Source organism: Paralichthys olivaceus, chromosome 24 (assembly GCF_024713975.1).
Source record: "Paralichthys olivaceus isolate ysfri-2021 chromosome 24, ASM2471397v2, whole genome shotgun sequence".
Classification (NCBI taxonomy): Eukaryota; Metazoa; Chordata; class Actinopteri; order Pleuronectiformes; family Paralichthyidae; genus Paralichthys; species Paralichthys olivaceus.
In genome coordinates this window covers 5,082,464-5,226,642 of record NC_091116.1, presented here as the reverse complement: position 1 = coordinate 5,226,642, position 144,179 = coordinate 5,082,464, and the positions used below count along the sequence as shown (strand labels likewise).

At 42.4% G+C, this 144,179-nt stretch overlaps 4 protein-coding genes and 1 long non-coding RNA gene across 26 annotated transcripts in view; 3 read left to right on the top strand and 2 right to left on the bottom strand.

The window, feature by feature from the left end:
• The window catches only part of LOC109639750 (transmembrane protein 163a), a 19,563-nt gene extending 8,770 nt beyond the window's left edge, over nt 1-10,793 (bottom strand). The window contains exons 1-5 of the mRNA XM_020103379.2: nt 10,645-10,793; nt 9,416-9,758; nt 8,006-8,125; nt 2,290-2,333; nt 1,965-2,056 (exon numbers count right to left, since the gene is read on the bottom strand). Coding sequence (XP_019958938.2) covers nt 1,965-2,056; nt 2,290-2,333; nt 8,006-8,125; nt 9,416-9,758; nt 10,645-10,716 — 671 coding nt within the window. The 5' untranslated portion in view covers nt 10,717-10,793. The remainder of the gene's footprint in view (nt 1-1,964; nt 2,057-2,289; nt 2,334-8,005; nt 8,126-9,415; nt 9,759-10,644) is intronic.
• Nucleotides 10,794-11,810: 1,017 nt separating this feature from the next.
• On the top strand, nt 11,811-18,932 carry ccnt2b (cyclin T2b). Of its 4 annotated transcripts, none has more exons than XM_020103381.2 (9): nt 11,814-12,035; nt 12,932-13,013; nt 13,095-13,223; nt 14,199-14,259; nt 14,356-14,418; nt 14,662-14,707; nt 15,871-16,034; nt 16,743-16,825; nt 16,909-18,932. In XM_020103381.2, the coding sequence occupies exons 1-9, from the start codon at nt 11,878-11,880 to the stop codon at nt 17,956-17,958; spliced, it is 1,836 nt and encodes a 611-aa protein (XP_019958940.1). In that variant the 5' UTR covers nt 11,814-11,877; the 3' UTR covers nt 17,959-18,932. The 4 variants fall into 4 exon arrangements, 2 of the variants coding, with proteins under 2 accessions (XP_019958940.1, XP_019958941.1); XM_020103382.2 differs by having other exon boundaries at nt 11,815-12,035; nt 16,743-16,813; XR_011240536.1 differs by having other exon boundaries at nt 11,811-12,035; nt 14,662-16,034; nt 16,743-16,813.
• A 5,010-nt stretch (nt 18,933-23,942) lies between these two features.
• On the top strand, nt 23,943-25,184 carry LOC138407100 (uncharacterized). Its single transcript, XR_011240538.1, has 2 exons — nt 23,943-24,080; nt 25,008-25,184. It is a non-coding gene; the product is annotated as an uncharacterized lncRNA (long non-coding RNA).
• A 6,836-nt stretch (nt 25,185-32,020) lies between these two features.
• zranb3 (zinc finger, RAN-binding domain containing 3) lies at nt 32,021-95,549 on the bottom strand. 5 transcript variants are annotated; one of them, XM_069521469.1, is made up of 23 exons: nt 94,823-95,035; nt 94,453-94,611; nt 94,088-94,270; nt 87,138-87,156; nt 86,690-86,868; nt 83,956-84,187; nt 80,270-80,355; nt 78,975-79,146; nt 75,132-75,266; nt 71,453-71,572; nt 68,269-68,388; nt 67,442-67,621; nt 66,861-67,037; nt 65,055-65,505; nt 60,338-60,646; nt 55,906-56,060; nt 49,960-50,064; nt 46,288-46,430; nt 39,364-39,504; nt 36,932-37,105; nt 35,815-36,007; nt 33,374-33,505; nt 32,021-32,675 (listed from the first exon to the last, which is right to left on the bottom strand). In XM_069521469.1, exons 3-23 carry the CDS (start codon nt 94,264-94,266, stop codon nt 32,559-32,561), a joined length of 3,519 nt encoding a protein of 1,172 aa, XP_069377570.1. In that variant the 5' UTR covers nt 94,267-94,270; nt 94,453-94,611; nt 94,823-95,035; the 3' UTR covers nt 32,021-32,558. The 5 variants fall into 5 exon arrangements, with proteins under 5 accessions (XP_069377570.1, XP_069377575.1, XP_069377572.1 ...); XM_069521474.1 differs by having other exon boundaries at nt 36,932-37,090; XM_069521471.1 differs by having other exon boundaries at nt 94,471-94,611.
• LOC109643182 (R3H domain-containing protein 1-like) lies at nt 95,090-132,197 on the top strand. 15 transcript variants are annotated; one of them, XM_069521478.1, is made up of 27 exons: nt 95,090-95,229; nt 103,129-103,288; nt 106,335-106,527; nt 109,343-109,360; nt 109,967-110,056; nt 112,826-112,949; nt 114,564-114,642; nt 114,861-114,920; nt 115,036-115,176; nt 115,442-115,550; nt 115,778-115,873; nt 116,210-116,235; nt 116,458-116,511; nt 117,219-117,445; nt 118,862-119,131; nt 119,576-119,730; nt 120,138-120,248; nt 121,174-121,524; nt 121,692-121,869; nt 124,961-125,118; nt 125,433-125,563; nt 126,912-127,015; nt 128,524-128,705; nt 129,279-129,420; nt 129,791-129,888; nt 130,025-130,109; nt 130,869-132,197. In XM_069521478.1, exons 3-27 carry the CDS (start codon nt 106,369-106,371, stop codon nt 131,126-131,128), a joined length of 3,408 nt encoding a protein of 1,135 aa, XP_069377579.1. In that variant the 5' UTR covers nt 95,090-95,229; nt 103,129-103,288; nt 106,335-106,368; the 3' UTR covers nt 131,129-132,197. The 15 variants fall into 15 exon arrangements, 11 of the variants coding, with proteins under 11 accessions (XP_069377579.1, XP_069377583.1, XP_069377580.1 ...); XR_011240532.1 differs by having other exon boundaries at nt 95,091-95,229; nt 125,430-125,563; nt 130,025-130,782; XR_011240533.1 differs by having other exon boundaries at nt 95,092-95,229; nt 125,430-125,563; nt 129,284-129,420; nt 130,025-130,096.
• Nucleotides 132,198-144,179: the final 11,982 nt, after the last annotated feature.

Genomic DNA, 144,179 nt, shown 5'->3' with positions numbered 1-144,179 from the left:
AATGAAACACAGCTGCTACCTGCAGGATGGACTCAGAGCTGTAGAAATACAGTTCAAGACGTAATGAGTACAAACTCCCTCAGCACGCTTCAATTAATCTGAGACATCCTCCACAATTCATTCAGTTTTAGAAATTCACCAAAGCATCTTTGCTTCTTCCTTCACAGCCTCTGCTGGCTTCCTGTTTAGCTTCGTCCCGCTGAATGTCCACGTCTGTTACGGATCATATGGTGTATTTTCATTTAGCTGTAAAGTTAAAATCCTCAGAATGGTCATGAGTTCATAACACAGTGAAGCGGTCGGCACAGATTTATTGGAAGCAGCAGATGTTCGTTTTAACATCTTTACCTAATTAACAAATTCCAGAGGGAGACCAAAGAAGAATACAAAACTATTGGAGCATATGCCTCAGTCATGCACGGCTACCAGTGTGTGTGTGTGTGTTCACGTCTAAAGGCTGCTTCTCCAGCCACGTCCAGCAGCCTGGGCTTTGACCGGATGAAGTAACCAAGGCAACACACACACACACACAGGCCCCCCTGTTGTGTCTTGTACAGCATGGATGTAAAAATGACAACGTCTCAGTGCAGCCATTTCACCACAAGAAAAAACAGCATGAATACATTTTCTGTTTCAACACATCCATCATATCACATTGATGACTTCGCCTTTTAATATCAAAAACTCATGTAAATGAGGTGTTTTTTTGTTTTTTTTTTAAAAGCTCCACCCTTTCATTTAGGAAACTAATTTGTCTTGTTTTGACAGGGTTGAGCTTGTTTCCATGGTAACCGGTCTCTACCTGGGCACCACTACTGATCCTCATCTCCTCCATCAGGCACAAACGGATAAAAGAATTAAGAAGAACATTGATTCTCTGGTTGTGCCTCGCTAGTTTGCTCACTCGCTCTGATGGAGGCTGCTGTTTGACAAACAGAAGAGAAAGTGCTGGAAGAAAAACAGAAGCACAACACTGCTGTTATCGTGTGTGTGTGTGTGTGTGTGTGTGTGTGAGCACATGCAGGGATTGTGTTTGTATATACATGGACACAGTAAGCACTTGTTAAACCTATGCAGACACATGTGGGTGTTTTAGTCGCATGCAGGTGATTCTCAGTTTTCTGTGCGTTCAATTCATGAATATACAGAATCTGTGGGAGCAATTGTTTTCTGTACTTGCAGATGTAAAAAATAAAGTTGCTAAATCACAAGCCTCTCAATATCACATTTTGCAACTATGTAAAAAATTGTCGAAGTTTGCTCAAGGCTTTCTGCAGAAAACCTTTTCCTTCTTTGTTGAATTAAGCCAAATTCTCCAACTAGCAGCTGAGGTGACGAAGATATCTGCCGTCAAGTGGATCAGTGCGAAGATTTCACACTCACATGTGTAAATATCGATGAAAAACCAGCCAATTATGTTTTAATTTTGTTCAGAAATAGAAGAAATGCTTCAAACTGGTATTTGATACGTTGGCAGCCTGTCAGATGTTTGAATTAATGTCTTGTTCCATCAGCGTCTCATCTCCAGAGGACGTGACCTCATACGTCGTCTCTGCAGCAATTAGCAGTCACTCCTCCGAGACCACCACATCTTGAATGTGTGTGTGTTGTGACTGACAGACTGAAGCTACCACACACTTCTACAACTGGGTTTCACTCATCTCGTCTTTCAGAATATTCAACTGGCTCCGACAGGTCAAAGCAGAAAAATGAAGATAGTCTTTTAAATATACTTTTAAGACTAAAAATGTTTGCGTAGAAAGAAAACAACACCGACGTTAACTACCTGAACATTGATTCAGCAATAACCAACACCCGACAATAATATTCCATCATAAGTACATTTGTATCACACTTGTTTAAACAAGGTTACACAGTACTTCACAAACTACATGGCAGAAGACAAACAAGTATATTAAAGGTATTCAGTTCCATTTTAATCACTGAGCGGTGGTTGTACTTACATGTATTCCCGGTGTGCAGAATGAACAGCTGCAGCGTTGCTGTACCGCCACAGCACAATGACGGAGGACAACACGTCCAGCGTGGCATCGAACTACAGAGTGAAGACAAGAAAACGATTTCAAATAGATTCAATTAGTCGATCATTGACTTTGAACAACTGGGCCAATTTTTGAGATCCCCTTCTTCACTGTCCCTGCTCTAGTTAAAGGTAAAAGTCTGATTTGCTGAATAAGCTTTTCTTTTCCTGCACGTAGATGAAAGTGAAAACAAAAACATGCAATATTCTCCAGCACACAGCGTCAGACATCTTTGCAAGTGACTTACAGCGAATCCAAAAGCTGAAGCACTGTGGCGCATGATGGAAACAGCTGGAAAAGAAAACAGAATGAAACATTACTCAACATCCACAGCTCACATACATGTTTGTCACATTAGTTAGATCTTTACTGACGTTTAGTCATAAACATGAAGTTATAGCAGCAAATCGTCAGTTGAGAACAAGTTAAAGTACAGTAGAATAAAACCATTTACTAAACACAATATTTATACTTATGTATAGGGAGATATTGAAAATAAAAGTATATATAAACATATGGTCAACAATACACAAATGAAAAAGTATATACACACAGTATATTTTCGGAATAAGCACTGTTGGTGTAATATGTAACAAGTAATGTGCAAATGGACACAAGTACACAGTGCAAGTAAAGAAGAGTAATAACACACCCACAAAAATAAATGAAGGGAACTAGTTTCACAAGCTTTTATTGTTTTATATGAGAGATGAGTTTTCAATCATCAAAATACATTCCAGTGACTTTCCTCCTTATGTTACTTCACATTTCATCTCCATGTTTCATCTCCATGTTTCTAGCTTCACGAGCTTCTCATGTCACGTTTTTGCAGGAATCCTCACAGGATAAATATTTCCTGGCAAGCACTAAATAAAGATTAATAACACAAATGTAAAAAATCTCTTTGTCTTTATGAAAGAGATGCAGTCGCAAAGGAGGCATTGAGAGATAGTGAAGCTCCACTGGAACATTCAAGACTTTTAGAAATGTGAAGAGAAAATCCACTGTAGGTTAAACAAAACTATATACATCTGTATTTTGAGCTGTAACTTATTCACACTTAATGTAGGTAAAGCAAATGAAGCTAAATAAGATGAAGGACAGTCAGGGTTATAGAAGACGTGTACAAAGCAGCACCAAGTTTAAGAAAATAAAAAAAATCCAGCTGCATTTCTCTTGACACAGACGAGCTGTGGATCAGTTCACTAAACCAGGTTTGTCAAAGACATGATGATATCCACCAGATAAACACTGACGGAGCCCTCTCCTGTTAAACTGCATAGACACATGATCACGGCGAGCGACTGCTTTTCTGTTTTTAATTAGTTTCTGCTGCAATTAAACTGAGCTGTAGATGTGTTGACAACCATCACCGTGTGAATTCATCCACTCACACCTGCAATGAGCAGAGAGGGAGGATGAGACAAAGAGAAGATGCTGATAGATGGAGGGGAGGAATCCTCTCCTCAGGTTTATTTTTAGCTAGACTCACTGGGGGCCAGTAACTCGCCTCAGCTCTGCACACAGAAACACTGCACTCTTTCTCTCTGCTTCCCCTGTAGCTGCTCGTTTTCTCTCTGCTGCAAGAGCCGTAAACTCATTTCTTCCTCCCTCCGAAACCTGCTCCTGCAGTCTCAAGCTTCCTCCTCTATCATCCCTTTATTTTTCACACTCATTCAGTTTCTCTCTCTGGGCCGAGACGAAAAGCTGCCTTCACGTTCACACACACTTCTCATACACGAGCGAGAATTGAATACAAATTAGTGCGATAGCAGAGATCTGCAGAGACGCAGCATGGAAACAGTGATGGTGAAGTTATCTATGAAACAACTTTAGGTGCAGTAAATGTGACACCGGTGACTAAAGTGCAGATTTTGAAAACCACAAAAGCAAATATTGTTACTAGGCTCTATTATTCATGAACACAATTATTTATCCTTCATATTATTGACTTTAAAAGTTGGTATCATCCTATATCTGCATATCCAAGCCAGACAATCTGAGTAGGTTCAGAGAAACCATTGGTTCAAAGGAGCCAAATAAAACCTCAGACTTTAAAATGGGAGACGTCCGCTTGTTTCATTTTTTTCAGCACTGAACCAAGAGCTTATGACACTGTGGTGCTACTAGTATATTTTGGTCTGTGCCACACTTCATTTTCACACCACCATGACAAATTATATATTGTTTCAAAGATCTGAGTCTCTTCTATACATGCAAAGAATTTCCCATGTTACTGAGACAGCTGCTGACACAAGAATTGGGTCAGACTTGTAGCTAGAGCTCTAATGTGATAACTCTGCAGGCCTTGTGTTCCTTTTAAAAACATTTCTAAGTATTTCTTACACATGAGTCACAAATTATAAGATTCACAGGTTTACACAGAAACACTAAAACATTATGCATATAATCTGGAAGGTGAGAAATACTTTGACATCCAAGGAGGCAGAAAACTCCAACTCAGCAGAAAAGCAGCCAAACAGAACTGAAGCAAACTGAGGGACAGATTGATGTCACGTGACTGGACACAGGAGAAACACATCAGGTCAATCACAGAGGAGGGAAACAGGACAAAGGCAGGAAGTCAAACAAGCCGGAGACATAGAAGAAAAGAACTTCAAAGTAAAATAGGAAATAATATCTTCAAACACCCGAAATGCTAATCCTAAAATGAGAAAAGCACTCGGTGGAGCGCAGACCTCCGCCAAGGTCCAACAGTCCATTGAAATTCAATCAAGCTGCACCAACAAACCAGTCCCCAGTCCTCCGAAGCTTCATGAATTCTTCTCTGTGGAATCAATGTCTGAAACTACCCTGTTTCACAACGTTAAAGAAAGTGATAAAATAATAATAATAATAAAATATATATATATATATATATACATACATACACATACATGCATATGTACTTTGTGGTAGCACATGAAGTCCAAACGGATCAGTGATGTAACGACTGGATGGCTTTGCTCTTTAAACATCCAGAGTGGAGATATTCTTCTTGTCAAACACTGTGTGCCTGAGCTCTCGGTGTGGGATCAGACAAATGCTACAGCAAACACAAGCTGACAGCTGTTTCGATGAGAGTAAATAACAGGGAGTGACTGTGTGGACACCGGTGTCACGCATCTGCTGGAGTTGACATGACAATAAAAAAGTAGCAGCCGTACGAGATGTTTGTCTCACAGCGAGGGTTTGAGCTCCACGAGAAACGCTGTCCTAAACTTAATGTGAGAAATGAAAATGTATTGTGAGAGGCAACATGAATTTTGCTTGTTTTTTAGCTTTTAAAGATCTAATATGGGATCTAACCCCCGACAGATCTGCCTCTGATGTCAACCAGAAATGAACATCCACTGCTCCTCCTCCCTCCTCCCCTCCTTTCCTCAATCTATTCCTATCTCCTTCGTTAGGAGCAGAAAGAAGGAATCGTGTAAAAATGAATCTGCGGCAGCTCCTCGGTCGTCAAAGCTGAGCACAGCGACGGCTAATTGGCTCCCAAGAAAGCTGGGTGGGTGTCAGCTGGGACCGAGCTCCAGCATCACGTTGGGCTATCACACACACCAAGTTAAGATCTCATATCTCCCTGCCCCCCCTCCCCGTCACATAGACCAGAGAAGAAGAAGATAAAACACCACTCGTTCTCTGCAGCTTTATTGGCTGTTTCTCAAGCTGCATTCTGCATATCAGTGAAGCACTTTGCTGTCAAGGTTGTTTTCCCAGTTGCTCTACTGATGGTGTTTGTCTCACCGAGCTTGTTAATACAGGGGGGCTCCGTTATATTATCATTCAGGCATCCATTCCACTCAGTTCTACTCCACAGACAAGACAACACAAGCTGACTCTGGGTCACATAAAGCCAAACTCTGGCTTCATTTCTGGATAGTGGAAGGAAGCGTCGTCCATAAAGAATCAGTGGGATCTTGCCAAAAAAAGTTAAAGCACACGTCTTATCACACCGATGTTTGTTCAAGTGGTTTTAATTACTTCTCTGATCACTCCAAATGTGCAAGATGGCAGCGTTCGTATCCGTGATATTCTGGCTTCAGTCCTTGAACGTGGGAGGAAGTGGAGACGCACCGTTCATTTCTATATATATATATATACATACAGTCTACGGTATAAATATGAGGGTGGGAATAATCTACCTGCAGGAAAATATGTGTGTTTCACAAACAGGGACAGTGAGATATTACGTGAACTATAAATGTAAACTGTTGTGAAAGTGGTTCATCTTCTAATTTACAATGTTACTTGTTATTTTTAATTTTTTTCTGGCTCCAGCCAATTCACTCATATCTGTCAGCCTGATCTGAACGTGGAACAGCAACAGCTCACGTGTGTCAAGTTTCCCATGAACGTGTCAACTAGGACGTCTACATGAGAACTGCACCTGGCTGCCCATAATAAAATTCACACACACACACACACACGCTCGAGTAGAAGCAGGTCTTTTCCATGTTTGAATAATGCTAATGTTTTACAGGACATGTTACCCAGCAGCCATCATTCTGTCCTCACGTAGAGACGACAGGGAACAGCAGCAGGTGGAGGGGACTTCACCGATGCCCTGCAGAGCTCTGCAACTTCTGTCGACCTTTCTCTGACATTCTGAGTCATTTATTGAAAAATACTTTAAAAAAAAACTAATACAACATAATTCAGTAATGTATTAGTGTATTTCCACTAAACAAACTTCTTTCACTGTGCATTATATGAAACATGTTACCTACACGGGAAAGAGAAAGAAGTTGTCAGACAGGCATGTTGTGTTCAGCGTTTCTTATCAGAACAGGAAGTGGGTTCAATGTTTGAAACAACATCGACAGAGCTCAGGAAGAAGCTCACATTTCCAAAACAAAATATCACTGTTCTTCCACTTCTTTCGTCACTGCACTAATTCTGACTCAAGTACAAGCAGTAAATCAAATTCCAATTTAATCCACAAGCACAGATCTTATTCCTAGAGAGAAACCAAAAGGAAAGTAATGACCCAGTGAGGCTGCAGGTCACGTCACTGCTGCCTCATCTCTCCCTCTGCTCATTTCTGCGGTTGATTTGTAGGTAGTGCAGTTTTTCATTTCTGAGTAGTAGCAGGCTTGATGTCTCTGCACATCGCTAAACCCAGCGGTGAGGTGATCACCACACTGCAGCACCACTTGTCCTCCTTACTTGGTCATTTGTCAAGTCCTCATTTGCATTTACTGCAGAGGAGAGGAAGACGCATCAGTTGAATGTTGCAGTATGAGAGATGACTAACAAAGTCCAGTCATCACAACACTTAGATTTAACAAGCACAACTTGTACATTTCTCCAACTCTGCCATGTTTGAATGCACTTTCAGAAAGTAAAGAATCACCGCCCTGCATTTGTGCGCCTCCACCAACCAGTGCAATTTGATTACGCATATTTTTCCCAGACTAGTGTGAAGTCACTGTGACCTTTGACCTTTGACCACTGAAATCAAATCACTTCATCTTTGAGTCCAAGTGACAACAGGCCAAAATTTAAAGAAATTCTCTAAAGGCAGATTTGAAATATCACGTTCAAGAGGCCCCTGTTAACTGTGACCTCCCAACTCTAATCTATATTCAATCAGTCCGTGAGTCTTCGTGAATATAAGGGAACACGGAGAAAAGAACTGAACTAGTCATTTGAAGTGGAAGCAGGGGAGGCTAAAAGTTTAAAGGGAGCAAAACATGACGTCTGCATGAAGTGAGTGTGCTGGAGTGTGTTCTCGTGTCAACTGCTCATCCTTCAAGTACCGCTTTTTAATCAGACTGCTGGATGTCATGTTGAACAACAGGGTGTTGCAATAATTAATAAACCTGTCCTTCAGCTGAAGCACCAAACAGCGGGCGCATGTTTAACTTTTGTTTCTGTAGATGTCTTTATTTGTTGAACCCACACCAGGAATGTTAGAAGCAACACTTTCTCTCAAGATGAAACGAGACCGTGTTACTCACTGAAAGCAGCGATGGCGAGGACAATGGTGACAGCGATGGACACCCAGGATACCCACAGGGCTTTCTTACGGTAGCTCTGTGCTTCATGAGGCTTCAGACGCATGCTGCTCTCCAGAAGACCTGCACACAACAACACAGCACAACTGTTACCCACTGACAAACACCAGTAATTACTCGTAATAATATATAAATGCACCTTTAAAGAGCAGTGGATTACTTGGAAATACATGCCAATAGTTCTTCTTGATACTTAAATTATTTTGCCTCAACGAGGATATATCACTGTGGCAGTAGACCGTGCCACGGGGTTCCCACCACGACAGCCAGAGACGAACCAGTCCAACCATTGGGTGCTCAGCAACATCTTTTTATTTCATACAAACAGAACTGACAAAACACTTAACTTAAAGGGTCCAGCACTTTCTGCTGGACCTTTAGCTTCACCCAGTCTCTTCCCCAGTGTGTCTCTGAGGCAGCTCTGCTGCTGCCTTTTCAATCATGAGGATCAATCAGCTAACAGATCTCACCTGTGCTGACTCTGTGGTGCAGGTGCTCTCTCAGCCCCTTCACCTGCACAAACACCTCATAAAGCTGACATGGTGAAAGTGTTGTCAAACAGTGGCCTATTTACACATCACACACATCACACACATAACACCATCGCTCATTTGAAGCTCAGCCCGACCACTGTTGATTTTTGAGGGCGGATGCTAATAGAGTCAAAATATACAAACCCATAAGTCGGCCAATATTAAAAGAAACATCTAGCACTCGTTCCCAAGATGTTGATATCGAACTCTTACGATAAAGAAATGTAATTAAGGTTTGTGTGTAAAATATATATGACTATTGCTTTTAACTTTTGAAGTTGGGCTTATTTGTGCATAAGCATCCATTTATTTGGTTTGAATGACAATAATTGCATTGTGTATTTACATAAGAATGTAAAGTATTTATCTACATGAAGTAACGAATGCTTTGATAAAGATTTACAGAAGTGAGTTTCCACTTGTTCCCCCTTTTTCCACATGAGGCTTAAATGTCTATTGAAGTGAAGGTAGAGGAAGAGAACTACACACAGACACACTTCTTTCTGTGTCATGTTCATGATGTGGAACACAACGGTCGCCTGTGGCTTTTCACTCACTCCTCCTGAAGGCAAACCACTAAGTAATCCACTCAGTCCTAATCACAGCACTGGTTCTTCTCAGAAATGAACGCAGGTGTGCAAACTCTCGTTTAACACGTTGACCATAACAGTTTCATCATCTCTCCCAGTCTGGAACATCTTTCTACATCTGGATGAATGCACAGTCAAGCATGGATCAGGACGCACTCTCCATGGCACCAGGGCGCACGGTGCGCTCTGGGCATCTGTGGAGTGCTGAACTTTGAACCCGCTCCACCTACCTCTGTCATCTATGCTCTCTGTCATCTTCATCTCCTGGTCCATCTTCAGACCCTCTCCCGGACGCTCTGTGCTGCTCCGCTGCTGCTGCTGCTGCTGCTGCTCCTGGGAGTCCGCCTGCTCGCACTGGCCGTTCACCGCCGCGGGCTCCACAACCACAGCCGGGTGCGGGGCGGCGGTGGAGTCTGGAGGTTTGGAGTCCGTCATGTTCTCGGCAGTGAGGCAGCGCAAGAATGTCACACCTGAGCGAGAAGTGCAAGGAGGGGGAGACACCCGGCGACAGAGAGGGAGGAAGGGAGGGAGACTCCTGTCAGGGCTGCAGGTCCAGTGGCACCAAATTACGCACTGTGAGGGGAAATGAGAGCGGAAATCAGAAGATGTGCACATCAAAATAAAAGTCTTGGAGACACAACGTCTCATCTCCACACAGCAAATAACATTTCCATTGATTTGTCTTTGAAAATGTTTTCTGGTCTTGTTTTATTGTGGGAGAATAAAACATCTAATAGCATTTCTTGTCTATGCATTTCAATTTAGTACAATTTGTTTAAATTCCCCTTTAAGAATATGAGAAAACATCTTATACATATGCCTTTATTTTGTGTAATTAGATTTATCATTGTTTTCACATTCTGCTTGTTAAAAAGGCTGATTTATATTTATCTACTAGTAAAGTAGATAAATATAATTCAGGACTATTCAAAAACTGAAGTTTTACAGAATAAAACAATTGCAGATTATTATCATATTATTATAAATGCTGCATAAACATTGACGTGTCAGTATCCACATAATAAATGAGCTCATGTTTGCTCACATTCGCCACCATGAGCTAAATGTAGCTTAAAATGAGTTGAGCAAAGTTGAATAATGTGTCATTTGCTCTTTCAAAAGCTGTTATTTAGCTTTTTTACAAATATATTGAAGGCACAACTGACCCTTGCTACATTTCACATATTAGCTTGTTTGTTTCTAACTAAGTAAATGTTCTGGATATTTCTTAAACAAGTTAGAAGTTCAGATTTCTGTGGAAGAAAACGGCTGTGTATTTTGAAAGTAATAACCGGAAATAGTGTGTGTAGGTGTCAACAAACCTGACAGGAGATGTTGCGCAGAGACTCAGAAAATACACATGTCCACATTAACAACAGTTCACAGTGTGGTGACACACACACACACACACACACACACACACACACACACACACACACACACACACACACACACACACCTGGACTCTAATTACTGCTCCTCGACCTCTGCACAGCTGCGGAGCCGCGCGAGCTGCCCACGAGGAGAACATCTGTCCGCAAACATGTGGATCGAGCCCGCGGACGTGCACGAAGACGTTTGTGTCACAGCCCTGAGGAGAGACAGAGTTAGAGAGAGTCAGGGGTTGTCTTCTGTCTTGTCCTCACAACCTGAGGACAAACCCATGATGATCATTCATCATCTGACTTCAGAGAGTGTGAGGATGTGTGAGCTTCTGTGTTTTCTGCTGGAAGAGTTCGGGAAGATTTAAAGAAATGTTATAATAATCAGTAATATTGGTAAATTATCGCTGATAATTAGCTTTCATAGGAGGTATCTTTGAAATTCATCATTCTTCATATCTAAAACCTCACTGAAAAATGATAATTAAAATGATGTGGCCTGGTTCTCTGATCATCTTGATCACACACTTGCTCTGCTGCCATGCACTAAAGGGTAACGCCTCTGAATAATTAAGAATTCAGAAGTCACTCTCAAAAAGTGATAACATTCCTGTTAAACAAAGAACCTGAGGTGGTGAAAATAAACGTGGACTTGGAGTGTTTGCAGACCACCCAGATAATCAAGAGGCCTAGTGTAGCATCAAAAATGAATGAATCTTTTCAACTATATTGGGTTTATGCATGTAAGACACATTTTCCAACTGTGAAAGTGTCATTTAGCAACATTAGTCAGCAAAATATATCCAGACTCTAGGTAAAGAGGACTTCTCACAAATAGTACAGAGCATGCAGGGCTGGCCCAAAGTACAATGCTGACATCTAGTGGCTGATCTGGATATTACAACTCAAGAAAAACAACAGAACATGCGACGTCTACAATCTTGTGAAAAAATGCTAAGCAATTTATGTTTCCATTCGGGAGGACCAAAACTGCAATAGATAAATAAATAAATAGTCTTTCCCCTCAAACTGCAATTATTTTTCATTCAATTACGTCTGCACTTGTTTATTTCTGCATCTTTTTATCTATGAAGAAATGATTGAGTAGTGTATTAATTTATTCTAAGATTTTAACGTTTAAATCCTCCGATTGTAAAATACAAATTAAAAATAATATTGCTACTTTGTGTATTTTTTAAATCTTGAAATTCCTTTTGAATAAAAATAGCTATTTGCACCACCGGCCGCTGGCGGCGCTGTTGAGCGTCCTCCAGACATCGGCACCATCCGGCCTGGCTGGGGGGAGCGTAATGGCGGTGCACCGGGGACCCTCCACGAAATGGCTCTTCACCCGGGAGCAGCTGGAAAACACGCCGTCTCGCCGCTGCGGGATCGAGGCGGACAGAGAGCTGTCGTACCGCCAGCAGGCCGCCAACTTGATCCAGGACATCGGACAAAAACTCAACGTGTATCCTCTGAAACGTGGAGGCTAGCGGGGTTAGCCCCGGGTTAGCTTTAGCGCACAGGGGGGGGACCGGAACAGCACGGCTCGTTATATTTCACAGTTCCTCTCTGAAACACTCTTTTTTGAAATGTCTCTTCATCACGTTCAGATCCTGTCAGACAAGATGGATCATCCATATAAGTTAACACGACATGTTTTACCTGCTAAGGTCGCTGAGGCCTGTTTGCTAGCTTAGCTATTGTTCAGCCTCTGTAGACTGCAGCTTCTATTGTTAGCAGTGTGTCAGTGTAAAATCAGTGATTACAGGTAATCGATACACGTTATAGCTGGTAGTTAACACTATTACTGCGATGTACATTGATTTCTACACCGCTACTAATACTACACAGCTGATGAGTGTTAAATTCAGATGGGTTAGCCAAAGTTAGCTTTAGCTCACTTATTGGTGGAATAGCAGGGCTTGTTTTATTTAACTGTTTCACTTCAAAACAAGGTGAAACGTGTTGTTATCACCAGTTTCACAAATGATCACCCAGTCTCTGGTAATACTTCATGCACAACCTGCTGTGGGGAGCTGAGGCCTGACTGCTAGCTTGGCTGCTGCTGGCTATTGTTTAGCCTCCTCAGGCTGCAGATTCTATTGTTAGCCGTGTGTCGTTATAATATCAGTGATCGTAGATAATCGATCAAAGTTGTACGTGTTATTCAACCCTCACTGTTTATTATTGGGTCCTGCAGCATTAGCCAAGGTAAAGCTAATGTCTTGACTGCGCCTGGTGTTAACTTACAGGATACACGTTTTGCTAGCCGTCCACTCAACGCTAGCTTGATGCTAATGTGCCAAGTTTTCTGCTCTCACTGAAAACGATCCCTGGATTTTGCCTTAACTGTGAACCCAGCTCTCAACTAACCATCAACACTGCTATAGTATATATGCACAAGTTTTATATGATCCACTCCTTCACCAAATTCCATCGCAATGTAAGTATCAGCAGTTTTTGGCTGACATCACAACCACTGCTGGTGAAACCATTTGTGAAAACTTGAGCTTGTTTTTAATAGATCATCTCCCAGACCACGTTGTTCCTGGCAACTAAAGTTGAAGAGCAGCCCAGGAAGCTGGAGCTTGTCATTAAAATGGCCCATGCCTGCATTAACCCTCAAGAGCCTGCCCCAGACTCCAAAAGCAATGTAAGTAAAGTCTGACTGAAGCCGCTTTCAGGCACCAACTCTGGAAAATATACAGAGACTTGGGTCTGGACACTTTCCAGACTTTCCTTTGTGCATATGAAGAATGCAGCAAGAGGTTGACTTGGTCAGGCGTGTTCCCAAAAACAGAAAAATGTTTGGAACATTCAGGCGAAGGGTGACGCCGTGTTACAGCAAGCAGAAGGATAAACTTTGCTGTGGGAGTGACTTGTTTTTGTTTACAGCACATACACACCAGCGTCAGCTCTTATCACCAAAATCTCTTGTCTTTTCAAAGTGATATCTCAATCAGCGTCTTCTCGTAGATATGTCACCTCTTCTTCATCCTGAGATGATATATATTATTTCTCACATGGGCTCACTATGACATTTTACTAAGGGCTCGTTAGGGAACACTCTGGAAAATGTCCAGAGCAACTGACTTGGACATTTGCGTTCCCACCTACAGAGAATTTGTGGAAACATCCAGAGATCAGTGCATGTTTGAAGGCAGCTTGAGATGCAGATGTTTTTCGCTCCCAGTTCAAACTGGACCTGATGTGTGATGGTGTGTTTGACATGGATCACAGGTTAAGTTGAACCTGGACAAACTGACATGCTTTATAGAACATAAGGTTATGAATGAATCATTGTACTGATCAGGATTTGACTTCGTATGGATTTTGAGCTGATTAAACTGTTGAATTACATTTGAGGTTCCATACACAAAATAATCACACAATTAATCCTAGATTAACACTTGAAAGGGTGATAAATTGTGTGGGTACTTATTATTCCAGTAAAGCTTGATTTGGTCCTCACAGTTTACCTTTAAGGATTAAAAGCCCAAAACTACCACCTTGATATGATCATTTCCCATAGTGCAGTTCTTTATATTGTAGAAATACTGATTTGATTTGTCTGTTTCCAGCTGTTGTGATGCAGATTTCAAATTCCTCATTGATTTATCTTTTTCAGGCATTCCTGCAGCAGGCACAAGAGCTTGCAGCACTGGAAACGATACTGCTGCAAACACTGGGTGAGTCATATTGAAGCTTCAGTGCTTCAGACATTGTGTGACTCAGATTTGTTTGCTGTTTTTCATATTTAATGCTGAACAACATTCTCATCGCAGGTTTTGAAATAACAGTAGATCATCCACACACAGATGTTGTGAGGTGTTGCGAGCTAGTGCGAGGTAGGACCTTTCTTTCTCTGCTTTTCTTACTTCAAATCACTTTCAGAACCATTTTTTCTATCAACACTCAGTGTGTCTATGTTTGGTGTTTTTCTTAATGCTAAATTTCATGCCACCATGTAAAAAGATCCCAAGCTTTTCATCCATATTTCTACACTAGTTTACTGCCTTATTTAGGATTTCATAAACAGTAATTGGAAAATGAACTCAGCTCTAATACAGACTATTTTTCTTCTTTTACAGCAAGCAAGGACTTGGCACAGACTTCCTATTTTATGGCTACCAACAGGTTATTATCCTGTTCCCATTATTGCACTGTAATGGCACACTATAGCTTCCTGTCCTGCAGGGTCCCCCTTCCTGTGTCCAACGCCCTGTTTGCGTCTGGATCCTGGGAACCCCCAAAGTGGGGAAGTACCAGCCAGGCTGCTGTGTGCGGTGTATTGTACAAGGGCTCTGTGTTGGCACATAGGGGTTGAATGCACTATGTGGAGTGTAGTGGTGCTGTTTACCTCTCAAGGTTGTTTGGTACGGAGTGCATATGTCTAAAAACACTGAAATGGTAGCCTGACTATAGAAATACATCTAAAGATTCTTAAACTTATAGAGTGTTTTGGTAAGTATAGTTTACAGTTCTTTTTAATTTTTTAAATTTTTTGTATATTTTTCACCCAAAAGAGCTAACAATGAAACACCAAACTACTGCAAACTGAATGTTTTAGAATTTCAGAAAGAAATCCTTTTGTGGAAGTCACGTCTTTAGTTGACATGATGAATTCCCTCAAAATAGTGTTCCACTCCATTTTTGGACACAAAAACGTTACCGAATCGTAAAAAGAAATTTGCTCCGTGTAGCTGCTGGACATCAGCAAGCAACAACAGAACAAACGTATCAGGGTCAGACATTTAAAATATTTAAGCATATTAGGAAATATTCATTCAGCTGCCAACAATGTGTCATCAGAGCAGAGCTGACGATGATGTAACATCTTGCTTATGGAACATTTTGTTTTCAACTTTGAATCCGTGGAATTCATATCTGCGTTTGCCTTCAACTCCTATTCATTTGTATGTAAACACTGTCGTAATGTGTAATATAGACCGTCAGCCACAACATTAAAACCGCCTGCCTAATGTGCGCATCAGTGAGTTTTCAGTCTTTTGCTGGTTCACTGGTTGTCCTTCCTTGGGCAATAGTCAGTACTGACTCCACATGACCTGCCATCACAGTTTGGCCCTTGTGATCCAGTCCCTTATTCCATATTTCCTGTTTCAATTCACCCCCGTCTGGCGCCATTTTAACAAGATAATCAATGTTATTCATTTCACTCGTGAGTGGATCTAAGGTTGTGGCTGATCGCTTGCGTGTGTATGTGTTCGTACAAAAACTCTGCAAACAGCTGACCGTTGTTTTTTTTTTTTCTCTGCTGTGTTTCTTGTCTCTCCCTGCAGTTTGCACCTCACCACCTTCTGCCTGCAGTACAGACCTACAGTCGTGGCGTGTGTCTGCATCCACCTGGCCTGCAAGTGGTCCAACTGGGAGATCCCCGTGTCCACAGATGGAAAACACTGGTGGGAGTATGTGGACCGCACCGTAACATTACAGCTGCTGGACGGTAAGAGTTTCGATTACACGGAGGCAGTGGCCAGAGGGATTGAGTCTTTGAGTTGTCTATCAATCTGTCCCAGTCTTGTGAAAACATGACGTCGGCCATGCTGAAGGGATTTCTTGATATGTGGTACGAGCGTTGGGTTGGACTCGAGGATACAATGATTACATTTTGGAGGTCAAGGTCACTGTGACTTAACAAAACCCTTTTCTGCCTTGTGAATACATTATGGCAAGCGTGTCTTCGGAGTGGACCCCTGCAGTCTGCCTCCTTTGTGTGCTGCAAAGGCCGAATCAATCTGGTCTCTGGAGGATGTCCATGATCTGCGTCACCAATTTGTCTAGTCCTCCTCTCTGACAGAGTAGCACAGCTGCAGTTGGACAGGATGAGAAGGTTTTAATGTCCCTTAGTTTTCAACATTAGCTGGTTGAGTTCAAAAGTGTAAGCATTAGATGCACTGTATTGTCGCTTGCTGTTGCCGCTATCGCTTAACTCTAAAGAGTTTGTCACAGAGGGTTAATAAATCCTGGGATAGGTGAGCCTGAGAGGGATCAAGCTTTGTTGCTTGGTGATGAAAAGACATTTGCAGAAGCCTTTGAACTGGTCGCTCCACTTTGACGTAGGCGGCCCCTGAATTCAGTTACAGCTTGTGTTAAAATGAGCCCACATTACAAAACATTGATCACTGACATGGCTGTCTTCAACTGCTTTCAGAGCTCACACACGAGTTTCTCCAGATCCTGGAGAAGACGCCCAGCAGGCTGAAGAGGATACGAAACTGGAGGGTACTTATTAGGGCAGTACGGCGTGAATGGAACAGGATGAGGACAAATTAAGTATTACTATATCTAATGTGGAGTTGTGCTTCTCTGTTTTGTAGGCCATTCAAGCAGCTAAGAAGCCAAAGACTCAGGAGGGCGCAGCAGTGGACGTTGCCTTCCAGAGTTCGTCCTTAGATGGCCTTTCTGGGGTCGCCAACTCCTTCTTCCCCTCCACGTCTTCATCAGACTCTATGGAAATGCCCTCCCTGAACGCTATTGCAGCCCCTTACACCTCCTACCAGCCGATCAGCGACCTGTCAAAGAGCTGCAACTACGACCAGTTCTCCCAGCCTCCCCACTCAGACTTCACACTGGTGAAACACGAACACAAATCTGCAGGCGGGTCAAGTAGTAAACACCAGCAACTCGATGTGAATGCAGCAGCTTTTCCACGTTCGCAGAAGATCTTAACTTTGGAAAAGTACAGAGAGAAACATGCGGCTGAGCTGGCCATGCAGAATGGAGGGAAGGATGAGCCAGACATGTATGCACCTCCGCCAGCTCTGTCCTCTCACCACCACAAGAAACGCTCACAGTCACAGCAGGCCCGGCAGGCAGGTGAGGGCAGGAGTGACAAGCCCAGCTCTAAAAAACCTCGGCTGGCTCCTTCTTTTGCTGAGAACGGCTCTGCAACGAGTGAGGAGCTCAAGATGAGAATCAAAGTCTCATCAGAGCGCCACGGAGGCGCTGAGCAGGGCGGGACACTGCCCGGGAAGGACAAGCACAAAGAACACAGCAGCCACCGCCACTTGAAACATGGACACGCTTATTCCCTCAGTGGGAACGGCAGGGGGACAATAGACAACACCTCCTTGTCTTTAAGAGCTCCCAGCAGCAACTGTAACGACGGCAGCTCCTCCAGCTCGTCTCGTAAAAGGCCTCACTCCGACGCCACAAACCACCACCACCACTCGTCCAAAAGTAGCAGGAGCTCCAAAGCTGGCCTGAGCTCGTCCCACTACGCATCCGACGGAGGCCACAGGATGATGGAGCACCACGGCCATGACGGAACCAACGGCATGCTGACCACCAACGGCCAACACACTGACTACAAAGACACTTTTGACATGCTGGACTCTTTACTAAGTGCCCAAGGAATGAACTTATAACCCTCAGAGAGTCCTCAGTGTTGTCTCGATTAAAGTATTACCATGTTTAATAGAATTTAAAAATTTTATTTGTCTTAAGTTATCTTGAATTGTGCATCTCTCTCTCAGTCGTGTCTACACACATTGATGATTCGTGTTAAAGCTGTCAAATATGAAATGATATGCATAGAGCTGTGTACTACTAGCTTGCAAAAACAAAAACCACGAGATGTTTTAAGAATGTGGCTGAGTTTTAAACATTGTTTTAATGCAAGCGTATGATTTTAATGTGCATGTTTTCAGTCACAAAAGGGAAGACATAGCTAGTGTTCGCAGCCACTGTGACAGTTTACAGTTGATTTTTTTTTTTTTTTTTGTATGTTAAGACATTGTGTTCCACTAAAAATCTCAGGTCTTGAACTTTTTTGATATAAGAACGAATCTTCCTCTGTTTGGGTTTATTACCTGTATCTGTGGAGATGTATCACCTCGTCCTTTTGCTGACGAAGACGGCAGAACTTTCTGTCTTAGAGAACATGGTCTGCTTACTTTTCAAACAGTGCATCAATAGTTACGAACACAAATGTGAGGCCGACTCCATTTGCTGTCTATCGGGGACCTCCGAGGCCGCACCTGAACTTAATGTGCAGACTCAGTATAGAGCGACATAAGACGTTTACGTTACATCTGCTGTGAAAGTGCATTTAAAATATATCGGCTAAAATTGCAAAAAGGCCTTGTGATTGTACCTTGTCAATCGCTATTCACTATGATAAATGTTATGAACTATCAAAAGAATAAAGATCTCTTCAAATAAAAAATTGTACATAGGACTGTAGTTCAGATTTAAAACTGTTGGTTTCTTGCATCAGTCCAAACCCTCCTCCATTCAGTGTATCATGAGATCTCAAGCCGACTGTATCGATGAACATATCCTGGATTTGTGTATAGGGAGCCCAAATAAAGGTGTAAAAGTGATTTTTACACATGCGAGATTTTCTGTTCAGTGTCTGATGTGAATCCTGAATCATTGTTCTTGTTTCTTTTAATTTTTGATATCTAAACTTAGGGTTTAGAGGGGTAAACCAATCATGTTCACCCAGATCTCAAAGTGGGGAACACTTGCGATGTTTATACACTTTTGTTTTTCTGTCTTTCGGTCAAACTGCTGTGTCAAAGGTCAAGGACCGAACCGAAAGGATTGGCTGAGGACAAAATTAAACTAACAATTTTGATAAACTACTTCCAGATTCTCAAATGTGAAAGTTTTCAGGCTTCTTGACTTTTGGAAGAGTAGTTAAAAGTAAAGTCACTCAAGATCCACTCATTTGCTCTTCTGGAGCTTTTCCAACCACATCTCGTGGTCTTCCTGAGGAAATGGAGTTTGTTCAGATGACAGCGGAGTGGTTATCTCACAGACCTGAGAGACAGCAGAGTGAGAAGACCTTAAGATTAGTTTTTTTCTTTCTCCATTTTCAATCACTCCTGTAACTGTGGGCAGGACACTTTGGTTTTTATCAAGAAACATTGGATATTATTAAATCTTTGGAGCAGCATTTAAATGTCTTGATTGCCTCCTGGTGGCTGGGTCATAAACCCTGCCTCCTCCCTAGTCAGGATGGGACATGCACACTAAAAAGTCAAGGTACATGTCATTTATTTTTCTCAAGGATGGTTTCTGTCAAGACCTGATCATGATCGGTTGAGCGCGTGTATCGGTGGGACCTCCACCCTCCCCTGATTGTTACTGTGCAGACTCCAGCTGCAATTGCACAGGATGGCAGTGCAAGATATTTCTGGATAGTGGGAGGAAATGGAGCTGAGTCGTCCATCTTCTATTGCAAACTTGCCTGCACAAATTAAAAGAAGTGCCAAAGCATACTGATGGTTTAATCCCAGCCTCACTGGATTGCTTTCGCCGTTGAATTTAAGCCCTTGCTGCATTTGAAGCCAAACGGTGCTTAAAGTACGCAATGGTTGTTTCCTCTTCCCTGTCCGCTTACATATAGTAAATTGATTAATTGACACTTATTGACACATTATCAGCCTTAAGTAGATGAGCTGTAACAGCGTGCTGAAATTATGCTGTACTTCTGAATTAGTAATGTAAATAGGAGCAACAAGGCGTGATTGGAAATGCATGCTGAGCTTCTGCATGAGTGGGATATGCAGATTAGTGTTTTCAGGGTTGTACATTTTGCCTCTAAGCAGGATTTTGTTTCTTAATAACTGTGGGAACTGTGGGTGAAAAATGTAATCATCTTCTGTGAGTCGCTGGGTTACCTTGAGGGCATTGTTTCTTTTGTTCCTGCTAAAGAAAAGAGATGGCGTGTGACATTGAAACCTGCCGTTTGGTCCCTTCAACAAACCTCAAGGGGCTTTCAAGGTTTAGCTTTGGACTCTCGCACACAACACGGCGTTGATGTGTTCAATTGTGGGCGGAACATAAATCCAGTTCCTGATAATTAACTAGCACCCTCAGAGCAGACGCAGCGTTTTCACCAAGTATTACCTTCTAATTTTAGCGTGGAAGACAATGGGGAAATTCAGCAGGAGGACGTCAGTGAAAATTCAACCATCTGGACATTCTCGCATACTGGTGGGAGGGTGATGATTTATTTTCAGCAACCTCTCAAGCAGAATAAGAGGAGCCTACTGCAGGAAGGAAGAGATATGAGAGCAGCTTTTGGTGAGCGACAAATCCCAGAATTAAGAGCCATCTGAAAGGAAAACACCATCCAAGCTCGAATTACAACTCTAATATCACAAACATATATAGCTGCGTGCGGGCAAGTGTCCCAGACACAAATACCATTATAATTGTTTCAGCAGCAAACCAGTGATGATGAGAACGATGAGGTTTCTCCACATGAATGGTTGTGCAAACTTAATCCAAAGAAAAGATGAATTCATTTGATTGGTTTTGTTTGGGACAGGAACAATATTCGTTATTTTTCACAAAACTGCAGCCTCAAAATTCTCCTTATGTGTCTCCGATCCACAGCTGCTTTATCGCCTCATGCCCACTAGATGGCAGTATTACAATTGGCCTCACCAGCAGAACAGATCAACATCACATCCAGCATCATTTTCCAAAAAACCCCCAAACAAGACACAGTGTGGAATAACCTTGAAGAGAGGACATCGTGAATCATGTCGTGAATCCAAGGTAGTTTCTGCCCACTTTGTGATCCACAGGCACAATCACACTCACGTCGCCTCATAGTGTCACACACTTTGGACTTGATCCATCCAATTAACAGGTTCAGGTAATTGTCGGACGGTTGAGGCCTAGAGACGTTCCAGGAAATGTCGTGGAACTTTTGTGATTTCTGCAGTGGAATCCATCAAAAGGCCTTTTGCAGAGGCAGCGCGCGGTGCACTTTTACCGTACGAGTCTTAATGCAAATGATGCCCTCAAAATTGTGCAGGAAAGAGGCATAATTATAAACCACTGAAAGTCCATTGTCATTCCTGTCTGAGAGGTCTCTCTTGAAAAATCAGGAGCTGATGGAAACCTCTCCAAGTACCTGAGATACAGCCGGAGGGGGAAAATGACTGAGCCCGGGCTGCCATTATGCCATGGTATCGCAATTATATCTAATGATTGGCAGGAGCATATATTAGCCTCGGTCCTCGTGGTGGGGTTTACTTTTGGTTTCCAACCTGGACTAAGTTATGTGTTTTTCGCCTGGTTAAAATAAAACCCCGCGGTGTTCTCTGTAGCCAGCTGTTCTCCGTGAAAAACAAGACATTATTTTACAGTTTTCCTCCGAAATTAGTCCTTTTACTACCCCAGTTTATTTCTCCGCCCGATGCAAATGCTTCCCCTCGTGGCCTGAACACCAGAGACTCATGTTTGTGGTGGGAACCGCAGAGCACCAGCTGTCCTTTAAAAAAGAGACAGCTAAAAAAAAAACACACACACACACAGTTGATGTGAAATGTCTTCCTCCCTCCTCGCTCCTCATCCCCAATCATCAATATTTCACCAGCTTCAACATTTGAACTAATTATGGTGCACCAATGGCCTATTTGAGCAAGGTCCTGTCAGATGAAAGCTGCTGGGTCCTTCCTGTCAGCCGTGGAGGCAGCCGAATGAAGCGACAGCGGTGGAGGCTGAAGCCATTAAAATGAATAGAAAGCACCTCTAACAATCATACACCTCTGACACACACACACACACACACACACACACACACACACACATACATTCAACATCGTCCTTTGCTGTCTCACTCACACTCACAGATGTACCACACTGACACACACAGATAAAGAAAAAAAGAATGAACTGCTGCCTCAAACACCCACACTCACACAGTCACATACAGACATGCATAAACATGATGTGCTCCAGCAGCTCACACACACACACACACACACACGCACGCACGCACACACAGTGACGTGCCTGCCACCTGTGTAGGTTGTTTGGCCTCCTCATCCAGACCTCTCTGGTTTTAATTAGCCTGCTGCTGGAGTGTTTTCCTTTTTATATTCTCTGAAGAGCGATGATAACGGCTACAGCCGAGATGGAGGCTCTCTGCTGGTTTGTTTCATTAGGGAGAGCGTAATGACCCTGCATTCACAACACCAAGAAAATACCTACCCTAATAATTATTTTTCCTCCTAATGGTTCAGTTTATACTCCGCTACGGCTGCGCCTCAACCACTGAAAAGATTAACAATAATGTCAATGACAACAATCTCACATGTTATTTGTTTTTACATGAAGTGAATTTAAATGAATGAGTGTACATGCTTCTATACAGGGTACAAGGCCTCACTGAAGGGTTTAATTAATGATATGAATCACGCTCTATGGCCGTCACAGTCACAAAAGGTCATGTTAGATTACTTACACAATATTAAACTTGCTACTATCAATAATTTATAAGATAATAATTATGAAAGATCAATAGACTGTGCGATCTGAAAAGGTGTGAGGAACCCAAAAAATAGTAATAATGTCTTTTAGCGATTTTCTTGGTTTCACTGCAGATTTAATGATTTGTATCACTCACATCAATCTTATCAGTTAACACCAGTGACACAAAACCTCGGATGCACAGCCTGACTTACGGAGCACCTTGCCACTAGAGAGTCAGATAAATCCCTCAAGAGGTGGTGGAGACCAAAACAGAGCAAAAATAAAAATCTAATATGTCTGCCAGTTTGCCTGAAAGACAGAGTGTATATAAAGATGGACGACACGTCTCCCCTTCCTCTCATTGGGATAAGAACTTCAGAGAATGATATAAAAACATCTTTGAGAAAAGATTATTTCACGTGCACTTAGTCTTTTTTCTTTGACCCATGTCCCATCCATTGATATGGACGAGGTGGGATCTATGACCTATACTGCAGCCAGTCAGCAGGGGGCGATGAAGATGCTTTGGCTTGTGGTTCGCAGCATACAGGGACGTAGCCAATACCTATGCAACCTATTCATACAGCTGTGTTGAAAGCTTTTTCTGCCGCCCCATCTGGACAAAAATAAATGAAGGTTAGATTCCTTTAATATCACAGAACTATGTTTCCATGGTAACAATCAATGACTAATCACTGCTAAAGAGGTAAACCTGGATTTGCCACCAAAGTTATGAAGCGAGAAGTTATTCAGAAAAGAGTTTTCAGGAGGCTTCTGTGTGCAAGCAGCCTCAGGTAGAACTAACGGCCAGAGCAGAAATATTCTGAGGTCAGAGCTTTCACACTTTAAAGCGATCTATAAAAGGCTGAAATAAAGTCCAAAGCAGACTGGCTTTGATGTTTCCTGCAAGAAGACTAAACAAAATCATATGAATACACTTCTTCAAATCTGCAGAGGACAAGCAATGTCTGTTAAACCTTCTTAACCTGATTTTTTTAAAGCTATGCTGACCCTAATTTTCCAAATTAATTGCCTAGTTTGCTTATAATAATGCTTTAGTGGAGGCTAGTGAAAATAACCATGCTGTTAACAGTCCTCGGATGCCCGATACTTAACACGACAGAAGTGCTATTTGGATCATCGGGTTTCCGTGGGAGATATAGCTGGGTGTCATCGGCGTAACAGCGAAACAAAACATTATGGATTATGTGGCCGAGTGGGAGTGTGAGGAGGAGGATGAGTTGGTTATTGAGAAAGCTGAATTGGAAAGGTAGGTGTTGAGGCTTTCCAAAGCTGGATCTGGGTTGACAGAGCATAGAAATCTGTTTTTTTTCTGTGTTCGCAGCAGCAGGGTGAAGCAGTGGGGGTGCTGCCAAGGGTTTATTGATATTTTAAGGTGAAGCGGCACGGATGAAAATAGTGACTGTGGTTTTGAGAGATGGTAATGGTATCTCACTTCTATAACTACTGCAGTTTCATAAGATATATTACACAATAATGAAAAACACTCAAATCTATATATTTCTATTCCTGCTGTGAGAATAAACACAGCTACAGTCATTGTATTTGTTTTTTTTATATTTAACATGTTTGTCATTGTAAGTGTAATGTCAAGTATTACAGTGTTCACATCCTACGAATAAATCCAGAAACATCCGCGTGTAGTTGAATTTGCTCAACAACCGCTCATTAGATCCACCTCAAGCTTGGCGGGGGGGTTTTTGAGGACCCCTGGATACCAAAGTGTCCACTGTGAAGTTGTCGAGACTAAAACACCAACTCCCACCTCACACCCCTTCTCATTGTTGTGTGGTGAGCTAAGCTTTTGCATTTGTGGTTGTGACAAAGCTAATCCTTTGTTTGTCAGAGATGCACCTGCTGCAGGATAATTCCTCCAGCGTGTTTTCATGTCCTCTTATCTTCCTTTTTCTTTTCTTCAATCAGCTTCTCATTAACTCGACAAAGACTCAATCACTCCTTCCAGCACATATGTTACAGTACGCCTGACAACATGAATAGCCTGTGAAGCATATTTGCCTGTCTGGGTGTATTTATGCACAACATCTTTATGCAGTGCCCTCATACAATGATGCTGTACCTTTATTTATTTGCTCCATTTCTCTGAATATGTTTGATTGCTGTATTTACTGCTGGCATCATCATCATCACTCTCTATATAACCACTTTTTCTCTTTAGTTCCCCACAGACATTATTAAAATTTCATCCGAACACAACCATGATGCTGCACGGTACATAGAGAAATGAACCGCAGTCAAGTGTGAACAGCTACATGGATCAAACAGTCGACAGTGCTGTCGTTCTTTAAGTGTGGGCAGCGCTCATGACCAAGACTAATTAAACAAGGAAATGACATGAATGGAAGTCTCTTTCAAAAAGGAAATGATTTCATGTTTGATGCTTTCATGCATTTTGTTTTTATATGTCTGAGAAAAGGCTGAAGGGATAAAATCTTGGAGATAAAGAGGTGATCGGTGTGTGTGGGAGGACTAAAGACAAGAAGAGGAAAAAGCAGCTATGAACCTGATATTTTTTTGGGATGTTTTGGACGATGGCAAGGTCACAGTCGTTTTAAGCCTCAAATAAAGAGCTTGTCTGAATGAAGATGTTTGCCAATGCAAATTCTCCCATTTTACATATCAGAGTAGATAAATTACAGAAAGTTAAAAAGCTGTAGTTCTGCATTTGTGTGTTTGTTTTATAGTTAATTAGCAGGATATCGCAAAAACGAATACACGGATTAACAGGAAACCTGGTGTAAGATTGTGGTATGGATAATTTATGTTAATCTCCAATTTTCTTGCAGATATTAATGTTGTTTTTATGCTACAGTTTGTATTGGTTATATTTGCATGCTTATTCTTTTCTATATTTTTACACTCTTATGAATATATCTTGCCTTCAATAAAGATCTTTGAAATTAATTTGAGGTGAGTGTTGAAAGGTGACATCATGTGTTTTAGATATACTGAGCTCCACAGATACAGATGAGTGGTGAATCATTGAAGTTGCCCTTCTAGAGAATCTCTTCAGAGATTCTTGCAACAGAGATACAGAGAATGCTCCTGAATTTTCCCTCTTGCAGAGTTTGTATTCCTCTTCACAAACAAAATACAATCTGATCACATCAATAACTGACTATCATTTGTCTGGTGACAAAATGCATCGCAGCATCACCATCCAGCTTCCTGGTACAGTTTCTGCTCCTGTTTTCTCACACACACCTCCAGACATGAATCTGGGACATCATGTGTTCCAAACAACCTTAAAAACAGGTAAATCATGTGATGATGTGGGCTCATATAAACACTGGCTTGATGTATACTCTGAGGATGAGCGCTCACACTCCTGACAAGCCCTTGCTTCTCCAGGTATTTTAGAACACCTCGCTCCTTTCATCACGGCTGGCGAACCTGCCGACTATCACATAATTAAACAAGATTTATATCATCACATAGAATAATTCTGTGTGGGCTGATGGCGGATGTTGCTATTGCCAACTCCCCCCCTTTTTTCTCTTCTTTTTTTTTTCTACCAGCCCACGCACACAGTAATTGAGAAACTGGCATAACTGAATATGAAAAAAAAGAAATAAAAAAAACGAGGCGTGGGTGTTAAGAAGTCCACGGTTGAGTGGCCAAATGCAACCCACTCAAACAGCCAATTGTGAAAGTACTTATCAATAACTTTCAATGCACATGGTCACAGGTGGAACTGGTTTTGAACCAGCGGGAGATTTGCATGTATGATGAGAGACTGGTGACAGATCGGCTGCACATTTTCATTTTAAGCACTTGTGTAGCAACTTATACTTTTTTAATTATTGTTAATTCATAATATCAAATTGAATGAAGGCACATGGCACATTCCTTATTAACCCTGCTCTTCAGTGTTTTAACTATTCGCTGATGATGATGATATTGTATGAAGGAGGGAGGACGTCGCCACAATTTGCGTGAGAGCTTTAAAAAGCCTCGGCTGATACATTTAATACCAAACTACAAGGCGCCTGAAAACCTCCGCAGACGCTCAACAACTTTCCAACTTACACCAAAATAAATTCTTCCAAACACTGTCAAGTTAAAGCTTGGCCTCTGCAAACTTATCCCACAAGTTTTGGAATCAACTCGGTAGTTTTATAATAACGGCTTCAAGGTGATAATCATCTCGTGGCAGAAATCCCAGATCTGGAGCAGAACCAGAAGCGAATCAATTGTTGCCGAGTCCAAAGCCAATCTGTCCACTGATACTCGCTGAAAGACGCTCACACAGTTTTAACACCCTCATGAACACATAACCTTTCAAAGGTGGATATAAGAGCTAATTCTGCAGCAAACCTGTAGCTCTGTTTTTAGATGCAGGAGGATTCGCAGCATGTGTGAGGAGATGGGTGCAAGTCCCTTCCGGCATTTAAAAAGCACTACACACGCACTCTAATATGAAATTCAAAGAGCCGGAGAAACCAACCAAAAGTGAGTCATCAGGAGTGGGGAGATTTCTTAGAGTTGAAAGAATTGTTTGACTGGGAACTTCTTCCGTAGATGTAATCCAAACATGTCTTGCCAACTGAAAAGAAGCGCTCACATCGAGGCCAGGCTGCGGTTATTTTCCTGCAATCACTGAAAAGTGCCTCCATTTTGCAGACGAGCTGTCACATGATCTCGTTGACTGTGCAGAAATGTGGATAAACATCAAGTCAACCTAAAAGGAACACGGCCACATTTTTCTCATCCAGCTCTGGACCTGCGCTGGAGACATTTTGGCAGATTCCTCGGAGCCGCTGCCATTGATGTGTGACAGGATATCCGCCGCTGCTCACACCGCTCACGCCGTGTGTTCAAGGCATTATGGGATGTTGTACAGCAGGAGCAGAGAGCTGATGGAAGACTGTCGCAATCTCCCTCTCCTCATTAGATGCAGGGCTGACCGTGCTCATTAGGCCGGCGGCAGCGTGGTGGGGTTCTATTCTCCTGAGGTGACCAAAGGTGCTTACACAGACCTTCCAAGTCACAGTAATGATGCCCTAGACCTGTCACTCCTGTCACAAGACTGACATGACCTTTTTCTGGCTCCTGTGCTGAAGGGGGATAAAAAAAATCCTAATTTTTCAGGATGAGGCAAGAGAACCGCTGTTTTTACCCCCCACATTTAAAAAAACCCTGCCTGCTTTTGCATCAAGCACACGCTGCGAAACTTTCCGAACTGTTGATTCACTTTTTCAACAAAGTCAACAATTTCCTGTGAATTTATTGGTGATTAATGTGATTGTGAGTCTGGTCTTAATCCAAGCACAAAAGCCAGACCTTGCCATTAGGACCTATGAAACGGAGGCATGCTGAGCAGCGACGGAGCAGCTGAATAGATGTCTGGAAGCAATCTATGAAAGATGGCTGATCAATGGCCACAAAATGAGAAAGGAGATGAAAAGATGTCTTTTAAAGCTCATGAAAGGAGACGTTGTCGGAGGGCGTCTTGTTCGGCTTCCCATTTTTAACCTCAATCATCTGAACACCGAGTAAATGAAAGGGGACAATGGTAAGACTGTAGCCTACTGTTGCTTTTTTATCCTCTGAAGTCAAGTGCTGCGAGGCATGCTGCACATGACTGCATCAATATATATATATATATATCTAATGTATGTTTGGTTAACGCTGCAAACATTTGTGTTTTTATGTCTGTCTCATTAAAGTCTCTCCACTCCTTTATTTCTGCACAGATTAACATGCTGACACAGCCTGTTGTAAAACGCAATAGAAGATCTTAATGATAATAAAATGCAGATGAGATCACATCAGTCCTTAATTGCATTAGGTACACATGCCTTGTAAAACGATGTGGTCAGATCCAGCCCTCACAGGGGCCTTTCCAAACAAAGCCTGATTGTAATGGGCCACATGAAGTGCCAATTTAGCCCCACACGAGCTCCTACATACAAATGAGCGTGAGCTGCAGCGAAGACATACATTAATCCTAGCCCAGATTGGGGACTGTAAGAATTATGCTAAGAACGTTATCTGTTATTTCTCCTGATCTCCTGCTGGGTGAATTGATTGCGTTTTTGGTCTTAATCCGCAGCATGCCACGCATCCTGGGAGACAACCGGGGAGCCATCTTGAATAAATAGAATTTGGACTTGACAAAAGCCAGCCCCAGCTGAGCCATGAGAAAGCATCCTTTTACCACCGCACGTCCCCGACTACTGTGAATGACATTAGAAAATAGCCAGCCACAGCTTGTATGGAACTGCATCGATTTCTGTGTTACGTGCCTCAGCTGCTGTTTCTCTTGGGATATCGTTTAAATGCCTTTTGTTGCCGCACTCCTCGAGAAAGATCAACCAGAGAGGGTGTTTTAATGAAATTAATTAGATCGCTTATGAGTGATGGTCCTCCACCAATTACCTGGGCCATAATACCATTTTCCTCCACCTAAGGCGTTGCGCTCTGCGGCTCGAGCGGTGCCAGCCTCGTGCAAGCGTGAGGCTGCAGCAGGAAATGATTAATCATCTCATCAGCATCCCAAGAGATAAAATGACAATAAAGACAAAAGCCTCTCATCAACTGTGGCTGTTTAAAGCCAAGAGTTGCTTCCTAAATGTTAACTCCACAGTTCAATTAGACGATATGGATCCAGCCTTTTAGAATACAAGCCTTCTTGATGTTGTGACACTACACGGCAGAGGTCTGACGGGAGGTCAGTTCCTTTCCTATAATGAGGTTTTGTAGTTCACATTCCATCAAATGACAGAATATCAGAGGTGCTTCGGCAAGATAGAGACGGTGCCGTTCCCGTTTTTCATGCCTGAAGGAGAGTGGGGAGGGTATGGCCTCCCTCGTGTCTATTTCCTCTTCCTTGCTGAAGGGCAGGGAGGGTCACCGACACAGAGGGAACACAGCGGAGAGTGTGGCAGCCAGGAATCAAACCACAGCAGGATTCAGCCACCGAGTGGAGAGCCGACGGCCGCATGCGGCGCGCTGCACAGGCTTTTATTGGCCCTTCTCCATCACACCTGTCACACAAGATTGGGTTTGTAGAAGCGCTTCCTTCAGCTGAAAAGGCCAAAGTAGATTATGGGGGCAGGCGAGGTTGAAATGGAATAACCACTGGAATGGCGCCAAAATATAACGCCGTGCCATCTGAATGCAAATCATGATTGAGTTATGAATGATTTGTATAGTATACTGTCAATTGTTGTCTGGTTGGAGCAGCACTTTTGCACATTTTCATGTCACAGACACCTAAAAAGACACATTTTGTCAGCTCAACCTATTTCAAAACACTGAAAATGAAACCTACAATGACAATAATCATACTTCCACATAATATAAAATCTTTAATTGGAATTGGAATTGAGTTATTGCAATATTAATCTATTTCTCAATTTGCTGTGGACCCCCATGAGCCCCGACAAGGCCCCACGAGGTCCTCTGACCCACATTGAGAAACATGGGGTGTAACTGATGTTGGCATCTCGAGGTATTGCATCGCTCTTCAAGTTTTTTCTTCTTTTTTAGACATTTGAGATAAAATGAAGCAACACTGGTGTGGAGGGTGTCAAGTTATGAGAGGGATCTAAAATAAAAAAACGAACCAAACCTCAATCTCAATCGATGGAGATATAAAAATATCGGTGCAATATATTTTATATAAATACTAACAAATTATGTACTGTCTCCAGGGTTCACAGGACTGGAGTCTTTCAGAACAATTCCTGTCGTATTCATTTGTCTTCACTGCTGTGGTGTTTTTCTGAATTCTATTTGCTTGGACGTCCTTTTGTATTTCCTCCTTTCTTTTTTCTTCTGTGCCTACTCTGTGATTTTCTAACTATATGCTATTATTTCCGCTACATATTTGCCCAGCTAATTCTGGCCTCATGACGCTCACTGCATGCTGTGTTGCTATGTAACCTGTCGAAATGTCTCTGCCGCAGTGGCACAGAGGCAAAGACGTTGATTGCACTTGATGGAAAAAGTGAGTTGGTTTCCGCTCTGATGCTGACTTTAAAACGGGAGGGGGCGCATTAGACGGAGGGCAAACACACAGACCTCTGCAACCGTCCGTCGGTGTTTGAGTCCATCTTTATTACTGTCATCACCTGCGGAGGTAATGTTTTTTCGTCTGGGCTGATAGGTTGTCCAACGAAAACAGTGCCGCGCGGCTGTGGAGCGGCCCTTTACCCAGCAGACCCTCTGGGAAGAACATGAGACGTCTTCATCTGGACCCTGCCTCATTATGGCTGCATCTGACAAACGCTCCCTCTTTCAATAGTCTTTTCTTCAGTCAAACACACTCGCTTTATTTGTGTAATGCACGGAAACACACTCGGCTACACTTTCTCCTGACTTTCCTTCTCCGCTCACTTTCTGTCTCCCGCACATGCACACACACCTTTTGGGTGTAATAAAACAGCCGATCAGAGTCATTGGCTGCTGACAGGGACTGACACTGAAACCTGCTGTTGTTGGAAGGCTGCCTGGGAGATGTTCATTACTCAAAAAGCTTGTCGGTTTGGACAGGAGAGGAACAACGGTCTTATTAAGTGGAGACCTGGAGCAGCCGTAGGGGAAATACACATACACCCACACGTGCACCCACATGGGCTCAGAGAAAGTTTGAAGCTGTGGTTTCAAGCCAGCGCTCTGATAGGCTGAGAGGAGTTGGATCTGCCAGAATTATTTTTTTTAACTCTCCCGCAACGGCGAGATTTGCTGAGTTCGCCTTTTGACACGGCAGGCAAGACAGACAAATCGTGACATGACAACATCTGCGACATCGATGACGGAGTCTCAACGCAGAGAGGGGAAGTCAATTTTTGCTGCGGAGGAATGTGATGGCCTCATTTTCGCAGGAGCCTGCTGATATTGATTGGAGTTTCTGATGTCTGTCTGGCTCATTGTATAACTCTCCCAAGAACAGATTCAATATTCCCGACAGTGCTGAACCTGAAGCCTTGTTTCCATAGTAACTCTGCTCTCCGTCTCTCTAAACATAGCCCTCTTGACTGACTTTAGCTCTGCTCAGATCATCAAGCACAGCTGAAGAGGAGGTAGATGCATGGACATGGACAATAATGTTCCTGACTTGAGGCGATGAAACAATTTGCTAGCTTGTCAGAGCAACCAACGTCTTGGTGTATTTACAGTCCGAGCTTTGGTTAAAGCTCCTGAAGAACAGAAGGAGACAACATGGAACAAGAGGAAAATAGGTTTTTATTTCACTCGGGAGTGTTCACCTGTCTTCCAAAAGATTTACAAGGTGCCACTTGTTGCCAATGAGGACGCTCGCTCGTGTTTTATCACAAAGCCCCCAATTCATCTCTCACTGGCTACCTTTCACCAAGTTTGCGAAATCATAATAGCAGCATCTTTCTAAACAACCTGCTCCATTTCAGCCTCGTGCAAAAGGGGCCATCATAAATCAAAACTACCGTGCTTGACGGTTCGGGGACGAGAGCAGAGTACGCTGAATTTGCATAAAGTTGTTGTCGACGTTTAAAAAAAACAAAAATCTTCATTGCTACAGCAGCCGCTGGAGCAGAGTCCAACAGAAACGCGGTGATATCATGGTAAAGTGTGGCAGAAGCAAAGGAGGGATTTAGAGAGCATCTGACCTTTTCCTGGCATTTCTGATACTTTGCTGAGTTTTGTCTTTGAAGAACCATGATGCATCTTCATCCAAACTGTCAGAAATCATGTCGGCGGGAATTTTACACATATACAACCCTCTCTAAACCTTCATGTCATTCCATTTCCTGATGAAGAACCTACTGATGTCTGATGCAACCTTGGAGGCTGCCGCGCTCTTCCTTATCCTGCTGCGCTCTTTGGCTTGCTGAGCCGTCCTCTGTGGAGAAAAATGGAACATGATGTAAGAGGTTAAATCTGCAGTCGGCGCAGGAGAGAAAAGTGAGATCAATATATTGAGCATCTCTAGATTAAAGTGTCTGAGCGGTGGCATAAACAGCGAGAGGATCCCCTTATCAGAACACACAGTTCTCCACATCACTTTATAAACGTCAGCGAATAAAGCATCTCCTTACAAACTGACACCCACTCTGACAAAAATGCTTTCTAGCGTGGAAGTTAAGCACATTTAAGGTTACAATGAAAGCCGCGCTATATTTTGAAACCTCTGCTCTCAAATCAGTTCTTTTTTTCTGAAGTGAATTGTCTGTGATTATGAAATATCGACTGGAGGAGCTGAAAAAGGAAAATGTTCCCGAGACAGTTATATAGCACATTGCCACAAATGCAATATATCAATATGTCACACAACCACATCATGTGATGTTATTAAAAAGAAAATATAGCTTTGAGAGGGATGTTGTAACTTTTGATCAATGTGTTTGACCATGTATCACATTACTGCCATCGCACATGATCCTCAACATGAGTGATGACACTTAAACGTGGATAAAGGAGAGGTCCATGCACTGTGCACCTTAAATGTTAGATAAATTGCTTTTGCCCCTTTAAGACCTTTGGCTGTGGGAGCGGGTGTTGCGGCTGGTGTGGGTGCAGCGATGCAGAGTGTGCACGTACAGCTTTGTGGCAGACGGTGCACAGCGTCTGCAGGTTGTCCAGCGAGCACTGTCCTCCTCCGCTGTAGACTGGCCGGATGTGGTCGACCTGCCAGAAATTCCCTTCGACCGGGGCGCGGATCATTTCATTCAGCTGGAAACACACACAGAAGGAAGCGGTGAGCGTCTCGGTGCACTGTCCGCCCTCAGATCACAAATTGCCAAAATCATCCATCTATGATAAACTTTACTTTTGATCGAATTTGATTTCCTGGAAAACACAAATCCACGACAGGAAGTGATGAAAACAACAAGCAGACGACGGCCCCTGACAAAGGTTTAAGTGCTGAGATTAATGTAAGCCTGTGAGATTTTGAGGATAAGACCGCTTGATGAAAACAATAATTGCACCAAATCAATGACAGTGAACTTTGACTTTCAATTATCCATCACCGACAGATGCCTAAGGTACAGGCACATAAATCCCCCAAAAAATGTTTTGGCCTACATAATGAGCGGCTGTAGGGAAACTTAAATCAGCCGATCAGGCAAAAGACAGAAATTGGGTTAAATAAACCACAGGGAATAACATGCTACAATAGGATACACACATTCCGAAATTACTCAACTTTCTATACTGACTTTTTGGAGTAATCCAGAGAAAACTAAGACTTTTCTCAACTCACATAGCTGAATGAAATGAAAAGAGTTGGATTTTGAAGCTTTAAAGGTTCAGTGTGTAAGATTTTGGTGACAGGGATCTAATGGCAGAAAATGAATATAAAATAATTCTAGTGATGTTTTAATTGTGTTTAATCTAAATTGTACGAATTGTTGTCCCCCCCCCCCCCCCCCCCCCTCGAATGGACCCTTTATATTTTAATACTTTATGTCAGGAGTGGGTCCTCTCTATGGAGGCTGCCATGTTTTTTACAGTAGCCCAGACTGGACAAAATAAACACCTATATCTTTGATTTTAAAGATCTATAAAAAGAAAAAGAAACATGGATGCAGACTAAAAGAGAGAACACACACATGTAGAGGAGGTGAGGATGACAGAGAATTAGAAACAGAGACAAAGAAGCCTGATGGGAAGAGTTCAGGGTCGAAAATCCATTTTCCTGCTTTGAGTGCTACTCTGCAGACATTAAGGCAGTGAGCTGGAATTGATCCCAGTAGACTTAAAGACCAGGCGTGCTCGCAGGGGCAGAGGTCACGTGTGTACACACACAAAACACACACACAAAACACACACATTTCAGTCAAATGAACCTGCTTTTTTGCCAAAACCAAGCACCTTGCTTCTCCACAACAACAGACGTTCCCCAGAATTATGCTTATGGGCATGTAAAGGCACACACACACACACACACACACACACACACACACACCAAAACCCCTGGTTTGAACCAAAGAATGAGCCTATAATCTTGAGGCTTCTCCACCGCTGCGGCATCTTATCATGTGGCTGAGTTTGTTTCCTCTAAAGCTCGGTGCATCGATTGGTGCTGATGCTGCTGCCGCCGGCACTGGAAAAGAGAATGTGTGTGTGTGTGTGTGTGGGGAGGGGGGTGGCTTTGCAGGATAACAGCCAACCAAATCAAACAGGCTTACTGGTCGAGGCCTGGCACTGGGAGAAAAAAAATCAATGGGCCCAGCAATCCATTTACTGGGAGCTGGCCCCTTGGAGTGCAGATCAACGTGTGTGTGTGTGTTATGTGTGTGTATATGCGTGTGTTATGTGTGTGTATATGTGTGCGTGGGTGGGATGAAGAGTAGAAGGCACTTTTTTTGCACTTACACAAACACAAAGACAAAATATGTCTTTCCTTGTAAGTTATTTCGCTCACATCACGAGACGGCTGTTATTCAAGATCCAATAAAGTGGTTACACAATCATTATTATCTTTCAATACCGATGCAACAATGTGAGAGGAGAACTACACTGTTGTAGATGGTCAAGCTATTTTTAACTACTTTGCATGGTTAGGTGGTTCAGTCCTGTGGTTATCAACCTGTGGGTGAGGACCTCTTCAGAGTCTCAGGGTAAATCTGAGGGGTCATGAGATGTTTAATGAGAGAGAGAGAGATGTGAGATGTGGATCATTTAAAATCTTTATCCCTCCAAAAATGTTCAAATTCAAATGACCTAAGAGATTTTAAGGGAAAAACTACAAGCTTATTGCATGGCTTTTTAAATTTAGTCTTAAACATTGATGACAGAAAATAATAAAGGAAAAACACGGTTGTTTAGCAGCTTTTAAGAAACACCATTTCCCATCAGCCCTAGTGTGAGTAATACTCACTTTTATTGGATTAGTTATTTTCATTTAGCTATTTCAGTTTGGTTATTTTGAATTCAAATCCTATGTTTTATCTTGCTTATGGCCTACATGTGTCAATAGACATATACAAATCTAATTTATCTGCTATATTATTTTGTAAGAAACTCTGGTTTCCGACCTGTTTGAGTGACAGCTGGGTGAGCGAAGTGTTCTCCAGCATCTCCTTGCGCTGGGAGGGCGGAGCATCACGGACCTTCAGGAAAAGGTCGTGGGCGTGGAGGCCGCACAGCTGACAGACTCCCTGTTCCACCTCCAGCACCCGCAAGCGCATGTATGTTTGGCTGGAGCGCAACTGGAACTCCTCCTGGCATCTGGGTGAACATGGAAACATCTGGATTTGAATCACCAAACTTTCACGTTTAAAATATTAACAGCTGAAATTCCTCTTTGATTTTCATAAACACAGGAAAGCTGTCATCTTTTTCTTAGAAGCGCAGAGATAACTGTGTTAATTTCTGATAAGATCCAGGCACAGGGGAGTGAAGTGTCTCACCTTGACTGAGTGACCCGAATTTGGCTCTTGAGAATCACTTGAGGAAATTGAATTTCTAACTTAAATAGGCAGCAAGACTAGAGGAGGTACAGACGCAACACATTTTATCAGTTAAAAGAATTTAGCAGATCTTATTCAGAGGGAGCAGGAAATTATGGTGTGTTGCTCAAGGACGGAAAGACATTGCAGCATTCCTCCACTTTACAATATAATACTACTGTAATAATAATGATGGTGATGTGACTATGAAGTTAGAATCTTGAAACAACTATGATAAGAAAGGATGAGACCAGCGGACCAAAATAACTATAAGAATTGCAGTCTGATCTACTAACAGCAATGTTCCTAAGTCCTCAGCAAACACTGTTGCTTTAAAGCAAACCAAGGTGAAGTCAACGCTGTGCATGTCGTGTTTTACAGTTTGATTTCATGCATTTTCGTCTTTCTGACTATAATTGAATTTCCAGGTGCCAGATGGGTGGGCTTTGCCGAGTAGAGGAAAGTTTAAGAAATTTAATTTAAAATGCTCTTCTCTGATCAACATCCTAACAAGGACCAAATTGTCCTGTTGCACTAAATTCCACCCAACTGGAGCTCCAAGCAGGGAATGCTGAGATTTACAAGAATCGTTGGTGCCATACTTCCTTAAAACTTTTTGTGAAAACATTACACTCAGGAAAAAAAAAAAGACCCAGAAGCGTCTAATTTATCTCTGAGCCGTGTGCACTAAGTGTCACTGTACCTGTGGCTACAGAATCGAGTGTCCCAGGCCCCACCGGAGTTAGAGCAGGCCTGCTGGCAGGACAGACACAGAGGGACACCTTCACTATCCACAGCCTGCAGATAAGCAGAGTGTGATGATGACGGCTCCTCCGCAGCCTCACCGGACTCCTCGTCCTTCCTGGAGGGACAGAAACTGATTACATTCAGACATTAGAACAAAAAGGTTGTGTACCTTTGACCTTAACTTCAGACCAATGAGATGCGTGTTTAAAAGACCAGTTTACTAATTAGTTGCATGATGGGAAATGTAGGATCCGGTGTTACTGGATATTTTTTAGATGTCAAAATGCTGGAGTTACTCTTTGCATCAGAGTAGAGAGCAGTAGTGATGTAAACACAGCAGAATGAGAGGACTTGCATTTACAGCAAACAACATCTACAGAAAATGGCTACTAGAGAATTGATGATTTTGGGTCAAGGAGTCTGACACTGGGTAAATGCAATTAACTGACAGGGAATATGACAGAATACACTATGTAGATCCACTGATTGACCGAAGATAGGGTGTAGGAGCAGCTAAATACATTTACTCCCTCTATGAAAGCTCTGACTATAATTTAATTTCAAGGTGCCAGATTGGAGAGCTTTGGCAGTGAGAGCATAAATTGATGTATGCTACCTTTTTGTATTATGTACTGTACATATATAGTATGATTATTTTTACATTTCAAAGAGAAGTTACCTTGACTTGTGTGACAAAGACCACACATGCAAACATCCAGGCTCAATGCAAAGCTCAGTTTTTTCAACATCAGCAGAGGAGCAAACACAAGAGAGAGTTGAGAGACATATGGCTGGCTGTGTGTGTGTGTGTGTGTGTGTGTGTGTATGTGTGTGTGATGGGGATTCAGAACAGTTCAAGTATGTGTATGTGCATGCCCATCCTTTTGGCAGAGGAAAGCAGTTCTGGGCATTTGCCATGTCGTCGCAGCAGGGTGCTATAGCCACGTTGGAGGGGACAGATGGACTAAATTCTCTTTCCCCATGGTTTACAATTCAGAGAGACAGAGATGGGAACAAAGAGCCAGAGCGCTACAGAGGGAGATTTAATCATTGAAATGGAGAAGAAAACCCTCTAAAAAAGGAACCTTGCTGCTTCAAAGTTGAGAAGATACCAAAAATTGAAAAGTACCAAGAGACAAATGCTGTGCCAGCAACGTCTAGTGGATGAAAGAGAGACAGAAATAGACTTTTTACTGGTGTGCCCATACTGAGGATGGTGGAAGCATGGTGGTCAGGAGAGAAAATCTAACCCAGAAATACTTGGTTAGGTGGTGACTGTGAAAACGACAATTAAGGCAGAGAAATCAAAACATATTCAAGAATGTATATTTATTACATTGGATTAATATATGTACTTTGCATGTAGCTTCAAAGTCATTTAAATGAACGTATGCACAAAGCCAGTGAGCGTGTTGGCTGCTCGACGTCGCAGCATGAGGTAACTCTCTGAAAACTCCAACTTCAAACTCCAGAAATCATGCAACATGCCTTCAGCAGCACGCAGCCTGTTAATGTTTACCACCGCGGCTCCTCTCTGATGCTCCATACCAAAGGAAACCATAGGCACCAGAGGGGGAAAAGATCCGATGCTGCTATTCCACCTGTCAATCGCTGGAGCGCTGGCTCGCTGTTGATCAGGGGGCAGAGTCTGTTTTACAGAATAATCAAGTCATATTTCCCAAAGTAAAGAATTGCAAAAAGGATTAATTGATTTAAATCCTTGAATCAGCATCACATAAATCCAAGGTTTTAAAGGAAAAGTTGGAGATTTCAGGAGATATGATTGTGTTACTGTGAATATTTCAGTGCTACCTCCATCTAACGCTGAGACTTTGTTTTATATTTGGGGAGAGGCATTTATCATTTTTACGTTACCAGTACAAAGGTGCATGATGCACAAAGACAATTCTGTATGTAACACCAGGTGGTGTGTACATGTGTGTATGCGTGTGTTGCAGGTTTCCATAGAGATATCCCCTCCTGGGGTGAGCTGGCCATTGCATCTCTCCCAGTAGATTGTATTATGGTCTATATTTACTGTACTAACACACTCACTGGGCCTTTGTGCCTCTCCCACAAGGCAAACAGATCTCCATGGAGACAGCTGAGGGAAGGAAAATGAGAATACACAGATTTCCAAAGAGAAATCTGCGCGATGAGACAAACAACCTTCATGTGCAGACCATGAAACCTCATCTTTAAAAACCTCAACAAACACAGCATGATTTATGAACCGTTGTTTGAACAGAATATATAGGAAATGTGTGGGCTAGAGGTGAGTTTAGATTTTATTCTCATCAGTTGTGTAAGTCTTTCAAAGATGTGAACACAGCTCGCCCCCTTTTCCTGCCCTGAACATCCACCCACATGTTTGCCCCTCTGTCCTACCTCTCTGAGGAAGGTGGCGTGAGTGAAGAGGCAGAGCTCTTCTTTGTGGAGAAGTTTTCCTTCATGACCAGTCGGACGCTGCCTCCCTCCTGCTGGACCTTGTTCAGGGAGGCCTGGGCTACTTCATCTTTACTGAGGTACCTGTGGAGATGCAATACATGGGGCTGTGAGGGAATGGAGGATTTTACATAACCAAAGAGCTTGATGAAGAGAGCCGATTCACGTGTACAGCATGGGGGAGAATTTGCATGGCTGCCTGCAATGTGAAAGCACAAGCATCTGTGTATCTCTGAGTGTTCAGGCGTGTTATCCTCTATCTTGATAATGCATCCTTAAAATAACAGTGAAACACTGCACCGCTGAAATAAGAGGTTTCTTGTTTGTCAATTGCGTAATTGCTTTCTGCTACCTCAAGAGAGCAATGCTGACCGTACCTTAATTTAAGACCAACACAGAATGCAAGCTCAAGTGGGCACAAGTGTATTTGATAGTTGAACAACATGAGCACGAGAAAGGATGTAAGATAGGGCCCTTAACGAAGCTTTATACAGCATCCACACTTATCTAGAGGGATATTACAATACAAGTTGCATTCAAGTCACATTTCTTATATGCTGCACTTTTTCTTTCACGCATCATTCATACACTGTCGGCACAGAGGCAATTCGGGGTTCCGTTTTTCTCCTGCCATGCCACCCAATCTCCGACACCCACAGAACCGCCAAAAGGCCTCAATGCCCGGTGAACTTTTGTCTTTGCACCAGTCTTTGCAAAACTGCAGAAATTCTTCTTTTCATCGCTTATTTTCTATTCTGTTGATGTGCTTTTATTCTGCTTGTCCTCTCCTCCTGCTGAATCCCATTACTATTACTATTGCTGCTGCAGCAATCTAATTTCCCCACGGGCATCGTCAATCATCTAATCTAATCCATCTACCCCGCCACAGTTTTTTATGGCCCTTGTAATACAGATGCTAGGTGTGCAAGTTGAAAATTGCACCAAACACTACATGTCAATCTGGGCAGGATTAAAATGACCCCAGGATGGCAGAGTTGACATGAAATACAGGAGAGGATCTTGGGCAAAAAAAATCACTGACTTGTTTAATCTGGGTGAAGGAAGCGATAGTGGTCTAGAGAAAAGAGACCAAATATCCTCATGCAACATTGAGCATTTCAAAAGAGGATATAGCCATTTTCAGACCAGAGTTTGCCTTTCGCATATGAAGAAAGCAGCAGGTACATTCAGGCGAGGGGTGGATTAGGGTAAAGCAGCAGGAGGCAGGAAGTGACTTATAAATACTTCTGCAGAAATCACGTGTTGTTGTCGAAGAGGAAAGAAGAAACGGTGCTTGCATCGCTATCCAATGGAAATATGCATCATAGTTTTAATAGTTATTTAATAAATTTTTTGACAATCAGGTTATGTGATGATTTTTGTATAAAATATTTTGTTGGTTACTTTTATTTTGACGTTTCTGAGTTAGAGATGCAGCACAAGTCTTATTTTAATTAGATAACTGACAGAAATTCAGCCCTCTATATACGACAGCTGTGTTTTTTACCCATTTCAAGGCTTCTTCTAGTCATTCTTTTTTTTTTTTTACATTGAGTCACGGTGGTATAAAGTTTTATATTCTCATTAACACCTCGTTATAACTAATATCTAAATATCCAGCTCTGGGACCATAACCTCACTCAATAATCTGTCACATGCTTCATTCCAGTTGTTGATGAGAATGTTTTTTCCATTCCATCGTTTTTTATTTCTATTATTAGTAGCTATTATGAAAACAGTATTTCCCATAAGCCCTTAACTTTTGCTAATTAAAACAATGTGACCTCTGTAATGACATCAGGACTGAGAGGACTGAACACTGTGGATGGTTTAAAACAGCAGAGATTACAACAAAAACATAAAGAATCACAAAGGTTTTAATTTCCAAAAGCAGGAACATGCATAATTACCATATTAATTAGAGAGTAATGGATTACATTTATAGAAATCAATAATGCGACTGAATCAGCTGCCTCCTAGATAAAATAAAAAGAAATGCTGGCAGTTAAGCAATGACAGAGGTGCTTTTTTTTTATAAAGGCAAAGAAAGAAAAATGGATAAAGAGAGTGTTTTGGTTATTTCACAGACAATCAACTCAGGTGATTAAAAACGTTGACTAATTGTTGTCTGAATCTATAATTATGCTTTATTTTTCCAAACATTTGCTCTGACAGCAGCGTTGATTCTTGAGCTTAGTTAGTTTAAAATGTTATTGCTGCCATACAAACGGTCGCTCTGTCACCTTTGAAACAAAATCAATACCTGGAACTGCTCCTAGAACTATGAGACGTGTAGAAGAAATAAATCTAACACAATTTAACTGAGAAGGAACATTTACCAAACACTAAAAGACACATAAAAATGGACTGTGGCTATGTGTGAAATACATTGGCTCGTTTTCCAGAAAGGTTGTTTATGGAACTGACATCAAATTACAAACATATATGTGGAAATTCTGATGGATAGATGTAGATTATGAGAATTAATGTGTAATTTTATGCAAATAAAATCTTTAGATATGTTAAAATGAGGAATATAGAGCATCATTTGAGTTTAAGTTTAACAAATAGTAATTTTTTTCTTCAATAATACCCTAATACTCTTGTGATAATTTTCTAACTGAATCAATGAATAAAAGCTGATTGTAGATTTAATTAAAAAAGACAGTGGAATAGGAATGGGTTATTTAATTCTACTAATGGTTCGTTTGTGTCCTGATTACTAATACAATACTGCTCTGTTATTTAAATATAACAGGAAGGCATTGCCACTGTTAAACTCTGCTTTTAGAGTTTCCACTTGGGCCTGCAGGCTATGCAGTGACATTTTTATGCATTACCACCACCTCCATCTGGACAGAATACTTTCTTTGGGAGGGAGATGGAAGGAAGGTAGGAGGTAGAAAAAAAAATAAAGGGAAGATGGATGACAGGAGGCAGAGAGTGGAGGAGGGAGACACATCAAAGAGGAGAAATTTCTGTGGAAGCTGAGGGGAGATGAGGAAGAAGGTAACTCTCCATCAAACACAGGAGCTTCCTTTGCTCCAAACAGTCCCAGCACAGAGGCTGCATGAAACGAGATACCTTACACTAAACTGGAGTCCAACTGTGCTTCTGGGAGAGTGTGGATGTGTATGTTTGCATGTTTTTATGCGGCTAGGGGCTTGGCCAGTAATTCTGTAAACCAAGATGACTGCGGCTCCTTCCTATTGCAATGCATGATCCAAACCTCCTCCAGAATCACAGGCCCATCATAATAAACATGTGCCATGACATGTGTCATGTGTTTAGTCTGAAACAAATGCTAAATTCCGATCTATTAAAGCTTTGAGTTCTGGCCACAACAAACCAAACTTGAAGAAAGTATGTAGTTTGCACTCAAGCAAATTCTACAGGGCACCATTAAAAGGAAAATTTGCCATCTTAGGAAATACACTTAATTGCTTTTTTGTCAGTATTTAACAAGCTAAGTGTGAAGCTAAAGCAAGAAGCAGATACAAATAAATTCCTCACGGTACTAATATACCATAACCTGAAAATATATAATTCCTCTGGCTGTGTCTGTCACTGGCATAAACAAGGAGATTTAGATTTTTTCCTGTTGCTTGGTAACCCCTTGGCTGCTGGTGATAGCTTCATATTTAAGTGAAAATAACTTTTAATAGTTTTTACAGCTGCAGTAAATGTAAACACAGAAGTGGTGGAGGTTTCAGCAGCTCTGACAAAACGCAGCAGCCGACACGATTTGCACTGGATTATCTGGACATGGTTTTCTGCGGGTAGCCATTTGATGCACAGCTGCAGGAGAGCTGTTGCGGAGCTGTGGTGGCAGCGGGTTGCTGACCCGCGTCCACGCAGAACCACAGACAGCAGCTCGAGCTCTGGCCAGGCCCGCCTGCAGTTCAGCACCGGGGCCAGACACTGCTCATCTGTGTGAAATCACACTAACAAGCTGCTGCACCGGTCAGGCCCCAACTGAAGCTGCTGTGATTGATCGCTGCTCTTCTGATGTGTCCTCAGTCAGACACGTCTGGTACAAGAACTGTGGTTAATGTCAGATGTAAAACATCTGGTTTTATTTATTGGAAATTACATATAACGCAGTTATCTGAGTTTCACCATTAACCCGGCAGATGTTATGACAAGTTGAAGTTATAACATTAGTGTACAAATCTGTGCATTATAGACTATACACCACAGTAAATTGTTAACTGAATGTTACCAACTACTGCAGCCCACGTGATGCTGATCCTGTACATACTGTTTGTGCAGGAAATTTTTTTTATAACAATGGCGTATAATAGAAGCAATAAATCATTTATTGTCAGTGTTTACTGTAATTTTAGCAATGATACGCGCTTAGCCAGGATGCAAACTGGATTAAAATCCTCTCAACTCTTCTGAAATCACTGTAAATCACCATGAGTGGCTTATGACGGAAACACACACAGTGTTGGAGACCCAGGCAAAGTAGATTAAGTTTAGAGCAGTTGAAAACTGAGCGTCTCAGTGCTGCGAAGGTGAGTCGAGATCACCCCGCTGAGCAGAAGCTGGAGCTTGATTGGTTCTGATTAGTGAATAAATCAAACAGGTATCAAATCAAGCTGGGCCAATTGCCTCCCACTCACACCTTGATTAGGTTCATGCACCCAAACACACTGAGTGTTGAGAAACACTCTCCCTCACTAACGCACACATCCACAAGACTACCCTGTAATTGGCAAACTCTCCCTGCTCTATCTACGCCAGCTGTAATTAGTGTGCCAGCAACAATGCTTGTTTGTCAAAAAAAAACTACAAAACACAAGTGCACGTACACAGCGCTCATCCGATCTCTTTCGCCTCAGCTGACACACACACACACACACACACACACACACACACACACACACACACACACACACACACACACACACACACACACACACACACACACACACACACACACACACACACACACACACACACACACACACACACACACACACACCCCTTCCTTGATGCCCGGGGCAGTAAGTTTGTACAAATCTGCTCATCCCTCCGTGAAATCTCGCACATCCTCCCTTGAATTCTGACATGATGTTGGAAATTAATTCATCTCACTATTTTTACTGTTTTAAAATTTACATCAACTGGCACAATAGAGTGCCAGGTCAAATTATTTCTTGCTCGTCAGCCCGGAGGAGAAGACATATGTTGTCTTGCTGCAGTGTTTACAGATTCAGAATTATAACGGGGGAAGATTTAGTCGTCTGAAATGACAACTGTTGATCCCAGATTTGGTTGAGCTGATTTCTGCTTGCTTGTTAATAAAGCCAGCTCCGATAATAATTCATTAGAAACACCATCTATGGCTGAGTTTTGATTTTAAATAAGAATCCTGTGAGAGGGGATTAAATGAGCACCTAATGGCCTCCTTGTAGTGATACTGTCGCTAAGCGCTGAAGCTAAAGCTGCATCCTACATGGAGACATGGAAACAGAGAAGCAGTATTGTTCCTGTACTGTTGAGTAGAGCTAGTAAAGTAAAAGAAGTAAAGCTAAAGTCCTAACATTGTGAATGTGATGAGAAAAACTGATCAGACTGACATTGAACCTAGAAATCACTGGAACTATATAGAAATAAACACCATCCTCATAAAGATATTCACTCATTAATTGTTTGAATGATGGTGTTCATGGTTGAGATGTGGTGACTGCCAAGGCCATAACTAATTAGATTTGTATTATTTTCCTACTCAGCAAACCGCTCAGTGACCCTTGTGCCCTATGGATGGGAGCATTGTCCTTCTTATATAGACCACTTCCATCAGGATGGAAATGAAATGTTTTGTATACTTCATATTGATTTGCGGTGAACCTTCCCTCCAAAGGGGGCAAGTGGACCATGCCAACAAAATCCCCCCTACAGCATAACAGAGGCACAGGGGTCAAGCATTCAGGCCCGTACCGTCCTCTTGGGGTACGTCACTCATGCACTTGCCCACTTCACAAGAACCGAATAACATTTTTCCTGCAGACCAGTGCTTGTGGTTTTTGCACCAGTGAACTCTCAAACATGTGAGATGAGGGTTTGAAGGAGTGCAGCCAGCGATAATATCCCCTCTGTAGCTGATTTTAAACATGCACTGAACTATGGACGTTCTCCGGAGAGGAAGTATGTGAAAACACAAATGTCTGCACTGGACTTTTTGTGAAACTGTTTCCTCCGACTCCGCGAGTAAAATGTCCGAGTGAGGCCATGTGAGAATACAGCAGGAAAATACGTCACGTCCTGTCTGCTGTGTGCTCTACCTAGATGCAACCCCTCGCCTAAATGTTCCCGGACATTTTCCTGTTTTCTTTTAATGTGTCTGGCCTGCACAATCTCCTGCTGCGTTCCTCATATGTGAAAAGGCAAACTCCCGGACTGATGTTACTGTCACATATCACTCTCTATTTGATTCTATTCACCAGGCAGTTTCCAGATGTCACTTCAGTCATTATTCCTGTTGAAACAGCAGCCAGTTGAGCCGTCATTGTGACAGCAGCTCCTGCCATCTGAGCCCCAACAATGAAACCTCTCTTGTCGTCTTCATACAAAATCTGAATCAATTGGGCCTGCTTTGCATTTTCATGCCGCAGAGCATTATTGGATGTTAATTGTTTAATCGTATCCTACAGTGCTCCTGTGTGGGAGCATCTGCATTCCTTCAGTTTCTCCACTCGTTTATTCAGATTTTTCTTTTGTCACCAATCTGTAGCATGAAAGAGCTGATATTAAGCTTCAGCTGCTTGGATACGAGGGGTTTATTAAACCACTACCAGAATTGTAAATCACAGCTAAGTTTTTCAAAGTCAAAGTATCCGTTTCCAGCTTGAAACTGACCTCTTGGTGCTGGAATGAGGGCGCTGGTTGGCGGCCAGCTGCTGCAAGCCGAGCGTGGGGCTGTGGAAGAGGAGGCTGCTGCGACGGAGCAGTTTCTTCTTCATGGCTGCCAGGCTGCTCCACTCCTGAACGAACCTCAGCACCTGCACAGAGGACACGACATCTCACTTTATATTCAATGTTGAAAGCTGAAAACCAAAACGTCTGCGGCCTTCTGCCTATTGCAAATTGATAGTTTGGACACTGGAGCCTCTTTAAAAGCAAAATATTTCTTCACTTTTTCTATTTGGAAAATAGACTTGAACTGCAAACAAACAATCTAAAGCACAAACGCACACCAATACACACGCGGAGAGAGTTTTCCACATAGCTGAACAAAACTCATCAAACCAAGAGAGAGCTGTATATGCTTTCAGCCAAGTCAAGGATTCAAAGAAAATCCACTGGCAAAACAACAAATAGCTCACCAAGCACCAAGGCCTAATGGGCAATTTACCTACGTATATTACATTTGAGAGGTGTCTCTGTCTCTCGCACAAAGATTATTTCAGTGGAGATAAAACTCAGCATGCATTATACAGACACTTTTCAAAGCCAGCCAGGCTTGCTTTGTTGATGGTTTAGCAGTTGAATAATGCATTTTTTTTTTTTGTGACAGAAATATAACTTGCTGCTCTTAAAAAGCAAATGTGAAACAGCAGTGGATTTCTAATGGAGAAGGGAGAGGAGACGTTGGAAAAGAAGATGCAAACGATAAAAAGCTTGATTTGATCTGGAGGTCAGAGTGATATGAATGATATTAATTATTATTCTAATCTATGACATATATAGAATAAGAATATGTAAAAAGAGTCAAACATACATAGAGAAATAACTTGTGCTCCACTGTACAGACTACACATTGCTTGAAAACATAACACAACATAGCAGTGTGTGGTTTGTGTTACATTCTAAAAGCAAGAGAGGAGATTACACAACACACTTAAAACTTCTGGTAAAGTTATCATGACTTATTAACATCATTTTCTCTGCTTAAAAAACTCTTAAAAGCCACTCCAGGAGGAGGTAATATGCTGAATAACTTTTATCTTTACCAGGGTCGAAACGTCACGATTCTACGTTTTGTCACAAAGATCAACTGTTTGTACAGGAAAGCTTTGAGAAACCTCGTCCAGCATGTGCTGGATTTTCTGGAGTCTCCCTGACAGGAAGTAAGGACGGAGACTGAGATGGCAACAGTTTCCAGAGGTCACTGAAAGTTTGCACAAAAGTCCAGGAGTTGAATCGGATGTCAAAGGTCCTGACATGAGGAGGAGAGTGGGAGGTGTTTCCATCTTCCTGCCTCTCAAAGGTCAGAGGGGTTAATATGAGAGTGGCACACATTGTGTGGGTGGAAAGTGGTTAGACTTTGATTTCGCACTATGAAGCTGTACAGAGTTGAATGTTAATTCTGCTTTTATCTCCTAAAGGATAAAGGTGGTGATATTCTGTTTGTGCCCCATGAAAAGAACAAACGACGTGTGTGTCCAGAGCCTGATACAAAACATCTTATTCCTGTACAATTTCAAATGTTATTTAGCCACATCAGTGCCCTGTTACCTCATTAAGACCCAATAACATCAGCATTTCAGAGCATAACATAGAGCAAGACTTCAACTTGTACTCCTGTTTGAGTAATCTTTACTCAAAACTGCAGGAAACAGCTTTTTTGGGAAATAGCTGAGGCTATTTGAAAGAAACTGAAACTATAGATTCATGTCCTCAGCAGGAGCAAGCAGGTGTGAAACCTTTACTCTAAAAAAAATGGACGGCTTGTCTCCATTTCCTCACACCATCTAGAAAGCAAACGTCATCTTGCACATTTGGAAACAAAATACCAAAGTTAATATACCTGTCACGCCTAATTATTTTTCCTTGCTCTTTGTTATCATGCAAATATTGGAAAGAGATGTCACGGTGTCAACGCTCTAAACACGTTAATAAAACACATTTTGTTTCCAGTTTTTTTCTAGATTTCGATTTCTAAGCACATTAACATATCAGAGTCAGAGCAACGTTTTGACAATTCAGGGAAAACGACCTTCCCAGGAGCACATCAATGCGGCATAGATTGCATTGTTTCATTCCATGTTTTATGAAATATGGATTATTCTGTTATTATTCAATTGCATAATGATTGACCATGACTTTATTTCAATGATGTTTGCTTGAGCGGCCTCAGGCTCAGTGGTTTTACGCCGCTGCCACCCAACCCAAGACGTGTTGCTGCTCAGTATTGATTTTGATGGACAATGGGAGTGTAACAGGGCGTAAGTGATGGGTCAGGGGATGGATGCAACTCACGCCTCTGTTCAACAAACCAGCATAAACAACGTGATAGGTGAGGCGTCTGTCAGCGGCACGGCTGATTGCAGGATTTAATATTTGCTGGTTGGCGTGTGGGGTCGTTTGAGGTGATGAGCCGTCTCCTTTAACGACCCTCATAAAACTGCAGTTTTTCTTTTGCAGGTCTCCTTGGCTGCCCAAACCTCCAAAACGCCCCCTCTATCCCTCCCCCACCACTCTACCCATAATTCCTTCAACCCCTCCTCTCTCTCTCTCCCCCTCCAGGCTCTGCAGTGGTGGAGGTGGGCGGCCATACTCCACCTATTTGTCAGGCTCCCGATGCAGAGCTGCTGATCTTCCTCTTCATGATCGGAGGTGTGATTAGATTTTACATGGCAGTGACACACACACACATCTGTTAGGTTTAACAAGCCCATGGCCTCAACTTCACTGGCTCGGAGTGAGACTAATTTATCTTTAAGGTAAATTAAGGTCGTCCTTTAAGCAGCTGAAACTTTCCACTACATTCATGAGGATATTCAGGATTTTCTGTCTTCTTGGAATTGTGTTGATTCATACAGTTGCATTTATCACCTCCACCAACGAAGTGGTGTTTTCAGTGCTATTTGTCTGTTTGTCAGCAGGATAACACAAAATCAGATTTTCTTGAAATGTGGTGGGAGGGAGGGGTGTGCACCGAAGAAGGAACCCATTAAGTTTTGGAGCGGATTTGATTAAAGGCTCATTTATGCTGCTTACATACAAAAAACAATATAACCTATCCCTGCCCTGCATCCTATAAGGTGAGGTTGCGATGTCATACATCTTAAGAAAGATGCAAAAGTGGCCTGTGTGCGTCTGAAGCCCCTCCTCAAAACATCTGACATCATTTCATTCCTATGATCATCTTGCTTGAACGACTGGCTACACTGCCCGCCATGATTTACGGTGGTCCTGCTCTATTTTGTCTGTATATAGATGTGCGCAAATACAGACCATTAGGATTTTTAGCCTTTTTGTGAATTCTGCAAGAAATAATGGAGAGATAAACAGAATCAGGCAATGTAGACGGCTGATTTCTATGAGTGTGTGTAGTTTGGTGTGTCTGTTAGGGCGTGGTGGAGATTTGCGCTCTTCTTAGTGACAATCTAGTCTTTGTAATCAACCGCAGGAAGAAAAATAGTGGCATGTTTTAGAACCTAGAAGTCAAATCCAGTGTTCTTACAGTAATGGCCCATTAACTGGATGCACCTCCTTCATGTTAACACTCCAAACCACATGAACACCCACACACATTCATGAGAAGCAAAACACACACACACATAAAGCCCAACGGGAAGGACAGACCTGTTCTCGATTTTCCCGGCGCCGTGTGAAGGCCTCGGGCAGGTCGTCCCAGCTGGTTAGTTTGATGTCCAGAGGGATGAAGCTCAAGTTCAGCGCCGTACCATCCTAACAGACGAGGAGACAGGGACGGAGAAGACGGCCTTAAGCAGAGAGATTTGTTACGACTACTGCTACTAACACAACCATCATCGTCTGAGATTTATTCTTGAACGTCTGTGGAGCATTTGACATGTTGACAAAGTTTTCTTTCCACCAAACTAAAACAAGAAACACAAAATGTTGCTGTGAACCTAAGGGGTTGACTCATTTAGAATATATTTATTTATTTATGTTCATATTATAATGTAGTTGTGAGCAGATATAAAGACAGTTTCAGTGTTAAATGATACTTTTAACATCTCCTCTTATTAAACCAGTGTAAATGATAATGAAGGACCATATAATAATTAATGACTGAAAGATGAAACAGTTTAATTTTCTTCGATTTGAGAGAATTGGCAATATCATTTAGCATTTGTAGATTGGTTAGAAACTAAATGGCACCAGGTAATTTAATACTTTAAACTTAATTTGAGCAGAGCTGATTCGTTGATGGAAAACAAATCTGCAATGAATCTTCAGTCGTTTTTTTTTTTTTTTTTTTATCAAAATGCCACAAGAAATCACAAATAATGCAACTGGATAGAAAAGAGGCTTTGACCAAAATAACTTCATTTGCACAGTAAAGCAGAGAGAGACACCCACAAAGTACACTCTGTGGTTCTTTAAAGCAGTAAAAGTACATAGTGGCGCCATCACACTACACACACAGTCCCTCCATGTTCTTTGGAGGTCCCTGCCTGGCTCCTCATGTTTTCCTGTCCAAACAGTTGGTGAGACGTGGGACGCTGCTGCTGACTCACTGGTGTAATCAAAGCAAACACAAGTACGACCACGCATGTTTCCCTCGTTCAGCATTCTTTCTGAGCGAGTGACGACACAGCAGAGTTATTGTTTCACTCGCCTGACCAAAAATAAAAGTCAGGGTAATATTGAGGTTGTATAACATAGATACAGAATCAGGAGGAGGAATCGATCGCAAACACAACTTTTTTTTTTTTTGCTAACAAATAAATATCAACTCTACGACTCAAACAGGGACAAGAGAAATGATGAGAAATGATAAGGTCCCCTATATTCTGAGCTCATGCTGCAGCTCTTTGCCATTGTCTAATCAATTTCACAGTATATAAATTATACAGTCTATACATAGATAAGTGTGTGATTGTCATAATTAGTTGGAGTGCAATATTGTTTTCTTTGAATCTGTAGTAAAATATTAAGATTAAAAACATGTATAATGGAGTCGTTCGAAGTTTTTGAAATTTTAAAACATCATACAAGATACATTTTACTGACTTTGCTTCACTTTCCAGTGTTTTCACTGATTTATGTGCGAATACCTGCAAAGCTAATAAGTACAGCCTCAGTTATACTTTGTACTATGTGTCCTGACAACATCCTCTCAGGTGAGCTCGTATAACTGTAAAATTTAAATCCACAACATATGTTGGTATGAGAATCAAATTAAGTAAAAGAAGAACTGGTGAAATTGGTTTTAAACACATCTCCGTCCAACAAGTTTCATGGAAATCCTGAAAATCTACCAAACGAACCAGCAGACACACAACGAGCAACCTGGCAGAGGTAATACGTAGTGTGCAGCACATGAGACCTGAAAGTTGGAACATGTAGAACAACAGCAGTCGCTCTATAATTAGAAGCTACATCACCGCTGTTGTTGCCTTTACATGCAACATGGTTCAATGTAGCCACGTTTGTACCAAAGCTACAAGTCTCTTCAGCAAAGCAATCAGATTTTTAATGACTAACTTGCTGAGTCTAATTAAATTCAAGTTCTATAATCTGGACACACTTCATTCTTTATTGGTTGCCATGGTAATTCTTGTGGCAACCAAGGTGCTCGTTGGATGATGATCTCTCTAGTTTCCTCCTCTTGATTCTATTGTGAACACCACTCTGGAGATGATGTTCCTTATTTGACAGTAAATGTGTATTAGTACCAGAAATAATGTAAATTATGAAAGGTATGAAAAAAATCAACTGTGATAATAGATCATCATACTGCAGCGGCTCGGATGCACCTGTAACAAATAAGCAAAGAAGCTATTACAGCTTCATTAGTGCTAACTACTGACAATTTAAAATACACGAGCAGCCACTGACCCACTGTGTAAACGTCTCTCAAACCAAAGTCAAACATTTCACAGAAAAAGAAGCTGACCAGTGAATTTAGGTAAAAGCTACTTTCTGGAAGTCAGGAATGGAAATGGAGGACGAAGAGGAGACAGGAGAGAGGATCAAGTCTGAAAGGTTAATACCTACTGGCAGCCGACACGTGGATTTGGAGATACACATCAACATCAGGAAGTTTTTCCTGTGCTGCACCCTCAGTGCACAGAGGCCCACGTGTTTATTTGGATTATGGTAAAATAAATATCATGGGGAGTCAGGGGAACGGTGGAGCGGGTTGTGCTGCAACAGCACAGAGCAGGATTAAAGCTCTGATGCGACTGAAAGGAGGAATACTACAGTCGACACTACCAGGCTCATGAGTAACAGGTTTAAACATAAGGTGTTATTAAAAATCAGACAACAATAACTTGTCGTGGTTAAACACACAAATGACAATTTTCAAAGACATTTTCAGGAATAATTGATAAAAAAATAATAATGCAAGGTTGTCGTTGTCATTTGTTTGCAGTACAGGGCTCCTGTTGACTATATTCACCAGTAATATTATTTCTCAGGGGTGAATGTTTGCATGTAGCACTTCTCCTCACATTTCCATTTCTTTTTTGACTGCCTGCCACATGTTTACACTCATATGCAAGATCTAGTTAGCGAACATGGGATGCAAGTGAGTCGCAGTAATGACTAATGCGATGACTCAAAGCGAAGTGAAAAATGTGTGTGTGTGTGTGTGTGTGTGTGTGTGTGTGTTTGTGTGTGTGTGTTTGTGACTGTGTGCTCTTCTTTCCCAGTTTCTGCACAAAACTATCCACTAACTGCTCGTGGCTAACTCTGAGCGAATAAAGGTGTCCTTATTGGAATATTAACCTTCTACACACATATATTTAAATGTATTGCCCTGATAATGAAGGATTTCTAGTGAGATTTGTCGTAAAAGAAATCATAATGCGAAAAAACAAAATATGGGGAGTGACAGCAAAGGATTTCAAATGAAGTAGAACATGTGCTGGTAGTATCCTGATGTGGTAAGCCTCACCCATCTGCTCCTCCCCGTCTTAACATGGAAAACACCACCCGCCTGCTTCAGAGCAGGCAGGGACACTGACTCCTTGAATAAAACAACAATTTGATGTGTAGAAAATGGACATAAAATTCCTAATACTCTCAATATTTCTCATCCAATCCCCAGTGACAAATCTTCCTCTGATTGTGCACTGAGCGGCCCCCTGTGTGAATTCAACGCGCGGTCCAGGATTATCCCGACGTGACAGCTTTCCAGCCAGAATTCCTCCAGTTTATCATTTAAACGACAGCGGGGGACATTTATCTCCGCGGCTTATCGTCTCAGCCACGCGTACACGACACTTGTCTATTGCCATCAGGGTAATATTCCATTGGTGATTCAGTTCAGTGCTTTGGTCTTCTCTATGTAAAACCATCTTGTCTCTTATCTACGTTAGTGGGGAAGGAACCTGATCCCTCATGAATGAAACAAAAGGGTGTTAAGTATCACAATGCGATCGATGCAGAGGTCTGCTGGCAAGTGGCACTCAGGAGCAGTGCCGAGAATGCACAGAAGAGTAGTCATTGTCAGACCAGGGTTAAATTATATGGTTTGGCTCAGCTCGATGACAAAAGCACCCGAAAGAACATTTTTCTTGATTATCTGAATGAAATTCCTGAAATCTTCAAACCAAACCCCTCAGCCAGTGACTCAGCAGTTTATTTTAAATAAACTCACTCTGGCTCAGGGCCTTTGTTGCCCCTTGAAAATGTATTAATAAAAGCTTGTACCAGTGATGTAATGCTTACTCCCTCAGTGGTCTGGGATCTTCTGCCGCTGTCACCACAAAACAACAAATTCTAAACAATTCAAAAGGAGATATCCTGAAAATCAAAAGAATGAGACAGCCAACGTAACCCTCGCCGTGACATCATCAGGGATATTTTCTCACACTTGACAAAGCTTCACCAGAACAGACAATGTTACTGTTTTCAGTGGAAACTGTCATGTGACAAGTTAAATTAGCTCGATCATTAATAATTTCAATTATTATTAAAAAATACCAAATATATTGAAGGAAATCATTGGTCTACAGTCTTCCTGAGAGCTGATAAAAACAGGAGAGTTGGAAATGAAAGACAAGAAGAAGTTGGGAGGAGGCTTGACGATCGTTTTGGTAATCCTTTGGTAATTCCTAAACCTTTAACTTGTATTGACTGAGAGAATATTAATGGATTCAAAGAGCTTTTCGTTCGTCTTTTACCACACAGCCCTGATCAATCTCTGAGACAGAAAAAATAAAGAAAAACATCTGAAATGACTCAGACAGCTTTTTGTTCCTGCAGTAGCAGACAGGATTATTAATCAAGGTTATAGAGGTTATTCAGAATCTTTTTAATACAGTGCTAAACCTACACAGCTTGTTCATGTGTGAATTAAACACAGTTGCTTTCAGTGCCAGATTGTATGTGGAATAATTTGCAGGTGTTTTAATCACCTTTATTTTCGTTCATTCTTAAGCTTTGACTTTCTTAATGACGTCTGTGTGTACTTTCTCACATCTGTCCTATTTGCTAATTGGAAACGTGTGACAGAACAGCACGTCTCTTGCTTTTATAACTGTATTGTTGTTCACGGCTCAATCTTGTCGAAGAGATCTTGATCTCTGAGAGACTTCCCTTTCAAAAAAAACAAGGAATTAATTATGTTTTGTTCAGTGTTCAGCTGAATATGACACGAACAAGCTGGCGAGGAACAAAAAAGAGGGTGAGAGGTTTCAAACTCCACCTTCCTGTGCAGTTTTACTTATTCTTATTGCCTTGAGACCTGAAATGATTATTACATCACACACTTCTGACTTTCATTTAGAAAGTAGAAAGAGCTCCTGACACTGCAGAGGATAGCTCTGCACTTTTTTTAATGGCTGCAGGAATATTTAGCTCCAAAACATGTGATATTAAAATAGCATGAATTCAACCAGGCCACAATATGTTACTGCAGCAACAGAGAAAGATTCATGGGTAAAAGGAAGGATAAATTAATGGGAGATGATCACTTTCAAATTCTTCACCACAGCAAGATCGACTTGAATGTCAGTGACGCTACACACAGACCTTGGAGACAGACTTATGTTTGTGCATTACATTTATATTGCCTGGTGCAGCTTTGATATAAGATATAAGTACTATAGTAGGATTGTCTTCTATAACCATACAGCAGGTGCATCTATATCTAAATATTTCTGATAGTGTTTTCCACTGACTAAAGATGTGTATTTTATATTTATAGTTGTAGTCACTGGCAGTCAAACTCGAGTGACAAAGAACATGCATGTTTCACTGCTGCTTAAATTTAAACTTAATTAATGACCTATAACCTTGTGCTGAAGACGACTCTGATGATCTTTCAGGTCTTTTGTTATTCTTTGATGGAAATACCGTTATAGGCAGAAATTACATATTGCATTCGTCATTTTTTATTCACGAAAATCTTTTTTTCTCTTACTTTGGTTTTGACCAAACTGCCACCTACACACACCTACACACCTACACACACACACACACACACACACACACACACACATACACACACACACACACACACTACCCAAGTGTCTCACAATTCAGCATGAGTAAAACATCTTTGCGTCCAAGCGTGATTAAAAATGTATAATCAATCTCTTGCAGTACCTTGGAGTACAAATAAATTCGGTCTGTGTACTGGCTGGCGCAGAACTGCAAGCCCGGGTAGACGGGATGGGTAGCGCTGTCGTCATCGCCATCATTGTCCTCATCGTCGTCATTAGCATCAGCAGCAGAAGACAAACACACGGCAGCTCTCCGGTCTGCAGGGAGGAGGGAAGAGGCTGATTAATATCGCACTGAGCACATATTATCGGCTCATCATTGGCTTTCACAGCTTTATTGGTGCCTCTGTTTGCTCGCTCGGTGATGCAATGGGTAGCAGAGACATTAAACTTCAGCAGCTTGTAAATGTAATTACACAGAACACAATATTGAGAAGATATGACATTTTTAGCAGATGATGTGAAATGAGTATGCATATGCATTATGGATTTGAATGTATGATCCTATATTTATGCGTTCGGATACGAGAATCAAATAATTACAATATGAAATAAAAATGTTGAAGTAATTATGTGTGACATTTTCATATAAATAGAAATGAAAGTCAATTTCCCCTCATACCAACCTGCATGTGGAGGTCTCAACTCACTTTCCCTGGTTTTTTTAAATTAGTATCAGCACAAATAAATATTTGTTCAATTTCTATCTACAAAAAGTTCTTAAAATGACAAATAACTTTAATTATTCTTTGTTTTTTAGTAAATCTTTTCAGTGTCCATGTCAGGAATCATTTCATATTTGACATATTGTCAATGCTGAGCACACAGCAGACTGGAATACACACAGGATGTCTCTCTAAATTGGACCTGATTGGTAGATCACACCACATGCTGATCATCGGTTTCAGGTTTCTGCTTAAATAATAGGTGGAAAAAATGAGCCATACATTTGCAGAGTCATGTTTTGTTTTTCTGACAAAAGCCTCAAGTCATGTCATAAACCAATACCTCCTTTAGTTTGACAACACAACGCATAGTATGGATTTTTAATGCTCGTGTGATCAGGCCACTTGTAGATAGAAATTTTAAAAATAATTTTTTCATTTGTCTTTAGTTTTTAAGTACAGCTTTAACAGATCAGTTCCACTTTGTCGTGTAACAGTGCAGCCCCGCAGGAAGCCCATTTCTTTGACAGACACCTTCCAAATTATTTTTTCACAAGTTTGCCCAAGAATTTGCTGAACAACGGGATGAACAGCAAGAAAGTCAAAGAGCGAGAGAGAGAAAGAGACAGAGAGAGAGAGAGTGATAAAATGACAGTCACAGAAGGAGAGAAACAGAGAGAGAGAAAAGACATAGCGGGTCATTAATGTCAGCTGTGTAGCTTGCTCATCCTGCCAGCATCGAGCAAGAAAAGGTCAGGCGGTGGAAATGAGACCGCCGCTGCTCGACCACGCTTCATTTAGACAATGACCTATAACACTCTGATGATACTTGCCTTAAATCACTTCGTGTGGCCAGTTGTCTGCCTTGTCTAGTGCGTGCGTGTGTGTGTGTGTGTGTGTGTGTGTCCATTTGGCTTGCTAATGGAGTAAAATAGCCACACAGCCGGATGTCTGTGACAAGACTGTTTCCGTGGAACAAGGGCTGCCGTGTACCTGGACACGGTCTCTGGTGGTTATGGGACAAATCAGCGAGTGAATGACAGAGGAACATCCTGGGACAGATATCCCTCCCAAGGTTGTCAGCCTAAATGAGCCTTACATTTTAACTATAAGGTACCATGTCATTAGAGAAGATTACAACTGCTTTGAACCATAGAGTGAATATAAAGATAGATGACACGTCTCGATTTCCTCCCACTATCCAGAGATGAAGCCAAAAGTTTGAAATGATAACAGAGTTTTAATGTTGAGGTGCAGCTATTAAACAGTTGGAAGCTCTTCATGATCTAACAGTATATTATATTTTATATGATCATCCTTTAATATTTCTGTTATAAATATATTCTATGATAAATTCATTATTTGTTTTTTATTCACTTATTTATTGCCTTTATATGCCAATCATTTCTGTCTTCTTATTTATTACAGCCTCAAACTCAACACTGGATAATGTTTAAAATGTCTGCACATATTTGAGAATTAATGATGGCTTCCACCACTGATTTGGCTAATATCTGTGATGGAATACGGTGCTAAAAATCTTTTTGTTCAAGCTGAGATCATTGTAACAAGTAATTTCCTCCTCTTGACCTATGCCGCACAATGTCCACATCGTTCATTTTTATTCCTGCCATTCTTCTAGGTGTAATTTTCCTGGCTCTGGCACATGCTGTTCTGATCTCACCACGTGCGTCTGCTGAAATGCGGCCCTTTATGTGAGGAAATATCAAAAGCATAGATCTACAAACTTGGAACCAAAACATTCTCAGGACGATAGATTTTCACAAAATCTCATATATCTGTCCTTCATCTGTTATGAAACCTTGCAGCTCAGCAATGTGCACCCTATACTTGTTGAAAGCACGCCCCTCCACCAACACCACGATGTCCCCAGTTTGCAGTGGTGGAACGCGCCAGCAGCATTAAGTGGGCCATTTATACAATGGGGGCAATTCATCTTACAAAGCCGTCTTATTAGACTGTCACTTACACAGTATGAACAGTGCCTTCAGAACACCCCCAGGGATTTATCCGTTATTTTACTGTGAGAGAAAGAAAACAACGCCTAATTGGACTGAGTCATCTCATCTTCTGCAGGATCGAAACAAAAGATATGAAAATCCTGCACTCTTCAAACGGGAAGACGCTCGGCACGGCTGATGCTGCTGGAAACATTTGAACTAACCTTCTAGAAAACGTGTATCCGCGTTTTAAATGTTTGGCTCATGCAGATAAACAGAGCGACAGACAGCAAGGAGGGCGGGAGAAGGAGAGGTGGAGCGGGAGTGATTGCCTGTTTGTGCAGTGAGGAAAGTAATCTCAGAGCAATCAAGAGGTGGGGGCGGCCGACAGCTCTGCGGTTTGCCTTCTAAAACCACAGGCAGGTAGAGGAAAATTATTAGACACCGCAGCTGACCCCATAGGTCACTTTTACTGGACAACTGCTGTGTTTCATATTAAAACCCACACTGTCGGAGACAGACTGGCAACGGCATGTAACTAACAAACTCACAAACCACCAACAAGGTTAAAGGATGGACAGATTTTACATGTATAGATAGTTGTATAGATTTATACAGAAGACAGATGCATAGATAGATGTATAGATGGATGTATAGATATATGGATGGACGGACGGATAGAAAGATAGAAAGATTGATAGATAGTAACAACAATAATCGTGCCCCCCAGCCTCAGAGATAAGCAATTCTTTGCTCTTAGACCAGCAAAGTGTTGCTGTCGCTCACAAACCAGTTTTTGCGGTCAAGAAGCCCTGACTCTTTGGCTGTCGAAAATGTGGAAAAATTTGAGAATAGGCTACGTCTTCAAACCAGCCCTCAAACTGCCTCGGTGGAAAGAAGAGTAAAAAAGTATAAAAACCTCATTTTTTTGGGCCTGAGTGTGGGCAGACGCAAGGCACTGCAGGGGAGGCTGCAGAGGGATCCAATCCTCGACCATTAGGGGGCACACATGCAGCTACTGAGATGATGAAATCAAACACTTGACAATCTCTGGGCACTAATAGATGTCAAAGTGTGTATGTGTGTGTGTGTGAGGGAACAGTATATGTGCCAAGTTGTTGCACACTAATCTTAGGAAGTTAAAGGGGAGTAGGGGTTGATAGCTTGCCTGTTAAAACTTAAATGACTTGGGCAATATTCATTCCTATGTTAAGTACCTGCTATCAGCTCAGTTTCATCCTTCAATAACTCTGACCCAAAATGTCTGCCTACTTTCAGAGGCAACACCCAGGTCACAGGCTTTTCTTAGACTCTGCTAGTCTGGCAATTTTTTTAGAGCTCTTCATATTGCACACGGTGTAATTAGTTCTTTGTAATTAGCGCAATTTATTGCTTTGTGTATCCCTTCGAGACGCAAGTACTTGAACACAGAGGTCTTAATTTGCAATATTACATACTGTGTAATTGGGAATTTGTCTCTTCACATCCCTCAGAGACTCACAGACATGTGCAAGTATAACAGGAGTGGACGTGGAAAACAGGTTGCACGGAGGGAACCTGTGCCTTTTATGTAATTAGACACCGGCTCACTTTATTAAAAATAGCCAGTCAGGAGCTCATCGGTTACCTACTGGACAGTTATCGAGCATTGTGTGTATTTTGGTACTCCAAACAGGTCACTTGTTTCAACAAGCTGCCCCCTGGAGCTTCTTCAGTGCAGAAATAGGCAATATGCCCAACTAGACACTAATAATAGTAAGAATAATAATGCCTAGCCCCATATGGAATGAGATATAGTCCCTTATTGGTTTGAAGTGATGATATTAAACAGCATTAGATAGGCAGGTGACAATGAAGCACCAGTCAATTTCCCTAGATATGAAAAGGAGAAGATTGCAGGTGGGATTACCCGGTGTGTGGTCAGGGGGGAGGCAGCTGCCCGCGCCAGCGACGTTGACGCTTCGCTCTCCCGCTGATTGTTTGCCTTTGAGCTGCCGCTTGTCCTCCTCCTCTGCTTCTCCTAGTTTCTGTTTGTCTTTCAGCAGTTCATCCTTCCCTTTCTCCTCCCCCTCCTTGCTCTGTTTGTCTTTACAGGGTTTCGGAGGCTGGGCTTTTCCCAGGCTGAGCTCTGGCTCGCTGACGGAGCTGGAGAGGACGATGCACGTCTGGTCCCTCTTGGCTGAGGGGGGTTGCTGAGGCCTGGGTGGCTCTGAGCCAGCTGAGGGGGGGAGAGAGGGAGAGAAAGATGAAGATCACTTTATTGGCCGAGTTGCAGAGTGTAATCAGACTTTGAAGAGTTTCATTCCCAAGTGAGATATCCATCATCTGAGGAGTGTGCCAGTGTGACAAAATGAGCACCGACATGAAAGTAAAACTCAATATGGCTCATTAGTGATATTATTAGCTGTCCTTTACTGACGATTTTAGGGGATGTGATTGTGCAAGATGGATAGATGTTAGCATGGCATCGTGGAATTTGTAAACACACACGTCTGTTAGGGAGGATGTCAACCTTTATCATTTAGAGTGCACATAAAACATCATCCAAGGTGTGTTTTTCCAAATCATCACATTATCTGCTGGCTGACGGCTGCACGTCGACCTCTAACTGAAGGTGTACACTGTTAACATTGTTGTCATTGCTCAGTAGCATGTCGGCAGTGAAGCAAAGAGCTGCAGATGGAACACCTGCCTGCCACCATACCCCCCTCCTCCTCCTCTCACCAGCTCTCGGATCAAACAGCCAATATAATTTGCTGGGAGAATGAATTATGCTTGTGTCACATTGCTTTGTTAATTGCTCGTCTGCATCATGCGCAATCAAATACAAACAAAATAACTATCAGTGACTGCTGCATCTGTGCACCCGGGTGGTGCTCGAACAGCTGATAATGGTCGACTGCCAATCGTAGATCTCGCTTGCAAAAGGGGACGTCACCTTGTAGATGCACTATCAAGCTCCCTCTGCACCTCCATTCCTGCTGAACTGATTCCTATTCATGCAGAATGGTGTAATTCTGTTAAGGTCAAGCAGAAATACAAGCCACAGAAATGTTAATGAATGCAGGGATTAAGCCATTACTGTTCATAGACTTCAAATTATTTTAAATTGTGCTTTAAAGTCATGTTCCGAGGCACCACCACCACTCATATTAAGAAAACATTAACAGACAGAGGTAAGTTTCACATTCAGTCACTACAAACTTCTTCAAGAGGAAGGGCAGCACAATTTCCTTTCCCTACTTTCCTCGTTAAATTTAAATCTTATCCTTTCACATTATTGTTGAACTTGAGGTGTGAAATCTAACAAGACAGTAAGTTGCGAGACTTGGGGGACGCAGAGGGCTAATTAGTGATCCCGCCTCTCTGTGGCTTGTTTCTTCAAAAGGCCAGCCTCTAAGTCGGCTCCCTCAAATGTCATCTGAGTCTCCGGGCTCCTGGCCCCGCCGCTGCCCCCCTTCACTAACAAGCCGAGCGAGACGGCTGTGTTAAGCTGTCCCCACCAAGGAAGATGTTAACGGAGGAAATCCTGCAGGGCTATGCCTCGACTTTAACAGTCGACCCCCTTGTCCCGGGCCCCTGCAGTAAGAGCCCCATTATGTCTATAAGGGCTTGATAAGGGTCCAAATCCACACATACACAAACATACTACTATGTACAGATACATTCAAAAAGCATGTGATCCCATGTATAAGTCAGTGACTTAACCTCATGAGGACTCGCATAAAAATAGTACAAGCTTTTATTGAAGTCTGCAGGGAGCCAAGCAGCTGCAATCAGTGACAAAGACTTATCAAAGAACAGGGAAGCAGTGAGTGCTCATTCAACTCCATTCTGTTGTTAAATACTAAAATCAGGAAAGGATGGAGTGCTGGCTGAAAGTTGGAGAGTGCCAGGAGAAAACCCAATTGCCCTTTTCCAGTATACATCGCGAACGCTATTTGCCGAGAGAAAAAATGCTGGTCTTCTGGTGAAAGAGCTGAAGGACTGAACCAAGCCCACGCTCAGCCTATACAATAAAATAAAACTGCAAACACATTAACTCGAAACTCCTGGTTTAACCTGAACAAAAGTTCAGATTAAACCACCTGAGGCGGTAAACCCTGTCACATAAACTGCTTTCAGACGTGCACTGAAGTCTTTCAAAGAGGCTGTATGTGAGAATGCAAATGTCCGAGTTAGTTTCTCCCCAGAAAACTCTTCCTGTTAGCCCCTTAGGAAAATGGCAGGAAAATGTTCAGTGGGTGCACAACTACGGCGCCAGCACGGGGGTGAGATGAACGTGCTTGCAACGACTTGTCACCAGACGATCTCATGCTGAGGTCTTCATATGAGAAAGACAATCTCCGCTTTATAAGAAGCTAATAATCCATGACAGCTCTATTTAAAGTAATTACAGTACTGACAGTGTAGCACAAGATTCAATTGGCTCCTAATAAATTGATAATTTTTGATTAAAAATGTTAAACTTTTATAATTAAATGCAATAAAATAAATTCAAGCATTAGAAGTGATGGGGAAAGAAAAGTCAACTTCTAAATCGCAAGAGTTGCATAAAAAAAATTACAGCTATCCAAGGATGTCTCCAATCTTTAAAATAACGTCTTTTACCATTTACTAAACTCCTCCACTCAAACAGGCAAGTGTCCAATTACAGCTTAGCAACTGTAGCTGCTCATGGCACTACGTCAGGCATTGGATTTCACTTTGGATTTTAAGACCAATTATTTTGAAAATGATCATGGATTTCAAGAATGGAATCAGGCAAAGTGATCTCCAGCGACGCAATTCACCGCTTTGACATTTGGTAGCCGTCCTCTAACCTGCCATTCCAGCCACTTTGTTTCCCATTCAGCTCAAACATTTTTCAACAAATCATAAAAATCTTTCTTTCCTTTTAATTTCTTAATTTCCCTCTGGCACAAACAGATCAATATCCAGTTGCTGGTTTGGTATATTTTTGGCACGGGGCTCAAAACTGCAAAAATGTAATCCAAATCCCTTTGACGCTTGTTCGTCTGTTCTGTTACATTAAACAAGAAGCTATGACGTTTTGTCACGTGCCGATATTTTCTGATTTTCCACAACATGTCTTAATACCATTGATACGACTTGACACGGTGTCGCAGCTTCCTTTGCATCTGTTGTGAGAAACTGTTGCTCCTGAAGCGATAACATTTCTCATGTCGTGCTACAGGCTCTGAGCTGATTATTTTCTTGCATTTTCCACGAGCCGAGAATTGCGGTGCCAAGTTGAGAGATATCTCCATAAATACAGTTGTTATTTTTCAGCACAGTCTGTCATTTACAAATTTAGCAGGTTGTTAAAATCCCTGCGTCTAGTGAGCTGACACAGCCTGCTGCTGTGAATGCAGAGTGCCGCTTGTGACAAAGAAGAGAGTGTGATTGCTGAATAGTTATCAAGCATCTGCTGCATGAAATGTGTGTGTGTGAGGGTTGAATTTTGTTAAAAAGTGTGTGTGTGTGTGTGTGTGTGTGTGCGCGTGTGTGTGTTTATGCTGCTCATAACCAGAGGTTCAACTGGACGAGGCAGCAAACACACCAGAGTTTATTGTACAGTTAGATAGATGGGGTAAACAGGGGTAAAAGAAAAGATCGTTGTGATATGTATATATTTGAATTTATTTTCTGTTTGTATTTGTGATGTTTCTGCACCTCTATGTTTTTTCAGGATTGTGCATCTTAAGTGTGAGAGCTTTGTTTTCTTCAAACAGGGCCGTGCAGGTTGCCAGCCGGGTGTGCATGTTGTCTAGTGCTGTTTATATGTATTGAATCTTCTGGTAGTAGACAGGAAACAGGAGCAAGGTGTGAAGATAAATAGATTCTTCTGACTTTAACTTACAGGGCTTCTAATATCAACCTAACCAGCATTAAAAGAAGCAATAAAACTCATCCTGCTTCACCTGTTATCACTGCTGAACCTGCATCAGAATTGTTATATACATTTTTAAGACGTCTCCGAGATGATCTGATGCATCTCAGACCTCTAAAGAGCGTGGACCTGCAGCCTGCCAGGTCAGAACGACTTCCCTCCCCTCCCTCTTGCAAAATACAATCATAGGCTGTCAGAGATATCAGCTCGAGCCGGCTCAACTTTTCCCCAAGTTCGTTTGCAGCAATAGTAGACCGCCTGCACTCTCTCTCTCCCTCTCTCTGTTTGACAGGTGAGAATTATACTGTGTCCTTGTCATCTGCAGAGAGCGAGGGAGACAGAGAGACAGGGAGAGAGAGACAGACAGACAATATTCTCCTAACAGAGCTATTTCAGACTCTGGCAAGCCTGCCTCCATCTTTTCGCTATCATGCATCTCCATCTGGAGAAATCTGTAATGCTGTTCAAAACTATTATGTCAACAGACTGCTGCGATTGATATTGACGGGAGGGAAAATAATGCAATGAATGGATTTCAGCTTCGTTTGCTGCATTTCAAAGCAAGAGATGATGGAATTATTGTCATTTTCGTTTGTTTTGCAAATAGTGAAATGGGGTTTAGGAATTAATAAAAAGAAGAAATGAGAGGGACACACGGGCCGATACGCACATGCATTAGGGGAGGATAGATTAGATGATTTGTCCTTATTTGTTTATTGCCTCCTAATCATACCTGGTGTGGCAGAAGAAGAGCGCGGGAACTCGCACATCTCGCAGTAAGGCAACAGGCTGCTGTTGGAGTAGGTGCAGGACCCACAGTCCCACATCTCAGATGAAGGCTCGGGCTCTGAGAGCTTCCGCTGGGCCATGAAGGAGCTAGAAGTGCGTGGGCTACCGGCGCTGATCCCCCCAGCCGTCAACCTCCTCTTCCCCCTAAATTGAGACCTGGGGCTTGGGCTGGGCTGCTGGGTCTGCAGCCTCTTCAGCTGTGGGGAGAAGTCCTGGTCAAGTGTCTGGTCTCTCCTCTCCTCCCTCTTCTCCGAGCTCATCCTACTGCCAGCCGATGCAGCAGTCGTCTCTGAAGAGATGGAGGGAGATGTTTCTTCATTTTCTGCTCTCTTCCTCTTCTTCTCCATGCTCGGGGAGAAGAAGGAACGTATGTCATTCTGCTTGTCTTTATCAAACTACGAAAAAAAGATGCAAGCTCAAGTTAGTTTTACTCTCCACAGCACAAAGTTAAGATTAAGCAACACAACATTGTGACAAATTCCTTTTTATCATCATTGTCACAGAGCAATTTTACCCTTCGTTTGTTCATGTCTAGTGATCTCTGACTCACGATAGCTTTTCACATTTCAGTAGCTGACAGGTGAACATTCAGATTCAGTTCGTTACAGTTTCAGCTTCAATTTATTGTGCAACTTACAGCACGTTGTACAGATTAGTTTAAAAGGGGCAATTCCTCTGCTATCATTTCTCAAACAGATTTACAGCACAGGGAGAATATTTTAGGTACTAAAGGTTCCACAGTTACTGAATATGGAGCAGGCAGACGCCAGAGAGAAACAAAAGGGCCACTCAGAGAAGAAGATGCCAAAGTATCTCATACTGTCTGAAGACACGGGAAGAGATGAAGAGGACAGAGACAACATAATGAGGACATTGTGGCAGTGGGACATAATTTATTTACATGCATTTATTGTATTGGGGGATTTGTTTTCTGAGGTTATATTTGGTAGTTACAGGAACATAAAGACACAATGTTAGCGCCTGCTGTCAGCAAAGTTCCTCACATCTTTGCCTGCCTTGTCTTAAGCAGTAACACAGGAACTTGCCATTTTTTGTTGCAGCGATGACGTCAATGTTGTGAGTGACTGACTGCATATTGCAGGACAAATTAAGTCTTGATTGATGTGGCTGTTGCAAATGTTTCCAGGAAATACTGTATTTAACTGTACTGTTATCTCAATTAGTCATCGACAAAAGTACCAGAATACCAATGGTATTATTTAAACTGTCTGTGGGAAGTTGTGACACTGTATCTCTATGAATATATGTGAGTACTGTGATTTGTGAATGTGTATCTGAATACGATTTTTACACATGTACATGTCTCTAGATATGTGCAGAGAAAATGGAACGCAAATGTTATTTTATTAAATGTCGGTATAGTGAAAACTTTCAGTATTTAGCACAAAGAGCTGGAAAAATAATTACAAGTAAATACAATCGTGAGTCAGTCTCAGCTGTCAATCATGATGTTTCACCAAGTTTCTGTAACATCAAATAACTAATTAAAACCAAACTGAACAAACATCAGTGTGATAAGAACTACCTAAAATGACAGAAACCATCTTGGAGAAAAATAGTTGTTTCTAGTTTGGTCCATGTCCAACCCAATAACAAGGAGAAGGCGGTGTATTTAACCTATACTGCCGCCAGCCACCAGGGGGCGATCAAGACACTTACACACAGTCTATGGTCATGTTAATTAACTACTTTACTGTATGTTTGTGATGACGTCTTCCCGCTTACTCACATGAGAAAAGAACACATCCTGTTTCCCATCTGCTGAGTTTCCCTCCAGCGGGGGCAGCACCATGTTACTCGGTGTCCACGCATGGGCGAAGTTGAGGAACTCCCACTTGTCCTTGTCCCCCTCTTCGGCCTTCAGGTACCCCTTCCTCCCGTTCAGCGTGCTGCCGGTCACCGTTTCCTGAGGGACGTGGGAAAATTGTTTTTGTTTTTCAAAGTCGGTTCTATAATGAGCTGTATCACGTTTAAGTGGAATAATTCAGATTTAATTACAAATCATAACAGCTATGATTATTAATTAAAATCCCTGAAGCCTTTTCTTATATGCAAATCAATTTCAAAGACGTGTCAAACTTTAATCATGCATGCATACATTATATACAGCTAAATATAGTAGTCATGTGCTTATGTTGTGTTTGAGGCTGTGTCAATTTATCGCCCATAGAACAAACAGATCAATACAAAAGCGATAAAACTGAAATCATGTTCAATTTCAGTGATTTATTATCCACGTTAAATACGACATTGATGAATAGATAACTGGTGATATATGTGCTGACTGCCACAGTGACTCCCTCATGTTACCTTCTTGTTAAGCATGGACCACATGATAGTGTCCAAGGTGCCCTTGGCTATGAGGTAGTGCACGTTGACCGAGGCCTTTTGCCCGATGCGGTGGGCTCGATCTTCGGCCTGCTTGATGTGACCGGGGTTCCAGCAGAGCTCAGCGAACACCACGTGGCTGGCTGCCGTGAGAGTCAAACCCTGGAGAGCGGAGACACACACACGATACTCAAATCAGAACAAAAATACTTCATTTAAACATTGCAATGGAATTTAATTTAAAAATTGTGTTTGATAAGAGAATATTAGATGCCACTTGCTTCAAGTGCCAATATCCTTTGGCTGGAATTCATCACATCTCTGCAAATATTCAGTCACACGGAATAAAAGCTGTCAGTGAGTTTATTAAGTTTATTATCAAGAGTAAAATAACAATTTCAGAATTTATTTCTACTTGATTATAATTCATTAAAACCAATAGCAGTCATCATTATTGCTTATATGCAGCAAATGACCCCATTACAATATTTAATGTTGCATTAGAGAAAAACTGTATTTATTAGTTTCTCTTATAATGACCACGCAGCTCTGAAGGAAACTGTTGTGTTCATAGGTTTCACTTAATTACAAATTAATTAGGCACCAAATTTACATTAACTGTTTTGAATCTTTTATGAGACATTGCTGTTTATGAAGCACAGTAACTTTACAATGACAAACTTCAGGATATTAAGTGTGACTGGGAGTAATGAGCATTGGAAGACATAAATATTAATTGATAAAAACTGAGGTGATCAACAAGTAACTAAATATGTTGATTTATAAATGTCTGTGTGTGTAGTAAATACCTGGCCAGCAGCCTGGATGCTGAGGATGGCCACCCGGGTTTGCGGGTCACTCTGAAACTTGTGCACGAGCTGGATTCGCAATGAGGACGGGACGCTGCCGTCGATACGGATGTAACCAGTCTGACGGAGCAGAGACAACAGATGGAAAATTCAATTCACAATGGATGACAGTGGTGAAGTAAGAAACCAGGTAGCAATGCCTGCCAATGGAACGCCTGCAACACGGCACACTGGATTTGGATATTAAAACTTCAATGGGTTCTTCCCTCCACTAATTTTCACAGAAATTGGTTGAGTAGTTTTTGCATAATCCTGCTAACAAACAAACTAACAAACAAACAAATACAGAGGGTAGAAGGTGAAAGTATACACATGACACAGAACCAAGTTGTTATGGATTCAACTTTTCTCGAGCAACATAAAAAACATAATTCCAAACTTTCAAAGCCGGACAAATACGGTCTTTTGTGAGAGGTTACATTATTTGTCACAGCTATACTGGCCTGGATCTGGCTGTGATCTGGAGTGAACCTCTCTCCTTTATTCAGGGGAAGATAATGTAACTGAGCTTGTTTGAACTTCCCATTTAAAGGTTCCCACATTTAGCGAGGGATGGTATTGTCCCTGTTTAAAAAGCTGGTGCTGGAACACTAAAGGAGATGAGCATTTCTATTTTATCCTGATTTCCACTGTGTAGATGTTTCAACGACGGGTGTGTGAATGAATGCACAATGGAAAACACTGAACTGGTAGCGTTCAATATAAAACAGCTTCTTTGAGAGGAAATGAAAACTGCACTAACAACACAATATTTTGTAACATTACATGAAGCCAGACAAAGAGAGCAGTGGTTTGCATGATCATTAAACCTGAACTGGAACTTGACATTCACTGTGCTGCTAATGCACGACTGAATCCTTTTGATTTTGGCTCACCACCCCTGCAGAGATGCTCGGTGGCCGTCGGCGGGAGAGCGTGTTTGTGCGGCGCAGCTCCCACGTGTGAATGTAACTATGACTGCATGAATATGAAGGAGAACCTTGCTGAGAAAGACCACAGAGGACTGTTTGACATTTCCGGCAAAAATAAAATGTCAAATAAAGAGAACTAATCATGATAATAACAATCAAGGTGGCACTTTCTTTTCTAAACATTTACAAAGTGCTTTACAAGACAAAATAATTAAAGCAAACGTCAAGTTATCATTAAAGAAAAGTAATATTCAAATTTTAAAAAATTGAATAAGGGGTTACAAGAATGCTATTGTAGACATTTGTTCTGTTGTCTCACAAAAGTTGTTTATCTGGCATTTAGTGCACTTTATTTACTAGTTTAAAAAATATGACTTACTTTATTAAACAAACCTTCCAACCAGTTCGACATCTGGTGAGAAAAGCAAAAGTGCGATAACATCATGCGATAGGAGCGGTGTATTCACTTGTCTCTAACAAAACTCTCATCATCGCTGCTTTTTTTAGCCCATCCTTGTTAATTGATGAGTGCGAATGCAACCAGAGAACGAGCGTGTCACAGAGCAATGTGATATCGCACGTCGTACCTCTGCACTTGAACTCTCACAGGTTGCCGGCGATGATAACTTGTGAAATGCGCCTTTGCAGAAGAATTGTTGAAGTAAAGTTTACTTTTCTCAGTGAGGAGCAGTTTAAGAGGAAAAAGAAGAAAAAATGTGACACTCTCAGATGATGATGATGATTAAGAGAATAACTTTAGTTCCAGTGTTTCAAAACTCCAATTTGTAATTATCTAAATATTGCACCTGACTTCAGTGAAGAAGTGGAAGACGTAAATAATTCATGACTTTTAACATCCGCTGTGTATCCCCCTGCTGAAGCACAAGCCGAACTTAGAGCTCAGCACTCTGTCTAAGTTAATCATGGATGGCAGGGATTTGACTTATAAACACAGCGGGACTATGGATGAAGGAATAAAAATCAAGTAAGGGCCCAATTACCTCTGGTTAGCCAGCAAGGAGGAGTGAAATATGAACACATTCTGCACATTTAGTACTTCCAGGTTACCATTAATGGCCAATTCAGGTCTGTGCAGTTGGAAACAACTTGAAACTGTTAAATGGAAATGACAGAAATGAACATTTGCGCCAGAATGAAATATCAACCATGTAAAAACAGTGCTCCCTCTTGTTTCTAAGTGATTAGTGCGAGACTAACATGAATTCTAGGGCTTTTTTAACCAGTCCTGGAGGTTGAAGGTGAGCAGAATCTTTGTAAGAGCAGTGTGTTGTATAAGGTGAAGTGCACAGGAACTGGAAGCTGATTTCTTTATGGATCAGCTGACGAATTGTAGATGCATGGATTGGGAAGTAACTACCTACCCACATAGTTAGCTAGATTTACAGATTTAGAATTAGGGCTTAACAAATGTTGGAATGTAGGATATATAAGCTTCATTCCTGGATAGAGGGAGGAAGTGGAGATGCATCGTCTATCTGTATTTAAAGTCTGCGGCCTCACAACGTGCATTGTGAGTCTTCTTTTTATGTCTGGCCACTGCAATAATTGTAGACTCTTTTTTTGGGGTATTAGTTGTCCTGGTAACGTTCAAATGCTATAGTTTGCTCATCCCATCAACATCGACCCCTGCAAGCACTTGAAATTAGTGTCACCTTCCATGCAGATGTATTTCGAGGCTCTCATCACGATGGATATATGTGATGTGTTGTGACATTCCAGCAGTGAAAAGGGGTTAATTATGTGCATTGTCCATGTATCGGGAATTTAGCGAGATCAACCCTCCCTGAGACACAGAAGCATCCATGTAAATCCATACATATACGCATGCACACATCCATAAATAGATAAGCGTGTCCCTCTAATCAGCAGGGTATTGTTTTCAAAGAGATGTGCTATAGCACCCTGTATCTGCCTCTTATTTAGAATATCAGGGATAAAGAATTTGACAAAGGGATGAACAAGGCTGTGTGCTATGGTGAGCGATGGTTTTAACCAGGATCCAAAACGTTTGGGGGTGGGGAGACCAAAGAGTTTAGAGGCTGTGTGCGTGAAATGGAAGAATTTTTTCCCTTTGGAGACAGTTACCATAGCGATATAAACAGAAGAAGCTGCAGTGTAATGTACACAGTATTATTTTTCCTTTTAACGTGTTTTTAAGAGGATCCAGTAACATGTGGACTGCCTGAGGTTACCTTGGCCTCCATGGCGGCCTCGGTGCAGGCCTGCAGCATGGTGAGGTGGTGGGCGAACACCAGGAACTTCAGCTGCTCTGCCTCCAACATCATCTTAATGTAGTCCTTCACGGCTCCCGCCTGGCCACACACACACACAAACAAGCACATACAGAAATAGACACAGATGAAAGGGAGCCACTGAATCCATCACTTTACTGGTCGACCGCACACAGAGGAATCAGCTAGATCAGTGAAGAAGTCAATTAATCACCGCGGCATCCTTTCTGTGTGATCGATTCGCTATTGAATGCCAGGGATCCAGACTTTAAAAGGATAGAGCACACAGAGCGACTGGGGCGCATTTGTCAGCTCGCAGATAGTGAGAGCAAATCAATAAGTCACAACTTGGAGATATGATTGGTGTGTGCGCTCTTTTTCTTTGGGAAGGGGCCGTCAACAACACATACAAGAAATGTCCCCTTTTAATCTGATGATTTAATGAATCCAAGAATCTGTCATTTTAAAAAGATAAAGCACTTTTACTCATTTAATTAAAACAATCATCCTAATTCTCGGGCGCTATTTTACGTTGGAATTATTTGCCTGTATATTTCTAGCCTTTTTTTATTCATGCCTGGCATTTGTTTTACCTGTTAGTCTTGTTTTATTTATGAAGTCAAGTGGTAACAATGCCTCATAAACATCACAGCCCAGATTTAACAGCATCTCGCTTGTTTCTGCTGAAGCGTCCGACCTTGATTGACAGCGTGAGGCTAAAAATCCAAAAAAGCACGGAAGCTGCAGAAGTGCGAGTGAGTTAACTGTACCCTGCAGGTATCCGTATCTATCAATTCACCGTGCAATGCTGCCCAGCGATCACACTGTGATGGCTGTGGCCGCTGCCGCTACCGTCTGCAAAGCTGGAGAGGATGTGCTGTATGAGCGTGTCATTGAGCAGCCGGGCTCGGCTCATTTCAGAGCCCCAGGCCAAAAAGCTCCCAAGAATAGCTCCAACTAGTGAGAAATACCGAGGTCTGATTTGACTTGAACAGAGCCCTTACTAGACGGTTTTGGAGACAGGCCTTTCTCCACGGTGTGAATCCCACACTTATAATCTCCACACCTCCTGCAACCTGACAACCTCTGCAGCCATCACACCTGCTCTGGTGGGAGAACCTCTGCTTTGCCTTGCTGATAATTAGCCAATGCGCCTGATAATGAATCTCTCCGCCAGGCCTGCCGACCCTGTTCTGATCTGGGGGGTCCTCATTACTGACGGCCTGGCTTCACCAGCTTCCTTCCGCTGAGTTTAATTAGTGCACAAACTTCTCGGCTGTCTGAAGCGGCCCGTTAGCTTGCTTTAAAGTCCAGCATCAGAGCTGTCCTCTCTGGGTAATTGGGAGCAGATGCTTGGCGGGTAAAGCAATAAAAATACCCCAAAGGCGTTTGGCAGCTCCGTCGCAAGGCAGACTGGCAGGCGGGCAGGGGCCGTGACGCTCGTCAGAGTGACATAGATGTGTGAATCCATCACACCATTCCACCCCTCCTGATGATCCAAAAGAAGCAGAGAGAACGCTTTTTTTTTCTGAAGTAGAGACAGTGTGTTTGACTCTTAAAACCGATAGGAGAGGAAATGAGGCTGGGCCAGCGGTATCGGCTTTGAGGTGGGCGAGTGGGTGGGGGGGGCTTTGCAATGAAAGGAGGTCCGGTGTTAGGCTAAACTGAGCAGAAATCCAATCAGCAAACAACGGCAGGCACAAAAAAAGATCCAAGCTTGGAGGTAGGCTGAGCAAGTAGCGTGTCGATGATTGGATTCCGTGGTTATCTCCGGTCTTCGTTAACCTAGGGGCCACGCTCCTCATGGCTGAGGGCGTCGGGCTAATTGAGAGGAATGCCAGCCCTCGAACATGCAAGATGATAGGAGAGGGATACGATATTTGGAGGAAATGTTTACTCAACTACAGGAACTACCTCTTAGCATCAAGATAAGCGAGGCTGGGAACTGATCAGAGGTTGAAAACTTGTACATGTCAACACTGAGGAACAGGAAATGTAAACACTTGTTAGATTCTCGTCACCAGTTGCGCCGATCGCAACCTTTCTCATACCGCATGCATCCCGCCACTTTCCCACATTGTTATTTCTCTCTCATTAAAAAAAAACTCTTCAAACTGAGAGCTGACGGAGTTTCCATAGCAACAACATCACAGAGATGCTACTGCGGTGTGTAACTTTGAGATAAGGTGTAATCATGCCAGGCTGGACACAACTAAATAATACCTCTGTTATAACTCCCTACTTTGTCTAAGTGCTTTCACTGGCGACCATTAGGCCCTGTTACCATGGCGATGCTCTCCTATGAAATCTCCCTGAGGGGTCGGACAAGTGCTCTGATCATGATGCTGTGCCATCAAGTCACCTTTTCCTGAACTGTGAAAATGAAGAATAAGTACACACCATATCTAATGCTTTGTATTTGGCTTGTATATGTTTTCTTTGTGTTTTAAACTGACTGTTTTCAGAGGAGTTACAGAGGTTTAAAATCTTTGGAATCTTTCTCGGAGAAGATTTGCTGCCCTGTTTTCTCACAGTTTGGCTGTGGAAGGGGCGTCATGAAGGGGTCAGACATTTTCTGGAGTTCATGTTTGAACAGAATTAGTGCAGAATTCGTCATTTTTCCCAGATTGCCAGAGTTCTCAGACACCATCACCAAACAAGAACTCAATGTTGGATGATTCTGCAAAACATTACGATGAGGGAGCACCCTTTTTTTTATGGGCATTTTGTCAAATAAACAAAGGTTACTGGCAAATAAAAGAAGCTGCCCTGATGAACTGTCAGTTTGACAAATAGGAGACAGTACCACAAACAGAATTTGGCATTAAAACTTCTGTAGCTTTGGAAGATATAAATCTAATTTTAAAACCCAGACTGCTGAAGCCACATGTAATAATAATAATAACTTAGGTTTATATAGCGCCTTTCAAGGTACCCAAGAAAATTAAAATAACTTCAGATAAACTTTATTAATGGATTTTATCCCCCTATCACTCCCATTGGTAACTCAGTCAGAAGAGCCAGTTTAAAACGGGAGGAACATTTACAGCACTCTGTCAAAAATGAATCTATTTGTCCATCTTATACTTGCACTTGTTTTCTTCTTGTCTCCATGATTCTGATTTATTTTACTTTCAATATGATCCACACTCCAACCCTCTGGTCAAAGCTTGAGATCCAACACACTTCCTGAAATGATGCAAAATCCACGTCAAACCGAAACTGTGGCTGCATTTTCTGAGCTGCTGAAAAGTTCAACTCTATATCTTTGCCTCTTTGATAATAAAGCTGATAGCAACTAATGTTAGATTTTGACTGGAGCTCTCCGTCTATAAAGGTTTGAGTGTACAAGTGCCCTGAGAAGAACTCTCAGCATCTAACCATCAAACTACTGTGATGTTTAAAGGGGAGGTTGATGTGTTATTCGACATTTTTGTTAACATCAGCAAAGAGTAGTTTTCTTACTCTGTGGTATCTGTGTTACTCAGCACCAAACCAAAGGAGCATCTACATATATGAATAAAATATTTAGAAAGTACACAAACACATACTGCTTAACTTCAAAGATACACCGTATGGTATAATGACATAGGCTGGGCTAAAACCAGATGTACTCTGAGACCTACTGTCTTCCCATTACCTTGGCTATAGCTGTTTGCGTGTACATCTGATTGACCAGCCCCATGACCTCAGTGACGGAGTTGTCCATGGCGTTGCCCCCTGACCCCAGTCCCTTCATCAGTCTCTCCCACTTGGCATAGCTGGCTGTGGCCTCCTGCAAAGAAGGAGAGCACATAGACGATGAGGCGGCTTCCTTTCTTCCATCATCCACTCTTCTCTCTCACTCTCGCACTTGTTCGCTACTGTTTTGAGGTATAAAGGGCAAAACAATTAATGGTGCTGCTGTGTGTCCTACTTTCCCTGGAAGAGGGAGAAAAAAAATGAGAGAGAGAGAGGGAGAATTCCCAAGGATGCCACCCCCTCTGACTGGGCTGCTGTGCTAGGTGGGTCATGAGCGTCTCCCAATTATAGCCTTCTTGTGACAAGCTGGGGTCGAAGATGGAGAAGCAAGCGGGCCGGCACAATAAATCAAAGATGGCTTGCGTGCTCTCAAGGTGATTGGCGAGGTGTATTTAAGGCGGAGTGTAGAGCGGAGAGGATCGCAGTGGGAGCGGCTGCCGGCGAAGGGAAGCATATGCTGCGTTCTGCTCAGAAACAAGACACGCAGGGAGTGGCCGTGCTTTGTTGTCGACATGTGGGTTAGGACTGTTTATCATAAAAACAGAACTCATATACAAGTTAGTTCATTAACAGCAGGCTTCAGCACATTTTGTGTCATGTAGAAATCTGACAAGAAAAGCAGCATGCCGTATGTTTGATTTAATTTTCCTGCAATAACTCAGATGTGCAGATAATTTCAGGAAGAATGCTGAACCCCCATGACTTCTTTCTTTAATTGTCGAAAAGGTTTGTCATTAACGGTTATTTTGCAACAACACTGCATGGAATCTGTCTAAATTCAGGCTGAAAGATGAGAAACAAAACGTGTAAAAGTTCCACAGCAGCGAGCGCTCTCTTAAAGCACCGCAAATCAAACGACAGAGAACTGTGAACCATATGGCGGACTGAAGGAAGAGGCAGCAGTGTGTGAGGAAGCACATACAGTACATGCACATCATGGTGGATGTGTGCAGGAGGTCGGAGGGGAAGAAATAAAACCTGTGAGAAAAGGAGAGAAGTCTTATTATTTCAAGCGTACACACATGTAACCGAGGCTTCCTCCGTGTGCAAGTTTCACTATACCGCAACTTTCCCAGTGTTCTACACTGCTACAATGAAACAACTGTGGTGAGATGTGGAGGCACTGCACCATCTATTGCCATAATTAGCATTTCAGTGGATTCAAACCTCGTCAAAGTCAAGGACGGTGGAATGAATAAATATTATCATATCCAAGGAGCATAAAAGCTGCATTTCCTTTATGTCTTCCCTCAGATGTTTCACTAAGCAGCACCTCCAGAAAAGCAGCTCAGACTGTCTCGCCATGTTTTTTTATCTTAATTAAAAACTTTACATCCGAGAATTTCTTCATAATGCGACGGAAAAAATAATAATAAGAAAAATAACACGAGTTGCTAAACACTCCACCCTCGATGATATTCACTAGACTAATGCTGACAAAAGGCCAGGGCTGAAAAAGTAAAGGGCAGGAGGGACATAAAAAGTGTCTGGCTGCAGATGATAAAAGCCATCATTAGGGAGTAAAATGAGATAGGAGGAATGAACTGGTGAGGGGTGCTGGTACATAGTAGATACAGTCAGGAAAAAAGGTCCACGCTGCCTTTTGTGTTTTCTATTTTTCATATTTTCCTGGTTGCAGATTTGGGTGACTGACCACTTCACACCTCCCTTTCTCATCTCTTCAAACTACTTCCATTGTATGTTTTTACATGCATGCATGCAAAAAAAAAGGACAAATGATCTCTAAGCCTCTGAGGAGACCACGCATGGACGCTGCTGTTTCAGCCGGCTTGAGATAAGAGAGTAAAGTGGGAGCTACATGACATGACATGAACTTTTCCCAGTTCTACGCGTACGTTCGGTGGCCTAATTGGCGCCACAATGTAGAAATACTGACCATATTTAGCCCCCAATTAAAGCGTCACTTAACATTTAGGGAGACTGGGGTAAAATCCTGCATCATCACTTTCCTGAGTAACTTCCTTATTATAGTGTCATTCCTGGGATGGTGGCTCGGTGCATAATTACTGCTGAAAGAGCTCCTCCAGTGTTTTTCGACTCCTGCTGTTACGATAAGGGTTTTCCGTGGATGCTTCGGAGCGCATATTCTCACACACAGTGGGTTGTCTAACCCTTCGTAGCCTTGCCACCAGTGAGCCGATGCGCGGAGTGACAGGCGCAAAGGCCAGGTCAGAGCCACATTAGCATTCACGTATAAATTCCCACGCATCCAGCTAGACGTGGGAGGCAGAAACTGCAACCATAACTCTGGGGAGGCTAAAAGTGATGCGAACACCTACACACAAAACATGGCATTCCAACATCTACAAATAGATCTACAAATAAATGGTGGAAGGAGAACACACATTAAGAGGGATCTCACTGCATCTTAGTTTGGCCTAATGGTAAGTTATTTAATCTTGAAGCTGCAATAAGCAGTTTTCTACACTGGACCCAGTAGCCATCAGGTGTGAATTGATGAGTAAACAGAAAACATCAAGTTCTTATCAAGCAGAAGCACCAGCCTGCGATGCCAAAAGAGAAAGACAAAGATGATTACTTGTAACTGAATAACATGTAAATCGTTTATTCTAGGAAATGCCAGAAATGTTTTTAAGGAGTCAGAGAAGAAGAGGAACATTTTCTTGCTATTTTTTTTAACATGTCGGATTCACTGGACTGGAAAATGTGTCTATTTGAGAATGTTGTTGTGTTTTTGTTTGATTCAAAACAATGTTACTCAAGGAAAGAGGGATTTAACACGGTGGAGCTTCAGAACTTGTGTCAAAAATGTGATGAAAACATAACAAATTTAAACAGTATCATGGAAACAACTAGAAATTGTTAATACAGTCATTGAAATGGAAAACAGGATATTACACAGTGATACCACATTGTCAGTTATTAGAATGAATCAGTTATGTTTCCCCTAAGAGAGATATGTGTTATTGAAGAAAGAGAATTTTCTCCAACTACTGAAATGTAAAAGTTGCTGTGATGAAACTTGCTAATACATTTAAGGTACTTAAGTACAATTTGGAGCTACATGTACATTTACTTTAATATTGTATTATAATCTATTCCACTATAATTCAGTGACAGACATTGTACTTTTTAATTCCACTACAGTTATTTGATATTTACTTTCTGGATTCAAAATGAATAATACAAAATATTATATTAAGGAATATAATAATTATAGTTTGATCAATCAATTTATATATAATTGCTGCAGCTCTAATCGCATTAAAACTCAGATTGAAGCATGATGATTCATTCAAAATCTAAAGAAGGGTTTTTTCCCACTTAGAAACGCAGACAAGGTCTGTGCATGACTCATAATTGATGAATGTGACAAGTTGTCTAAATCTTTTCTATGTGTCACTTAAGAATTAAATAGTTTGTGCCAGTGGTTCTTGCATGGAGCCCAATACCTGGTGTTTTTGATTGATAAAAGAATAAAAAGCATTAATTGAATTGAGAATCAGCTGAGGCAAACAAATAATCAAATATTGGTGTGATTTGTGGGGAAAAGTTTAATTAATCACTCCCTGTGTGCTGAGAACCCCAAAGAATCTCATTTTGGCAGCCAGCATGAAACTGTGCCTTCATTATTAATCAGGAAGTCACAGTAGATGGCCATATATTAATTTTTTGAAGCATAAATTAATGGATAAAACAAACAAATATCAAAAGAAATAAATGTCTGTGCAGATAAAAAAACGTGCCCTCTGAAAAGTACCTTTGCAGCCTTGTCGGGCAGGTCAAAGGGGATACACTGTCGGATTTTGGTGGGCAGCTGGCTGAGCACCTCAGCCTTGAGACGACGGATCATGATCTGACTCAGCTGCTGGTGCAGCTCCTTCAGGTTGGACGCACCGCGACAGTCCCACTGTCTGTGACGCCCAATGTACCTGTGAGAGATTGAACGAGAGGTCGGCATTTTTCTTTTTTTTTTTTGCTAGACACATTTCTCACGGAGACAAACTTTCTAAGAAAACATACTTATTTACAGCACTGCCCTGAAGGAATAGTTAAACACATATAAACCTTCCCACCTGGGAGCTGCCCAGTAGCACAACAGCCTTCCACTGTTTATCGCTGAGCAGCTCTGCTGGAGCAGTCCGGGGATCAGTTTTTAGCTTAAGGGCAATTTGCAGAATGGAAACTATTTTGTCTAATGGCCACAGCAGCAGGTTCATCCCAAAACTCACCAGCAACTTTCACAATTTATCCGCCAAATGGATTTTTAGAATAGTGCTGGCCCTCAATACAAAGGCTGGTTATCTGCCATATTGGCTGGAAGTATGGACAAAGTTAACAAGGCACTGCCAGAATTTACTGTTTCACACTTCGATTTTCAAACTTGTGGTTGCTGAAGGAAGAGAAACCGACTCACTCCTTCGAAAACAACGTTTATGTCTGGTGTGAGGATTTTCACCAAGAACCGGGCTGCTGCGATGCTGCTTTTCTGTCTCCTGGACTTCACTGTTATGAAGGGACTGTAATAGGAACACGTTATGGAACCACCTTGTGATTCCTCTTTTGTATGAATGTGTGTGTGGCTCAGAACGGTATTCCCCAGCCACACTAAGTGCCATTATATACAAACTGTTATCATTAATGCCGTCGGGCCCATCTCCAACCGAACTGCCGACTTTGATGGGCATCCAAAACAATGTATTTGATGTTTGTTCACACATGTAACTGATCGTCGCGAGCAACCAGCAGCCAACTGGCATTTAAAGCTTGGCTTCAGTTGCGGTCTGGCTCTGACAACAAACCTGCTCAGCAGCACCACCACACCAGGCTCAGGTAGAGTCCACCTTATCCCAATGCTCACTTTAAAAGACTGATAACTAAATGGTAGGTGAGGTTTAATGAAACTCCAAACGGAGGAATTACACTTGGAAAGAATGAGTTTGAAAATATATTTATTTTGATTTATTTGCCGAGTTAAGTAAGACGACTGATAGCGCTTTCATATACGTTTGTGCGAGGTGCGTGTCATTCTGTGGGTCAGTGCTGAAAGCTCACCTGTAATGGGCGTTGCAGAATTTCTTGGCGAAGTCGGTCCAGGTCCCAAACCTCTTTGGATAGAGGGCATCGACCTGCATGAACAGCTGTGGGAATACACATGAAAATAGATCTTAGCTATTCATGCCATGCAGCTCACATCGTCATGGTAATATCACATCAACCGCCCTGATCACAGCACCAGAAAGTTACACTTTAAAAATGTAGTTTCTCAATGATATCATATACATTTGAAAAAAATCTCCAGAGCCAACCTGAAAGACTTGGCAGTTCATCATGGAGACTGTTTTTACCTCCCAACTGTTCAACTTCAAGCTTGTGAAAGGTGAGAGCACACCATCAGTCAAAAGCTTTTTCTGGCTTGAAACGTAGACCTCACCAGCGCTCACGATTAGTCTACTGTCACCGAGTACATCTTGTGTGCAATCTATTCAAGGTCCTGTTGTCCTTCGCCTAGTTTACCAGTCCTGGGAAGAACGACTGGGTAGTAATTTGTGTCAGCGAAATTAACCAGGTCACACCGTGGTGGTGCAGCGATATGGATCTGAGAATGAAATGAAATTGGATCAAATATCAACGCACTGCTGCTAAATCGCTGCTGACTCGAAAAATTGTGCATCATCACAAGATCTTTTCATGACTTCATTTAGAAATACTGAGGTGCTGAAGTTATGAGCTGCTGGTTTCTGTCATCTGAGGACATGTGTCGTTTTGAAAGGAGCCTTTTCTCGTATCAAGTGTAGACTGCATCACGTGCATCACAACAATCTCCCAGAATCCCTGTCAATTTTGAGCATTTGCAGCAATGTCTGGAGTAATGACAGGTAATCATCAGCAAGGCGATCTGAATAAGCCACCAAAGTGAGAGCGCTATTCTAAATTCATCACTTGTTCAACAGGAGCTTTGCATTTTCACCCCTCACACTGTTGATATAATAGGTGGGTGGAATGAGGGCACATCATGAACAGTGCACCATGCCCTGAGCTGTGTGCTAACTCGATGTCAGAGCCACAGTGAGTAATGATGGCAATGAGGAGACTGGCACAGAGGCAGGGACAGGTCTTATCAGGTTTGTGCTGCAGATGATAAAATGTTATATTCAGTTTCAGATTCTAGTGGCAGAGACGGGGAGAGAGATATTGAAAAAACTAACCTCACCACTGCAGGCAGGTGGAGACAAGATGGCATGTATCACACACACATATGTGCACACTCAGGCACACACACTTTCCCAATGACACACCTTCTAAAGATTTCTTACAAGTACGAACTTCACTTCATTTTGGAATTAATTAGCCGGCTGAATTTCATCAGTTAATTATCATGATCGGGTCTCGGCAATAATTAGGTTTTCCTCACATTAGCTAGACGACAGTGAGATGTGAGTCCTGTGTCACATCAACACTTACACACAGTCAACACAAAACCTATGATGTCACTTCTAAAAGATTTTTGTACATTTTCACAACGGGGACAGAATCTGGAACATATTCGATCACTTCACAGCAGCGATTGAGATTCTACAGGGGCTCCCGATCAGTACAAGAATTGATTTTAATATTTTATGAAAACATATTACTGTTCTTCATGATCTCACACTTAATCACTATGAGCTAAGATCCAGATCGTATGCATACCAGAGAGTGACCTATGATTAAGTCTGTTTTTAAAAACATGTTCTAATGCCCATTTCTAATTCTAATGTTAAGTGTGGTTCTTTAAGAAAAACTCTGGTGATACAGCTCTAAGCACATATTCACGTCTGTCAATAGAATCAATAGAATCAATAGAATGCGTCTCCAGTGACCACTTGCAATCGGATGGATCTCACTTTGCCGCTCTATATGCAAATAAACATGTAGCTGCATCGTTGAAGTTCAGAAAAGACCAAATGTCATGTTGTTTCTAGTCAGACTGATGATGACAGATTGGTCTATTGTCAGAGTGTGTGTGTGTGTGTGAAAGACACAGAGAGATGCAAGTTGATGCTGAGTGGATCAATGCAGCTCAACAACGAAATAAGATGTGACACTTTTTGAATAGCAAAAAATAAAATCACAAATAAATGAAAGAATGTAAAACACTGAGAATGTTTGGGTTATGAAACCATGGCAGGTCAGAGGACGTCAGCTGAGTAGACAGTGTTGCCCTGTAGGACTTTGTGTTCACATCATAGACTGTAGATAAAGACGGATGACGCATCTCCACTTCCTTCCACTAACCAGAAATGAAGCCAAAATATCCCGGACACGAATGCCAGCCACCAGTGGACGTGGCCAATTTAATAGTAAATAGTGACATTTGTCAAACAGTCCTGATGAGGCAGATTAGTTGATTTTTTGACAACATTTTGCAAATATAACCCAAGGATGTTTTTCTGAACTCTAGCTTTGATTATTGCTTATTTATCATGAATATTTATTTAGTAGAAAAATACTAAAGATGTTTTTCGGGGGTCTGAGCAACTATTATTGTCTGAATGATTATTTTATGCATCTTTTCTCGACTTGGGAATTTGCGTAGAAGTAAAGTTTTATAATATTCAATGTGCAACAGTTACAGAGTCATAGAAAAGCTACATTGCAGGTTATGAATAATTACAAGGACTTGTGTGTGTTTGTGTGTGTGTGTTTACTGGAGAGCAGAGCTATTCATAAACAGGATGTTTTGCATATGTTCCAATGTTCTGCAAACAATCAGTAGTTGGCACTGGAAAAAAAAAAGATTGTTTTTCAGATCAACCATATAATTTCTTCTGTAAACAAAATAAATACATTGACATATAATCCTTAATTATTTAGTAGATTATAATCATGATGATTTAAGCAACATAAAAACACAGTAAATGCCAGAAGTAACACTGCTCCTGAGGATGTAGTGGATGACTCGAGTGTAAATGCCAAAGCACAAAGCTGCATCTGTGCCCCATCATTAGGACACAGTGGTCCTAGAGAACTGGTTATTGATGCTGTATTGTGTCTTCACATAGAGAGCGTGAAAAGATTTTCTATTCACAAAGTCTATTTCATCCCCTGCAGCTGCAGTGATGGAATACGCCTGCAATCTACATCCTCAATATAACATATATAAAAATGATATAATAAATCATTATGGAGAAGGGGGACGGCTCTGGTGCTCTCCACACACCGTTGTCCTGTGAACAGCCCTTCTTATTGTCTCTAAATTCAATAGTTTTCCCCCGTGTGCTTCTTTTTATTACTTGTCTCATTTATTGCAGTGCAGTGTCTGTTCATATCGGGCTTTGTAAATGAAGTTTTTGCAACAAAGGTTATTGAAATAAGTCCACGGGATCCTTGAGGATAAGTGATGCCAGAGAGAGTTAATTGGCTTTTTGAATGTTGGATCCGAGTATTACCTGCTCCGGAGGAAGTTACCATGGCGATCAACCTGCACTGTGGAGTGAGACACCTTTGTTAAAAGCAAGAGCTGAGCCCTGAGTCAGCCGACTAATCTGTCTTCCTGAGTTTGGGCTCACAAGGATGTAAAATTGGAATCTGTTGAGTGTCATCCTTTCCCTCATTAGCTACAGTCCATGTTTAATTTTTCATCAAAAATTCAAAGAAAAGATTTTTGCATCTGTAGGTTTCTGCAGTCTGAAAAGAAAACAAATCACCTTTCTGCTGTTAAATGTCTATTCTCTTTCCATTTGATCCAGTTTTATTACCTCCTCAGGTCGACCCAAGGCCGGGGTCCCGGTGAGCAGGATGGCCCGCTTAGATCTCTGAATGAGAGGAACCAGAATCTTCGTCCGCACCGCATTCCTAGACTTGAGGTAATGTGACTCGTCCACCACAACCACAGCAAACTGCTGCCTGGTCAGAGCCTCCACGAGGGGGCGCGCGTCTGTTGTGAGCAGGCCATAACCCAACACTGTTACCTTGCTGTTGCCGATACCCCTGGAGGGACACACACACACACACGCACACACGCACAAGAATAAAGTTAACATTACTTTATTTGTTCTTACTTGTTGCTTATCAGGGCTGCAAATTTGTCAGTATTCCAAACCCCTAACATATTAAATCTACAACAATGTAAGTATTACAAGTAGTAATATTCACATTTGAAGAGCTGAAACAACAACAAACAAGCCGGAGTACCTGGAGAACCCAAGCAGACACAGAGAAAACATGCAAACTCATGGATTCAAAACAAGAACATCCTTGCTGTGAGGCAACAGTGCCAACCACTGCACCACCATGCCACCCCGTCCCTCAAAACATTAACTAACAAAACTAATATGTTTGTGTCATATTGTGGCAAATAGTACATTTAAAGTATTTTCAGTATTTACATCAGCAGGATGGTTATAATGGGATTGAGACATAATAACACGTGCAACAAGGGGGCTGTAAAAGGGATCCCCTTTACCACTGACATACATGTATCAATATTTAAATACATATATAATCTGCTCAGAAGTTCTGCTGTTCACCAGGAAACAACGGCATTAAGGTAAAGTACAGCAGACTTTTGTGTGGACGTGATAAATGTGAAGGCACACCGAGGAAGACACACAGATGTGGACACAGTGCCGTACTCCAAACACGGCTGCAGCTTTTTCATAAATCTCCTTTTCTGGAGCACTTAAGAAATCCATTCCTGGGCTGTGCTGCAATTTTGTTATTATCTGGGTTGTGCACCGAGCTAACACAAACACGCACACACACACACAAACACGCATATTCACGGATAAGCAAACAAACACAGAAGCGACATTCAGCTGCATGAAACTCAATAAGCATCTCTGAGAAATCAAAAAACGTTTCCAGCATCTGTCAAGCTCAAAATCTTCGCCTTCGCCACACACACACACTTTTCCGAGCTGAAATAAACCTCAGGTGCCATTCCTGTTCTACATAAGAACAAGTGAATCAAAATACAGGGAGGAGGTGCTGCATAATTTTTTTCTTGCCTCCTTGTTCAGTCATTAACACATCCAGTTCAAGGACACGATTTTCCCAGAAGGCTTTCACAACCTCTTTGCACCCCATCTGTGAAGTGTGGAGGGAAGGTCCCCCCCCCCCCTCTCTCTGTGCCACGAATAAAGAAAGTTTGTTTCATTCAAAAATAAAAACTAAGAACTGGGGGAAAGTTGAGGAGATAATAAAAGTAGCTGTTTTCAAGGCTCATACTCGACACTGCAAACATGAACCAATATAAACAGCTGAGAAAATGAGGCTCAATTCTCTGCGACAGCACTTTCCCACTTCCTGCATCGAAAAAAAAAATTCCGCTCGTGTTCAATATTGCAGTCGACGCCTTGACATGATTTGTCTGTCAGCTCTGTCACACATCGGCCTCTGCTGGCTCCTGACACCAGGGGACATTCTGAGATTAATTTGTCAGCCACAACTTTTCTGTCTGTCACACGGCCTCACTTTTACACCGTGTGACCAAGTACGTTCAAGTTTTTAATAGCATCTCTTTAGGTAAATCATTACCACTTGTATGTGTGGGGGCAGAGAGCAGGAGAGGTGCTGACATCAAACGCTGCCACACTCCTTGTTGAGGACAACCTCCCCTTTAGTTCAAATAATGGCTGCAGCCTTTCACTTAGATAATCCTATGTACGATGAACATAATCCTGTGGATTATGTACTTTGCATTGATATCCCACACATATTTATGAGCTCTAAAGAGACCTTGCCTGCACTCCCACAGAGGCTCTGGGTTAAGAATGTGCAAAATTCCTCCCTATCTGTTCAATAAATGCATCTTTTTTTCCTTGCATGATGTTAAAATAAATAACCACTAATTGTTTTGGCATTTTCCAAAGAATTAAAAATTCACAGGCTCAAATGTGCTTGGTTTCTTTGTCATGCATAATAGTAAATTGAATATCTGGGTTTTTGGCCTGTTGATTGGACAAAACAAGCAATACGAAGATTTTACTTTGAGGTTTAAATCAAAGACTGAATATAAAGATGGACAGCATGTCTCCTCTTCCTCCCACTATCCAGAAATGAAGCAAAATTATCCCAGATACGAACACTGCCATCTTGAACACTCAAAGCCAGAGTCTGCGCAGCAGCGACCGGGGATGATGCTGCAGTAGCGAGGTCCCATAAATAACAAGTAATTTTGATGACAATGCTTAGAACAAAAAACATAAAAGTATATGAAAGTAAAGTTAGTGAGCAGAGGATTTCTGTGATGGTGTTAATATTTCTTTCTTGAGAAGAGTAAATCAAATAACACATTTTTTCCTGGCCACTTGGAAAAAAACGTCAACACAAGACTTATTATCAAATTGTGGAAAAAGTTACAGCATTCAGCTCATTTTCAATAAAACTAATAATTTATCAGTATTGCAACTTTGTTATCCACGAGGCCGTCAAATTCACATCATATGTGTGGTCTGGTACAGGTGTTGGTGGTGCGGCGGGATGACCTACATGGTGTCGCTCTTGTTCTCCACCAGGTTAATGTCTCCAGGCTGCAGCTCGGGGATCCACTTCTCCAGCTCCTCGATCCAGGGATATTTCAGGGACGACGGCACCACCACGAGGAGAGGCCACTCCTGTCTGAAGACACATGCCACCGCAATGGCCTGCACCGTCTTCCCAAGACCCATCTGGACCAAGCAAATCAACACACGGCGAAAGGGGAAGAAAAACAAGTCAATTGCACAGAGACGCTGCGATAAATTGCATATGACGGCCGAGCTGATGCAAGGCCCAAGAGTAATATGGTCTCAGAATGATTCTTGTGTCAAAACTGATTAGGCACGTGGGAGTGCTGCACAGGGCTGACAAATTAATTTGGAAGGCATGCAGCGAAGTCTCAGGTAAGTTTTTTTCTGGGGGGGGAGAGATTTCCTGAGCCAGCATTGTGTGTGCTTACCTCATCAGCAATCATACATCTGTAAAACAAAAGGAAACAGAGAAAACTTTATCAGATGGATGCTGAGATGAGGAAATTACTTTGTAGAACAGACAAATCCTAGTTGCTATAAAAAGACAGAGTTCATAGTTTATAGTTTTAAAGGACAGAAGCCCCCTGCAGCATGAGAGCTTTGATCAAAGGGCACAACAGAATTAATCAGAGGAGCATTTATTCTGATACACATGCCCAGCTTGTCCAAGGATTCATACCAGAAACTCTGCTGTCACATCCCGACCTCTCAAACCTTCCTGGCCACAGTGAAAAGTCGTGAGACACATACCACCACCTTAACTCTTGGACAAATTTCAAGTCTGTCTGTTGAGTTTGAGAACTGTTGCTGCTATTTAATATTAATGCTGTTGTTCCTAATGAATATTTCAGATTCTGATGTAGCTGAGAGTCTTCGGAGAGACTTTGGAGAGTGTTCACTGTGCTCGGGTTCATCCGGTTACCTGGAGAAGAAAGGAACATGGTGGCTCATGCAGAGCCACATCTAATCATTCCTGATGTGAAACAATAATAATGTTATAATGATGCAGGAAACTGTTCATCTAAAAGTCCTTTGATTTTAATGATCTAAATTTAGGACATGACAAGCTGCCACACAAAAATCAATCTCACATTCTTCTGGTATTGCTGACAGGTGCAGCATGAGCGACGGAGGTTTTTAGTGCAATTAACAATTAATCGATTGGTGAGTCAACATAAATTTAATCTCCGATCTACCCCTGCTAATCCTGATTATCCTTTTATATTTTCACTTTCATATTTTGAAGAGAGTGAGATTAACCTGTGATTGAACCTCATAGAGGATAACGTGCGTCAGTTCACCTCGGTCTGTGATATGATGTTTGTGCAACTGCAGAACAGCCAACTACTTCCCTTTACACCGCACATTATAAGGAACAATGAAAGCTCGACACATGCCCTCAGCTGGAGTCGTCCCCGTGGAAAAAGTGCAAATAGATCAACCTCTGGTTCTCTCTGCCCACTGGGTTTGGGTCCATTGTCATTGCCTTGCTTATTCATAAACGCTTCCAACATCATGTCAGAGCAAATAGTGCAACAGAGGAGCTCTGAATACCTCAGACACACTCTCTCATTATTCTTTCTCCTCCTCCTCCACCTCCTCCCCCCATCTCCGCCCCATTTCTCTCTTTCAGCTGAGGAACATGATTAATGTGCACCTTGCCACTGGTGGTTTTTCTAATTGCCAGCACACCGGCCCAGTCAGCGCAATGTGTGTGCGCACGCACATGCACACACACACACTCACGTGGGTTTTGTGTGTGAAAAATGCACACAAAGGAAAATACATGCAAAAAAATACACAATGAATGCACAGGCACGTGAAAAAGTCCACACACAAATGCAGACGCGTAAACTTATATATGTGCAGGCATGCGTGTGTGTGTGGGTGTGTGTGTGGGTGCACATATATACACCCTCCCACACTCACACCCGCAAACTAGGGAGGGAGTGCGGCTGAGGCAGGTGCTTGCCATTTCTCAACACATTAATCATCCTCCTTTAAATAACCTGAGCATCGACTTGACGGTTTGAGACTGCGAGGATGCTGCAGTGCTGTTGCCTGACGATGGCACGGTCCCTGTCAAACGCATCTTTTTAATGTTATCTCTGAAACCCACAAGCCCCAAAGTGTCAGGAAAATGGGCTCCCACCCCCCCACTGCCAGAGCTGGCTACGATGAATTGATGGCTTCGACCTCTGCACAGTGATGTGTTGTGTGGCCCCGTGTCTAACCCCAATCTTCCAGCCTGGCTCTGGTTCTCTTCTGAGGACCGGACCTCCGGTGCACCGTGGTCAGCGGGGAAACGGCTCAGAGGTTGGACGCTGCACAAAAGGCTGACTGGAAGGATGCTACCCTGCACTATGCTCGGACTCACTGGGCTCACTCACACACAGCTCTGGGTTCAGAGTGCAGTTTTGCTGTGTGGTGTGAATGTACTTAAAATCAAATCAAAGTAGCCTTTAGCAGGAAAGGTTTTGGCTGGGTTTTTTCATGCTTGTGGAAGATGGAAGATGAATGCATGTTTGAATAGTGTGTAGGACTTTAAAAGGAAAAGCTATACGGGGGCAATCGATGATCCCCCAACTTCAGCCCACTCTTCTAAACTTCACCTAAAAGCTCTTTTATCCCTATTTTTTCCAGTGGTGCAGGATGTACTCTAACAATTGTTACACACAGAAACACACCAGCTATTTTTTTTTCTTGATTGTTTCCAACCCTTTTTCCAACCACAGAATGAAATTTAAATAATCTACATAAATACATCATGTTTCCCACCATCTAGACTGAAGACATTTGCAAAAATATACATAACCTCATTAGATAGCAAATTACCCATTAAATAAGCAGTTGTGCCACAACTAAGACTAATGTCAACACAGTGGAAGCAATATCATGATGTTCATCATATCTCAGTCAGCCTGGACACTACAGCTTTTGTCCATAGACTGTGGGACATATGGACAACATGACTGGTAAGCCAAACTACTGCAAAAGTATCTTGATCACCACCTGGTGGCTGGCTGCAGTAAAGGTAGTAAAGAACACATCGAAGAAAATGCTTTCTGTAATTTTAAGGTGGTTCTTTCAAAACTGATGTTTTTTTTAAGTGTTTTATGATAAGTTTGGTTTTAATAAGTTAATTAACTAATTAGTTAAAATGGGGAGCTGCATAACTGACATTACAGAATCAATAATCAAATGAAGACATGTGGATTATTACGACCTTAGTCACATTATGTAGACATGTATATATGTCTCGATTGTATCATGATGTCCTGTAGTTGTCACAGCCTTTAGCAACCGCTTGACGAGCATGGGTTTGGGTGTAAATAAGCAACGGGATTTAATGTCACATAATCAGACCATGCAGGAATATAAATGGAATATTTTACTAGCAATGATAAATATCATAATCATAATAATGTCTTCTTCAGAATAAGGTCAATAGTCTGAATGTTTCTGTCCAACGTCGTCAATGATGAAGATGTGATTTTGAAAGGAGCACACCGCTGATTTTACACATGAAGATCAGATCAATTTAGCCACTTCTCAGTGTGTGAATCAGATCCATAACATCCTTTGTGGCTTCGGAGGGGGCTTTCTAAAGCGTGAAGAAGAAAAAAACAACCCCTGGTGATGTCATCAATACAGACTCATCGGCAAGAGTACGCATGTTGTGTAAATACATAGTTCACTTGTGTGTGTGAACAAAGGACAAGCTCCGTCTCTGAAATAGAGTTCTCTCAGTAATTTGACCGTCACAAGGAGAGACAACACAGTCTGCTTATTGATCACTGCTCGCATCAGGAGAGCAGGCCATATTCAATCAAAGCACAGGCGGTCATTTAGGAAAGTATTCTGGATGAGTCAAAACAGGTTGAACATGCACTGCTTCCAGCTGCAGACAACATCTTCATCGAAGTTAACGAAATAACTTAATTGATGTACTTTTACTCGGGATTCTTTTTTTTCTCACAAATAAAAATTTATTTCAAAAACAATGTGCACATGTAACGCAGTGCATTGTAAAAAAAAAGTGCAGATATTTGTTGATGTAGTGGAGTAAAAGTGAAAAGTACCTGAAAATATATAGGTAAGCACAGATACATTAAATGTACTAAACAAAGTAAATGTACTTTTTCCACTACTGCTTTTTTGTAATGCTGAACTAATGCAGATGTCATCAATCCGATGCAAATTTCTGCCCAACTTTCCAAACAAAACAATCAAGCACATCTCATAGGTTTTTATAATCATACCGTTCCACAACTGTCCCACGTTATCCCTCGTCTAACTCCATAAAACTCACTCACCCTCCTACACAGACTGATGCTGCGGACTCCGTCAGTATTGCAACAACATTTGATGTTTTGGTTCGGTACGCTTGATATTTCTGGTTGTGAAAAAACACAATGACAATGAGATTTAAAGGAAAAAATGCACCCACGGATCCTCCTACACCGTTAGATCTCTAACATCAATCTGTGATGTTCTGTGGATTTCAGGAGTTATTTTATAATTTAGCACTCTGACATGTATTTCTTTGTCTGACAGCCTGTCTCATCCAGTTCCACCTCAGGTAGTCATCCTACATTTCCCAGAATTTTTATACCCCTTCCTAAAAATCCAACATATGTGAAACTGCTGTGCATTCAGGTCTAAAAAAAATAGGCTTCTGCTTTAGTTTGATGTTCTTTCCAAGGATGCTGAATGACAAATAAAGAACAGCAGGGTGCATCAGATCCAGATTACTGTCAATAACAATCAGTTTTAGCTAAAGTCATCCTTGCTGTCTGCCTGTATCTGAGTGCACGGATAGATATGTGGATAAGGGTTCGTGTTATGCATTAATAAAAAATATTTCCCCCCCATTTTTAGAAGAATCTTTTACTGCTTGTAAAAAAAAAATGAAATCTGCATAATAATGCAAAGTTTAAAAAAGCTGATAGCTGATTTATTTCGCTATTTTTCTCTTCCCACGGACTTTTAACCTACAAACAAATGTTATTGGTTAAAATAGAAAGGAAACCAAAAGACTTCCGCCTCCAAACTCTTGTCTCTCATCTACAGATTCTGTAAATTCACATGCACAATCTGTTTAGAGAGATTAGCTCCAAGCAAAACAAGAACAAATAATGCTTCAAGAAATGTAAGGCAACATGTCTTCTTCGTGGATTACCAATACATGATATTGCTTTTATCATAATATCGTGCATGCAGCCATTAAATGCAGATTAAAGACCCTCATCAAGTCATTTCAGGTCCTTGTTAAAAGCTCACGAAGCTAACATTCATTTTATTATATAATAGATAAAAAGCTACTGGCAAAATTGGCCATCGGTCAGCTGGTAATAAGGAGCTGCCCACCTTTTTTTTCTGAAACCAAGGACCCATTGTTTCAAACAATTGCCATCAATTCCCAGTAGTAAATCTGCCACCATTATTATTTTGTGAAATTAAAGTGTGTGAAGCAGCTTTCTCTTCTCCTATTTTAAAGGAAGAAAACTTTGGACTAAAAGTATCTAAAATCTATGGAGACCCTCCGGGGTCAGAGCTTTTAGTTTGAGTGAGGACCTCCACATCCAATCTGACCTGTTTGTGTGGTAGAGCTTCAATTAGCACATGCAAGAGAGAGGAAAACCGGCCAAGTACAGAAGTAAGATACAGAAATGTAGAAGCTGTATGTAAGTCCCTGTCAAACTGATCAGAGGGATATTTGATTCTGCATATTTACATAAATCTACTGGTAAAAATACAACATTACTGTGGACAATTATTGCCAATACTGATGTTTACAGTAGCCAATAGTGCCAAATCCTTTCTCATATGGATAAAATTAGATAAATGTAGAATTAATACATGGACGGGGATTAAAGTATTTTTCATTGCATAGGGCCTGTAAAGATTTGATGAGAATTACATTTACAAGTTTTCTGTCTGTCATCAATACTGTATGGTCATGTGACACAGACATGCAGAATGTAGTTCTTTTCTATATTTCTATATATTTATATTCGTAATTCAAGAAGCTGGACTCATTGAAGAGTGTTCATTCTACTTCTTGCTCCACTTATAATACCTTGTGCTAATGCCACTCCTGCCCGTCTCCAGAGAGAAGCAACGCCGGCCACTGCTCTTACTGTCAAACTGAAGCCAATTGACTGAGGTGGCTGTCCACTCGGTGCAGCTCGAGCCAATTGACTCCTGACCCACCCGTGCAACAAAGCAGTGCCTCCCAGCGTTCCTGAATCAATATGGCCGCTCCGCATCACAGCGGCGGTGCTCAGATTGGCTCCCCCTGTGCTGACCTTACAGAGAGCCCAAGCACACATCGACTGGTCGAGGAGGTGGAAATGGGTTAGTCCCGGCCCTGCAGTCCTGCAGCTTACGCTCACCGCAGCCAAACACTTGCAGATCTAAGGGCAACGCAGAAACATCCTACTGGACTGGTAATTGTTTTCGAAGATACAAATCAGACTCTATCTGACCTTCTGGATTCAGAATAAATTCACACACTTTCATGACTTTTTACTTTCCTCTTGAGCCATTTAGCATGGCTGGAAATCACATTTTTTTCCCACTGCGCTATGGAGGTGGGTAGGGCTGCCTAGTTTAAAGCTCCATTAGGCAAATTATCTACATAAAAATGCCTTTCTATTAGACTAAATCACCCACTGAGGCAGCAATAGAGGGGAGAATGTGATACGCTAAGGATTTGAGAGGGATGCGCGAATGAATTTCTGTGAGGTGTGGACACAAGCTCACCATCTCCATCATCTTAACTCATCAGTGACCAACGGAATTTTAGAAGTTCCTGTCTCTTCAGTGTTTAGTACAGAAACACATACAGAAGGGGCTGGTAAATATGAGTAGGTTTTAGGTAGATGGTGAAGGTGGCGTTGCAAGATTTGTAGATTTTTTTGTGAATAAAGTTATTCTTACTTTTAGTTTTTCCCATAAAGCCATATTATGAGTTTCCCTGAAGTCTAATAAAAATGTTCAATGTAAAGTCAAATGTAAATAACGTGGAGTAAAGATTCAAGCTTCTGTTCTTCTATGTAATGACGACAAGAGGCCTGAGTTAAAAGCATCTTCATAGCGATAAATCTATATTTACACTCTGCAGAGGTGAAGCGGAGACACAGAGTGGCACAAACCCAGGGGGTGATTCACTGCGCTCAAATGGAGCCACTCAAATATGAACAATACATCTACTTATCTGCAAGTCGTTCTCTTTGCTATCATTGACTTTGCAAACAAGATGCAAGTTGACCTTATCTTTGAATGTCACATGTAACTGTAAACAGACCTTAACAATAAAATACGAAGCAAGGCAAACAATGTGACAAGCGAGTGAGCGGCTGTGCTGCTTTACCGTCCATTCCTCGACAAGGCAAAGTCCAAGCCCTCTCTTTGGAAAAGCTTCAGGTGCTGCAGGAGCTTGGGAGGAAGGCCTGACAGTTGCTGTGACCATCTTGTATCACAGTGAGAGGTCTGCAGGCCATTATCATCCATTTCCATTAGTAGGTCCTCATCAGTTTCTTGTTCAGTCATTTGGCTGAGATTATAAGATAGAAGAAAAAAAACAAGTAAATCTTTATGTTCAACTACGAAGGCAGATTTTAGTGAATATCATTCACAGAATCTATTTGACATGTAAGAGCACATTTCTTCACCATACTGATAGCTGATTTAAACATGTTTTATTAGAATGGTACGTAGCACCGGTGTGTTGCCTACTTGCACTGACAGGAGTACCATTATTAGAAGCTGGGTGATGCAGCAAAGTGGACAAGCAAAGTCAGAATTGTAGATGAGATGGTAAAAGTTGCTTGTCTCAGCCTCCAGTCACAGCAACGACGCCTGGCTTGTGTTGCCCCAGCTTGTTCACATGGCAGCCTAATTAAAAACACCAGTGAGCTAGCTGTGTATGCTAATGTGTGCTTACACGTGACACCACAGGGTCGAGCTGTGCAGATAGGAGTCAGTGTGAAACCCTGACGAGTAATATGTCACACAACAAACATGTATAACTGTTGAGTTAACTCACACGTGCATATATATATATATATATATATAATATAGTGTTTTGTCAGTGTTGTTAGCCTACCTCGGTTAGCCTTCAGCGTGTAATCGCCACACTGAAAAGTTTCGCGGCAAACTTGAGGTACACTCGGTTTATATCACCGGGCAGCCGCAGCAAAGAGGTGTCTACGACTTCCTCACACTCTGCGGTTTTATTTAAACGCACTTGTCTTAAAGGAATCAAGTGTTTGCGTGATTTTGAACGGGGATGTGCGGTGCGTGACGGAACTGTAAGAAAATCTGCGTGTGCAAATAAGAGACGACCCAGCAGCGAGACGACGTGACACATTTCCAACATCCTCCTCCGCGTCGACCGGGAGGAGGTGACGCACTGGCCCCAGCCCGCAGGACGCCGCCGCCGCCGCTTCTCTCTCCTTCACCCCCCACCCCCCGGTAGAGACAACAACCGTGCACCGATTGTAAACCAAAGCGGTAAGACAGCATCAGACACCCCGTCCAACACTCACCGGCCCGGTGTTAACTACGTGTGTACGGGATCGTTAGCGGTAAACACCCGTGACAGCTCAGGGCGCCGGTGTCGGGCCGTTTGTCTGGCGTTAGCAGGAGGCTACGCTGCCGTGTTGTAAGGGTTAGCTTAGCCCCGATCCTGCGCTAATGTAGCCCGCTACGTTGGCTCTGTCCTCGGCAGAAATAAAGCAGACTCCGGGTACACATTGTAAGCGGCCATTTTTGATTTCTGCTGCATGTCTGGAAAACCATAGATCGGTTATAAACACAGCGTGATCAGTAACTTCCAGGCCCGCTGCTCTCCAGCAATATGCGGCAGCGAGTAGCGTGTACTGAGGTTGACTGTTAGCCACCGCATTAAATATAGCTGTCATTGAATTATTGCGCTGTTTGGCTAAGTTTTTTTATCAGCCGAATTTTAATTTCGCATATAAACTTTCAGATTGACATGTTGCATGTGATCCGGGGCTTGCCGAGGTCAAGAAAACAATAGAATTAAATTAAAATAGCTAAATTTGCAATGGAGTCTGGTGGGACGGAGAGCGAAAACTGTGTAAGACAATTGATTTAAATTGTCCTGCAGGATTAAGCAAAGCAAACATCGATTGACTATCTGCACATCTTCTTCCTCTGTGACTGATGATATTATGAGTTTTTTATTCGATTGACTCATAGATAAACACGTCTCACACCAAAGTCAAACACATGTATTATTCAACCAGGAACCCAAGCAGGAGAATTGACCAAATAAGGGCAGATCTATTATTTAAAGATATATCAATAGCAGTGAAATTAAATGTAAATTGAATTAAAACGAATGTGATGCATTCTATATTTGTTGATCATTTGATTTTTATAACCTCTTTGACTGAATATTTGTTTTAAACATTGACACATGAACTGCTTCAATACCATTCGATGGCTGTCAGAGATTATGAATGCATCTATGCCAGTGAAAGTCCAGAGATCATTCATGTAATAGCTCACTTTAGTTCCTAACCTGAAACCCACATCCACTGTCATTCTCATGCACCGACAGTTTTCACAGACAGAGATGGAAGTGTAAACTTACTACGGAGACCAAGCGCCACAGTGTTCTGGTTTTCCAACAAGGCACCAGCGGAGCCTGGTGGGTGGAAGGTGGATGCTGGTTTGGTCCCTGCGGCTGCTGAGTGGAGACGATGCCATTCGTCTCTACGGGGCAGTCCGGCATCCTACTCTTTATTCGTTTTCTGTGTGTGTAGACTGTAACATGCCCTCATTGCAGCATTGTCACCATAATTGATATTTGTGAAAGCTGCAGTCATTTGGAAGTCCTTAATTTGACAGTGATGAGTTTTAACAGCTGCTTTTCCTGCCGGTTGAGATGAAGTGGCCAGATCACGTCTCAGATGATCTCTTGTGGTCGTCACACATCCCCTCCAAGGCTTTAAATAAAATGCCAATAATTGTTTGCCAGAACTGTTTCACCTGCTGCTGCTCGGGCATCTGCAGCCGCGACTCTGTTGACATTCATTACACAGGTTGGGGTCGTATTTGGAGCTGATGACATTATCAGATATCGAGGCTGAGGATGCTGTGTAATAGCTTTCACCAAAGATGTGGCCCGATGTCTAAATAATTCATTGCCTTCCAGGGGGGTGAAAATCTCTCTTTCCCATAATATTTGGTCAGGGCCGTTAAATAATTCATCCGCCTATCCATAAATTGTTTGTTCAATCGGTGACCTTTTCATGGGATTAAGGAAGCACAATAATAAATTCTTCAGAGACCTGGCATAACGAATAGTACAATTATGAGGCAGGATTGGATCGGATCGGTTGTCGCAGCCTGGTGTTGGTTGCTAAGTGACAGCAGGAACTTTTCCGCCCACTATGTTTGCTGTTAAAGTCTGAGTGACTGAAAGGACAAAAACAATCACATTATGGCAGTCTAGACTTCAGCTGCACACAGGACCTCTTTGTGACTTCTTATGTCTTTGACAGCCTGTCAGTCACTTAGTGATGAAAGCTTCATGAAGTAGATTATTTTTGAGCCCAATTATCAGTCTTATCCATGCTCTCTCCTCTGCAAGTACACAGAGCACTTGATCTTTAATGAAATTAACAGGCCAATCGAGGAGGTGCTGATTGCTTATTGTGTTCCTGTTAAATCCTCTAAAGTCATTAAAGGTAGGTTGGGTTGATATGGAGGAGAATCAGGGGCGTGGTTTTATCATAAAAAAGCAGTTCCTCCTCTTCCTTATGTTTTCGTGCTAATCCACCAATAAGCTTATTTTAGATGTTCATTGCAGTGTTTCACTTTTCGGTTTCAGTGATGGGCGTATTTCAGGTGGCGTTGATCTCTCTAAGTCAGTTGGATTAGCTGTAGCCTTGTGTGAAAAGCAGGGTTCCAGCTTTAATGGGAAGGTAGCCCAGTGAACAGCTCGGCCTCTCAGCGGCCAGCGCTTCCCCATCGTCTCTCCACCTGGTCTTTGAGCACCTAGCTGGCTGCGGAGATGCCGCTCCTGTCCCCCTGTCCTCTCCTCCTCGCTGCTTGTCGCCTCTCTTTCTCCTTTGCTTTCTTTTTTGCTTCCTCTGAGCCTTTCTTCGCCTTTTCTCTCCCACCGTTCTGCCGCCCACCCTCCTGTTTTTTTTACCCTCCTCTTTCTCTCCTCGTCCTCCTAGTCTCTCCTTCTATCCATCCCATGTCGCTGGCTGCCCTTTCTGCCTCCTCCTCCTCACCCCGCCTCCATCCTAAAGCAGAGTAGCTAATGAAGAGCCCCATTTAGCCGGTGACTTTAGTTCAGTCAGCGCTCGGTTGCGCCGGCCGGCCTCGGCTGCCGTGACTGGCTGTTCAGGCTCTGACATCACACAGGGGCCAGCTGTTGATTTGGCGCTGTCTCCAAGGCTGGCTGGCTTGATGGCTTGTGGCAGGTAGACTTGTGCTCGCGCAGCACTCTCTCGCTCTCTCTCTCTCTTTTTCACTCTGTGACACCCACTCTCCCTTTACACTCCCCTCTCCCCATCTTACACACTCACTCAGTTGAGCGAGCGTACAAGAGGCAGCAGGCAGCTGCCGAGGAGCGAGCTGGGAGGCGACTCCAGCCTCCTCTCCAGCCAATTGCGCCTCCTGTACAATGGAAACTAAACGGTCGAGTAGCAGAAGGGATGGAGGGCAGAGCTGCCGAGCAGGTAGGTCCTGCACTTTCCAGCCACTTTGCTAGAGAGTGGGCATGGACCTCACATGCTTTTTCTGGTTATTGATTTCCCATTAATGTTTCTATTTTGTGTTTTCAACATTTTCTTTGTCTTTAAAGTTATTGTGTCTGCTGTTTGTCGCCACACAAAGTGAACACATGTACTGTTCACGGCTGCTTCAAAACTGACAAGAGAAGCTCTTCTGCAGCAGCGTTCTGTTTCCTTTTATCATCGCATGGTAGCAAGTCAGTAAGCAAGTGTGTAGTCTTTTCTTTGGCTTGTTAAACTAAGCACAGCGTGAGATTTGGTGTGCTGTCAGTGCCGTGCTACTCACTGAGCCGAGCCAGAGGTTTTTTTTCAGAAATCTCCCCTCCAGTTTGCCAGCACTGCTTCTGCTTTTCATTACGAGGATAATTAACCGAGATCAGCCAATAAGAGGCTCTGCTCCGCATTGTTCTCCAGCCAAGCTCATCGTCCGTCTCCCCTGCTTGCTCTGTTTATTCTGCAGGTGTTGGGTGCAAATTGACTTTTAATGACTCTGGCGGACTTTTTGAGTTATTCCTCTCTCAAAAGACTCCGTAGATTCAAACTGCTAGACTTGTATGTTAGTTTTCTGTGTTTATATTTTCTCCTCTAATTGCCTAGATTGATATTCCCTGGAAGCTCTCCTATGGGATAGGTAATGGATTACCTACATGCTCTGCCGTGAATTTAATTTATTAATGCTGGCTGGTTGCGCTTCTGCTGCGCTGCACCACACTCACACTGCCTTATGTGACCTGGAGGCAGAGAGCAGCGCAATTAGAGGCTCATTTGTGCCTGTTTTTTTTTTTGTTTTTTTTTTTTTTTTTTGTTAATTCCATCTGAGCTATTACAGGCGGTTCCTTAAACTGACACCGTCTCAATCGCTCTGAAATTGCAGCGAACAGTGTATGAAAGTGATATAATTTCATAGGCTTTGCACTAATCGTTTTCTGGTGCAATTATATAGCTCCCCTGTCAGTGCTTCTCTTGCTTTGCAATTAGCGGAAATGGCTAGAAAATGGGAGATTAGTAACTCAGTTAAGCAAAACACAAAAATCAATTTTATTGCAAGAGCACGAATGTGAACCAGTATTAGCAACCTATTTAACAGTTTATTTGAGGCTTGATTTTATTTGCCAGGATGCACGTCCTGCGCTCTGAGGCTGACTTACCCTAAATCTGTCTTTTTGTGGGTTCGTGTGGAAGTCAGAAATCAATTTCATTGCCATAAAACGTTTGGCTGCCTTCGCTGTGTTTGTAAAAACTGAGAAAGCCTGGTAATTGTCAAGCTGGTGACATAAAGCTGTAACCCACAGACATGGGCTTACCTTTGTGTTTGTGGCTGTGCTTTTGTCTCACAGTAGCAAACAGAGCTCTGTTTAGTATTCAACATCTCTGCAGACAATATCCCAGATGTTTGGCGCCGTTCCTGCCGTTGTTTTTTTATGTGACACTTGCAAAAGCTCATCAGCTGCAATAAAGCGTGAATTATTTTCCAACACACAAGCTGCGCCTGCATGTAGAAAGATTCCTTCACTTCTTTTTTTTTTTTTAATCTTTTTTTTTTCTCTCTTTGCTCAGACGCTTGGAAATTATGGGTGGATTTTCTTTGTGATCACTCAGGAGCTTGTTCTTTTCCCTCTTCCACCCCGTGTTTGACTCTCATCTCCTCGTTCTGTCAGGAGCAGAGCTGGGGATAGAGTAGCAGATAGAGGGAAGGATTGAGGGTCCTTCACCTCCAGTTGAGCTGGTTATAACCAAGACAAGAGCCCTGATCCACGCAGCACTGAGCAGAACACAACAGAGCGGAGGTGTGGGAGGGAAAGGTCAGCTTTAGTGAGAGAGAGGCAGGTGTGTTTTTGTGCTTGTGTGAAGAGGATAAAAAGTGTGTGTGTTTGTGGTGCCATCACTGGCAGGCTTCTGTTCACTTCACAGTGACTGAGAAATTTCTCATTAGCTTGCCATCGAACATAATTGTCTGTGAGAGGGGTCCTCTAAGAGCCCGGTGTAGCTCAGTCGACGACCACCATGATGATCCGTTCCGCTTAGGTTTTTTAAGAAATCGTTTCCATCAAGAATAAATGTAAAGAGACTTGTATGTGGGCAGGTGTAGCTGAAGGGTTACTGCAATAATCTCAATGATTTTTGGAGTATCCAGATTTTATTGGTTTTTAATTTGCTTATTGATTGCAATTCATTATTTCAATTTTTTATCTCAGTGAGCAAATGTGTAATATTAATACATTCGTCAATTTTTTTTTTTTATTGTGTGCAAATGCTAAGGTCTGGTGTGTGCGTGCCTGCTGCTATCCCATCAAGCATGGCGATAAAGGTGGTGTGAAGAGGCGGTGTGACACTGAACGATGCCTGAGGGAGCCTCTTTAAGGTAGCTGCGCTCTGCGGCGACTGTAATACCAATGAACCACTCCCTGTCAGCTACAGCACAATACACACAGGCAAACGGAGCGTCTCTATGAAATCACTGCCACGTCTGTGTGTATGTAGGGTGTGTGAGAGGCTGCTGAGCATCAATCAGAGGGGGATATCACTCTGTCCGTGTCTGTCAAAAATTTTGGGGGGGTATGCATTGTTTGCCCCATTAGCATTCATTAGACAGTCTACACTATGCTGCACACACACACACACACACACACACACACACACACACACACACACACACACACACACACACACACAAGCTCAGTGTGAAGTCCTGACGCCAGCCAGCTAACGGCACTGTCCGCTCAGTAGCACCGGTCATAAAACCTGGAGCACCCACGGCCAGACTCAGCCGCACTGCTGTTAGAGCAACTTTTACACTCTGCTCATGTTCGTGTGTGCATTTGTGTGATAGCTGCAGGACTGGCACTAGATTACACACATTTTTCCTTTTCAGACATTTAGCTCGCATTCCTATGTATGGCGGATGAAAATGGCAACACTTGCGCCTTCAACCAGGAGCAAGGAGGGCAAATATCTAGAGCCGCCGCCCAGAGATGATAGTCCTGTATAAAGCTCTGGCTGCATTTAAAAAGAGATAAGAGGGGGAAAAGAGCAAGGGGTGGAGATAAGAGCATCTTATAACCAGAGGAAAAAGATAATGAGAGGTGATTCTGTTTTAAGATGAGAAAAATACATTGTCAGATTAGCTGGCGACAAACTGCATTCACTAGTTTTTGCACTCTCCAGATGTAATCTTGATGAATGGATCCAGCCTGGGGCATCACTCGACTGTTTGCTTAAGCCAAGGTGAAATGTTCCTCACAGATTCGCTAAAATGCCAATCAGATTTTTAATCTCTGTTTATTTCTCTCGTTAAGCGTTAACGCACAGGGTTCTGTGAGGCAGCCAAACAAAAGCAATGCACCAAATGGTGACAGTTCCACAGCACGTCTCTCCCACCCATCATCATCATGTCAGTCTGCAGTCAGCTCTGGCTGCGAATGGAGGTGTCATGAGAAAGGAGATTATGAAGTGAGCAGGGATTCCACTTGACCTCTTTTGCCTGGCACCAGGAGGTGGGGGTGAGGGGGTGGTCGCACCAAGTCCATGTTGGGAGCAGCAGCCAGGCCTTGGCACCGTCGGGTGCCAGAGTCAGCGTGGCACCTCGCCCACTGACTGAGATGGGAGATTAGAGGGGCAGACAGAAGTAGGGAGACAGCAAGAATCCTGGACACGGGTTTGATGGAGGAGAATGAGCAGTATTAAGCGAACTGATGCAGAGCTTAGATAAGTAAGTGATAGGATGTTTGTCAGAAAATGAATCAGCATCTTTCAAACAAAAATGCCATACAAAAATTGGTTTGAGCTTCTCAGTTGTGAGGATTTTGAGCTTTTCTGTGTTTTCTAGCTTCATAAACAAATTATCTTTTGGGTTCTCATCGCACAATGTGACGTTTTATGTAAACTTGGGCTCCAGGGAATTCTGATGGTTTTCTGACATTTTATAGATAAAAAATGTGAGTTAATGGAGTAAACTATCTGAGATCATTCTATATTGGAAAAAAAATCATTAGTTTAAGCCCAAATCGGATCAAATTTAGCAGCCTCATTTGTCAACTACAACCATATTTTCACAAACTAGAGGAGGTTGCCAATCTATTGTAGTATTCATTTGACAGAATTGTCAAGTGAAGTGCACAAAAAATATCTGACTGTCACATTTTTCCCGATAATATGTGTGTTTTGTGCAGCTCTTTTGTTGTCTGTGTTTCCATTTGTCTGCCCAGCCCAGCGAGTGTCACCATGTAGTCAAGCTATAAAGGAAAACAGAGATTGCACTCGATACGATTTGAAATTTGTGTGGCACCAAATGGCAGAGGATTTCAGCTGAGAAATGCTATCTTCCCCCTGCTGCTCTCTGAATTCCTAATGCCTGGTTTTTACGATGTTGGTAGGGGTGCCTTCTCCTGTTGCCTCCACTGCACTCCCATCTCTGCGCTCATCCATTATTTATGGCACATCGGCACGCACAGGCCCAGGAATACATACTCACCCCACTTTTACTTTTTTTACTCTGACTCAAACAAATATTTCAGAGTTGCTGACATCCTGACTGCCGTCAATCCGTGTGCGACCTCTGTGTCACTGCCGCTTCAAACCTCTGACCTCTCTCACCCCGGACACCACAGTGCTAACCCCGTGGTTCTTTCATCTGCAGGTCAGCAGGGGTCATGAGGGTGTCGAAGGCCCCGGTCGCTGTTCAGAGCAGCTGAAGCCGACATGGGCAGAGAAGTCTCGGATGGCAACGATAGGCTCAGCCTCATCGACTTCACCAGCTACATCCTCCTTCGCCACAACCCCCACTGGCTTCGAATCAAGTACGTCCACTGTTTGTTTCTATTTGATGAGAATATTTAGGATATTTGATAATCTCCTAGGAAACATTTAAATGGGAAATTGTGTGTATTTCCATCAGCTGCTGTTATTAAGCAGGGACACATAAAATCTGGTGGATTTTAAAAACACACCTAAAAAGAGATTGGGCAGCATAATATTTTAATAATCACCCCAGCATTATCTTTAATGCTGTGTTATGGTACAATATTCATTATTTCATATTAAGAATATCTCACATTGTCATAAACATTTACTCTCAACCCAAGTTGAATGGTTTGGCGCAGTGTTAAATTGAAATAAGTCGGTCTGGAAATTAATTCAGATCAGTCAGTTGTTCTGAAATGCACATGACTGATTGTGGCTCAAGCTAAAAGTTTTCTTCCTGTAGCATCTTCTGATCATCACTTATAACCCATAATGTCACATTATATATAAAGTATATGGTTAGAAAATGTATGCTGCTGTCTGTTTCCCGTCTCATAAGGGACCAATTTGCTCCCTCCCTAGATTCTCAGACGTTTCTTTAATGTAACAGTAAGGATCAAATGATGATCCATATTACTTATGCAGGCAAAACATCAGGGATTCTAAACAGGCACACAGTGCAATTACCTCAGCCGTGAGAGGCGAGACGGTGAAATTCAAATGCATCAAAGTCTGAAGCCAAATGTAGTCCAACACTCCAGTCTCATGATAAAATGTGTTTGGAAGAATGAATGATTCGGTGAGGGACAAAATAGCTATCCATCACAAGCCTGGCTCTTGAAAATATCTGTCCAATATTGCAAATCTTCAAGCGAGTGACTCGAGAGACTTCACTCATCAAAATGTCAGCAACAGACACTAAATATTCAGAGGCGTGCGCAGCACTCTGGAGTATTAAGCTGTTTTCTTTCAGAATGTAAAAATAATGTAAAGCAGCAGCTGGTGTTGCTTTTGTCGAACCTCTGACAGGTCATTGAAATTCAACATCTGAGTCGTCACCGCCAAGCTACATTTTAGCTAACCTCTGAGCCTCGCACAGCAGTGGGTTAGCGGTACATTTGCCAGGCAACGGACCTCACTCAAAGTCAATTGCTCTGACACAGAGGAATTGGATGCCACCTTTTTAAAGAGAGTGGCTCCCGCTCGCTGTCTCAGCTCTTTTGGGACGGAGATAAACAATTAAGTCTCAGCAAGCCACTCTGCGGCTCAGCAATCAGATAGGAAAATGACTCTGATCACTGCCGGGCAAATAGGTTGAGGCCCGACTGATTGGCGAGGGCTGAAAAGCACACGCAGCCAGTCACGTACACACTCGGGTAAGCTCTGTCATGTGTGGATTCAGTTTTGATGTACAGAGTGAATTTGATGAGCCCGTTTCTAATTAACCTATTAATCATAGCTCTCATGTACCAGATGTCTGCCCTCCCTTCTTGTGTGTGTATGTGTGTGTCTGTGTGTGTGTTTCACTGCATGGGGCCTAACTGCATAATGAGGGCATATCATCAGGATGAACTCGCTCCATGACTTCAACACAGGGAGGTCACGGTATTACACAGATAATTCCTACAACAGGCCATAGGTGCAAAGCAAATGATGTTACACGATGAGTAACAATGTGAAGTTATTTAATTTTTTTATTCAGCAGAATTAAAGGGACGCATCACAGAAAAGTCTGTGTTTTAAGCCCAAAGTCTGAGTCCTCTCTGGAGAGTGAGCTGTTCCAGCAGACAGCCTATAAAACATATACACTGAGGATTTTACCTATAGTTTTGTTCCAGGAATTAAAAAGAAAGAAAAGTAAGTTCCCTTTTGGGACGTTAATCTAATGAAAACACAATTTAATAACATACCTAACAAATCATATTTTACATCAGTTTAATACCAAGTGAAGTTAAATACTCAATTAATAAATTGTGAGTTGGAGTGTAAACGAAGACTGTAATCTAAATCAGTGTTTTCTCATAGGAGCAAACTGTCCTGCTGCGTCTTGTCGAGTCACGTCCATTGTCTCTCCCTGAACAGCTGCTGACTTGTTAAAGGCAGTTGTGACTGACGACCACAGACAGGGCTGACAACACTGCTACCTTGTGCTCTATTAATGGCTGAATCCCATTAACATATGCTGCCATTACAAATGCTTTTAGTCGTACCTGTTTTTTAAAGACAGCAACTCCTGCTCGGTGTCTCAGCTCTTATGGGTCGAAGATAAACAATGGAGTCTCAGCCACTTGTCATGTGCGACACAAAAATATTTGCTGGGCTGCTCTCTGGGAAATTCATATCTTCACACATGAGGCAAACCACTGTCTTTACTCCTGCAGTATTATAGCTTTCTCTTTCAAAATAATACCCACAAGCCAGTGGGTAGATGCATGCAGATGTTAAACACTCCTCAAGCGAAGATTTGGACCGCCGCACAAATGAAGAGCAAGTAAGTTTAATTTTATTTCTTTATATCAGTTAGTATACCGACCACACATATACACCCACTGTCAAAAATGTAGGCCCATATTGTCGTAGCTATCAATAAATACGGAATTCCTGTTGTTATAATTTAATTAGAAAGTCAAATAAAGAAATTCTGAACTTTTCCATCTCTGTCACAGCGTCAAGGAGAAGAAACATGAAGATGATGATGCCTCCACATCTGTTGGACACACCCCAGTGATTTTATTCTTTGTGTGCTCACAGAAAAGCTGCTTTTACACTTGTTTTTAACTCTTGCCTTTCAATCTCTTTTATTCTGAATGTGCAAAAATAATTTGCATGTTATTAAGTTGTGTTATTTCTGAAACAATAAATCTGATCCACTCTATGAAAATGTGCAATGTGATGGTTGTATCTACAGGATTACAGTCACAAATAAACTCTTGTGGACAAACTATAATTCAACTAATATATTCTAACATGGTTTCTCAATAAATAAATGTCTTTGTCATATTTGTACTGTATCACTCAGTATTTTCAGATTCAAGCGAAGTCTCACTCTTCTTCTAATTCTTCCAAGAAACTGGCCCTCACAGACATGCTCCTGCCTTTCAGGTTCTCTCCCAGCACCTCCCAGTAAGACTTTGCAATGAGAATGTCCGATACCGCCGACAGTGAAGCAACGAAGGTTTCCGAGGCCACTGACCCGGCGTCATCTCCAAATGACAACGCCACCAAGTCTGAGGTTTCAGACCCCAGCCAGAGCTGCAGAGATGAGCAAGGCAGCAACAGTAAGAGGGACGTACAGGTAAGGAACAGTGACGTCTCCTGCAACTGAATGAGATTTATGTCCACTCTAAAAACCGGTGAATCCTTTTCCTACTGGCCAGAATGACTGGGCACTTTTGTTAAAGAAAGTGGGAGGTTCGAGACATCAGCAGCCGGACCGAGGACAGTTGACACTTTACCAAAGAATTTCCCTTTTTTTGCCACACTCATCTCCATGAAAATTCAGTAACAGTCAGCGTCAAACACAAACTGCCTCCGGGATCTCCTGTCACCTGCAGCATTCGAGATGATTCTCCCGGTTGCTTCAGCGAGCCAAATTATTCCTGAAAAGTAAAGTGTACACAGACTGAAATGATAACGCGCCTCTCAACTCTACTTTGACACAAGGTCATTCAGCGAGAGAGAGAGAGAGACTCCACGCTGCTGTTGTAAAAATCATCTGGTCGTGTGAATCTCATGTATCCTCCATGGGAGACATTTAGTCAGTAATCTACTGGGGATCCTGGGCGGCTGCGATCACTTTCAAATAAACTGCTAATTAATTAGGTCTCTATGTCGCTGCAACAAATGTGCTCGGGGACCACAGAAAATATTCACTTGTTAATTTGCCTTTTAAAGTAAAGCTGGTGCTGACTGGTTTGAGTCCACAGAGGAATGGATACTAAAAAAGGAAAAGTGTCAAAACAATTAGAAATCTCCTCAAATGTGGTCAAGGAAAGAAAAAGGATTGTCTCTTTGGCTGCAGCCTAAAAATAGAATTCAGGCCAATCTGGCCTTGTGGTTGGAGGCAGGCAGAGCGAGGGAGCCAGGCAAGCAGATAATCTGGAGCCCAAATCCTGGTTTATCTACCAACTTCCTGTGTCTGCATTAGCCCGGGGAACAGAATGACACCAGCATGGGGGAGTCGCAGTCGAGAGGAGGTGGGACGCAGGAGGAGAAAGGAGGGAGGGATGAGTTGAGAGTTTGGTTAAGAGGAGGGATAAAAGGGAGGAGGAAGTTAGAGTGTGATGGTGTTTGAGACAAATGTCAGAAAGAGCAGGAGGAAAAGGAAAAATAAGAATTAAGATTGATTTCTCCTCCATTTGTGGTCAAAGTAACTAGCCACAGATTTTAAAACTTTAAAGCTGCATGTGTTTGGAGCTAAAACGGAAAATGTTGTAAATTCAGATATTTGACCTAAGGATGATGTCAGTCAAAGGAATATATTGACAATTTGGGCCATATGCTTCTCTTGATTTTTTTTTTTCAGTTCTTCCCACCTGAAAAAAAATGGTCTCACCTTAAATTGACGTAGTTTATGTTCGAGCCCCCTGTGAGGTTTTTGTGACCTCTCCAAATGTAGGCCATCTAACTACTTACCTCTCATTCTGCTCCTCCTCCTAAAACTCACCCTGGCATAATTCTACCGTGTCCATGCCAACATATGCTGTTGGCTCTGAAGCCCCTGACCTTCTGATTGTAATTTCTCACCACAGAAGAAGTGAAGCTAATTCCGCCGCTCTTCGTATCAGCGATGGTTAAACGCCTGAAAAACTCGTTGTGGGAGAAAGGGAGGAGGTATGGAATGAGGATAAGGAACAGGGGATGCAGAATAGCATTCCAACAGAGGAAAAAGGAGGGGGTTACAAAGACTGGGTGACTTTGCCACCATCTGCCTCCAGCTCCGTCCTCTGCAGCAGGACAGGTGGCTGGTGGCCGCCCTACTTCTGCTGACTACAGCCCTTTCCCTCTCCCCCCTTTTTCCCATTCCTTTATCTCCTGGCGGCATTGTTCATTCCCCACCGGCCCCACGCCACTCAATTAGCTGGTGTAGCGGTGCACTCACAGTCCCAGCCCTCCCCCCCCCCACCATCACCTCTTCCACATCCACATTACCTGCTACAGAAAATGGGGCGCAGCAGGTCACAGACACTGGAGATGGGCGAATAGTGGTCCATTTCAATTTTTTTATAGGTGTTATTTGGCCCTCAAGCTCAATGAGGGAGGGGAGGGGTTGTCCTTTTGATTTTTAGAGGACAGGTGGGAAGGACAGAGCTCTGTGTGCATGAGTGTGTGTGGATACATGTTGGGATTAGGAATCAGAGGACTGGGCTCTGTTACAATTCAGACTAAAATGGCTCCTGCCAGGTCTCCCCCCTCCTCTGTGCGCACTTACTGAGAGACCTTCTGTTTATACGTACACATAACACACACACACAAAGCCACTAGTGCGTAAAGCGCAGAGGCACCGAGCTGTCTCACACACTGTTGGGCGGCTGGTTTCTCTCTGCTCTCTGCATCTCACCCCCAGAGCCTGGGTCTGATTCACATGACAGCTAAATGGAGCTGGGAGCTCGGCATAAAACTGACCTGACGCGCTTGCAGCCAAATGTCTGGCTTTTGTTTTCTGCTCCGTGTTAGAGAGAGAGAGAGAGAGAGAGAGAGAGAGAGAGAAAGTGGCCCTACAGTGCAACTGCTTTGGTGCCATATGCTCTGCAGAAATTAATTCATGCTCCCAGGAAATTGTGAATGTTAAACTTGAGATTTCATGCTGCAAAGAGGATTTTCTTTTTTGCAGATCAATGCCTCTAAAATGTTTCACTTTAGGAACAAACATTAAAACGTAGGCATTTCGAGATGATGTTTTTTTGCCATCTTGAATTGTTTCTGCGCTTTTGCAGAGCTAGTAGTGCGTGAATGCACAAAATGTAGGCCAGTCATATTTAATTCAAACTTCTCCACTTCTTAAAAAAAAAAAGTTACAATCCTCATTTCCCCTTCCAAACTTCTGTGGTTTGTTTGATTTGTTTTTCCTGTGCACTTCTATCCTGCACCCCTCCCCTTCCTATGGACAGCCTGTGAAGTACTCTAAGGTACAGTACAATAGAAATGCATGTTGTGCAAGGATGCTCCGAACGCGTCTCATGTGCACTTGGATTGCGTTGTTTGCTTGGATTGAGTTGGAAGTTGTACCTGTGTTTCCTGTCGAGCAAGTTGTCATCGTACACATTGCTGCAGATGTATAAAATTCCTCCAGTTCAATATATGAGATGTCATTATGTGAAGTGAAGTCTGACGTCTGAGCTGTGCCTGAGAATGCAAATAGTTTGAAATGGACATATCCTGTGAGCTTGCTGCATTGCTGTTGATGTTCAGGAAAAATATGACACGGATTAGGTTTATGTGAAAACGCTTACTCTGACTTTTTGACTTAAGATTGTTCTGATTAAGTTATCGGAGAGAATCTGGAGCCACAGATCTACATCTTAGCGGGCGAAAAGCTCTGTCACTCTAGGAACAAGATTTGTCAGCGAAAATGTGAAATATTGGATCTGTATGATTTTGCTTGCAAGAATTGATTGTGCTCGCTGGCTGTTTTCTCTTTTACTTTGGCTTGTCACTGTGATGCGTGATGATATTGATGCAGTTGTGTGTGTGTGTGCATGGTTTTAACTGTGCCCACCTACCTGCACCCTTAGTCCAACACCAGGCTAAAGCTCGTGCGGAGCCTGGCAGTGTGTGAAGAGTCCTTCCCTTGCCCTATCCCTGAGCCTTCAGCAGCACCTCAGGTAAACAGTCTCCGTAAATAAGTGAGTGCATTCACATTGGAGATGTCCTGGTCAACCATTTTTTCAATGCATTGTGTTGAATCCGTCCATCCATTGCTACAACTGTTAATGCCACGATTGTTGGCGCGTTGTACTTATCGGTCAAACAGGCAGTACTACCACAACAGGACCATCGGGCTCTTTGCATGTAAATCTCTTGTTGTAGCGTAACATTGGAAATGTATTTATTTCATACTTTGATTTTTAAAAGAATCTACAGAAATCATTGTGAAGGTAGTTTTACCTTTCATCTCCAATAGTATTTCTTAAAACTTTAAATAATTAAAAATTTGAATATTTGATACTGGCACCTCTCTAATTGCAAATACACTCTGTTCATATATGCTCGATTTTTCTTTTTAAACACTGTAAATTCTTCAATTCACCTTCGTCTCATCAAGCCCAGGGTGAAGTATGTGCTTTCCCGACACCTCAGCCCAATTTGTTAAGCTCAAGCCCACATGCTTCGCACTGTTATGCTGACCTCGGATCAGTTCTCCCTTCCAGCTCATTATATTCGAGCAGGTAGACCTCTAATGCTTGATTAGTGTCCTTCGTCTGACAGCTATGATTAAATACCAGGCCACGACCGCCTGATAAAAACATCACCATCATGAAAACAGAAAGAGCTGCGATGGCGAGCCAGCCGTTGCTAATTCAACTCTTTTCTTTACACTGAATGTCCGGACCAAGCCCTCCCCACTCCCCTGGCTGATCAAACTTTCTCCATTACATGCCACTCTGCACAGCTCCCGGCATGCTTTCACTCACATACACACAATGCACAAATACACACAGGTGAGTCGGTTCTCACCGTTTCAGCCAGTCAGCACTGAGCTGCATAACCAGAGGGCGGGTTTTATTCCCACAACAGCTTCGCATCGTCTGCACTCACACGACGTCTTGTATTACTGCCATCAATCATGTCCAGGAAATTACAATTTCCACACGTCAGCTACAGAGAGCTGTGGAGCGCTCTAATTGAATACTCCTGATATTTCCCCCGCTACTGTTATTGGGCCCGGAGTCGAGACTCCTTCTGCGGTAAACTAACCTAGAGGGGCGAGGTAAAGCAATAAAGAAAAGGGGGGAAAAACGCATTAGTGGAGTACACAATCGTCTGGATGATCACAGATTCTCAGTCAAATCTCAACATTTCCCATTGTTCACCATTTTACATTATTGTTGCCACTGTCAAAATATGTGGAAAAGGCCTGTATGGATCTAAAGGTTGTGCATCTCCAAATTTACAACCACCCTTACAAAGAAGGCCTGGCTGTCAGTTTGAATCAACGGCCAATAGTCGCGGGTGTCTGAATACACAGACGTACTTTTTGTTTCAGGCTGACAGCACGTTCATTACGTATTCAGAAGGCCATCATTTTCCCGCTGTTCTTCTTTTATCTGAAGGTAAATGGATGTCAGGAAACAAATGAGGCAGCTTGCAACAGCTGCACATCAACTGGGCGGCTTCCACGTGATGCCAAGGGTGGCATTAAGTAGCAAACATCACCGCTTCTTGCCAGGAGAAGAAAAAAAAAATCCCTTTGCTTTGAAAAACACACACACACATACAAAGTCGCTGTCACTTCCACAACGCACAATCCGAGACTCATTTTCACTTTCTCCCAGGCTCGCTCAGGCAATTAGTCAGTCACGCTTCTCATTAGCATATTACATTTTCACATATAATCACCGCATCTTAAAATGAAGGAGAACATAGCGTCTCATTATCTGGCTCCGCAGCTGTTACAGGGATCAAACTCGTGACCTTTTTTGGTTATGAGCAGCTCTCCCAACCACTGGGTCACCCCCTTCTCTCATGCCATCATTCATTCACTTCTCTCTCTTAACACACACACACACACCCTCTCTCTCTGATGTTAGCTTTCCAGAGTTGTGTTTAATCCACTTACCGTGCACCGGCAACCCCTCTCCTCTATTCAGCTTTCCTTTTCAGGCTTTGTGGAATCGCCTGAAAAGCAAATCAGATACTGCTCGAAGTCTGAGTCGAGTGTGAGTGTGGGTGAGTGTGGTAGAGGAAGCGTACGACTGGGGTAAACCAAGGCCAATTTTAATAGATCTCTCAAAACATCCATGCCAGACTTCAACTTCAGCACGGTTGATCTTCTGGATTTATTCATTTTTACAGTTGGGTTTGGGATTACAATGAAACTCCTCATTCTAATGAACTTTTATGGAATGAAAATGTGCTGTGTTGTTTGATTTCAGGCTCCGATTCATGTATTATTCAGGTGGCTTGACAAAAACAAGCTAATCTGGCGGATTAATTGCCATAGTGATTTGGAATTTATGGACGCAGGCGCATTATTGCCAGGAAGGAAACAGGTTTTCGAAGATAAACCAGGAGGGTTTATTAGGTGTCTAACAGTGGCCTCTTTTGCCCGTGCTATTCTCTAATTAACCTAGAACCTCAGGCAAGATCATGGAGGATGAAATGGCTCATATTAAATACCTCCTTTCTAAATTAATTTCTCACGTCTGCTCATCGATCAGAGGAGAACAGGTTCACATTTATCTTTTGACGCCCTTCTAAAATGCTGACACCGTTGGACTCGTGTGTGTGTGTGTGTGTGGTAGCTAGTCTGAGTGACCCAAAAATAGTTAAATTCACACATTCCACCATTTAATGATCAAAGATTTCAAACGCACACCTCTAAGTTGGTTATTTTTCCTCCTTTTAAAGTACTTCTGATTCTGATTTAACAGGATGGATTCCTTCTCCAGCCCTTTGAAAAGGAAGAACGAGGTATGCAGGACCAAGCTGAGAAAGAGGACGTCTGTGACAAGGTGGAAAAACCCGAGAAAACGCAGAGGAAAAGGCTGTCGAGAGGTGAGAAATGAAATTAAACCTACGGTGCACTATTCATCTTCAAAATACATGTAGATTTTGGGGGGTTTTCTCTTTGCTATATTAGATTTGTTCCTGCATATCTTAACCTTGACTTCTCATTCTTATTCATTTTACAATATTCATGTCCTTGAACCTTCAGTGAAAGATGTATCTAAACATATTTTATACAAGTTTGGTTTGATTTTCACAGTTAAAATCTTTGATAAAGTCCTGATGAGAATGATGTCCCGGAAACTGATTAACTTCTGCGGTGACGGGAGCTGAAATATTTCCATTAACACCTCAGCTTTCTTTACATCATAAGCACCTGGGGCCTCATTTATAAACATTGCTTACTCCCAAAAAACAGCTGGAAGGGTGCATGTGCTTTTACTACATCCAGAATTTGGAATTCATATGTAGGAAATTGTGGCGAAATTCATAAATGTAATACATATAATCTATTATATCATGGTGACAGGGTATCTGATGGCAAAGTGTGGAAATGAAGCCAAATGCTTTAATGATACTTATCATACAATCCTTGTCACTCAGCCAAATTACAGCCTTATAATAATTACATCCTTTACCTTGTCAAGAGGAAAATCCGATCCTAAACATTTTTTTTCTTCTGGCGCTGTGCCCTCCAGTTTGACCAAAAGCACTCCTCCATTTGAAATGATATCTCATTATGGGCCGATAATTGGCGTGATTCAGTTAATTGCGACAAGCTCAAGGTGTGAAGCAATTACATAGATTCCCACAGGCGTATAAAGGTGTCTGCTTCCCTCTGTGGAGCAACACTCCTGATGAGGCAGCCTCCAATTATAGAAAGCAGACACCCACAGAAGGGGAGTGAGCGCCGGCGTCTCCTGACTCCCACTGACGGCTCCTATTCTTCTGTTTGGCACACGGGAACATGTTTTTTTTTGCCGGTGTCAACGTCGTTATCCGTCCACTTCAGCGCTCACTGCTGCAGATTCAAGCTGCCACATTTCTTTCTTTTTCCCTTCTCGGTATTGGTCACATTGTGAAGTTTCTCTTTTACTGAAGTGTAGTCTGACATTTATTCTGTCACTCACAAATAGCTGAATGACAGGCAGCTTGATTTGCATATCAATATTCATAACGGGTGTTTCATTAACAGTTTATCATTAGTTTGGGAGAGTTAACGAGGTGGAACAGTTCTTAATTATTCATATAGAGGAAACCATATTGAGAAGGTTTAGATTAGGAGCTGCTCTATAAATCAGGATATTGGATTCTTTCTTTAGGTCCTATCCACACTAATGCAGATGTTTTGAAGTTTCATGTGCAATAAGGAGCATTTGGGAAACAATGATTTCTCTTTGCACACTGTAGCTTTGTGTAATGAGCATTTACTGGAAACAATGACATCAATGGTGTTGGCTATATACTGGTTTCTGTACATTTGGTTACAAGTTTGCAGCTAAGTTTAGCATCAGTGCACCACATCACCGACATTCACAGGGATCTGTCTTGTCTTGTCAAGTTCTTATTATGCAGGAAGTAATTACCATGGAATCTGCTGTTTAGAAATGAGCTCTATTATTTTTATGATCACTGAAACAATTCTCCTGTCTCTGTTTTCAGATTCCAGTCAAGACTACACAGATTCAACTGGCATAGATCTCCATGAGTTCCTGGTCAACACACTGAAGGGCAACCCTAAGTATGTTTACTTGTTGGCACACAAACAAGAATTACATTTTATTTGACCAACTTGCACAACATCTAGATCCTCATATTCTGTTAAAACTCCTGGATGAATATTGTTATGCTACTTTCTGGTTTGACCGATGCTTTTCTGTTGTTATGAGTAGTACCTAAACATTGCCACAAGCTTTTAGTGTGGCAGGAGAAACATGCTCACATGTTTTGTTCTTCCAGGGATCGAAGCATGCTTCTGAAACTTGAACAGGACATCTTGGACTTCATCAGCAATAACGAGTAAGAAATATTGTGGCCTTGTTTGAGTGTATTTCATAAAACTGCCTCCTGAACTCCTCAGTTCACTCTGATATTGTGTATTGACCTTTAATCACATTTCTATTTCCCTCCCTAGAAGTCAAAAGAGAAAGTTTCCACCCATGACGCCTTACCATAGGATGCTGTTACATCGAGTGGCAGCCTACTTTGGAATGGACCACAATGTGGACCCCAGTGGAAAATCAGTGGTTATCAACAAAACCACCAACACTAGAATGTGAGCCTCTCTTTCCTGATTTACCTACAGCCAAGCCTCTTTAAACTCAGAGCATAAATTACATGAAAATTAGACACTTGAAGGAGATGAAATAATATCACTTTACTTGTTAAATGGTGGTGAAGGTGCTGTAGCCTTAGCTGCTAAAGTCACTTGACAGATAAGTTATTATCCAGCCCTTCCTGTTACTTAGAATATGTTGCTGTCAGCATCTGCCTGGAATGAAGCTGCCACTAAAAACTCCTGTGAATTCCCCCACCGACAGACCCGATCAGAAATTCTCCGAGCACATCAAGGATGACAGGGCGGACGATTTTCAGAAACGCTACATTCTCAAACGAGACAACTCCAGCTTTGATCGTGAAGACAGCACGGTGGGTGTTGGGTTTTTTTTTTTCCTCTACCAAGCTGTCACTTTCATTTCTGACATGTTGGTAAGAGTGGGACAATCTGGCGTCCCATACATAGCTGCTAAAGAAGAGTGTGTGTGTGTGTGTGTGTGTGTGTGTGTGTGTGTGTGTGTGTGTGTGTGTGTGTGTGTGTGTGTGTGTGTGTGTGTGTGTGTGTGTGTGTGTGTGTGTGTGGTGTGTGTCCTTGCCAGATTCGAATGCGTTTGAAAGCTGACAAGAGGAGCAAATCGATGGAGGAGCGGGAGGAGGAGTACCAGCGAGCCAGAGAAAGGATATTTGCACATGATGTGAGAGCTGTTAGTGTAGGCGGGCTGGGGGGTGGGGCGCCATGTTGCACAAATCTTTGTGTCATTTCTATTCATGTGCAAATTCAGTAGATTTCTTGCTACCAATTACCACTGCTGGATTTATGAATTTCTAGACGTAAGCTCCTCTTTGTAGACCTGCAGGCAGTTATACTGGGTTCAAAGCACCTGCTATTAAATGTAAAATGTATTATAGTCATGGATGAATATTATAGAATTGACACATGATTTTTTTTAAACGTAGCTTTAAGCACACCTCAAATTTTTTGAATTAACTGTACTTCTTTAATTGACTGTAATTTTCATTTTCACCCACAGGTAGATCACTATATACTAGATAGAAGGTAAGCTGTTAAACTGCATTGATCACTTGAATACCGGCTTTGTTTCACCTCTCATGCATGAATTGTTAATTGAGCATCTTGTGCAACTGAACCACTTCACTTTGAAATAAATCACTTGTGTGGTTTTCCTGTCACAACAGCATCCGCTCTGTCATGTTTTTAAAATGGTGGATGTCTCATTGTGTCACCGCCTGTTCCGTAACAGCTCTCTCCTCCCTCCAGTGCGCAGGATGAAGATGCATGCATGAGCACCCAACAGAGGCGGCAAATGTTCAGGTAGGCCCACCCTTTCGTCACACATCATTCAGCCCCTTTCAGAGACTGCAACGCAGGCGGGGGGGAAAGAACCCTGTGAATCGGCGTCTGTCTTAATCGGCTCGCTCAGGAACAGGAGTGCTGATCAGAGGATTTGTTTTTCTGCTGCTCAAGAAAGCTTCTGTGAAATAGGATTTTCAGCCCAGGCCTCTTCATGTTGGACAGGCTATTTGGACCAAAGCTTGCCAATTAGACCATGAAACCATTTCTCTAAATGTCATCTTTTATTGATCGAGAATTGGTTATAAATGAGTGTTGTTGTTTTTTTCCGTGAGTGAAACATTAATTCCAACTATAAAAGTTGGAATTAATGTGTTTTGATAAGATGGCTGTCGGCCATGTTTGAGGTATAAATTGAGTAATCAAACCCTTTGAAATATAAATTGAAATATACAGATATAGGTTGTTTTTTTTTAAAAAACAGGTTAATTTTATGGCAGAAGAGAAGTAAACATTAAAAAAAAAATTAAATAGCTTTTTTGATCATTTTGATAAATGTTTCTCGAAGCAATCTTAAGTTTTCATCTACTTGTCATTTGAACTCTTCAGCTTTTTTGAACTGTTGATAAAAAAGATTTTTCAAGTTATTGCGAAGAAATAAGACCAGAAATAAGAGCTTTACATCATAGATACAAACTTATAAATAAAGGTGTCGTTTTCCTCCACAGGCTACGGGCCGGCCGGTCAGGTGCCAGCAGACAGAGCAGCTCAGAGACAGAAACGCGGCACGGCGAGCCTCGGCCGTGGAGCAGCACCGACAGCTCGGACAGCTCCAACCGGCTCGCCCCGCGCCCCGCCATGACCAAGGCCAGCAGCTTCAGTGGCATCTCCCCGGGCCTCGTCCGAGGGGACAGCACAGCCAGCAGCAAGAGCACCGGGAGGCTCTCAAAAACAGGCAAGTGAGGCAGACGTGAAGCTGCGTCACACAGCTTTCATACAATATTAAATTTTAAAATACTTGTTTAAGTGTAAAAATACCTTACTGAGGGAGTTTATAATACAAAAGCAGCATAGAAGATATTCTGCCATCCACATGGAAGTCATGTCTTATTAGCCGCTGTGCGATTGATGGTGATTATATTGTTCAGGTAAATTCAGTGTGATTTCTGTCGCTGTTATTTTTTCATTTCCTCAGACAAGAGAAAGAATCCCAGCATTAAGAGGAGAAATTCAGTAATTTTATACAAATGGAGGGGAAAAGGAACAGAAATGCACATTTTGCATTGTCAAGCGAAATCCTTTGTCATTCGAGGCACTTGAGGTGTTATGAGAACAAATGTTTGTTGTCCTGCCGTGGTCAATAAAGTCTGTGGGCCGGCCCGTAGCCTGACAGCTGTCAGAACTAATCGCCGTGCAGCAACGTGGTGATGGAAGAGGCTGTTAAAAAGTGTTGTTACAGCAGTAGTATCAAACTTAGCAATGAGGAGCTGCTGCATAATGTATAAGTGCCACGCCAGTCACCAAGATGAAGTTAGGGCTTCTCCCCGGCTGTGAGTGCTTACTCCACAATATGATACATTTGTAAGTTGATTGGCTGAGATTAGATGAAACGCGTTCTGCGCTGTGGGCTTGTCCTCTTATTTACGCTTCTTGGCCGAGTAGCTTTTCTTCTTTTTTTTTAAAGTCGTTTACGACGTGGCTGGCTGCCCTCACTTAGTGTTTTGGGAGTATAAGTGGAGGAGACATCTTGCCTGTGCTGCCTTGTCCTCCTCAGCCCTAAAATAACCTTTCTCTGCAACAAGCAGTGAGATATCTCCATCTGAAAACAGGAGCTCATGTTAAAAAGGATAAATTCTTCTTCTAGTCTCATTTTTTTTGCCTTTTTGCTCAAAGCTATGAAGCTATTTTATCATTAATTTGTCTTTCCAGTGAAATTAGCTGAACACTGATAAGATTTAAATTACAGAACTAAAGAATGAAAAGAATTTGTGGATGCTTTGATTGAAAAACAAAGGTGACCGAGTCTTTGCAGAATGACTTCCCAGAGGAGATCAGGGCCCCAAACTCTGCCTCATCTCAATAACCCACTTGTTTCAAAGTGCTATTCAGAGATTTAACTGTATGCCGTTTGAGATCATTTTACTCTTTGTGTTATATTATGTCATTAGTTTTTATTACTCTTAATTTGTTTTATTCTCTCAGCTTTTTTAAATATCTTTTTATTGAAAAATATTTGTGGCTGTGTTTTGTGCCAAATAAATAAACGTATTATTATTCGTTCAAGTTCATGTTTTTCTTCAGGAGCCACCTTATAGTGATTCTTGGAAATGTAGGAAGTAGATTATAATGGTTTTGCTCCGACTTTTGTCAGGTTCAGAATCATGCAGTAGCGTCGGGTCCTCGTCCAGCTCGCTATCCCGTCCACAGCTGCCTCTCCCAGTTTCAGCAGCGACCCGATCCAACATCCTCAACACGCAATTAATCCACCCGGCCGCTGACACCAGAGGCCCTGGACACCCTGAGATGATCAAGAGCATCCCCTCGCAGCCACCACCCGCTTTAGACACAACCAACTTCTACGTGTTGCCGTTGGAACCCTCAGCGATACCACCCGGCAGCGTTCTAGTCAATCCACACACAGGTGGGTGATAAAGCTGCTCCAGCTGAATCAAAATCTCCTGCGTCAAATCAAAGTATTTTATTCCCAAAATAAATTTCTCTGTCTTGTAATTTTCTGGTGTCCTGATGAAGATTCATGACTTGGGGACAGAATTACATGTTGGCATGAGGCTGCACTCAGTTTGTCTTTCAAATTAGTAGTCAGACCAAAGCAGGCTGATCAAAATGATTCGAACAGATGGGAGGAATCTGAAAATATTCATCATGGGCCTAACGCACACTTTTGATCTGAAAACTGAACTTATGTTGCTGCCAGTTGCTCTTGTGTCTCCTCACTGTGTTTGGGTGTGTCCTGCTCTGTCTCAATCACCATAATTCCAGTGTTTTCCTTTCAAGGACGCTGAATTATTAGTGCACAGCTCACATCAGTGTGGCTTTTTGTCTCCTTATGAATTTAATTTAACAGGCAAGCCTTTCATCCATCCCGATGGCAGCGCTGTAGTTTATAACCCGGCAAGCATCGTCCCCGCTGCTGGCAGGAATCCACAGCAGGGGAAACCCCCACAGCAGCCGATCTCTGCCGCAAGCCAGCAGCAGACGACCAATCATCTGCACTCCCAGGTCAGTGGGTGGGGCTATTTCTTCCAGCTAGAATCTGGAACTTTGGATTTGAAGTGTTTTCTTAACCTCACTAACTTCTCGTGTTTAAACTGGAGCCAATGGTGTGATGTTAGGAGCTTCACTAAGCCATTTAATTAACTATTCATCCAATCATCACTTAGCTGCCATATCTCTGCCTGACGAGGGCGAGTTTTGAGTTTGAGAAACTTAAATGAGAAGTAGCTGGCAGCCAGCTTCCCTTTTCAACTGATAAAATTGCCCATTGTTTCTGTAAACTGCTCATCTAACAGGTGCAGCGACAGCAACTTAGCAAATGGTCAGCTGAAGCTTCCGCCATTTTACTTTCAACATCCGCCAAGTCTCATGCCCTGTCCCTCTGTCCATCTCTTCTTCCCTTCCTCCCTCAGCCGATCTGTCCTCTCCAGCCGTCCTCTGAGCCTGTCCACAACCCAATGGTCTCTTATCCTCTTCCTCCTTCTCAGTTCCTGCCCATCTGTCCTAACCAACAGTACACTGTGGTACAGAACTTTTCTTCTTCCATTTTATTATTCTTCCTCCGTCTCATCTTCTACCAGACCTGGCTCATTAAGAGTTTATCTATACTTTTCTCTGAGCTGTGAAATTCAATTAAGTTGTCTAGTTATCTAGAAAATCTCCCAAATAGATTCTACTCAAGCTTAAGAAAAACTCAGAGCTCTGATTTGATCCAGGTCTTCATACTTTTATCTATGTGACTTTTATGTTTGTTTCAAATTGTGAACTAAGTTCTCGTTACTGTAGGTTTGGCATAATAAGGTCTTTGTAGTGATATGTCAAATCAAGCACAACATTCTCTCCCCTTTCCAAACAGACCCTATTATTTATTAACTATTCAATTTTAAAAAAAAATCTTGGTGAAAAGGTGCATCTAAATCCAGAAGGAGCCATTACCCACATATATAGATCATGCATTCACTTAACCTCATTTCTGACCTGGTTTTAGTGAAAGACATGCCTCTGTGACTAATTATGCCTGTCGAAAATTCCATTAATATTTAATTCATCACCAGATGTTAGCCCTGAATAATCCATGACTAAAAACACTACTCTTCCAACAACATGTCAGGGATGACCTGGACTGGTGTGCGCTGGTGATACAGATAAATAGTTCACTGGAGTTAGCTTGTCTCTGCAGACCTGGGTCAGATTTAAATACAGCATTTGTTTAAATCCTCATGTGGAAGTCAATTTAACAAATGTCTTTGATTCGGCACTTAGTTTAGAAATCAGCTGACTGTCCCCGGGGGTGGAAGTGAATTGATCCATTTTCTGAGCTGGTTCGCTGAGTAAAATACTGTGACCCAGGTTTCATTGTCAGTGCTTGTGTATGTTTATTTGTGTTTGGTGTATATAATTGGATTTAATTTTGTTCTTCAGAAATGTAACCCTGAATTATCTTTCCAGCCTGACGTCCTGAACGCCCAGTTCAGTCACATGACTCTGACGCAGCAGCCGCCCAGCGACAGCGGAGCCACAGCTCAAGACACCCGCCACTATCCGACTGTATACCACCACCACCACCACCCCTCCCCTCTGGTACTGCAGGGAGCCCCTCCGCAGCAGGTTACTGGCTACATGATGGCAGGGCCATCAGGAGGACACTCAGGGGTGCTGCAGGGTCATCCCATCCCACTCCCAACTCCAGGCCCCAACCAAGCATATCCCAGCTCCACACCGGGCCCCAATGCTTTTCCCGGGTCCGCGTTGAACCCGCCGTTCCAGCAGCATGCTTACTTCCAGCAGCCTGTACAGCAGGTACGGACTCCCGCTGTGCTTCTGCTAATTTGTCACCACGTGTAATTCCTGCAGCAGAAACCAGCTTTTGTGACTAATCCTTCATTTTCTCTTGTTGCTTGGGAATGGATTAAATGGCTGCTGACGTGTTACACAATCTTTGAATTTGTGTTCTGTGTCTCCTACAGATGTCCACATGTTACTGCTCTTCAGCCCACCACCCACACTGCTCCACTCAGCATCATCATCATCATCAGCAGCAGCAGCATCAGCAGCAGCAGCACCACCACCACCACCACTACCGACCCCCCGTCAACACGCTGCCCTATAACTGCCCTCAGAGCCAAAACCTGCCCCAGCAACAAGGTAATAAGTCATTTTTTATAATGAGATATACATTAACATGTTAAGTTGTGTTTTTTTTAGAAAGTCGAATTATTTTCACTCTATGAATATATAAAAAATAAAATATTGTTTTTACACACATCCATGCACAGCCCTGTAAATACAAAGTTTCAGTTTCACCTTTGTCATTATATCTAATTCAAAATTGAGTTGCAATGCAAATCCTCCTGGAAACCGAGAAAGCAGCAGGTCGTCCTTTTTTTTCTGTGTTGAACCACAGCTTTAAATAAAGCTTTGAAATAGTAACAATGGTCAAATCAAAGGGTGTTTTAATGAATAAGATCCCGGATCTCTGATTCTTGAATCTCCAGACTTCATGGTGTTCACAGTGAGGCCCGGCCTTCATGCTTTAGCAATAGACTTTGTTCACCTCCTGCTTTGAGTGCCTAGATTGCATTTTTGTTGTTCTTCCTCTTCTTATTTGTTTTCTCCATGAGGGAGCTGCACCAGCCGCAGTCCGACGGCTCTAGTGAAGGACAAATATTTCTCCCTTGCTTTCCTCCCGGTTTGTTTGTTTTTATGAGTTCAGATGTCTCCCCGGGAGTCGTCTACTTGATTATTCTGTTTCTCTGTCGTCTTTTTTATTTTTTTTATTTTTCACCACAGGAGCTGAGATTGTTAGCTCCTGCTCAGCCTCTCTCACACACATACACACATACACATACACACACACACACACACATAGACATACGTACGTCTCTTTAAGTGGCTGCGGCACTATTCTGTCATCTGTAGGCTGCAAATGCGGCTTCCCTGCTGGGGACCCGGGGAATAGACAGCGGACAAATGAAGCTGACCTACAAAGGCAAAGGACAGCAATTATTTCTGAGGGAAATGTTGGAAAAAATGACTCCAACGCCTCACTTCCCTTCTGTTTTTGCAATAATTAAAAACAATACATATAAGACCATCTAAAGGTGAAGACACGGCAGCTGGGGTTGCACACATAATAAATAATTGATCAGCGGTAATTCTCTGAGGGCCCAGTCGGTGTCCACAGAGAAACCTGCAAATGTTTCCACTCACTTGCATCAGACAGTCGCCATCACCGCAGGGCTTCAGCTTCAGTCATGGTCATATTGAGTTAAGGGTTTTGTATTTAATGTGAAGAAACGACGGATCTTCCCTTAGTCGTTGCTATTATGTGATGTTAGAGGTTATTAAAAGCTTCCTTGACATGAAAATGTCCGTCGCAATTTCCTCGACCCCCAAGTCGATGTCATCATGTCTTGATCAATCCAACCAACAGCCGAAGAATCAAATATTCAATTTAGATGAAGGTCATATTTTCACATTTGAGAAGCTGAGTCAAAAGAGAAAATGCCCTCTAACAATTAATAGATAATCATAAAGGTTGTCAATTAAATTTAAATTAATGAAACCTAAAATTACTGTGAAATGAAAGATAATGAGCTTTTATTTTAAGCAATGATGACATGTCAACAAAATTCAATTATAGTAGGCACTTCTTCCTCAGTGATTTAATCAGTGAGTACTTGTGATCAAAGTGACATGAAATCCAAAAAAAATTCCAATATAACAAATTTTAATCCATACTTTAATTAAACATTGATTGAAACAAATGCAAAGGTTAAACACTATAAATGATGGGTTGAATGATGCATGTTAATAGTCAGAAATAGTCAAAACGTTAGAATTCCCTCTCATATAATGAAATTTGGGAGTTTTAAAAATCCAATAAATATTGTCCATCAATAATTATTTTTAACATAAATACATCACACAACATACGATCTGGATACAGATCCCTTAGGTTTGAGTGGAATGAATAGTTTGCAGTGTAAAAGGCATCTTTTATCAGCTTAGCAGTGCAGCTCTGTGCGATTTTTACTGTCCTGAGTCTGAGAGGCGGGATGCGGGGCCGGGACGCTGTCTGAGAGGCCTCTATGAATCTCACAGTGAACCGGTCTCTTTTTCAGCCCCTCACTCCTCACCTGCAGGATGTACAGTAACCCGTCAGTCTTTATGACGAGAGACCAACTGTGGAACTGTCACTGAAGGAGGATGGAGTTGTGTCACTTAAAAACTCTTTGGTCCGTCCTCGCTGATGGCTCTAATCCTTAAACTGCACCAAACTGTCCCCGGCCAAAAGCAGGGCAGTCATTGACGCCTGGACACTCATTATCTGCCTCTGAAGGAATTTTCTAAGTAAAGACACCACAGTCTCCCCTCATCTGCTGCCCGCTGGTACGGAATAAAACTGTGTGCATTTGATATTACGCTCATTTCATGCTTGGTTTGTAAGCGAAGGTGGGAGACGGGGGGTGGATAAAAATAGTCCTCCCCCTCAGTTCCTCGCGGACCGTTTTCATTGTCTAGTTGTACTTTCCTCCCAGGGCGGCAGACTGTAAAGACACCTTCACAAAAGGACGTCCTCTCCTTTGTCATTTGGATTACCACATCTGTGTGTCACCGGGGACAGTATTTTCAAATGTCTTTTTTGTCACCTTGACATTTAAGGGTCCGTCTCTACCCCCTCCTCCCCTCAGGCTAGGAACAAGCGCCGCCATTTTAGGCCGTTCGTAAAATGGCAGTACCTGTGTGACTTTGTATCGTCTTTTGTCGTCTTACTTTTTAAGAAGTACTTTAAAAGTGCGATCTCATTTTGTGTTTACCCACTCGACCAAATCACTAGTAGAATATTTTTTTTCCCAGGCAGAGACGTGGCCCGGCCACTCAGGTTGCATGTTCAGGCCACCACAGGCTGAATCAAATATATTGACTTTCTCATTATTCCAAGAGCCTCAAAGCTGCTAAGCTGTAACAGCTCAACTCCCTGAGCAAAGTCCTGACTTCCACAATCTTTCAATCTGCTGCAGGTTCCTTCATTTAATCTCTTTATTCAAACTATTTCAACACAAAACCGCAAAATGAGTCTTTTCCCAGGGTTTATTAGCTTCTCCTCCTGCTGTGTTGCATACGAATCCTGAATATTGTATTGCATTGTTTTGTGTGTCATATGATTATCAGTTATAATCGAGAGTCTCTTTTCATCCGGTCACGCCGTTATGCTTTTCTCATTTTGCCCCAGTGCACCAAGCAGTGATGCCAAACCCAGCGTCCAGCTACCAGACTGTAGTGGGCGTGCAGCCAACACCCAACCTCGCCCTCACTGGCAACCAGCAAAGCAATATGGGCAACCAGATGCAAGGCATGATGGTCCAGTACCCTCCAATGCAGTCTTATCAGGTATTTTTTACAGAGGGATGCTTTTCTTTTGAGTGTCAGATTTGATAAAATCACCAAGTAGCTTTCAGCTCATTTAGTTATGAATGAAAATTGCTGTTGTTTTCAGGCTGATGTTCTTGTAGAGGAACAAGGAGAAAAAAGTGTATTCAAGTGTACAGACACATTTATTGACATCTGAGTTATTACTTTTAAGAAAATAAATGTATTTGCATGTTTTCCATTTGCACAAACCTTTGCCAATGATCTAACATTTGTTGTTGTGCATTTAAAGTTTTCTATGTTATTCACTTGATTCGTTTTTTCTTCTACAGCAGGTTTCTCTGCCACAGCAGACGTACCAGCAGCCAGTGTTTGTGTCCTGCCAGCCGGGACAGGGGGCAATGGCTGTTGCTGGCATGTCGCCCTACTACAGCCTGCTCCCCCAGAACCAGCACACCACCATGAGGTACGCCCGACTGTGCACGATTATTTCATCTCTTTCTCAATTTAACTGATTAAACAAAAAATGTATTTAAGCAACGTCTAGGTTTTTAAGAGCAACATTTTCCCTCCAAAGCTCGAGCTGTTGTGTTTATTTCTCAAGGATTTCATTTTTAGTTGAATCTTAAAGATAAAATACCTTTAAACATTTAAAACCATTTTTAGCCACTTGAAGTTTACATTTAATACATTTAATAATCTGACCTAAAATATTACAGAATTAATTCAGTTGATGTTGCCTAATTTTTCCAAGATTAACTTAAGCCGTGTTTACACTGATAATACACTTGTTCTGATTTATGGTTCCCCTGTATTATAATCGCTGAAGTCTCTTTAATCAGGTTAACATTGAGTTATTAGCTCGGCTTTGTCCCAGAAACCGATTTGCGGGCTCTTGAAGCTGTTTCTCACTTGTGAAGGTGCCTCTTATTTATAGATATAACAGGCCTGATGAGTGAATCCCAACTGCACCTCTGAGCCAAGGTCATCGTTATTCACTGCGGGGGGGGTGAAGTTATTACCAGAATGCTTTTGGGTGAACTGGGTCTGCGTGCAGCTGATGAATGTGGACTCTGACGCCCTCTCAAAGAGCTGTAGTCATTTTCCTCCAGTTCTCCGCTGCCGTGGAGTAGCGTGCATCACCATACCCTCTCTCATTATAGATGATTGATAGAACTAGTTCACAGAAAGCAAAACATGTAATTAGTTTCTTCTTCCATGGACCCAATCAATCTGGATACTGTTGAGTGGGGCACTACTGGGACGAGCATGCATGCACAAACACCAGACATGAACACAACCACGCATACAGAGTCATCACCTGCATGAGAACAACAAAAAGACACAAACACACACACACACACACACACACACAGAGAGAGGGAGGTGACTTTCTCATTGTCCCAGCTGTAAAATGAGGCTGCGTTAGTAGGGCAGTTGTCGTGGAGATGATTTATGCGGTAGCGTCCGGAACAGCTCACTCTACTCCCATGAGGATGGACTGTCCACCTGCAGCCTGCTTTTTCACCAGCTGCACACGAGTCCCTGCAGGCGGGGTGCTCACGGAGCAGCGTGCCCACTCCGCAGATGGACTTTGCTGTTAAATTTCAAATTTAATACCTCAGCTGCATCTCGAGGGTCTTGCAGCTCCGGGAGATTTACGTCTGTGCAGGTTTAGAAGGGATTTTTGTAAAGGCCGCCGTAAGAGTGAGCGTCATATTAGACTGGGAGGTTTTTAAAAGTCTAATTTAATTTGGTGAACGCTACACAACTCCCCCCCCCAAAAAAAAACACTTGCTGTTTGTTCTTTGCAGTTCAACAGTGAGTTTCCTGCCCACCCAGATGATGGAGCAGCTCCAGTTTCCCCAGTCCTCGTCCCCTTGTGTCTCCCAGCAGCACCCAGGCCAACAGTACGCAGGTGAGCTCACCTCTAAAGCTGAAAATTCCAACATCTGCATGAAAACAAGGAGCAGGGTGACGACAGCTCCCTTCAGAGTTTGGATGCGTGACAGTGATTTTTGCACATCCACCTCCACCACCAAACGTTATGTTGACAACTCTTTCAGCATTTTTGGAAAAACGATTGAAATAAGAAATCACTGATGTTGGGTTTCCTCACTGTCGTCCTCCTAAATGACGATTCTGTGTAGTTTATCATGTGATGGCAGCACAGCTATTTACAAGAAGCCCCTCATGAATTATTTTAAAGATATTCAGTAGTTGATATTAGTTATGCAGTTATACATACACACACAATATATCACCATCTTCATGTCACATGGAAGGAATTAAGGAGGATTTGTATTGTGTTTGATTAAAGAAATAAAAATGTAAGTGACAAAAAATGTGATCCAAGCTACTTACACAATAAGTAGATGATGATGTCGTGTCCTGACTGATACTTGATTATTGAAGTCAATAACAGTATTGACATTTCGGGGTTTGAATAAAGTGATAACGGTATATTGGTTGAGTTGGTTTTAAAAAAAAAGGTATGTACTACGCAAGATGTTAAACAGTTGTTTACAGAAGAAAACTAGCAAAAGATTGTGGAAAAATACACGTGGTAAAATGGGTTCTTCCAGGGTTTAGCCTTTTTGAGGTATGAGACAGTTATTTCATGTCCCTCCTGTTTGGTGTTGGCCTTTAGAAGACTCACAGAATCACTGTCCAGAGACTCAGGTGGGGCGGTCGCCTCACTAATGACCTTTATTATTCATGTCTGATATCACGGGAAAGCAGCGGAGGGAGCCATCATTTTCAGCTCGTCAGTAATGAGGTCAGATGAAGGTCTCGCGGATGCGTTACCTACAGCATCACCAGTAAACATTTTTAATTGGCTGTGCCGGGGCCAGAAATAATCGGCAGATTAAGTCCAAATATCCACTGTCCTTGCAACTGTTATTAGGTATTATTCCATGAATCAACAGCGGCGTCAGCTGTGTAAAGTTTGTCATATGATTTCCAGTTTTTATGTAAAGAGAAATTAATTAGATGTAAATGTGTTGTATTATTTTTGAGTTCACAGAGCAGGAGGTCACATCTCCACGTGTTTGTTCTTTTCCTTTAAAGTCACATTATTCACAGCCATGCGTCAGAAACTCATTAGATAATTGGATCTCTCGGATCATCGCGGTGGATTTAGCCGGAAAAGGGAATGGTCTGTTAATGCACCACGGATGTGCCTTTTATAATCAAGGCACTTAAAGCCTAATTGTTCAGCAGCTAACGGTGTGAGAGTTTTCACTGATGAGGCACGTTGCTGAACAAAAGTGCTGAAAAGGAGCTTTTGGGCACAAACGCATTTGGTTATTGGGTTTACTCTGGTGCATAGATGACGAGTTGAGGTGATGAATTAAATGAAAATACTTACATAAGGTGTCTATCAATTATGTTACGTGTGTGTGTGTGTGTTTGTGTGTGTAGGGTTGTTACCACCGGCCCCCAGCAGTGGCATGGTGATGCTGCAAATGACAGCGCCCCCATGCCAGCAGCCCCGGGCCCCCTCCCCCTGCCAGCGGAAACAGCCCGGCTACAAACACCCAGGGCCCGAGAACCAGCGCAGCCGCAGGCCTGCTGAGCTCCCACCGCTTCCAGACATCACCCAGGTACAAACGCTGCCCAAGTGCTTAGACTATGAGGAGATAATCACACAAAATGCAATAAAGCCATTTTCACCTAATAGTTGAAAGTGATACGATTCTATTTAAAACCTCATTTATTGTCTTATGGCTTTAAAAACATTTAATTTAATCAGTGGCCCAGAGGTTTAGCTTCTTCCTGATCATTTCAAGTGAAATTATATGTGCTTAGAAAAGGTTAGTCACATACGACAATACTGATGTCAGAGGGTTAAAACTAATGTTAAAGCCAGTGCTCGGGCTAAAACCAGCCTCCCTGCAGGCATGTAGGTTAATGTCATGGTAAACAGGCTCTGCAAATGAAGTCAACACTGCCGCAACCTGAAAATGAGGACAAAACAGTCCTTAGCATTAGGTTGTAATGGAACATTAGTGGGACTAATGTGGATGGAATGGTGCGTTAAAGCAAAGGCTCGAACGACAAAATGACTTTGTGAAAGGAAGCCGAAGCTGAGGTTTGCTTTTTTTTTTTTTGAATGAAATTGTTTTGTGTTTTCTCCCCATTCCCTCCCGCCGCCCCCGTCGGTGTGTTGTGTGTAGAGCAGCCTGCCCTCGTCCCCGGCGCTCACTCCCTCGCCAGGCCAGCTGCCCAGCGTCAAGGGCCTCCCACCAGGCATCTCGCCCATCCCTGTCATGGCCCACCACCCCCAGCTCCCTACAGCCTTCTGCCACAGTGGACAAGGTCGGAGACACACGCGGGCCACTCAGGGTTCACTCACTCACACACACCACAGTTCAAGAGCGCACAATGCTCACCAACATGGCCGTCTAATTAAAACAGAGGAAATTATGTTTGTGTCTTAATCCTGAGTCTGGTACATTTTAATCACAGGAAAAAACCTGTTAGCAAGTTAATTATAAAAATGATTTCATTTTAACAGCAAACGAAACTCTATTTTTTTTGCCTTGTAAATTATCACCATGAGCTCACGATGATAACATCTCTATAACACTTTGAATTTAGCCTGCACGCTCACTAAAGCAGACGCAGTAGGCAGATTGGAGAACAACAGTAATTCATGCACTTCATGGATTTTTCCTGTGACCTTCAGGTGAAGCCCACTACTCTCTACTGGGCCAACCTCTGCATTACAAACCCTCCATCAGACATCCGCTGATCAACACTGCCCACATGGTTACCAAACACCAGGTTAGTCACGGACCCCAAATGTCTTCCATCGCTAAACATGGGATTTTATTGTGATCACCTGCAACTGTCTCAAAATGATGTAAATGGTCTCCGCACCTCCCACAAATCCACCTCTAACTGTCCTCTGTGTCCTCAGGGTCCACTGGGGGTTTGGCGTAGCGGTCATGGGAGGAAGGCCAGCAGAAAATCTCTGTCTTCAGATCTCAGTGTAGGTGAAGCAGGTAATAGGAAGTCCAGAGGGAGGCTTGAGTTCAGGGAACCTCGTGTCACCGGCAGTCAGACCTCTTCTCTACGGCAAGAGGCGCCCGATATCAACCTTGTATAGCTTCATAGCTATGTGCAGGAATTCAGGCAATATGCTGTCAAACATCAGGTTTGAAGACGCCAGTCATAAAACGGAAACGAATCCCGTGATAAATCCAGCTGCTGCGTCGTCTGTTTGGCAGATTACCTGAAATAACGCCACATTTCTTTATTGTGTCAGAATATGCTTGCTGCGCTCCGTTGCTGTGCGAGCAGGCGTCGTGTTTGTAAATGTAAGCAGAATAAATTACAGACGGGGCAGAATCCACACCTGGCAGTGCAACCTGCAGCCCTGGCGGTATTGGTGCTGAAAGAAATGTGCTGATTATTTCAAATATTGTGGCGTAATTATTTTTTTTGCACTCGCTGAGCTGTTTATTTTTTCTGCATTATTCAGGTGCTCACGTCAACAATCCCTCCATTAGAAACAATCTTATTTTTTTATATTTTAATCAATCAAGAAGCATTAAAAACACAGCTATTGCTTTATATTATTTTTCTTGAGCACACTGCAACAGGTTTGACCGTCGATCGAACCCGAACACTTAAAAGCTGACTGCAGCAGTTTATTGAAGCCTCCCGATGGTGCAGGTCTGATTTTTCTCTTCACCCATGACAGTTGTTTTATTTACTGGCACTGCTGCTGACTGTGTGTGTGTGTGTGTGTGTGTCTGCAGTGAGCACTCACATCCTGGAAGTGACAGATCCTCCGGAGGGGATCAGCTGTACAGACTCCAACCTCCTCCCAGCAGAGCTCTGCGAAGGGGGCGAACTGATCCCGCGGCTGTTGGACCACCAGCCCTGGCTGCGAAACACAACCAGAGACGCTCCCAGCAGAGACCTGGCCCCATCACACTCTATCTTTGCCGTGCTACCTTCCAGATACGCTGTCCCAAGCACCACGCTCCACCACCGCAGCCCCCGGGCTTCCTTTTAAACTCCGAATAAACACCAGACACAAAGCCGGCTCATAGCTGCCGAGATCTCGGTGCATCTAAGGAGCGCCACATCAACGCACATCCAACCACCTGCCTCTGCTGCCTCAGTCTGGACTGTCTCCCAGACCCTGTCCAAATCAAGAACAGTATCTAATGATTTGAAGAATGAATGTTTCTTTTTTTTATTATTTTGTTTTAGTTTCTTTTTAAATTTTCTCTGGCCAACAGGCAGCAGCACCCACCACTTCGGGTTTGTTAGTAAAATGGCCACTGAGTTAAATCTGAGGCTTCCTCTTTTCTAAAAAAAACAGTTTGTTGTTTAAAAGTGAAAGTGTTCAGAGAGCTTTAGGATTTATTTGCCAGCTAAGATGTTTGTGTCTCCACTCTGGCTCATTTCATAGCAGGTGTACGAGTGTGACAGCAGCATCATATCCAGCAAAACATACACATAATCAACCAGAGTCTGGTTCAAGAAGGTTTTTGTGCCCACTTTTGAAGATTAGAGCATATAATTTCATATCAATTTCGCATTCATATCAAATTAAGTTAATTTAATTGATTCAATCAACTTAGATCAGTAAAGTTGTCGCTGTGCTCCAGTTTGAAACTGAAGTAATCTCTTGTTAGGCTCACGTGAACGGGTGTCGTCTCTTGTATAACATGCTCCCAACAATAAAACACGCCGCAGCACTTGTACCATGTGAGCCCATACAATAATAAACACTGAATAATAGATCCACTACCTGAATAATTTAACATCACGGTTCTACACAGTGAATGTTGCGTTTGCACTGAAGTGACGATCAAGGATGGAGATTTGATTGAAATCAGACGGGGCCTGGATTTTCCTCTCTTAGCCCCCTCATACATGTGTGTTGCACTCAGCCAGGCCACTTTCTTTTATATTTAATTAAAAATGTTTATATGCACAAGAAAAATGCAATCAAGTTTGTCACTACTTCATTTTTGGGGGGGGGGTTCTCTTTGTGTGAATCATAAGAGGAGTTCTGTGTCCGGCGTGGCCTTTCTTTTTATTCTTGTTCGACTCTAATAAATGTTTTCACCACACGTGTCGACATAACTTTCTCTGAAAGCCAAAAAGACGAGTATTAATTCACAGCCAGCAAATGGTCGCTCTAATAGAACATCTACTTGTTGCAGGATGTTTTTTTTAAAGAATCTATCAGATGAGGCAACTTCTCTGAGGATGTTGCTGTGCAGTTTGTATCTGTGCCTGTTGGGCATTGCAGAGACATTTGTTTTTCTTTGTAGCCTCATCTCCATCTGCATAAATGAGCCAGTTTGCATTTAAAACGTCTGCAGAGTGAGTGAAATGTGGGGAAACAGAGCCCCTCAGTGGTCAAAGGGTGTCACTGCTGTTATTACAGCTTCAGGCAGAGAGAGTGAAAACTGTCTGATGGAGACACTCCGGGACAGTAGCAGGACCAGTGGTTGTGTCCCATGTCCCCCAGAAGGAAGGATTGAGGACAAGCTGATCCTTCACTTCCAGAGCTGCAGGAGGATCCGGGGAGGAGACGTGGAGGTGATCACATTCCTCACCAACATGTCTGGACTTTGGACAAAGATGAAGGTACAAAAATTGAATTGTAGCTGAACAAGCTACGAACGTATTAACCTGACATTGAATCAAATTTTCATTTAAGATCATATAACAATATTAGCATCTGGATTTGTAACCTATATCTCAGTATGGGTGTCTTTTACATATAAACTGCTGGAAGATGGACAACATGACGGATCCAGAAATGTCTCAATGTCCACCAGTAGCTTATAGGTCATAAGTCCCGCCTCCTCCATGTTGGAGGAAAATTGTCAAATAAATATTTTCAACGATGGTTCCTGTCGTTTGAGGTAATTCTTAACTTAGTGATGAACGTTATAGAGCCTGACCCATGATTGGTCGAGTGTGTGTATCAGTGGGACCCCTCCATGTCCCATCCACGAACATTAGGGAGGCAGGGTCTTTCACCAATACTGCAGCCAGCCACTAGGTGAAGACAGAGACCTCTTTCAGGGGGCTGTCATGTCGTCCATGTTTATTTATTTAGTCTGAGCAGGTAATGATGTCACAAGTGTTCAAGATTTAAGGTGAGAACAGAAAACTGAATTGTGTGAATTAACACATTCACAGAAGAGGCGGCACTTTGACATCTTATTATCTTGTATTAATATTTTATTCTCTTAAAAATAAATCAAATAAAACCCCTGAGAGCCACGATGTACATACTCCATGGCTGCAGGGGTCAGGACACAATTTGAGAAAATGATTTATTTATTTATTTCTATGAAAATCAGATGCTCAACGCTTCAGTCGTTTGACACTGAATATAAAACCCTGGAAGACCTTAAATAAACTGTTCAGTGTGTAGAGAGGTGACGTATAAAGGAAACGTGTTTGTATGAACACTTCCCTCTTATATGAATCTGATTCAGATGCGTTGTTGTGCTGCAGATGTTTTTCGATCTCTTCATATTCGGCAGTGATCAAGCATCACTTAGTCTGCGCTCAGCTCACAGGTCACTGTGTTCGCAGCCTCTGCTCCACCAGAGAGAGGCCTCCATTGAGGACCTCATCCTCAGATCCAAACAGTTTCCATCCACAGTTTTACCCTCTACTGCTGCTGTCGAGTCGAGTCTCACAACGCAAAAGGCAGGTTTAGTGATGAAGAGGAGAAGATGGGAGGTCGAGGTTGGGCCACGCTCAAAAAGCCAACAGATGATGGAAGCAAGTGAGCAAAGGCCAAACACACACAAATGTCCAGGAAGGAAATAAAACTCTTATCAGGCGTGAACCTGGATGATATTTTACAAATGCAAGAGAATCAGTTGAGCTCCTTCCACAACAGTACGGACTATCTGGAGGAATCAGACCAGAGCATCTCAGCCGTCACCGTTAAGCATCGTCCTTCCAGATGCTCGGAAGCCCTCGGAGTGTCGGCAGAGTGCGTTCAGGGAACCAGCCTCACAAGGACACTGCTGAGCAAGAAGCAGGACGCCACGTCTGCTTCAAGGATCCAGCAGGCCTCGAAAAACCTCAGGACTCCTACGACGAGGAGAGGCAGCCTCAGAGACAGAAACTCTTCCAGACGAGCAAAGAAGTGAATTTCTTGTTCAAGGATTCCAGTCGCCCTTCAGTTTCCAGTCTCCTGTTCTGTAAGAGAGTGGAGGACGGGGTGCTTCTTGGAGTTTGAGCTGAATGAAATAAATGTAGCAATCAGTGACCACAGGGTAGTGCTGTTGTGCTGCATATAGAACAGCAGCTCCTGCAGTTTGAAGTCATTTGTCTTATTTTGTTGACAATAATAAAAGTGTGTAGTTCAGCAACTAATTTGATTCTCAAATAATATTTCTAAAAATTCATCAATATTCTGTTGATAAAGAATCAATAAAGATTTTAATTAAAGCATTAATTAAGCTTTGTTTACGCATGGATCAATAATTATTCACTTTCAAACACCAGGTATTAATCCAAACAAGGTTCTCACAGCAGCAGAGATAAATGTTCATTAACCTCCTCACATCTTAATTAAAAACACATAATCTTCTGATTAAAAACATAACTGAGAGACGCCAACCTGTCACTCATAATCACATCCTCCTGTTTATTCTCTCGTCCAGATTTCACTGATGGCTTCATCATTACATGGGTTCAACATTTATTTAGATTTTATATTTTGTGGCAGAGTGACAAAATAAAAACAGAAAGAAAACTGAAGAATAACAAATTCTATTAGTTTGTTGTGTATTGAACCACAATCAACACCGTTAACTATTTCTTAATTCTATTAGAATTAATTTCATTGCAGCTTGAGATGAAATGAAAAGAAATAAAAATAAGAAAAGGTTTGTGAAAATTAGTGCAATGTCATTAAATCTTGTCTGCTTGTGCAAAAACATCCTGATGCTAAAAGGAAGAAAAATAATAATAATAATATGATCACTTTTAATAATTAATCCATTTGTTTTTAGGCTTTTGTGACTTATTTTATTTGCTTTAATCAGAATCCTGCACCGACAGAGGACAGTAGGGGGCGATGTGACACTTTCATCCTTATAATGGACTATTTAAAAAATGAGACATGTAGATGCCATAGCTTTGCTCACTGAGGCAATTATGGTGGCTGGGTTTGGCGAGCAGGATGCAGATTGGCAGACAAATGATGCCAGTTGGACGTCCCATAATACACACACACACACACACACACACACACACACACACACACACACACACACAGGGAGAGATGTGATGTGTGAAGCTGCTCAGTAAAATCATGTTTTGCTTTTTTTTGGGTCTGATTATTCAAATGAGCTTGTCCCCAGCCTTCATAATTGATTCATTAAGTTAAAAAAAAAGCTATCTAATGAACACACACAAACAATCTCAGCTCATCTCCCAGGGGCACACGCCCTGGGTTGTTACCATAGGAACGTGGTGGAAGAGGTTACCGAGCTGCAGCGCCGGGCGTTGTTAGGGGAGGCTCTCGAGTACAATGAAAACATCCAATAGGACGGAGGAAGGCCCTCTTTCCCTCTCGTCCTCAACCATCCGCCATGTTTCTACTGGGGGTTTGAAAGCAGAAAGAGGGTCAACAAGCAGAAAGCATGAATTATTTCTCTCAGCTCCGGCCCTCCATTACGTCCCCTCTCACTGCGTCTCCTCATTATGCATGAAGTATAATTAGGTAATTGCCTTTTGAATATATTAAGCGTGTGTGACTTTCATGATGGAGGTCAAAAACAGCGGTAGGCCAGAAGAGGAAGACATCTCCATCAGGCTCTGCTGGGGATCAAACCTGTGACTGGAGCAGTACCAGTACCGAAGCCTAACAAGGGTCCTGGGCCAGGGCCTTTGTTTCTTTTCTAGAAAAACAATCACATGGTGAAAAAGAGACGTAAAATGACCACAAGGAGACATGTTGTTTCTCCTCTTTTGCTTCTCACCACCACACGACCACCTATTGCTGAATTCCCTAATGTGTACTTGTGCGTTCATGTGTAGGCGCACAAATATTTGAGGTCGGAGGTCAGAGGGACGGGCAACTAGCCTCTGCATCTTTTTCACAGTGAGGAATGAAGCTGCTTGTGATGGATAGCTTTCCTGAGGCGTCGTGTGTGTGTGTGTGTGTGTGTGTGTGTGTGTGTGTGTGTGTGTGTGTGTGAGTGTGTGTGTGTGTGTGTGTGTGTGTGTGTGTGTGTGTGTGTGTGTGTGTGTGTGTGTGTGTGTGTGCTGCAGTAACAAATTGCCTCTTAATGATTCCTCTCACAGATCATCACCCGGCCTGCGAGAGGGGAAAGTGATGAGGGATATGAGTCGTGCTCCCCCCGCTGCTCTGCCTAAATGTTGTATGGGTATTAAGGAGTTGTGATGGAAGAGACTTGTAGGAGAAATTGGGGGCAACAGACCAAGACGTGTGTGTGTGTGTGTGTGTGTGTGTGTGTGTGTGTGTGTGTGTGTGTGTGTGTGTGTGTGTGTGTGTGTGTTAGCTGTGGACAAAGAATGAATGGTGTTCATATGAGCCATGATGTAAACTCACCGAATCCTCTAACTTTTGCCAAAGTAATTCAAGTGTGACTCATGATCAATGTGTAACGTGCTCGTCTTTAGAGTGGATCATGTACATCCTGCTTTCAGACGGACACCGAACTCTGGAAATGTCAGGATTCAGTTTTTGAATCTTTTTTGGAGATAGCAATATTAGTATAGATAAAATACAACATTTGTGATACCGTGGTGGATTTACTCAAACTGGTTCACGAGCGTCTGCTGCTCCTCCAAAATATCATATGAAGGATTTTGCTGCCCGGTGGGAGCGACTCTCAATTTCAGCCCTCATCTCTCAGCTCCATTAACTGACAAAAGACACCAGAGAGGGACACACACATTTCTCAGGTGACACCATGTGGCATCGGATGATTTGTAGAAACTAGGCCTGATGATTTGTGTGGAGGTGCCAGTGTGATTTAATGGCCCGGTCAGAATTGAACCCGCTACAGATATGAAATCAGTAACAGCATCACATTCCCCCCCGACGATCTGTACCGACCATGATAGGACACCAGACTGCTGCTGATAAACATTCGTGACATTATGTGAAAATCAGGAGGTTTAGTTCAGTTCAGCCATTTTACTATGGTGCAAACAGGAAATCCAAAAAACATCCAGTTCCCTTGACAATGGAGGGATTTACATAATTACAACAGGAGCCAATCACATAAACTGAATCCCTTTGTTGTTCACGGCTTCAGGCTTCATCTGTGTTTTTAGTTTTTGTCTGGACCAGTCTGGCACAGATGAAGAGGACAGACGTGACAACATGTGAGAAAAGGTTGTGAATACATTAGCAGGACACATTGGCACGCGGGTGTGTGTGTGTGTGTGTGTGTGTGTGTGTGTGTGTGTGTGTGTGTGTGTGTGTGTGTGTGTGTGTGTGTGTGTGTGTGTGATGAGTGCATTTATATGCTGTCAGCATCAGAAATCAGCAGCGTGGTGAAGATGAATGACATCAGCTTTAGGTGAAATGCAAATGCTCAGGACAAAACCGTATCCACAGTAGAAATATTGAGAATCAGAGGGTCAGAGATAAGTTTATACTGAAAGATGCAATGCAAAACGTCCATGTGATGATTAAATGCAAACATACGAAAGGATATGAATGTGCAAAATGTGCATCCTCTGGAAAATATCCTAAAAAAAGTGCTTCTTTTACGTGCATGTGTTTTTCATCCTGAGATATTTGTGTCCTTCCAGTTCTACGTCCATCGTGAATTTTCTAAACATTTTCCCGCTGTATTCTTTGCTCGGACATTTTACCTTAAAGGGGCTGGCAGGAAAAGTCCCGGGAAAAATGTATAACTCCGACATGTGCCTTCTCATGTGCAGCCCCTCTGGAAGCTGTGCGGACTTCAGTGAACGTGTGGAAACAGCTTTAATCACATACAGTGTAAGAGGTCTGCTGAAGGACACACACGTCTTTTCATTTGTTCAAAAAGCACTTAGACACAACGTCTCCTCTCCTCCAAACCATAAAAAAACCAAACTCCTAAGAGGCCTGGCCGCATCCCTGCTACCTAACCTCAGAGAGGGAGAGAGCACCCTGGTTTGATTAGCCCGACTTGAGTCTTTAAAGTCTCCTGGAAATGTCAGCGGAATCATCAGAGGGGCCGTTTCCTTCTCAGAGCTCCGATCAAAGACATTCCCAACATACTGCGCCTTCTATATTGTTCGCTCACGGGCAAAACGTCTACATCTGCACGACATTATTGGTTTTATGGGAGTTTTATAAGTGGAGACAGACTGAAAATGGGAAGAGACAAGTGACATTTCCCTCCCGTCAGCGACGCCCTCGGCCCTCGACTCTGCAGCACTGGTAATGTGTCACTGTGCTGTGTGTGTGATATCACCCTTGTTTAAAAGGGAGTTCCTCTTTGTTTGCTCAGGCTGACTCCATCATACGTGAAGCCACTTTCTCTGCATTAAACCCCCTCACAAGATATAAGGTCTAAAACTGAGCTAGTGATTTCATCAGTCTTTGGAGATAGATATATATAGATAGATAGATAGATAGATAGACAGATAGATAGATAGATAGATGGATAGATAGATAGATAGATAGATAGATAGATAGATAGATAGATAGATAGATAGATAGATAGATAGATAGATAGATAGTTAGATAGATAGATATCTCATATAAATCTCACCTGACACACAATCTCATTAAAACAATTACCTTTCAGTGCAATGTTTTCATTACCTTGGTTTTATGTCTTGCATCACACACACACCTCCACTTCGACGGCTTGACCCACAAGCCACCGTGCACAGCAGGCCGTGCAGACCTCAGGCCACTCAGTACATCAAACAAATGAGGAAATGAACTCCCCTCCTCCCAAGACCTCAACCCCCCCCAACCCCGGTCGCTTGGAGCAACTCCACCGAAGGCCTCAGCTTCAGTCGATAGATCACAGCCCATCACTGCTGGAGGAGGGTCAATGTACCTCTGTTTGATTTCCATCCTCAGGCCAGTATTCCTCTCTGGGATGTCCCGACCTTTAAAATAAACATGGTGGATATGTGGTGCTGTTCTTGCAGATAAATGCACACACACGGATGCTGACACCGCTGCTGCCTCCTTCAGTTTGGGCAGTGTTTTGGTTTTTAGCTCACCACAACGCAATTGTCACCATGCCTGCTGCCGCTGTTTGCCAGGCCACAGCGCTGAGCCCTGCCAGTGGGCGGGTGCAGGCTGAGCCCAGACTTGTGATGAACCTCATCCAGGGTTCTGACAAAGAGAAGAGGAGTCGGAGCTATTAGGAAGCTCAGTGGGGCTCTAATCTGACTGTGAGAAATCCAGATGCTCTAATAGCAATCTCTCACCAGAAAGAAACATTACAGGAATCACTTCTGTCAAGTTTTAAATCATTTATCCAGCACTGTCTGGGTTTGAAAACTTTTTTAATCATTAACCCAAGAAAAATGCCAAACATTTGCATGTAATAGCCTCTCAAACGGGCTGCATGTCTTTATTTCTAAATACATATCATTGTAAATTGAATATATTAGGATTTTGGACTGCGGTGGGTTGTTAATAGTTAACTTCACACTGTTCTTCAGCACATCACGGCCCTGTAGAGGCTCTCAATCCTCCCATCAGCCTCGTCTGGCACTCTCACATACAGTCTGCTGGAGAGTTAGCACATATAGGCCTGGTATATGGGCCAGAGAGATGGCCTGATTGTTAGCGGTGCTATATTTAGCCTGAGTATGAAAAATCTGAGGAGGTTAGCTCAGCGTGGATGCAGATTGAGGGCTTACTGAAAGTGTGGGAGCCACAAACCTTTATCAACAAATCAAATGTGTCAAAGACAAGGTCGTTGGGTCACCTATAGAGGTTATGTGTTCTTCGATTTTTGAGGTTTAATGACCAATATATTATCAGGGGCTTCGTCTTAAATTGTCTTCATGATGATTTAAAACTGCCTTCTATAAATTCTGGTTGTAAATTTAGAGAGGGGAGCTGTGATACGGCAGCCAGAGGGCCCTTCATGTCACCTGAAAGCCCCATAAGAGCACATCAAGCCCTTCCTATCATGTCAGCATTAATCTGAGGCCACGCTTCAGTCCCGACATTAAACTCCTCGCTACACATATGGAGCCACTCATTTGTTACTGGAGCAGGATGACACTACAGGCAGTTTCGTGGCTGTCACACTGATCTCCACCTCACACGTCTCACACACAAGCACACACCATCTCAGATCTGCATCCCTCCTGTGATGTGATTCGAGTCATCGGAGTGGCTGCGGTGGGTCCGCACACGCTCGTGTAATAAAAAGAAAGCCACATCCGTGCACAACAGCTGTACACTTCCGATGGTGAGGGATCACAGCAGCCGCCGGTTTGGATCCCAGACTGCAGGAGTGTAGCACTTACTCCACCAATTACCTTTTTTTCCAAGATGAACAAGACTAGAAAGTTAATTCACAAAAAGTGCAAAGAAAGACACAATGTCACAAAAAAAATGACGTCGTGATTGACAGCTGAGGTGGACTCATGATTGGTCGATTGTATCGGTGGGACCTCACCACCCTGGCTCCGCACCACAATGGTGACAGCGCAGGATATTTTGGCTTCATTTGTGTATATTGGGAGGAAGTGGAGACGTGTTGTCCATCTTTATTTACAGTTGTATGATCAGGACAGGTACAAAAACAGATACAGATATTTTTAATGAACTTTTCACAGTCGTCATTTAATGATTTGTTCCTGTCATGTAACTGACAGACATGATTATTGTCCCGTCATGTGGTTTGTTTTAAGAAGATGCTAATGAAGACAAAAATGTATGCACCATTAATCCCTGAACACACACACACACACACACACACACACACACACACACACACACACCCCTAACTTCCCTGAAGAATCAGGTCATCCCAGGAATGATTCATCCTTCAATTTATCAAACACACACACAGACTGAACGCATCCACAGTGCCTCATTGCATCAGTGTGTGTATCCATGCCTGAACAGATCTAATGACTGACTGGAGACACTTGACAGACTTACTGTATTTCTTCATACGTGTCATTGCCCTCCTACTCCTGTGTGGGCATGATCACGCGTGTTCCCCATTGTGTGTGTGTGCCGTGCCGTGCCCTCGCTGCCCTGCAGTGTATTCAGCAGAGGATATTACGCTAATGGTTTATTAAAAGAAAATGTCATGTGTTAGTGAGCTGAGGGGATGAGGGGGTTCGGAGCTCATTAGGATTCATTAGGGGGTTCCAGTCAGTGCACGTTTCATGCACTAGAAAGCCCAGAATGTAAGAATGACTTTTTTTTAATTTGATAAGCTGATCTGGAAGCTTACCTATGAAATGATTCTGGCTCTGCTGCTCCGTGCTAACATTTCCTCTCATGTAATGTTGATGTAGTGATACCAGGTGACTCATAAGGTTTTTGGTAAAACAGTGAATTCCCATGAAGTGTTTGGAAACTGTGATCCTGGTTGTGTTACTCAGAATTACTGCCAGTAAAGATTACAAAGAGAGTAACTGATTTCACACTGAAGTAAAGTAAAGTAGATGTTCATGTTAATTTCTCAGCTTGCATGTTTCTCCGTCACTGTGAATGAAGTGAGAGTGAAAAAAACTACTCCTCAATGCCAAAAGGAATTTTGGAAATATTCCCAGATGTGTTCAGCGATGTTCCAGTCCACATTCCATATTTGTGATAATATATCTGATTCATCAGACAAAACGTTCTTCACATTGTTGTGACTAAACTCCATATATAGCCATGAAACAAATATCAAAACAAAAGGGATTTATTGTGACATTTTGGAAGATTCAGTGAATCCGCACACCTCTTTTAATTTAGCCTTTTTAAAAACAAAACACAAGAGCACAAAGGTTGTGTGTTTATCTGAAATAAGAACAGTGGCGGTTCTAGGATATTTCTAAATCGGGGGCTACAATTTTCACGGAGTAGCCAATTATATGTCCAGGTCCATGAGAATTGTTTAACTTGAAGCATACAAGGTTTATCACCTGTACCGCAGCCAGCCAAAAGAAGCATTTACTTTTCCACTCAAATTACATTCAGGAACATTAATCTGCATGTACGTGTAAATTCACACAAGCATGCCATTAAGGGTCGCTCACTTTATCCCAGCTGGTGTGAAATAACATCTCTCCTGGTTCTGGAACTGGAGTCATTTCAGACTGCAGCCCCCCCGCTGCTGTCAGCCAGAGATCAAGGCTGAGAGCTGAGGTAGTTAAGCCGAAAGCTGCGAGAGGGCAAGCAGCTCTCTGACATGCCCTGTTCAACAAAATGTATTTTTGTATTTTACAGACGAGCTTTGAAGATTTCACTTAAGCCTTTAGCACAAATGCCAAAGCCGGGACACGTTGGACGGTGCCGTTAAAAGGCTTTTTTTAAAAGATGATGCAGATAAGCTTCATATGAGAGTGATTGAAAGGTGAATTATTTAAATCATAAATAATGTTTAAATGTATATCACCGCCAAGGCAGTGTGTATCCTCCAATCTATAGTTGTTGTTGTGTTTCCCTGAACTGCCCTTGATTTCCCAGCCGTGGTGACTAACCGTCGAGGAAACCCCTCTCAAAGTGAAACAGGCGAGCGTGTGCTGCATTTGCCCGAGCAGTAAATGTCAGTGCCCTGCTGATTGAATGCACGTCGACAGAGATAACTGTGGGGCAGCGTGCTGTCAGGACAGGGAGGGAGAGACCCAGTGACCTAGACTCGTCACACACCTCCAGCACTGCCGGCCTGCTGGCTAAAAGCAAACCTCCTCCGACCTGTGGTCAAATTCTACGCTTTTATTGCTCATTTTTAATCATCTTCTGACCTGTTTGAGAAATTGGCTTCAACTGTTTCTGGAAATCACTGCAGCAATAAGGCAAACTCCTCACGCGCAGCAGGAATCGTGTGCACTGGTGCGTGACCCAGACCTGAACTGTGCCGGATAGCGATGGGTCACTCCACAAAGAGCAGGAGAGGGAATTTATCAGTGGAAACTACAGCATTGCTCCACTTCAGATTATTTATAGCTGTAAAAATATCCTATCCTTTTGTTCTCCTGTGACGGCACAGTTATCTGTTAGCAATCTCATTCAGTATATTTGCTTAGAATCTGATTAATTTCATTTAAATGTACAGTATTTCACATATATGTTGTTATAAATTCATCTACACACTGTTAAATACATTCACAGGAGGTACAACAGAAACCCCTGACATTCCAAGGGCATTTCTTTATCATTGTATTGTATGTGTGAGCCAGTGAAGGAGGTAGGAAGCAGCACATGCGGTGAAGAGAATCCCAAAGGAAACATACGGTACTCGAGCTCATCGATGTTTCAGTCAAGGACACCACAAAAGCACCCATTACACACAGCTGATGCTACACAGCTATGTCTTGTGTTGACCCACTTTATTTTCTGCAGTAAAAAAAGCCTCTAAATGAAAAAATACAATACGAGTGTGAAGGGAGTGAGACGAGGATTTTGGTGTGAGGAGGTAAATTTATAAGATCTGCAGGATGGTGACAGCACCATGAGACCAGAAACAGGTGGTGGTTGTATTTCTATCCTGGGAACTATGTCCAGTATTTGGGTAACTGCACTCGTCTGACAACACCACAACAGACAGACCAGTATAATGTGTCTGTCTTGGTTTATTGTGTCCCTCATTTCTGATTTGTAACATTAAAAGTGCTATAATAGCAAAAGAGCTTTGTTGAAGAAGAGGTATGGAACCAATTCCTTGTGTTTCCAGCACCCTGCAGCATTATGGGAAATGTAGTAAATCTCCTGACTGAATCTTTACAGGCCGATTGTAATGCATGACTAAATAGGTGGACTTTTCCCCTTTAAGATTTTCCTGCACTGTGTCAATCTGCAGAGTCTCACTTTGGCCCAAATGTGTGGCTGCACCCGAGTGAGGCTGGCAGTGCTGCAGGCTACACACCCACACACACACACACACTCACTCAGAGAGAGA

What these genes read in the sequence shown, in the direction of transcription:
- LOC109643182 (XM_069521475.1), top strand. Translation starts at nt 106,369, where the DNA reads ATGAGAATGTCCGATACCGCCGACAGTGAAGCAACGAAGGTTTCCGAG. An exon ending in ACACTGAAGGGCAACCCTAA is followed by an intron (nt 114,643 to 114,860) that starts GTATGTTTACTT and finishes TTGTTCTTCCAG; the next exon opens with GGATCGAAGCATGCTTCTGA. An exon ending in CTTCTGCCACAGTGGACAAG is followed by an intron (nt 129,421 to 129,790) that starts GTCGGAGACACA and finishes TGTGACCTTCAG; the next exon opens with GTGAAGCCCACTACTCTCTA.
- zranb3 (XM_069521473.1), bottom strand. Translation starts at nt 94,266, where the DNA reads ATGACTGAACAAGAAACTGATGAGGACCTACTAATGGAAATGGATGAT. An exon ending in GAATTTATTTGTACTCCAAG is followed by an intron (nt 50,065 to 55,905) that starts GTACTGCAAGAG and finishes CTCGTCTGTTAG; the next exon opens with GATGGTACGGCGCTGAACTT. An exon ending in GCCGGGAAAATCGAGAACAG is followed by an intron (nt 46,431 to 49,959) that starts GTCTGTCCTTCC and finishes TCCTCTGTGCAG; the next exon opens with GTGCTGAGGTTCGTTCAGGA.
- ccnt2b (XM_020103381.2), top strand. Translation starts at nt 11,878, where the DNA reads ATGGCGGTGCACCGGGGACCCTCCACGAAATGGCTCTTCACCCGGGAG. An exon ending in AACATTACAGCTGCTGGACG is followed by an intron (nt 16,035 to 16,742) that starts GTAAGAGTTTCG and finishes AACTGCTTTCAG; the next exon opens with AGCTCACACACGAGTTTCTC. An exon ending in ACTGGAGGGTACTTATTAGG is followed by an intron (nt 16,826 to 16,908) that starts GCAGTACGGCGT and finishes TCTGTTTTGTAG; the next exon opens with GCCATTCAAGCAGCTAAGAA.